The sequence below is a fragment of the Camellia sinensis genome, chromosome 11, assembly GCF_055761805.1.
Source record: "Camellia sinensis isolate YWXY chromosome 11, ASM5576180v1, whole genome shotgun sequence".
NCBI lineage: Eukaryota > Viridiplantae > Streptophyta > Magnoliopsida > Ericales > Theaceae > Camellia > Camellia sinensis.
The window spans coordinates 177,932,814-178,058,134 of NC_138971.1; the positions used below are offsets into that span (position 1 = coordinate 177,932,814).

A 125,321-nucleotide genomic window follows, 5' to 3' on the forward strand; every position below is an offset into this window, starting at 1 on the left:
CGGGGAGAAGAGACATCGAGTAGAGGAGCGCCAAGGACCAGTAGTGTCCTTCTCAGAAGCCGACCTTGAGATGGTACAACATCCGCATAATGATGCCTTGGTAGTATCCCTCTAGGTTGGGGAGTGCCAAGTAAAATGCATCTTGATTGACCAAGTTAGCCCCTGCGACATCATGTACGTTCGATGTTACAAGGAGCTTGGCCTTCACCCAGACGATATGGAGTAATCCAATAGCCCAATAGTCGGGTTCAATGGAACGCCGACATGGCCACTGGAAACGACCAGCTTGGAGGTACAGGTGGGCACCAGGAAGGTAACAACAGAATTCACCGTAATCGACACACCCTCCCCTTACAACATCATCTTGGGAAGGCCATGGTTGCATGCAATGTGGGCAGTTCTCTCAACATTGCATCAACTATTGTGATTCCTAACAGAGCATGGGATAGAGGAAGTCAGAGGCGATCAGCTGCAGGCGAAGAATTGCTCCATGGCAGCAATAAAATCTACCTGCAGCATACGAGAGCCAAAAAAGGCAGAAATTGAAGATAAGGACGTGGAAGTCCTAGAAGACGTCGACAAGGAGCCAGCCGAGAAGAGCGAAGAGGCACTGAAGAAAATCCTCGTCCAGGATGGGGATGAAAAACGCTTTTTTCTTCTCGGCTCGGGCTTAGCCAAAGAAGAGGAAAAAGAGTTGGAAGCTTTTTTGAGAGCAAATATTGAGGTGTTTGCCTGGACACCTTACGAAATGCTTGGCATTGACCCCGAGGTCACTTGCCACAAACTGAATGTCGACAGGTCGGCCAAACCTGTAATTCAACGAGCTAGAAGACCGACGTTGATGCACGTCGAAGTAGTAGAGGAAGAAGTAGACAAACTTCTGGAGGCCAGGGCCATTAGAGAAGTTCACTACCCGACATGGCTATCCAATACAGTGGTGGTAAAGAAGAAAAACGGTAAATGGAGGGTCTGTGTAGACTTTACCAGCCTCAACAAAGCCTGTCCCAAAGACAGCTTTCCTCTACCCAAGATTGACCAGCTAGTAGATGCCACTTTAGGGCATGGAAGAATGAGCTTCCTAGATGCCTACAGGGGGTACCACCAGATAGCCATGTACCCCCCAGACGAAGAGAAGACCGCGTTCATCACCCCAAAAGGCCTGTACTGTTACAGAGTAACGCCTTTCGGGTTGAAAAATGCGGGAGCAACTTACCAAAAGTTGGTAACCAAAATGTTCAAACACCTGATTGGCCGAACAGTAGAAGTCTACATCGACGACATGGTCGTCAAGACCAAGGAGCCTGAGGGTCATCTCGCCAATCTAAAAGCAGTCTTTGAAATCCTTAAAACATATCGGCTCCGACTCAATGCATCAAAGTGTGCATTTGGAGTTGGATCTGGTAAGTTTCTAGGATACCTGGTGACCAGAAAGGGCATCGAAGCCAGCCCAGATCAGATCAAGGCCATCCTAGAGTTGAAGAGCCCGACGTCGGCAAAACAGGTGCAGATGCTAACTGGAAGGGCTGCAGCCCTGAACAGATTCATCAGCAGAAGCTCAAACAAGTGCAGACCTTTCTTCAACTTGGTGAAGAAAGCCACAGACTTCCTGTGGACCAAAGAATGCGAAGCCGCTTTGGCCGACCTGAAGAAGTACCTGACCACAGCTCCAGTTCTTTCAAATCCAGAACCTGGGGAGAAGTTATTCTTGTACTTAGCCGTTTCAGAACATGCGATAAGTGCAGTACTAATCCGAGAAAAAAATGGGAGCAAAGGGCTGTTTATTATGTAAGCTAAACCCTAGCCGACGCAGAAACGAGGTATCTATCCTTAGAGAAATTGGCACTAGCTTTAGTAATGGCTTCAAAGAAGTTGAACCATTACTTCCAGGCCCATAAAATTGTGGTGCTAACAGAGCACCCATTGAAATCCTTACTGCAACAAGGAGACCTGACAGGAAGAATAGCCAGGTGGGCAGTCACCCTAGGCTAGTATGACCTAGAGTACAGGCCAAGGACAGCAATCAGAGGCCAGGTTCTGGCCAACTTCGTGGCCAAGTTCACACCAGAATCCATCGAACATCGAGCTCCGTTGAGCCAGGATGAACGATGTCCAACCAAGCAAAAAGAAGCTCAGTCAAAGGCGAAAGAACAAAGAAAAGAGGAAAAACTCAGACCCTGCAGTATTTACATCGGCGACTCCTTTCAACTGTTCGTTGATAAGAGTTCAAACCGACAAGGAGCGGGGGCAGGAGTGGTGCTTATATCTCCAGATGGACAGATAGTGGAATAGTCCATTCGTTTGGGGTTCAAGGCCTCAAACAATGATGCAGAATACAAAGCACTCATTGCAGGACTAAAGCTGGCAACAGCAGTACAAGCAGATGACGTAATAGTTTTTTGTGATTCACAACTGATAGTTAACCAGACAACAGGCGAGTATACAGCCCGAGATGAACGAATGTTGGCCTACGCGAAGGAGGTCATCAGGTTGTCATCCCTGTTTCAGAACTGCCGACTACTTCAGGTAAGCCAAGATGATAACAGCCACGCCAATGCATTGGCCTACCTAGCTAGTGCGGTACAACCTGGAAAAGCAAGGACCATAATGGTTGATTACTTGTCGGGCCCAAGCATCGAACCACTGACCACAGAGCACGAAGCAATGTGTGTGGACATGGGACCAAGCTGGATGGATGTAATTGTTACATTCCTAAAAGAAGGAAAGCTGCCAGAAGATCACAAGGAGGCACACAAGGTTAGATTGAAGTCGGCAAGGTTCAGTCTGACAACAGAGGGACATCTCTACAGAAGGTCCTTCACTGGACCCCTTTTAAGGTGCGTACACCCTTTGCAAGCTGAAGATTTTTTATATGAAATTCATGAAGGAATTTGTGGAAGCCACGCTGGGGGCAGATCACTAGCTCACAGGGCCATTACCTAGGGGTATTGGTGGCCTTACATGCAAAAAGATGCAGAAGCCTATGTGAAGAAGTGTGAACAATGCCAAAGGTTTGCACCTTTGATACACCAGCCAACTGCTGACCTAAACTCTGTATCCAGTCCTTGGCCATTTGCCTAATGGGGCATGGATCTCGTTGGGCAATTGCCCCAAGCAACTGGACAAAGAAAGTACTTGCTGGTAGCAACAGATTACTTCACAAAGTGGGTAGAAGCTGAACCTCTTGCCAAGATCCGAGATGTGGACGTAAAGAACTTCATTTGGAAGAACATTATCACCCGGTTTGGGATTCCAAGAGCAATTGTGGCAGACAATGGAACTCAATTTGACAGCAAGCTAATCAAGAACTGTTGTGCAAAGTTCAAGATCAAGAACTATTTTTCAACCCTAAGCGTTTCACAAAGCAATGGACAAGCAGAAGCATCCAACAAAGTAATTCTGGATGGGATAAAGAAGAGGCTACAGGCAGCAAAAGGAAAGTGGGTAGACCAATTGCCCAATGTGCTCTGGGCATATCGAACTACGCTGAGAAGATCAACAGGGGAATACCCCTTCGCCATGGCTTATGGCGCAGAAGCAGTCATTCCGCTGGAGGTCGGCATCCCTGGGATCAGAACCCAGGGAGTAGAGAACGGGACTAATGATGTACTTTTAGCCCGAGATCTGGATCTTTTAGAAGAAAGAAGAGAGAAAGTTGTAATCCAGCTCGCAGCATACCAGCAACAACTTGCAAAAGCTTATAACAAGAAGGTCAATCCAATAGAGTTTCAAGTCGATGACCTAGTCCTGAGGAAAGTTGTCGGCAACAAGAAGGATCCTAGAGAGGGCAAACTTGGCCTAAACTGGGAAGGACCCTACCGAATCACCTCGATATTGGGCAATGGGGCATATCGGCTTGAAGATAGTGGGGGCAAAGCATTGCCAAGACCCTGGAACACTTGTAACCTGAAATTTTTCTATCATTAAGATTTGACTTGTTTTTTGCTGATGTCATAAATAAAATTTCAGCAAGATTCTTCAACACTTGTGACTAATAAAGATACATAATGTTATTTCTGGAATGCATACATAATGAGAACCCAAGTGGAACTCAGGTTCACATTAGAGAGCAAAGAGAAGACAAAGATGTTTAACACTTGTTGAAATTTGTGGACAATTTACAAGTTGAAGTTAAACCGAAATCATTGCTTAACACTTGTTGAAAATTGTGGACAATTTATTAAACCGAAATCATTGTTTAACACTTGTTGAAATTTGTGGACAATTTACAAGTTGAAATTAAACCGAAATCATTGTTTAACACTTGTTGAAATTTGTGGACAATTTACAAGTTAAAGTTAAACCAAAATCATTGTCTAACACTTGTTGAAATTTGTGGACAATTTACAAGTTAAAGTTAAATCGAAATCATTGTTTAACACTTGTTGAAATTTGTAGACAATTTACAAATTGAAGTTAAACCGAAATCATTGTTTAACACTTGTTGAAATTTGTGGACAATTTACAAGTTGAAATTAAACAGAAATCATTGTTTAGCACTTGTTGAAATTTGTGGACAATTTACAAGTTGAAGTTAAACAGAAATCATTGTTTAACACTTGTTGAAATTTGTAGCAATTTACAAGTTGAGTTAAACCGATATGATGTTCAACACTTGTTAAAAGTTTACAAGTTAAGTTAAACCGAGAAGTTTGTCTATCCGAGGTGTGTTACCCCGAGAAGATTGCACAAAGAAGGAAGAGTATGTTAAAGACATGCAGAATATTCTAAGTATAGAATCATGCAAAAGCAGTCAAAAAAAGACAAAGGTACAAGCACTCAGTAAAGAAAAGTTGTATTAGCATTCAACAAAAAGAGGGCACATCGGCCATACAAAGAGCTTACATTATCTCAAAAACAAAATTCGAAATACAAGAAACAAAAAGACATGAAAACTAAGATTCCTCAGCATTGGCAGTGAGCTGGGTTGGGACCTCGGAAGACTGTTGAGAAGCCACTTCGGCCGCCTTCTCCGCCGCAAGCTCAACATCAATCTCTTGCAGGGTTTCATCAATACTCTTATCGGCAAGAATCACATCGACTGATGCCTTCTCAGCAATAGCATCTTCAAGAACCTCCTTATCCTTTTCATCTTGAGTTAAGTCCAGGACTTGCTCATTCTGAGGGGGGAACTTGGCCCCAGTTGCTTCCTTGGGTCTTCTCACCAGGGTTTCATCTTCAGATTCGTCATCGGATTGAGCTGGTGGAAGAGTTGGAGGGAACGGAAGAGGAATGGCGTCGGCTTTCCGAAGTGGCGAGTCATCGAGGACCTCAAGCTTTTTCAGAAGAAACATCCAACCAAGGGTGAAACCCCTGTTGCATGCCTGCTTCACTTGCTTTTCATAGGCCTCCGTAACATCGGCCATGCCCTGAGCATATGCCTTCTCATCGGCATCCTTGATTTCGGCTTCTTTCGTGGCCAAGGCCTCTTGAAGCTCTTTTTGGGCCTGTTCCATCTTTTCTTCGGCCTCTCTTTTTTGGGCCTCAGAGACCTTCCTGATGGCCTCGACAGATTCAACCTTTTCTTCGGTATCGGTTTGGGCCTTGATGGCGGCCTCGGCTTGGTCCTCCAACTTCTTCATCTTTGATTGTAAACTCTTGTTGGCTTTTTGAAGAGTAGAGAACTCCCTCTTCATCTCGGCCAACCTCTCTCGATTTTCAAAAGACTGAATTGAAAAGGAATGAGCATGCCGAATGGCCTGAAATTGAACAAAACGAAAGTTATTAGAAACTTTCTAAGTATGAAAAAGAAGGAAAAAAGTGCCAGATGAAAGACACTTACTTGAATAGAACGTTGAAGCATTAGAGCGTAATTTTCATACTCGTTCAACCCGGCGTTTCGGTCAAGATCGTGGGGGAGAAGCAGAGCAGTACTGAGGGCTACGCCGACATTGATGTCCTCAGCGCTATCGTTGGCCACGACTGGCTTATCTTCCAAGGTAATTTCGGGGGCGCAGGGGGTAGCAGGGTTTTTAGACCCCGAGGTTGTTGCAGAAGATGACCTCGGCCTTTTGGACTTGGTGGATTCGGATGGAAGTGTTTCGGCAGACCTCTTCGCAGGAACAGAGGCAGTTTTCTCGCTCGAAGCCGGTTTGGAAGTTGGCAAGGTATCCTCAGGATTGATTTGAGACACCTTTGCCTTTGGCTGAGCCTTTTTTATTCGTTTTGGCTTCGGAGGAGGCAGGGTTTGTGTTGGTTGTGTATCAACATCAGAAGGAATGCTGGCCAAGTGATCTTTTGCAACTGGTTTTGGGTGTCCCATCTCGGCAGAAGAAATTGTTCGGCGTCGACGGCGGCGTTGGGATATTGGAATCAAGTATGGAGCCGAGGTTGACGGTTGCTCAGCTGGATCAGAGGTTGATCCTTGATCTGTCCGAGATGTGGACGCGGCTTGTGGAGTTGTGGCAGAGGGTGGAGAAAGGCTTTTCTTCTTCCTCCTAGGGACGTCGGGCAAAGCTGACTTACATGTTGGAATAAAATTGAGAAGCAAGGTGCCGTTCGTTTATGGACTGGCAGGTTCAAGAGTTTCTTCAAATCCTTGCTGGGAATGAAGGATTGGCGAAAGTTTTTTGGTGGCTTAGGAACAGCTGCAAGAAAAACAAACATTAAGAAATAGATAAAGAATGAAAGACTTTAAAAAACAAATAGGTATGAATGCAGGGCTCTTTCCATTGCACTCTACAAAGACTGATCAAAGGAGAGGGAAGAGATGGAGGTCTTCATCTGGGGCGAACTCCTAGTTCCCCGAAGTAATGAAATAATCATCCCCAGCTCCCTTGTTGCAGTCAGGGAGGTCGGCAACAATTTTGTATTCAGTGGACCTCGGCTTGAGGTAATAAACGTAGCCAGTGTCTTTTTTGAGGCCACACATAGTGTAGGAATACTGGATGTCGGCTAATATGATCCTAGCATTTTCTTGTTTGGCTAAGGCTATAATACCATTGATGGTTCGATAGGAATTGATGAAAGTTGCATTGGGTTCAACTTGTAATAATGAAGTATTTTACGGAAAATGATGTTGAGTGGGAGCCAAAGTCTAGACTCAATGAAGGCTACCATAGGGAAAGACATGGAGTCATCAGTAAACATGATGGAGTCATCATCCCCAGCCAACCTTAGATGGACGTCGGCTGGGATTTCAAACTCTTGTCTAAGGAATTCTAGTTTGGATGGGGTGTTTACCCTATGTTTCCACATACCCATGATGTCGGCTTAAATGGAGATATCGGATTTCAGGGAAAAGTATTTTTGGAAGGTTTAAAGAACCTCGGCCAAAAACCTAAAAGTACACTTTGATAAGAGTTTGTATGGATCTAAAGGGAATTCGTTTCAGTTTTTTTCCTAGATTGTAGGTTCTACAGACAAATCCCAAACCTAAGTCTATGGAAACGAAGTTGAAGGCACGATTTGGAAAAGACACACAAAACAGAAACAAGAACGAGTTTTAGAAGCAAGAACAGAGATGGTCTATCAAGAGCATAAAGAATACAAGAAGTATAGGGCATGAATAGTGGCAAAAGTACAGAGAAGTGGTGAAACAGTGCGTGTGTTCAAGATATGGGCAAGGGCAAAATCGTGGAAAAAACGCATTCAGATGTATGATTCACAAGTTAAAAGTTTAAACAAATGCAGTAATGGCAGTGAGTAATAGAAAGCATCAAAGAATTGAAAACGAAAGGAACAATAAACTCACCGAAGAAAGAAAGCGGGTGTAAGGATCGCCGAAGTTAGACAAATGTTACAGAAGTAACAGAACGGCGGAAGCTTCACCAGAAGGAGGAATGAAGGCAGTTGCAGAGCTTGAGGTCTGAAACAATGGCGTATTCAAGAGCTAGAGAGAGAAAAAGCAAAGGAATCGAATGAAAAGTGAAGGAATGAAAGAAGAGGAAAAAGTTTTTGTTAAAACTTAAAAAGGCGGCGAAATCAAATTAATGCACCTAGAGCAGCGAATGCGTCAGACTGCATACGTAGACAAGACAATTTACTAGGCGCGTCACAAGCACGATCCAATAAGGATAAAACGCGTGAATGAAACGGTTGAAAAGTGATGTTTGACAGCTCATACGCATAAAGGAGTTCATTGGAACTCTTGTTCTTTAAGAAGACGTGTCGGCCTTAAATAATGATCTCGGCTAAAATAATTTAAGCCGACGTACTGGAAGGAGGTACTGATATAGGTTCCATCACCTCAGAATGTCGAGGTAATAGAACCTAGGGGGCAGTTGTGGGGATATATTTTTGAGTACCAACACGTGGCAAGGTGACACCGACGTGTCAGCCGAGGTGCCACGTATCCTGGTCATGACGCCGAGGTTATCTCGGTGAGGCTCAGGTTATCTCCGAAGATATCGTAACCCGAGATAAGCGGATAAGGCACAAGAGTCCTGGAATGGAAGAAGACTTCAGTTTGGATTAAGATAAGACTCTTAGAAAGTTTATCCTAATTCAACTGGGAGTCCAAGATTAGCAGTAATCTTAAGTCCATTAGAGCTAGGCTTCTATTGGGACTAGAATTGTGTTGGCTATAAAAGGGAGGCACCCCCGTGGGTCTAAGGTACGCAATTTATATTCTGTCTAGTGAGATTTGCACTATTGATTATCTTTGAGAGATATACTGACTTGATCGTCAGAGTGCCCCTGGGTGGACGAACCACCGCCGGAATCTTCTCTTTCTGTTACAGGTTAGCCAGGTGTCATCTATTCTGCCAGTGTTCTCCAGCTGAATACTGAGTTGGGCAGTGTAATCGGAAAATCACTCACACATATACCATAATCTTTTCCATACAATAAATTTGCCTATATTTTCTTTGCACAAGAGGTTAGGAAAAACATCTTATTTTCTTTGCACAAGAGGTTTGGAAAAACATCTTATCATATCAGTATTGTTTCAAAATGAAAAGGAAAATAGCATGGCTAAACAAAAGTAAATGTCATTTGCTGCAATGGCAATCATAGAAGTTGTTTGGGAACAACATAAAATAACATACTTAGGGGTTGTGACTCAAATAAGAAGTGATGTGATTAAAATAAGATAAAAAAACAATAAATAATCCAAGGATAGATAATATTCATGAAGATTTTCATAATATTTTTTTTCATGAAGTGTAACATTACACACGCTACAAATCTTTCTATTTTCTTCTTAAAAAATGAGATTTGAGGTGGCTACTATGTCTCTAGGACAATAGCCATTGCTGTGCAGCCAAATGGACCTATTTCAGGGTCCATTTTCATGATTCGAATCGTTTGCATTTTAAAATATATTGAATAGAATATATCTGCAAAAAATCAGATTAATCGAATATCGTTAAGTCTTTCATCTCCTCACATTTGTATCATTTTAATACTTTAAATCACAATTATTATTTATTTTTGTAGATACAAATATGAGTAGACGAAAGAGTTGACGATATTTGATTAACTTAATTTTTTACAAGTATGTTTTATTCGATATATTCTAAAATGTGAATGATTCAAATCACCAAAATGGTTCTCGAAATGGGCCTACTTAGCTACACAGCAATGACTGTTATCCACTCCAAATCCTAAAAAATGTTAATTCCTAAATTTTCTATCAAAAATTTTACCAAACACTCATATAATTATGGGTTTCACATGTTGCCTTTCCTGATAAGTTTGCCGACATTCTTACTAAGCCGCTTTCCTCTGCACGTTTTGCTGATCTTCAATGCAAGCTCATGGTTCATGCCTCTCCTCTTCGCTTAAAGCTGCCTGATGAGATAATATCAGCATCACCAGATCAAGATCATAAACAGAGGAATCAAGATTTATAGCTCAACAGTTGTTTAGTTACATACTAGCTTAGCTCTTGTAAAGTAGTTGTGACTAATTTCAGTTATACAGTTAGATATAGAATAGATACATAACAAACTCTTTCATATAGAAGTCTGTACTATAGATTTAGCATTTTGTAGATTTTTAATAAAATATTTTGTATGTGTATAGGTCCTATACACATGTCAGTAGTTGGCAAAATAATTACTAATTTAATTTGTAATTGTAGCAAAAAAAAAGTTAAGCTAGTCTTTGTTCAAAAGAAAGGAAAAAGGGTTAAGTTAATCGCAAATTGGTTATTAAACTTTTGTAGATTTTTAATAAAATATTTTGTATGTGTATAGGTCTTATACACATGTCAGTAGTTGGCAAAATAATTACTAATTTAATTTGTAATTGTAGCAAAAAAAAAGTTAAGCTAGTCTTTGTTCAAAAGAAAGGAAAAAGGGTTAAGTTAATCGCAAATTGGTTATTAAACTTTGAATTTTATGGATGCTGGTTAAGAATATATTAAATATTATTATTACTCTCACTATTATAAAAAAATAATAATAATAAAGTTATATTCATTAATTAGTGTAATAACAGATGATATGGCACAGTTTTATTAGTTTTGAATCTTTATAATTTATATAATAAGTGGGGTCTATAGTTTTGAAATTTTAATGTTATAGCATGTGTTAGACCATCTCCAACGATGAACCAAACTTGGCATCAGATTTGAATTTTGGTGAAAAAGTCACTTTTTGATACTCCAACAGTTTCAGCAAATTGATATCAAAATGAGAATTCAACAAAAAAATCATCAAATTGAGAACAGGGTACAAATTTCACTACTTTACTGTGCGTGACCGTTGGAGGAGATCGACCGGTCAACCAACCGGTTGCCCGGCTGGTTGACCAACCGGTCGACCGATTCATCAATTCTGCGACAGGTTTGAACTGGTTGGTTTGAACTGGTTTACTGTGTGCGTGACCGTTGGAGATCAACCGGTCAACCAACCGGTCGACCGATTTGATCAATTCTGCGACAGGTTTGAATTGATTGGTTTGAACTAGTTTGAACTGGTTTATTTTGAGATAGGTTATTTTGTGGACTATGAATAATTTGAAAGGTGATATAAATTTAAATTCCCTTGAAAATATAATTGAAATTGTTACATCTCATATACATATTTCAGAACTAGTCGTTCCAATAATTTACCGTTGGATGGATAGAGTATTTTGAAAATTTACCGTTGATGATGTGCTCTATAAAATATATCTGTTTCGTATATCAAGCTGACAGAGTATTTCATTTTCAGAATAGCATTATATTATATGCTGTGAATTTTGTTTCTTCTGCGTCATTAGAAATTTTTTTCCCTTGAAACTTTAATTTATATTATCTGATTAAATTATCTGATTCTGAGGTTGAGTGTATATCATTCTAATATTTTTCAGTAAGTTAGATATTGTATGTACTGTATTTTTTCCAAACTATGGAAGATTTTGAAATGTTTGAGGAATCACAAATGTTGGAGCACAACATTGATATTAATTTTATGTCGGAAACTTCACGAGAGTAGAACACGCAGAACAATGATAATCATTTTATTTCAGAAATTTCTTGCGTTTCGCGTGGTAAAGCGTTCACAATTATAGAAGATGAAATTTTATGTAGATCTTGGTTAGCAGTCTCTCAAGATCCCATTACTGGTAATAGTCAGACTATGACTATATTTTGGGAACGAGTACTTGTTTATTTTAATTCACAATTGAGCGGTGAATCAAATTGAAACTGTATTTCTTTGTCTTACCGTTGGTCTGGCATGCAAAAAGCAATTAATAAATTCTATGGTTTTTTTGAACAAATTCAACTGAGGCAACAAAGTGGAACAACTGAGGCAGACATGGTAAAATTTATTTGTGTTATTAAATATCAATTTTCTTTTCTAAATGTATATTTGTTATTGAAATGTTTGTAATTTTTTTTTGTAGGTCGCTGAAGCGAAGCGGATGTATCATGCAATACATAAAAAATACTTCACATTTGATACATGTTGGGATATTTTGCGCCGAAGTTGTAAGTGGGATGAATTTCGATCACAACCCAAAAAAAGCACGCAACATGCTGATCCATGTTCGAATCTACCAACTGAATATGAGGCATTTCAATCCAACCAGAATAATGCGGTGCACGAACAACCATCTAATACATCAATACGACCAATTGGTACTAAGGCAGCGAAAGAAAAGTTGAAGAATCAAACAAAGCACGATAGTAGATTTGATGAAATGGCTGCCAACCAATCCAAAATTGTTGAAGTGTTATCAACTATCTCCGCTAGAACTATTGAGCGAGATGAACAAAAGGCGATAGACCGTGAGCAGAAGGCTGCAGAGCGTCGAAGAAGGGCCGAAGATAGGGAGGAACAACTAAAACTCCTATCTATGATGAATGAAAGAGAATAACGAAATGAAGATCATAAAATAATGTCAATGGACATGACAATTTTAAATCCTATGCAAAGGACGTACTACGAAGATCTTCAACGACAGATTTTATTTCGAACAACTAATAGATTGCCTTGAAAGGTTCTGTATTAGTGGGTTTCATGTATTGGTTTTATTATTTAAAAATATTACATCTAACATGTATTGGTTAGTTGTATTGGAATTATTAATGTGATAAGTAATCATGTAATCACAATTTTATTAAATGGAACATAATGATTTATATTTGTTAGATATTTAACAAATAAAAATAAATTTATTAATGTATGTCATAATTTTTTATTTATTCAAGAGTGCCCCGTAAACGATGTCATAAAAATTGAAGTAATTGTTGCCATGTATGATTAATTACATAGATTCCATATGATGTTTCTGATATATTTCCTATTCATTCCTTTTTTAACTAAAAAATACATATTAAACAGCAAGAGCAAGGCATAAAAGAACCTACAAGAATAGAGCAAATCATCAGAAACATCATATTTCAAGTTCAATGTGGATTTATGGATTTTTGCCATGGTTTTTGCCATATTTAAAGTTCAGATTTTATGAATTTTTATGAAACATCAGATTTTATGAATTTTTGCCATATTTCAAGTTCAATGTGTAATTGTTGCCATGATTTTTTTTTTGGAGATCTTTGGTCTGTAGTTCAATGTGGATTTTTTTTAATTAACCTCGTTCTCTTTAAAATGATATTTCAAAGATCATCACATGCCAGTGAATGTGTTCTGTATGACAGAAGTTAATTTTTAAAATATTGAACATGAATGTAATTTGATTAAAACATGAATTTTATGCTCTTGAGAAGGTTAAAGTTGAACAAATAAAGCATGCACACTAATAGGCAAAAAAAAAAAAGAAAAAAAAAAGAAAGGGCCGATTCACCAACCGGTTGACCCGTGCGATGCAGCCTACTCTGTTTTGATGCTGCCTTCTTGTTTCTGCTGATGTTGGCTTTGTTGATTCAGATGGTTTGCCTTGCTGATTCTGTGGATTCACACTTACAATATAGTGAATATGCAGAGTTTGGGAATAGAATTTGGTTAAGCCGAATTCGAAGGTGGTGGTGGAGGGAATACAATAAATGTGTTCTTATAGAGGCAATCTGTGGGTAGAGGTCTTCAGTGAATAGAGTGAATTTGGTGGTGGTGGAGGGAATTAATACTCAACTAAATTGGTTGAATAAATTCATTGAACCACTACTACAAAAACAGTTAAAGATCACACATTGATAAATGAAAATATCTCACTTTTATTAAAAGTGTGATCAAAAAAATTAGATTGATATTTTAATCACACTTAATTTGATTAAGTGTGATAATATTTATTTTTTATATCACTTTTAAATTAAGTGTGATTATATATATATATATATATATATTTTTAATCACGTATTCTAATTAATGTGTGATTATATATATATATATATAAAAAATACGCTCACACACTGATTCTATAACTCTCTAATGCGTCTGTCTATCTCTCACCTTATGACTCTCTCTCTCTCTCTCTCTCACCTCTGCCCTCTGTCTTTCTGTCTCTTCCCCTAATTTCGGCCTCTAGGGTTTTCTCTGTCGATGCTTACCATGGTGGTCCTCCGACGTGGTGATTTTCTCTCTCTCTCTAACTATAAAGGAAAATGCATATGCTTTGTTGACTCAAGCGATTCCGTTTCTATTGATATGGAAACGATTTATCTTGGCAGAAATGTTTGATTTTTTTATTTATTTTTGTTTAATTGATTGATTAAGTAAAATATTATGCATTTTGTTCATTTTATTGGATTTATGGATTCTCATTTTTTGAATATTTCGAGCCGGTATTTTAGAATGGTTTTTGAGTTCTTGGTTTATGGTGTATTTTTATTGCTTGGAAATGTTGGTGAAGGAAAATAAAAATTTTGAATTTTTTCATCCTGTTATTGCTTTTCTCTATATCCAAATTGTAGGGTTTTTGCTGTGTTACTGGCTGCTGCTACTGCTGCATGCTGGCTGGCTTGTTGTGTGCATCTACTGGCTGCCAACTGTTGCTTGCTGCTGATTACCTGATGTTTGATGGTGCTTTGGTCTCATGCTGATTACCTGATTTTTGCTACTTGAATTGATTTTTGTGAGTGGCTTCAATTTTGTTTTCCTAAAATAATTGTAGAAATGTTGTTCAAATTGAAAGCATTGTGTGTACTCTTAGTTTAATTTCTTGGATTAAGGATGATTAGGCTTTGTTATTTATTATTTGCTATTAAGAGCAACTCTAATCCTTAACCTATTTTGGATATAACAACCATCTCCAATCTTTTCATCAAGAGTCTCAGTGACTAGCAAGCTTATCCAGAACATAACACTTTTGACTTATCTAGGCTTTCATTCTTTATAAAAAGGAGTGAGTAACGATGTCTCAGATAGGAGGAGCAAACTTGTTTGTGATCTGAATGACCTAAGTGGAGAGGGAAATATTGAAAGTATGCTTTCATTGAAACCGGCTTAAGGGAACTAGCTTCCTTGAAGGTTTTCTCCATTACATTCTTTTATTGTTCCTTAAACACATATGTTTCTGATTTTGATTCGCCTTCTATCTTTTAGAGTAAAAAATCAACATTAGGAATAAACTAATGGAAGTATGGTCTTTTTTGTCTGTAATTTCTTTTAGGGAAAATAACTAATAAGTCCTATTTTGCTCTTAAGATTACTATCTAGTTTTAATATGGACGAAGTCCTATTTGTGATAAAGCGTTCCCAAAACATTCATTGCTCTATAATAGTGTGTCTTATCCCATTATGGAATAATGAACTTTTTGAAATAACATCCACCATTATGGAATATTGAACTTTTTGAAAATATGTTATGAAAAATAGGACTTAGTTCTCTATATTGAAGCTTGATAGGACTTCACAGTAATCTTAAGAGCAAAATAGGACTTATTGGTTATTTTTCCTTTCTTTTATTAATATAGTAAAATAAAAAAATCATTTTAGTTTATATCCCATTTTTTCTTCTTTCATTTTTCTTTATCTTGCTGCTTTTTAATGGTATATTATTACCGCTCCTTTAAGGTCGAGGATGCTGTTATGCTTGCATTTGCTCAACGTCAACGTCCAAATTTGGTTCGACAATTCTTCTCAGGTATGTTCCATTGTCATGCTCCTAGCCTTTTTTGGATACAATGATTGCTCCCATTGGATAGATTTCCTTTTTTGTTGATCTAATTGGTAAGAAATAAAAATATATATGATCATATAAGGAATTTTTTGCTTGTTTTTGCCATCTTCTAGGTTCATTAGTTATTGCCTTGTTGACCCTGCCATCTTAGAAAAAATATGCAAGATTTGTTTTATTTGACTGTTAAACTACAAGCTTTATCTTTCCCAATTTGACTATAACAATTGTAGCCTCTATTTGCAGTTGTTTTTAACATGTTATAGGAGAGTAAATTTTGCTTCTGTAAAACAATTTGTCAGCCTCTATGCTGTCCTTTCTTATAAAACTTAGTGAGACCTTCTATTTGTCTGAGAAGTATTGTTATTTCATTTTTTATTTATTTATTTTTTGAATATGGTATACACACTTAAAATTGTCATTATTTTTTTCTATTGTGTTGCAGATCCAAATCATCCGGTGATCCCAAGTTTGTGGAGGCATATGGTAACACTGATCTTCTAATTGCAGTTATGCTATGCTTTTATACTGGAAATGCTAACATTGAAGAATACCATATTTATAGTAAACTAAAGCATCTTAGTTATGATGACACATGGTGTTGTGGGATTCTTAGTTTTCTTAGTCAGCACTATGTTTTCAGAATGCCTTGTTGCACTTTGTGTCTGGCTACAAATTTTACTTAGGCTGGGCTATTGAGATTGACCAAAGGAATTGTTTCAGAGTTCATGTCATACTTCCCCTATGTAGCTTACAAATCTATTGCATTCTCTATGTTATGGGGGTATAATTGTTCACTGTCCTAGAATTGGATTTTATCTGGATGAGCCCATTTGCTTTTAAGTATTTCTATGGAAGTAATACTCTCATTCTGCATGGACATCGGATATTGCAAATAAGTGGTCTATCATTATATTTTACCACCTCTATCCTGGCTTAGAATTTGTTGGTTCTCCTCCTAAATCACATGCTTTTTAATTTTTGGTCAGCCCTTTTCATCTAGAAGCTATTTAAAGTAAACTTCATTTAATTGAATTTTAGTTTCTTCCATTGTTACTCTTGTTGTTGCCACTTATAACATATAAAGTGTCGGAGACCTTGTATCTGGATATGCATTGCTTGTGTTTGAACTGCCAATGTTGGATTCATGCTAGTAATAAGCATAATTTGTTCCAAATCCTATTCACTTGATTTAGGGCCTCAAAATATAGTTTGTGCATCTCCACTATGTTGTCAAAGAAAATAGAAGAATTCATTATATAACTAATTTCAACTTCCATATTCTTGGCTGCAGAACTAAGTTTAGAGGAATCGGAAGATGTTCTTTTCAAGCAGGCCTGCTTCTTGTTTCTCTAAATTAGTTAGTTTTGTCATGCTCGTGGCCTTTTTGATGATGTATCTACCATGCTTATACTATTATGCGTGCTGGATTGTTGATTAAGTAAATCTCAGGAACAACGTGTGTGGCATCCTCAGGCTTTTCTAACTTGGAAGCATCTTTGAAGTTTTCCACCATCTTTTTTTCCTCACTTAGAAATTGAAAAATAAAAAGGTGAACACTGTCATCCATAATGTCATTTGCAACAGCAAGGTGGAGACTAATCTAGTTGCCTATTGGTCAATGGTGGTACAAGAGTTGTATTTTTATTCCAAATTTATAGGTTCTAACTAAAATTTTAACCTCGTGACTGTAGATGTGACTGTAGATGCGCCCGCGGAGGGGGGCCTCGCTACTACAGTTCAGACTCGATTTTGTGTCACGGTTCTTAATCTGAACCAAAGAGTCCAAATCTGGCAAATCGTTTTGAGAAACAGATTTTTGAAAAAGTAGTGCCAAACATGGACTGCTTTTCCAGATACAGAGTCGCCACCTAAATATTTTTTTAAAATGGGGGAATTTAGGAAACCTTGACTCGGTGCCGAAGGCCACATGTCCGTCATCACCGGAGTTGTCTCGGCTTGGGAGCTTGGGTACGATCGGGGAAGGTCAGCTATGAGCACCCCGTTTCGCCCGGTCCAAAGACCGGCCTCTACTAACCATGATACTCGATTTTGAAAACGTTATGTGTTCTTATTCCATTTATTAGCCTAGAATTACTATGTTATGCGCACAGCAAACAAGTATAGACTAGATTGCCTAATTTGGAAAGGAACATTGCATATCCGTTTGTTTTGAAAATGCTTTGGAATTTGCTACTCGCAAGTAGGCTAAAACACGGATTTCAATGAGTTTTTCCAACTCAAACAATCCAACCTTCACCCACAGGCATTCAAAACAGTTTATCTCATATAAGCACTTAGCCGCATGGCAGGCATACTGTCATGGCAACACTCACACACATGCGGGATGCTAAAGCATAAATACTTACATCGTACTCCGTGCCAAAAACAGTAAACTAGTTAGCAAACATGCATGTCTTAGTTCATGTTAAATTGCCTAATGCAACACATACGGGATGCAATTAGATAGGCTCGGCTAACCTAAGCATGGCATATGAAATGCGATCAACTATCACATATTCAATTTTTGAATTAAAGTACAAATGCAGTTAGCGTGATGTACCGAGCCTAATGCATGCAATACAAATGCATGGATGCACACATGCATAGCATAAGGTATGCTAAAATAAATGTGCCCTAATCTACCATCATAAGCAGGTAAATAAAAGGGAAGAAAGAAGTGGGGTTGGAAGACATATATCACACGCACGCACACTTATTACAGATTTTACCCTCACTCGGAGGGACCAAATAAATATTACAAATTAATTAATTACGCAAGCTAATTAAATATTACAAATTAATTAATTTAATTAACAAATTAAATTAAGCTAAGAAAACAAATAAACCGCCTCGGGAAACGCGTCGCCATGCATAGGCTGCCTCTGTTTTCCTTCCTTCACTCCTCTGGAGGCTGTCAAAACCTCAGGACTGCGTCCTTGGGCACCGGGGAGTGCCACCGGCTGAGTGGAATTACCACCGGCAGTGGTGTGTGGCCATCGGCATAAAATAAAGATATCGGCAGAGGAATTGTTGCCGGTCGGCACCTTACACTGCCGGTCAGCAGAGTGTTCCTGCAGAATCTGCAAATGACAGCAACAGAGGGCAAGGCAAAGCATGGCAGCACAATTCAAGGCATATATGCACCAACCATGTCCCTTATCATGATAATGACTCAAAGGGGCATGTGCCTCGATTCTCGGACCACCAATCACATATTTCCATGCATGATGGCCCAAAGAACCAAGTATGCAACTTTGATTTCCAATGCAATGCAAAACAATCAAACCAAACAAGGCCCAATTCCTATCATCAAGTCAAGGAACAAGGCATGCATGCAAGATGCAATGCGACCTAGGCACACAAGCTAAGGATGCAACATGGCATGGCAACAAACTTATGCAAGCATACAAGCAAACATAGGGGCATGCAAATGGATGCAAAGATGGACTTATGCATGAATTAGGCAGCTCTAAATAGGCCTAAAACAGTAGCCAAAATGCTATAATGAGGGACCAAATATATGCACACATGCACCTAATTGAAGGCCAACACTTAAGTACAAATTGAACAACCCTCAAACACATTTGAAAGGGGGAATCATGGACTAATTAGCATGCAACATAAGCATTGAAATCATGCTAAAACATGGTGCCAAACCAAGCAATAAATCAAACCAAATATGCAACAAATGGCCTAAGTGCTCAAAACAAACCATTGGAGCATTGGACTACACTAAGCAAGACCAAACATGGCATGAGCTTATTGACCAAAAACAGAGTTTTGGGACATTAATACAAGGCCTAAGGATCACTTAGATGGCATCCAAATGACTCAAAACAAAGGCATGCATAATCACCAAAACATGGAGCATGAGATGACAACCTTACAAGGCATTAAAGGGACATCAAATGCGAACTCTCAAGCATACAATAAGGTCTGAAATGGCATGGTGGATGGTCCCAAATCACCAAAACAATGCAAGGATGGCATGCTATACATTCACATACTTAAGGCCAACAAGCCGGAATGCAAAGGGGCTATATGATGCATGCCAAAATCGACCCAAACACTTATGGACAGACCTAAAACATGGCAAAATAAGCACATAATCTTCACAAGACTAAGCCTAAAACATGCTCCAACAAAGGCTAACAACCTAAAGCACATTAAGGCATAACAAGGCATTACATGGCAACTATGCTAAGCATGCATGGAGTACCAAAACCAACTTAAAATCATATTATATTATGGATATATAAGCATGAAAAACAGCCTAAGCATGCTCAACACACACTCAAGCATAGGCTCTCTTTAGAGACCAAAATATGCCCTTTTCAAGGACAACAAGGAGAGGGGGTGGCTCTCTCCTTCTTGGGACTTCAAGGCATCACCTTCACCACTGAAATCCCTCAAGATTTCAGTGGTGAAGGGACCCCAACACCAAAATCCCGGAGCTAGCACAAAAGGGTACAAAATGAGGCCTTTTAAGGCCTAAGGGTGTTCAAACTTACCCAAACCACAAAACACTCTTAATATACAATCAAGAGGACTAAAAAACAGAACTTTTTTGTGTTATACAATAAGCACGAAAATAGCTCTAAGATAGGTAGAAAATCAATACAAAAATGGGAAAAAAGGAGACTAGGTTTTCACCCTTGAAGACCCCTTCACAAATGGTGCTCCAATGGCCTCCTTTAGCTTGAATCCAACACCAAAACTTCAAAATCAGTCCCTTAGAACCTCAGTTCCAAGAGGAAGATGAAAAACTATGTGTTTGTGTGCAATAGTATGGACTAAACACACTAAAACACACACAAGAGGGAAAAAGAGAGAGATAAGGTGTAACAAACCCTAACCCTAGATCTCAAACCCTAACAATGGTTGTCTAAGCTCTCAAAATATCTTAAAATGTCTAACCTCTCAAGCCAAGAGACCAACCTCTCCCTTTATGGCACTTCTTGTCTTGTAAAGCTTACAAGACAAGCTTCATAAGAGGGAGATCCCTCCATACACGTGTATGGAGGGGAGCAAAAGCAAGACAGCTGTCTTAAAATATCTGCAAAAGCAGATGCACAGTAATCGGCCGGCCAAAAATGCCATCTTGGCCAAAAATAGTGCCGGCCGGCACTAAAAAGTGCTGACCGGCAACAAATAGTGCCAGCCGGCAATATACATTGCCGGTGGCAGTAAAAACCAGCCGGTGGCCTCTAGCCACTGCCGGTGGTGGGTGGGGATGGTCTACAAGCCCTACCCTGCCTCTCAAAGGCAAGATGTCAGTGTTTGGTGCAAAACCAGACACTAAACGGTCGAGTTCGGAGATTCTGAGGCAAGGTGCGTGAGCCGAGGCCTCCGGGAACTCCAAACGAACACAAACATGGATAATCACCGAGTGTTCAAATGGTGACGTCCAAGTCTCGAGGACGGTAAAAAATGAGGTGTCTACAGTTGCCCCTCTTTGACAGAACTCGAAAGTCATAACAATGACGGGAGTGAATGTCAAAGCCCAGAGATGACCCATTTTTGACAAGGCCGAAGACTTAGACAAACATGCAAGACAATCAAGATATGCGCCCGAAGGCAGGGGCAAAATGCAAGACAATGCACGAAGCCGAGCATAACTTATGATCATGCAAAGAAAGCTGTAACGAAGCATACATGCGACAGTTTTAAGCTAGCATACACCGAACTACACTACAATGCAGAAAGGATGTAAGAGAATTATGCAATTCTCAATACGTCTCACTCGGGAGATACAATACCTGTGCGGCTCGTCTGGTTGCACCAACCTCAAATGAACCGTACATACAATATCGTGCCTGAAAAGAAAACAAACTTAACAGGTACAATATTGTTAGCAACATGCATGACAATGCAAAATGGATGCAAAACGATATGCAATATATACAAAACAATGTATAAACAATGCAAATGAAGACGCAATGTAATTGAAACAATGCAAGCTACATGCAAAGCAATTGAATCACGATCCAATCACGAGTGGTTCGAAACCACACCTATGTCAAATAGATTGATGGAGGTAACAAGTCTGTCTACCATAGAACGGTCAACTGAACTATGAGCATTGTAGACAGACGCAAGAACAAGTATTGGGTGGAATTGACATAAGTGGGGAAACGACCCGCTAGAGAAAGGACTACGATCCTAATGCCGGATGCAAAAATTACACTACAATGTAATATATATGGATATGCTAGGAAGATGGCAATGGATATGGCACGCAGGCCAAACCAAATCTTGCCTAGGAAAGGCATGTACACATACGAGCCACGTGTAACACAGAAAATGTGCCGCAACCCTCAACCAACATATCAGCGTGGAATCGGCGCGATACACATGCAGAACTGCGTTTTAACATGAAAAGTAAGGGCACATACCAGACCAAGCTCAACCTGGAAAGACGCAAGCCATAGGCGGAAGGCGATGCAATGAATGCATGCAGACTACAATGCAATATGTACAAATATGCAATGGAATGGATATGGATACAATGGATATGGCACGCAAGCCAAACCAAATCTTGCCTAGGAAAGGCATGTACACATACGAGCCATGTGTAACACAGAAAAGGTGCCGCAACCCTCAACCAACATATCAGCGTGGAATCGGCGCGATACACATGCAGAACTGTGTTTTAACATGAAAAGTAAGGGCACATACCAGACCAAGCTCAACCTGGAAAGGCGCGAGCCATAGGCGGGAGGTGATGCAATGAATGCATGCAAACTGCAATGCAATATCTACAAATATGCAATGGGATGGATGTTTACAAAAATGCATGACAATGCAGTGCGATGCGACTACTGGGAAAAATGCAATGGATGCATGCAAGCTACAATGGAAATGCACGACAATGCACTATGATTGTTTTTTTGGTTTTTTTTTTTGAGATGCACATGATGCAAGTGCGACACGCGTGCCATACGGAATGTAAGGTGATACAAATGAGACACGTATGCCTCATAAGATGCGAGAATGATATGAAAGAAGATTTTGACAATTGGACTTATACGTTACGCGAAGCCGGTTTGTGTTCAAAACAAGGCAATGTACCTACAAGTACAAGTGAGATGCGCAAGATAGCGCGAATGGATACATGCAAGATACAAGTGAGGTGCACAAAACAGTGCGATGATTTGAAATGCACAAAACAGTGCGATAATTTGAAACGCACAAAACAGTGCGATAGTTTGAAATGCACAAAACAGTGCGCCGGTTTGAAATGCACAAAACAGTGCGATAATTTGAAATGCACAAAACAGTGCGATAGATATGCGATATACATGGGGCAACTTTTGGACCTTGTAAAAGTCAACAGGATACGAAAAGGATACACCTTGTATGAATTGGAGTGCCACACACGGAAGCCGCAGTCCAAGGTCAAAACGGAGGCCGGTTGAGCATCGGAAATGCACTTTCTTGCACCTTCTTGAGCTATGAAGACCAAAAACTCCTCATATGGCCTAAACAAGGTTGTGGGAACACCACCGGCCGGAAGGGGATGCCACCGACTGTCCACCGGCTGAAGAATAATTCCATCGGCACAAAAAAGTGCCGGCCGGCACAAAACATTGTCGACCGGCAAACAGTTGCTGAGTCGGGGCAGTTTCGACTTTTCACTTTAGGTGTTTTAAAATAGGGCTTCAAACCCTATTTCCTCACTTCTCCACCGCCGAAAACTCTAACCCTCTCTCTCTAGAGTGTTTTGCTCTCATTTTTCGCCCATTTTTTCGCGTTCTACGCCCGTTTCGTCGTCGGATTCGCGATTTTCTTCGCGTTTCGGACATTTTCAACCGATCACATTTTTGTTTCGGTGCCTCGTTTGGCGTTCTTGCCTTTTTGGGGTTTGTTCCCCTTGTTTTTCTCTTCATTCCTGTGCCTTTTCACATTTCGGCCTTCCCGGCCATTTCCGACCCTCTCGGGAGTTGACTTTCCGGTTGACTCTTCGTATTCCGGCCCGGTTTTCTTTCCTCCGGCCATTTTCTCATCATTTTCGATATGGCGGACGACATTTCACGTGGCGGGACTCCCCCGGACTACGAGATGGATCCCGGGGTCGAGCTCCTACCGTTGAGCGAGCGCCCGTTCGACCCGGCGACCTACCGTCCGGCGATCCATGTTCTGCCCCCCGACGGCCTGCGTCAGTTCCAGAGCTTCGAGAGGCACGTGGCGCCTGAGCTACTACTACGCGAGTCTACCTCCCACATTTCATTCGGCACTTCCGAGGTAATTCTTTGTCTTCTGCTTTACTTTCCGCAATGTAGGATACAAAACTGTCATAGTTAGTTGTACTCTTTAATTGCTTGAATCTGACATGCTGTAGACTGTAGTTGACTGTAAACATACATACAACTGATATCTACTTGAGACTGACACATGCACACACACTGCACTAGCCCCGAATCACTCAAACATACTGCACTCACTGTATTTCACTGCATACACACTGGCACCCAGTATTTGTCTGAGCCTGTTAAACTTGCACGCATGCTATATCTGTTCTGAAACACCCAAACTCGCTGACACATCACATGTATTTCACTGTAAGCACACCGACACACGGTATTTGCCTGAATTTGTCAAACTTGCACACATGCTATATCTGCTTTTTCAAAACTGCATTTTGAATGTTGTCTTGCAATCGTTATTTTCTGTTTACAGGAGGGTTCCCATACCATTTGCGGGTATGGGAATACTGGTGCTCGGGAGTGGTATGATGAGCTCCCTGGCGCGGTCCGACGTATCGTGGATCGAGCGGGTTTCGGCGTTTTCTACTGAGGACTCTCCAGGCTTTCCACATGCAGGCCTCTCCTTGCCGCTCTGGCGGAGAGATGGTGGGACACCACCGATTCTTTTCACTTCTCTACTGCAGGGGATATGACGATGACCCCTTATGACTTCTCGATGCTCACAGGCATCGGGGTAGGGGGTGATCCGATCTCTTTTGACATCGCGATGGATGAGTGGACCGCTGCTCAGGTCCATCTACTGGAGGAGGCCCCACCTCTTGCTCGTCCAGGCTTCGTGCGGTACTCCTGGTTCGAGGTACAGTTTCGGGTTCAGCCCGTGTTGGAGGAGGAGGCGCAGATGACCCAGGAGGACGTGGAGAGGTATGCTCGCGGCTTCCTCATGTTCCTGTTCGGGACGACGATCTTCGCCGACCGGGCGAACACCGTGCCTCTCTGTCTTCTCAGTGCACTGGTGGACGTCCGGGACATCCTGCACTATGAATGGGGTGGTGCCGCTCTGGCCACCCTCTATGGATACATGAGCTCGGCTTCTCGCGGCAGCGGCCAGCTGCTTGGAGGCTATTGGCGGGCTTGGGAGGTACATTTCTTCTCCGTTTTTTCATTTCTGTCTCGTACTTTCTGTACTCTGTACACTGCACACACTGTAGTCTGCTTTATACTTGCTGTATACTGTACACACGGCACACACATACATTCTGCTTCACACTGACTGTGCACTGTTCACACTGTACACTGCACAACACACGGCTCTACCATTTCTGCTTTATTCTGTATATTCTGCTTCCACTGATAAATGCACTGGTATTTATCTTGCAGTTGTGGGTTTACGCCTACTTCCCTAGGCTCGCTCCTGTGCCAGTTGCGGAGACTCCTCTGGCCGTTCCGTTTTCGAGTCGCTTTGACGGGAGGTGCACCCGGCGACCACGAGAGACATTCGGCTTCTTCCGCCGATATTTCGATACCATTACCCCTGCCGAGGTATGTTTTACTTATAGTTCATTTAAGCTTCGCTTTTCCACTGTATATTTCCAAAACAGTAGATAACAAACTGTCTGTCACTTTCAGATCACATGGCGGCCGTGGGCTCCCTTGCCGGCGGCGATGCGGGATCGGTTCGCTGGTGCGGAGGAGACCTCGCGTTTTTGGATCTTGCTTGAGGGCCCGGTTTGTCAGGCTTGGTACCTGGGGGAGCGTTTCCTACGCCAGACCCTGGGGTTACCTGAGCAGATAGTCCCGATTCACCTCCCTGCAGATATGAGGGAGACCGAGAGGCTCACCAGCGAGCAGATGGATGACTACACCATTGGCTGGGAGGAGGCCGGCTTCAGAGGTACCGGAGACTATCAGGAGTACGTGCGGACGTACCTGATGCGACCTTTGAGCAGCCGTCGAGCAGAGGGGGCCAGGCCTGTGGCATCGGCGGCTGGGGCTGGAGCGGGAGTTGGAGTAGGGGCTGCGAGGAGGGCCCGAGTCCGTGGTAGGGGCGGAGTGCAGGGAGGACGGGAGACTGGCTGGCCTGCCCTGCCCGCTGTACTGACTTTCCAGGGGCAGGGTGGGTCGACCTATCAGATCCCCTTCGCCCCTCCACCGGCTGGTCACGAGTTCATCGATGTCCCCGACTTACCACCAGTACGTATTACTGCACTTTGTATAGTCATTTCATTTCAGTTTATTTGATATTCCACAGAATATTAATGCATCTGACACTTTTGCAGGCTTCTCCTGGGTATACCCGTCAGTCGTTGGCGATGAATGCCTCGATGATGGGGATGCTTCAGCGGACTTTCGACCTCCTAGCCCTCTACAGCATACCGGTATGTTCTTCTGACACTGGCCTCAACCATTCATACACTGCTTTACATAATCTGATGCACAGCACAACACCTGATACACTGATCTCACAGCATCTGATACACTGCATACACTACATTCTGCACTGTACTCTGCACTGATAAACTGCTCACGGCATTCACACTGTACTCATACACTGCATTCTGCACTGATAAACTGCTCACGGCATACACACACTGTACTCATACACTGCATTCTGCACTGTTAAACTGTCTACAGTATACTGATGCATTTCCCTTGTGTACTTTTTCAGCCTCCTTTCCAGATTCCCATGGCAGGAGGTGCTCCAGCTGGGCCTTCTGTCCCTGCCCGGGGGAGAGATGAGGAGGGCCGGATATTTCCCCGTACCAGGAGAGGGCGTACTCATGTCGGGAGTAGCTCGCGAGCTCCAGTCCCGGACGACGATGATGACGAGGAGTCAGAGGCGGAGGCCGAGGCGGAGTCCGAGTCATCGGAGGAGGAGTCCGGAGGTGGTTCTAGCTCGGGCTCTGACGACGACGCTGATGATGCTCCTGGACCCTCGTCCAGGAAGAGGACCAGGACAGACTGACGGCCTTTGGAGTGCTCGATACAGATTTTTGCTATTTTTTCTCTTTCTTGTACTTTTCCTTTTTTTGTCGGTAGATAGATTATCTTGTACTGCCGCAGGCAGATTTTTATTTCCAAAACTTTGTACTTGAAAAAGATTATGAAATGAACAGATTTTTGCTTAAAAAGTGTTACATTTACATATCTCATGTATTGCATCGCATTCCATCATGTTACACCTCAATGTAAATGAAATTGATTGGTTGTCTGAAGGTTGAACACTTGCACTGTAATAACCAGATAACTAAACAGCTAACAGCAAAATAACCCTAAGCAATCCACTGCCTGATTCTTGGACACACAGTCCTTACTCTGTTGGGGATTAATCTGCATACAGCCCATAACACAGCATTCGATTCATTCTGCACATAGCACACCCCAAACAAACAGCCCAATCTGACAAGACGGAGCTCAAAGATGGAACCGGTTGGAGTCGAAACACGTTCAAATGTAGAGAATGGCACAGCATTCTGAGTGTAAATGATTTTTGAAATCGAATGAGGGTTTTTCAAACCGGGATATCGAGCCTACAACTGAACATAGCGGGGAGGACTCAAATAAAAAGGTACACGACCAAAACACAACGACACACGCTCGGAGAAGACCTAAAACACAGGTTGAGATAAACAAAACAAAGGACACGACATACAGACGCGTTGACGAAGACGGGGGACCTCAGATCACGAGGAGCCAGTTTCTCTAGGCATTGTTTCCCACCCTGTCTGATTTGTGATTCTCACATCACTCGACTCTCAAGCTCGGATTTTCTCTCAAAATCCTTTTCCTTACTTTTCTCTCAACTTACACCTCTCTATTCTTCATTCTCTCATTTTTCATCCTTCCCCGGGGTGATTGATGGATAACTAGAAAGGTGTGGGTTCATGCTCAATGCTGTTAGCTCACGGCTATTTCTTCCGGCGGGTAGAGCGCTCTTCTGGCAAGTACGTCGATGACGGGGGAAAGACAGAACGCCCGGCTCAACTGTGCCCTTAGTTCATCATTTTAACCATTCTTTGTTTTTGCTTTCTACTAAAACAATTTTGATCAAAATGAGGGTCGGATTAACGTACTTGTTCAATCTTTGATTTGAAAAGCATGTAAGTCAGGCAGCAAGCACTGAAAATTTTCCTTTTTTGGGTCCAAGACAATGGTCCAGTTTTGGAAAATGGAATAGTTTTCGAGAAAATAGTCAACCTCAGTAAAAATTTTCAAAAACTATTTTTCAAACAGCTGATGCTCGACAAGCATGAAACTTACTCTTCGAGATGCGCAACCTCGGATCGGAGGTAATGGAAAATTGCCCCTGGTTTGAAGGGGGATGGGAGGCAACGGAAAGTTGCCCCTAGTTTGAATGGCGGCTCACGGCGGCTCGTGGTAACGGAAAGTTGCCCCTTGTTTGGGTGGTGCCGCAGCAGTTCGCAGACAGTCTTCATTGGCGGTGGTCGAACTCTCGGACACAGAGATGACGAAGACGGTCACAACACATATATGGACACAATCACCTTGAAGGGTGTTGGCCACTGGACTTTGGGATGAAATCGAAACCATTGCATGGACTGAGACGCTATGAAAGCGTTGGGGGCTGGACTTCATGATGAAGTTGCCTACGTATCCCAAACATGGGAATCAAGCCTCACGTAGTTCCGGTTAAGGTACACTCGGGTATTTTAACCTTCACTTTGTTTGGCTCTCACTTTTGCCAAGGCGCCCAATGCGGGTTTTCGACCTTGCGAGCTTCTTTTCATTTTCTTTTGTTCATTTCTTTTTCTTTTCTTTTTTCCATTCTTTGTCTTTTTCTTTTCTTCTTTTTTTTTTGTATTTTTGCTTCTTTTTTTTTTTTGTTTTTCTTGTATTTTTCTCTTGCTCTAACTTTTGCCTGGGCCGCCCTTTCGGGTTTTCGACCCAGTGAGCCTCTCAAAGGGTAAAAGTGTAACAAGTCCATGCCAAATGGTTTTTGAAATTAAAGCCTCTCTGTGTCTAGGAGAACGGCTGTTGCAATGATTTACGGAGAATTTATCAAGGTTGCTCCACGAGCTTCTTCCGGCGAGATCCACTCCTTCTTATTTGGCTTTGGTGCCTCTTGCTCGAGGGCTGTTTCGAAATTGGCCATACAGACCTTTCATGGCGTTTGTCCGTTGAACTTTCTGAACGTTCTGAACGGGTTCAAAGTCGGAAAACAAACGGGTTGAATCTTGAGGCTGAGAGCGATCCTAGGCCGCGCGACCTCAAGAGGGATTCCACACAAGTCTTCACAGGGCCGCGTAAAACATTTGCTTTTGAAAGTTTTTAAGAAAGCGACAAATCGCTCGCGCCGAAGATAGTGTGGAACCAATCTGGATCAAGCCAGGATCCTTCTCAGTACTCACGCCGACAAGCATGATTTCATTCATAAAAAGGCTTAGCACGCCTCTCTTTCTCTCAAAATGATCAAAATTTTGCAAAACTTGAGGAATTCCTTCCTCTTCGTTTTTATCACCGCAGTGTTCAAAAGGTTTGTTTTTTGAAAAACTTAGGTTAATGCAATGAGTTTGGCGCGCAGGAGAGCAGGCGAGATGTGTTGTCAACCCAATCAAATTCTCTGGCACTTATGCTGAAAGCAAGCATGAAGTTGAGATAGCAACAGCTGTTTCATTCGGATTGGTTGGTGCAACTGGCCCCTCGGCAGAAACAGACTCAAAACAAAAACAGATAATTACAAGACAAAACGGTGTTCGGGACAACAACCCCAGAATCACCTGGTATTATATACAAAGGGGATTGACTCGATACAACAAGACAGACCCTTAAGCAAAAGACTGACTCAAGACAAAGAGACAGACTCAAAACAAAAGACTGACTCGATATCCAAGCCAGGATTTACAAAACTCGGTTTCACCGATGCTCAAAAATGCGTGCCAGACGCTACATCCAAAATATACCAAATGTCGCCCGCAGGCGGTTCACTTTACATACTCGCAGTATCTGAGCCCTCGAAATCCAACAACTGGGTGGTAACGGACTTGGCTGAGGTGGGTGGGAGGATAACCTTGTTATCGATCAAATCCTGCACTTCATGACGAAGGCGGGAACATCCATCGGTACTGTGACCGGACTGTTGGTGGTACGCGCAGTACAAGGTAGCATCATGAGTGGCGGGGAGATTCTTTGGGAGTGGCCGAGGCTCCAAAGGTTTAGGATGCCCATTCTTCGCCAATATTAGTAATGCCCTAGACAAAGGCATGTGGAGGTCGTGAAAGACCCTGCGCCCTCGGGGCAGGTACTTTGAAGTTTGAGGATTCTTGCCAGATGCGCTAGCGAAAGGGTCGGCTGGCACTGCCTTGGCTTTTTTACCTTTTCCCGGTGTAGGGTTGGGAATGACAGGAATTGCCTGGGCATGACGGGGCCCATCTCGATTTTCTACCTGGCTTGAACTGCCTTTGATTGGAGTGGGGAAAGTATCATCCACAGCTTTGGTCACGACCGCAGATGTTTGTTGCTTGTTCATCCCTCTGACTTTCAGAGCCTCGACTACCCACAGCAGTTGTTCAATAGGATCGGCGTCTACCTTTGCCTTGTCTTTTCCTTTGGCCTCAGCCTGATCAAGGGTCTGGGTTGATGCTGGCATGTCGCGGCTGTAGCTGGAAGCCACCTCTGGCTGGCTGAGCTCTATCACAATCCGCTCCAGTAGCGGAGGCTCCTGTGGTATGAAATTCCCGGCATATGGCGCTGCTGGCGGTGAAGCCGACATTCCGTAGGCCAGATCGGCCACGGACCTCTGGAGGTCACCTATCATTCCCATCAATTCGAAGGTGGTGGGCTCACGAGCCTGATATAACTGGGGAGCCCAGACCGGGTGCACAACGGGCGACCTGGGTGGGTGTGACATACTGATGCTGGCCTCACTCTGCGGAGCGGTCCCCTGCTCCAATGCAGCCGTCATAACCACAACTTCTTCTGAATTTTGTGCCGCCATAGATCTTGCCTCGGCAAAGGGGAGACACTGACTATTCTGTATCAACTCTGCGACTCTCTGAACTGAAAGGAGAAACAAACAGCATTTCAGCCCCAATTGGATCAAATACGAGTGTAGCCGAACAACTGTACCCTACTGCTGATCACTGTTCCCAGAAATCACTGTTCCCAAAAATTGAACCCGATACCCGCAGATAACTGATCCTTATAACTGACACTGATACTGGTGTCCTCAGGTTTGATACTCAAACTTGCAAACTGACATGTACTTTCCCTGTAGAAATACATTCTAGAAGCACATAGCAGGTAAAGAGAACCAAAACACCCCTATATTGGGGTAGGGTTTCCCTGTCCTATTTTGTCAGGAGCTAGGGTTTTACTATGCACGCAGCAGTTTTCAGACAACCTAACATCGGGTAAGCAACCTGTCCTAACTTGGAATGGTCACTATGGATTCCGAATATGCACTAGGTCGAATGGTCAAAAAGGGTGCCCCGGTAAACCGGGGTTTGTGTTCCCATACTGTCAGAGCCTATAGCCGGTCAGCCTTATGGACATGCCTTAACAAGACAAGCCTCTGGCAAACCGTTCAGGAATGGCAGATGGCAAACACTGTGTTCCTAGGCGCACCAATGCAAATGCAATGCAAAGAAACACATGAGCGAAATCAAAACAGGATATCATGAGTTCGAGTCAAGCTCTCTAAAAATCCCCAACAGAGTCGCCAGAAACTGTAGACGCGCCCGCGGAGGGGGGCCTCGCTGCTACAGTTCGGACTCGATTTTGTGTCACGGTTCTTAATCTGAACCACAGAGTCCAAATCTGGCAAATCGTTTTGAGAAACAGATTTTTGAAAAAGTAGTGCCAAACATGGACTGCTTTGCCAGATACAGAGTCGCCACCTAAATATTTTTTTAAAATGGGGGAATTTAGGAAACCCTGACTCGGTGCCGAAGGCCACATGTCCGTCATCACCGGAGTTGTCTCGGCTCGGGAGCTTGGGTACGATCGGGGAAGGTCAGCTATGAGCACCCCGTTTCGCCCGGTCCAAAGACCGGCCTCTACTAACCATGATACCCGATTTTGAAAACGTTATGTGTTCTTATTCCATTTATTAGCCTAGAATTACTATGTTATGCGCACAGCAAACAAGTATAGACTAGATTGCCTAATTTGGAAAGGAACATTGCATATCCGTTTGTTTTGAAAATGCTTTGGAATTTGCTACTCGCAAGTAGACTAAAACACGGATTTCAATGAGTTTTTCCAACTCAAACAATCCAACCTTCACCCACAGGCATTCAAAACAGTTTATCTCATATAAGCACTTAGCCGCATGGCAGGCATACTGTCATGGCAACACTCACACACATGCGGGATGCTAAAGCATAAATACTTACATCGTACTCCATGCCAAAAACAGTAAACTAGTTAGCAAACATGCATGTCCTAGTTCATGTTAAATTGCCTAATGCAACACATACGGGATGCAATTAGATAGGATCGGCTAACCTAAGCATGGCATATGAAATGCGATCAACTATCACATATTCAATTTTTGAATTAAAGTACAAATGCAGTTAGCGTGATGTACCGAGCCTAATGCATGCAATATAAATGCATGGATGCACACATGCATAGCATAAGGTATGATAAAATAAATGTGCCCTAATCTACCATCATAAGCAGGTAAATAAAAGGGAAGAAAGAAGTGGGGTTGGAAGACATACATCACACGCACGCACACTTATTACAGATTTTACCCTCACTCGGAGGGACCAAATAAATATTACAAATTAATTAACTACGCAAGCTAATTAAATATTACAAATTAATTAATTTAATTAACAAATTAAATTAAGCTAAGAAAACAAATAAATTTCCTCGAGAAACGCGCCGCCATGCATAAGCTGCCTCTGTTTTCCTTCCTTCACTCCTCTAGAGGCTGTCAAAACCTCAGGACTGCGTCCTTGGGCACCGAGGAGTGCCACCGGCTGAGTGGAATTACCACCGGCAGTGGTGTGTGGCCATCGGCATAAAATGAAGCTGTCGACAGAGGAATTGTTGCCAGTCGGCACCTTACACTGCCGGTCGGCAGAGTGTTCCTGCAGAATCTGCAAATGACAGCAACAGAGGGCAAGGCAAAGCATGGCAGCACAATTCAAGGCATATATGGACCAACCATGTCCCTTATCATGATAATGACTCAAAGGGGCATGTGCCTCGATTCTCGGACCACCAATCACGCATTTCCATGCATGATGGCCCAAAGAACCAAGTATGCAACTTTGATTTCCAATGCAATGCAAAACAATCAAACCAAACAAGGCCCAATTCCTATCATCAAGTCAAGGAACAAGGCATGTATGCAAGATGCAATGCGACCTAGGCACACAAGCTAAGGATGCAACATGGCATGGCAACAAACTTATGCAAGCATACAAGCAAACATAGGGGCATGCAAATGGATGCAAAGATGGACTTATGCATGAATTAGGCAGCTCTAAATAGGCCTAAAACAGTAGCCAAAATGCTATAATGAGGGACCAAATATATGCACACATGCACCTAATTGAAGGCCAACACTTAAGCACAAATTGAACAACCCTCAAACACATTTGAAAGGGGGAATCATGGACTAATTAGCATGCAACATAAGCATTGAAATCATGCTAAAACATGGTGCCAAACCAAGCAATAAATCAAACCAAATATGCAACAAATGGCCTAAGTGCTCAAAACAAACCAATGAAGCATTGGACTACACTAAGCAAGACCAAACATGGCATGAGCTTATTGACCAAAAAAAGAGTTTTGGGACATTAATACAAGGCCTAAGGATCACTTAGATGGCATCCAAATGACTCAAAACAAAGGCATGCATAATCACCAAAACATGGAGCATGAGATGACAACCTTACAAGGCATTAAAGGGACATCAAATGCGAACTCTCAAGCATACAATAAGGTCTGAAATGGCATGGTGGATGGTCCCAAATCACCAAAACAATGCAAGGATGGCATGCTATACATTCATATACTTAAAGCCAACAAGCCGGAATGCAAAGGGGCTATATGATGCATGCCAAAATCGACCCAAACACTTATGGACAGACCTAAAACATGGCAAAATAAGCACATAATCTTCACAAGACTAAGCCTAAAACATGCTCCAACAAAGGCTAACAACCTAAAGCACATTAAGGCATAAACAAGGCATTACATGGCAACTATGCTAAGCATGCATGGAGTACCAAAACCAACTTAAAATCATGTTATATTATGGATATATAAGCATGAAAAACAGCCTAAACATGCTCAACACACACTCAAGCATAGGCTCTCTTTAGAGACCAAAATATGCCCTTTTCAAGGACAACAAGGAGAGGGGGTGGCTCTCTCCTTCTTGGGACTTCAAGGCATCACCTTCACTACTGAAATCCCTTAAGATTTCAGTGGTGAAGGGACCCCAACACCAAAATCCCGGAGCTAGCACAAAAGGGTACAAAATGAGGCCTTTTAAGGCCTAAGGGTGTTCAAACTTACCCAAACCACAAAACACTCTTAATAAACAATCAAGAGTACTAAAAAACAGAACTTTTTTGTGTTATACAATAAGCACGAAAATAGCTCTAAGATAGGTAGAAAATCAATGCAAAAATGGGGAAAAAGGAGACTAGGTTCTCACCTTTGAAGACCCCTTCACAAATGGTGCTCCAATGGCCTCCTTTAGCTTGAATCCAACACCAAAACTTCAAAATCAGTCCCTTAGAACCTCAGTTCCAAGAGGAAGGTGAAAAACTATGTGTTTGTGTGCAATAGTATGGACTAAACACAATAAAACACACACAAGAGGGAAAAAGAGAGAGATAAGGTGTAACAAACCCTAACCCTAGATCTCAAACCCTAACAATGGCTGTCTAAGCTCTCAAAATATCTTAAAATGTCTAACCTCTCATGCCAAGAGACTAACCTCTCCCTTTATGGCATTTCTTGTCTTGTAAAGCTTACAAGACAAGCTTCATAAGAGGGAGATCCCTCCATACACGTGTATGGAGGGGAGCAAAAGCAAGACAGCTGTCTTAAAATATCTGCAAAAGCAGATGCACAGTAATCGGCCGGCCAAAAATGCCATCTTGGCCAAAAATAGTGCCGGCCGGCACTAAAAAGTGCTGACCGGCAACAAATAGTGCCGGCCGGCAATATACATTGCCGGTGGCAGCAAAAACCAGCCGGTGACCTCTAGCCACTGCCGGTGGTGGGTGGGGATGGTCTACAAGCCCTACCCTGCCTCTCAAAGGCAAGATGTCAGTGTTTGGTGCAAAACCAGACACTAAACGGTCGGGTTCGGAGATCCTGAGGCAAGGCGCGTGAGCCGAGGCCTCCGGGAACTCCAAACGAACACAAACATGGATAATCACCGAGTGTTCAAATGGTGACGTCCAAGTCTCGAGGACCGTCAAAAATGGGGTGTCTACAGTGACTGACTAATATGAGCTTTCCACAAAACATCATCCTAAGGTAATGTTTGGTTGATTGGAATGAATGTGGATTGGAGGCACTCTTGAGATGCAAAAGTTGTTATGGTGTCATTTTGAGTCACAAATTATTGTTCTTGACATCTTGTTTATATCGAGGTATATATATATATATCTAATATAAGAACATGGACACATTGGAGGCACTCTTGAGATGCTCTTGCTTCTAATTTCACGCTGTCCCACTAAATATTTTTGTTTCCACCCAAGCCTCATCCTAACCATATTGATATAATTGTTCATCCTAATTTGTCATATATCATTCTCCAATGGAGAGAAGACAACAACTGAGAGTGTTGCAGATGCCATTTTTGAGAATTGAGCCGAGTTGGTGCATCTTCCTTCCACCATGGATCTTCATGTGCCACTGCCATCCAACGACTGCCCAAGTTGTGATGGATCGGTAAGAGCTATTCTGGAATCATTGAAGCACATAAAATTAAGTTGCCATATTTTCCCAACCCTCCTAGTAATAGTTATTGGTGCTTCATTCTGAACACTATTGAAACATTCTCGTGCACTGAAATTTTTATTTTTTATTTTTTATTTTTATGACAATCTATTGCAGTGGGTGAACGGTATTAAGTTCCCAATCTTATAGTCCTCATTTTATCTAGCTTAGATTGCATTTCAATCTTGCCATGTCTTTTTGTGTAGGATATATCTAAAAGTTATCGATACATATTTGGTGGTAGTGCTTGACTTTGTTCATATTTCTTTTAATTTATTTTCATATCTATTAACTTTTGCTTTAGACTAACTTGTACATTTCGATGATGTCGGAGCATTAAGTTCGATTTTTGTATTATTAATGTTGCAAGGTGTGATGAAATGTACTGAATGCAAAAGATAAATTACAAATAAGGATTTCAGCGGATGATGTGAGTCTTTGCCATTTGATTGATTCTTTAGTTGATTCACTACTTGTGCATTCAAATGTGGCCAACTTGTCCCGACACTAGCACACTATTTGAACTTCTGTGCCTTAAGTATGTGAAACTAGTACACATATGAAACTGCTACATTGCTTGTCAACTTTGGAACTTAATCACATGGAATTTTTTCTCTGTTCCCTTCCTCATATTGCTTCTATTGATATTTTAACATATAAGTAGATTCATAGAGGACTTGAAATGCCTAAATTTTTACAATAGGCACTTTATATGCCCTTCTTTTTGTTCATCTCCTTGATAATCTAAATGTCATTGGAATTGTGCATTTATTTCTTCAATAATTGTGTAGGTTTTAATTAGAAATTTCATTATTTATTGTTTATTTGATGATCATTGTAACATTTTTCATCATTAAATTTCTTTCACTCCTCAAAAAACCAAGAAAGAAAAAAAAATGCTGCTTGCATGTGATGTTCTGTCAAAAAGAAAGGTCATTAATGAGACTGTTTTGGTTTTGTGCTGTTCTTGAATGAGTTAAGTGGGTTCTCTTCCTGATTCTATTTCTTCATTATTATTTAAAGGGTGGTTTGATTTTAATTATTTTGATTGGGAAATGATTATTAGGGAAACTTTGCCTAGTGGGCTATGTGGAAAATCAGGAATGAAGGTAGGTAGGTATATGTACACTTATTTTAATACACCTAATTACGAGGATGTAATTGATTCCATTTAAAGTTAGAACATCAGTTTTATGGGGTGAAGGAAAAGTTTCAGTTTACAAAATTTTTAGTTAGTGAGTTTTATGTATAATTTAAGAGGAATTAAGCGAGTTGGTAAGTGAGTATGTTTCTAGTTCAAATCTTATTCTATTTGCTTATTGGTCGATGGTGTAACTATTAAATCTCAAATTTATTATATGAAATGCGTTTAGATGAGTTCTTGATTTTAAAAAAGAAAAGAAAACTTAGGACTCTTTAAGTGTGTTATGTAAGGAATTTGTTTGGGTAGTAATTCGATGAACGTATCTTTGTATACATGTGTGTTACGTAGTGACAACAATCTTAACTTTTTATGTAATGAAAGTAATGATTGTGTAATCACATCAAATTGAGATCATTTAAAGAAATATCCAAATCATTATAAAGTAAACTGTATATATCATTAGTTCAGGATTTTATTTTGGATTTGTTAATTCTATGTGTATTTGGTTTTATAACTTTAAAATATCTGGCCACACATTGAAGATTTTCATTTTGGATTTATTGATTCTATGAATATGTCATATCTGTATGGTAATCCAAACATTTTATACTAGTAACAATCAAAGTGGTTATTTGTCACGACCCAAACCCGGCCCTATGGGTTTAGCACCGTAACCGGCCAGTAATCCGAGATTACCAAAGGCCTGCAGAACAGTAATACAGTAAAACAGAGTACAGGGCCTGGCGGAAGCCAATACAGTAAGTAAATAGTGTCCATTGAGCTGTGACAGTCTGTATGCAAAAAGGCTTTTCATACATTCACACATAAACAGTACAGAACAGTAAGTACAATATTTACATCCATTCAAACTAGGGACTCAACCCTATAGAACAGTACAGAAACATTCCGTCTGTACAAAACAGTGAAACAGTACAAAAAAGGGGGAAATTCTAAAACACCCCTAAGCCTTAACAGTAGGCTCGGAACCTCGCAGTGAGGCACAAAGGCTGGCTTGACAAAACTGGAGTAACCCTGACGCCTCTAGCTGCGGTCTGGTGCCTGTACACCTACATATATATATGAGCAGTGAGCTAAAGCCCAGTGAATAACATAAAGCGTAAAGGGGTTTAGAATGAATGTCCTTACAGTAATGAAAACAGTTCATTTCAATCAGTAATTCAGTTGCTCAGTACAGTAAACAGTCATATGTGGTACATCCATTAGCATAACAGTAACAGTAGGTCTTAAAAGACCGAACAGTAATGATGGCCATCAGTCAGTAAACAGTAGTGGTTCCACAAGGAAACCGACAGAGATCTCTGTGACAGTAACAGTAACAGTAAACCGTAGATACTAAGGATGCCACAGTACAGTTCAGAAATAAAGGACATACATTCATTCAGTAAATAATACCAGTTCAGTAAACAGTTCAGTTCAGTATTAAGAAGATAATCAGTTGAACATATCTTTACACAATTGTTACTCACAGAGTTCTGGGCTACAGTATGCTAGAGCGTGTCTCCCTAGTCGCCAACCCTACACAGTTAACAGATTGAACACACACTAAGCTACACAGTTGGGAAATCTCATAACTTAATCCCTAATTTGCCTTGGTGTGTTCTACAATGATATCCTCATCAAGATGCCTTAAACTAGGCCTAAGAATGCCTAGGATGGGATGAGGATGCAAAAATACACTTAGAAAATATTTCGTAAAGTTTTCTGAAAATAGGAGCCTCGCTCGAGCGAGACTTTCTACGCTCGAGCGTAAGTCCAAAATCAAAGGCTTCGCTCGAGCGAGTAATCCTTCGCTCGAGCGGTCTGCAAAACAGTAAAAGTACTGGATGCTGAAATTTTACGCGCGATCGACGCTCGATGGTCGCTCGAGCGGAGCCCTGGACAAAGGTGCTCGCTCGAGCGGGGAATCCTTCGCTCGAGCGAGGAAGCCAAATCTGGAATTTCCAGATCTGCCTCCCAAGCTCAAACCAAGCATTCTACCACTCCAAACTCGACCTCTTGGGCCCAAATTCTGGAAAACATAACTAAATTCAATGTAAAACAAGTTTCAAAGCTCAATTTATGAATTCAAGCCCCAAAGGTGAGTCAATTAAAGCCTCATTCAAACCCATTTTCAAAAATATGAAGAACATGCAAACATGCATGGATTTAGACCAAATCAAAACTTCACAGCTTGTTCAAATGAGCTCATTTCTTTTCAAATCAGTTGGAAACATGGTCTATAACAACAATATGAGCATGCATGCACTAATGTCCATGTAATCAACCTCAAAATGCAACAATACCAACATGCATGCAAGAAATGATCTTCAATCCATCATTTATGGACCAAATCATGACTTAGCTCTACAAATTAACATGAACCATGCAAGAACTAGTTCAATAGCATCAATAAGAAGATAAGATCCTTACCTAGAGCTTGAATTAGAAGACTAGGAGCTCAAATATGCAATCTATACTTCAATTCCTTCAATTCTCCAAGCAAAACCCAAGGTAGAATTCAATTCCTCTCACTCTCTCTCCTCTCTTCCCTCTTGGTCGGCAATGAGAAGGAAAATGGCTGAGGAAATGTTGTTCTTGGCTCAAGTATGTGTGTGAGATAGTGGCCCACTCAATGGCAAAACGGTAATTAAGTCCAACTCTTCAATTGACTTATTTTAATCTAATTTAATCACACCTAATCAGTTTTCCGATAATTATACCATAAAATCATATTAATTATGAGGGTCACGGAACATCAATCGGTTTCTAGTTCGGCCGCCGATAAGGCCTTCAATTAGCAGTTTAAACATATAAGCATGAACAGATAATCAGACAATCAAACAGATAGAATGCAATTAACTAACATATACTCAGTCAATTCAGTTTCAATTTCAGTCAGTCGGTTCAATATTTCATTCAGTTCGATTATCAGTTAGTTATCAGTCATTATCAGTTTCGTTTAACAGTAATCGGTGATTAACGGTAATCAATCGGTCATAAATCAGTAAACAGTACGAGGGTTGTTACAGTCTCCCCTCCTTATAAAGAGTTTAGTCCTCTAAACTCGAGTTACCTTCATTCTGGAAGAAAACAGGATTCAGTGGAAACAGTTTAGGATATCGTTTGGCCATGTCATCTTCCCTTTCCCAAGTGGCATACACGCCACCATGGTTTTGCCAGTCAACTTTCACTAACGGGATCTCTTTGTTCCTCAGTTTCTTGATTCGTCTGTTTACAATCTGTATAGGCCGTTCCTCGTAAGTGTAGTCATCACTCAACACCACGTGGGTAGGCTCTATTACATGGAAGGGATCCCGGATATAATCTCTTAACATAGAAATGTGGAAGACGTTATGCATATGCTCCATTTCAGGAGGGAGCGCAACTTGATACGCCACCGGATTAATTTTCTCAATAATCTCATAAGGTCCGACGTATCTTGGTGCTAACTTGCCTTTGACTCCAAAACGAGTCTGGCCTTTCATTGGTGTCACTTTCACAAAAACGTGATCACCCACTTCATACTCTCTGTCCCGTCTTCTGACATCTGCATAACTTTTCTGTCTACTCTGTGCAGTTTTTAGTCTTTCCTGTATCAGTTTCACTTTTTCAGTTGTTTCATACACAATCTCGGGTCCAAGCAAAGGCCCATCTCCAACTTCTGCCCAGCAGATTGGAGATCTACATTTTCTGCCATACAATGCCTCAAAAGGCGCCATACCTATACTCGAATGGTAGCTGTTGTTGTAGGCGAATTCAACTAATGGCAGATGACTTTCCCAGTCTCCCTGAAAATCAAGGACACACATTCTCAGTAAATCCTCCAGAGTTTGGATGGTCCTTTCTGATTGGCCATCTGTCTGAGGATGATAGGCACTACTCAGTCTCAGTTCAGTACCCAATGCAGTCTGTAGACTTTGCCAAAACCTCGATGTAAACTTCGAATCCCTGTCAGAAACAATAGACACAGGCACTCCATGCAGTCTTACAATCTCATCAATATAGATAACAGCCAATTTGTCCGCATTATAAATCGTTTTGACAGGTAAGAAGTGAGCAGATTTGGTTAGTCTATCAACAATAACCCAAATTGAATCCATACCTTTTCTGGAGCGAGGTAATCCAACGATAAAATCCATCGTGATATGCTCCCATTTCCACTCTGGTATGGGTAGGGGTTGCAATAGTCCGGCAGGTCGTTGGTGTTCAACTTTGACCTGTTGGCAATGAAGACATTTGGATACAAAATCAGCAATTTCTTTCTTCATTCCCGGCCACCAGAAATTCTGTTTCAGATCTTGGTACATTTTCGTATTCCCCGGATGGATAGACAATTTCGAATTGTGGCCTTCTTGCAGAACTCTTCTTTTCAGTTCAGTATCATTCGGTACACACAGTCTTTCTTGAAATTTCAGTACATTATTCTCACATTTGAATCCCGGTCTCGGTTTAGATTCTCTTTCTTCGATGATCTTTTTCAAGGAGTCATCCAGTTGCTGTTTCTCTTTAATCTCCTCGATCAGTGCCGGTTGAGCAGAAATAGCAGCTAAGGTTCCACCTTGTTCCCGTAAAACAATTTCAATTTCAGATTTTTCAAGGTCACAAAGAAACTCTTTCTGTCCTGTAAGCAAACATGCTAAGTTTCCAATCGATTTCCGGCTCAATGCATCGGCAACGGTATTGGCTTTTCCTGGGTGGTACAAGATCTGTAGGTCATAATCCTTTATCAGTTCTAGCCATCTCCGCTGTCTCATATTCAGTTCTTTCTGTGTGAAGAAATACTTCAAGCTCTTGTGGTCGGTATATACTTCACATGTTACCCCGTACAGGTAGTGACGCCAAATTTTCAGTGCAAATACTACTGCAGCAAGTTCCAGATCATGGGTCGGGTAATTCTTTTCATGTGGTCTCAGTTGTCGGGAAGCATAAGCTATAACCTTCCCATTCTGCATTAAAACACATCCCAAACCCTTATGAGAAGCATCACTAAACACAGTATAACCATCCGTACCTGAAGGTAAGGTCAGAACAGGTGCAGTCACTAATCGAGTTTTCAACTCCTGGAAAGCAGATTCTCTTTGGTCAGTCCAGTCAAATGATGCCCCCTTCTGAGTTAACCGAGTCAATGGTAGAGCAATTTTGGAGAAATCTTTGACAAATCTTCTGTAATATCCAGCCAATCCCAAAAAGCTTCGGACTTCAGTCACATTTGTTGGTCTAGGCCAGTTCACTACAGCTTCAATTTTCTGCGGATCAACAGAAATTCCATCTTTGCTAACAACATGCCCCAAAAACATAACATGGTCAAGCCAAAATTCACATTTAGACAGTTTAGCATACAGTTTCTGTTCCCTTAAGGTTTGTAGGGCAAGTCTCAGATGATGTTCATGCTGTTCTATACTTTTGGAGTAAATCAATATGTCATCAATAAACACTATAATGAAATCATCAAGGTATGGTTTAAAAATTCTGTTCATGAGGTCCATAAAAGCAGCTGGTGCGTTCGTGACTCCAAAAGGCATAACTAGAAATTCATAATGGCCATACCTCGTTCTAAAAGCAGTTTTATCAATGTCTTCCGGTTTAACCTTCAGTTGATGATATCCCGATCTAAGATCAATCTTGGAAAACACTTGTGCACCCTGTAACTGATCAAATAAGTCATCAATGCGTGGCAAAGGGTATTTGTTCTTTACAGTTACCTTATTCAGTTCACGGTAGTCAATGCACAGTCTCAGTGAGCCATCTTTCTTCTTTACAAACAAAACCGGTGCACCCCAGGGTGAAGTACTAGGTCTGATGAACTTTTTGTCTAACAATTCTTGCAGTTGCACTTTCAGTTCTTTCAGTTCAGTTGGAGCCATTCGGTACGGAGCTTTGGAAACTGGCTGTGTTCCGGGGATCACATCCACGGTGAATTCGATCTCTCTGTCAATCAAATCCCCTGGCAAATTTTCCGGAAAAACGTCTGGGAATTCTCCGACTATAGGAATACAATCCACATTAGTATTATCATCAATAGGCACAGTCAGTACAGAACACAGATACCCTTTACATCCCTTTCTAATCAGTTTAACAGCCTTCACAGATGAAATCAAATACGGAGGAGGTACTACTCCACTCCCATTAAACACAAATGCAGGCAGACCAGGTGGACGGAAAACAACTTGCTTGGTCACACAGTCAATAGTGGCATGATATTTTTGTAACCAATCCATCCCCAATATTACGTCAAAATGATCAATGTTCAATGGCAGTAAATCAATAAACAGATGCATATCCCCAACAATGATTTCACATGCGGGGTACATATAAGCACATGTCATAGATCCCCCTACGGGTGATGATACGGCTAGCAGATAGTTCATAGTTTCTAAGGGTCTATTCAATTTTCGTGAAAAGGCATGCGATACGTATGAATGCGTAGACCCCGAATCAATCAGTACATATGCATTTTGAGTACAGATAGAGAGAATACCTGACACAACGGTCTCGGTATTCTGCACATCTCCCGGTACTAGTGCGAACACTCGGCCTTGCCTCATAGGCTCTTTCCCGGTAGCTTTAGGGTTAGGCTTTGGTGGAGCATTTGATACTGCTGCGCTTGGTGCAGCTTTACCACTGGCTTGTGGAGCAGAGGGGCAGTCTTTAACCATGTGGCCCACCTTGCCACACCTGTAACAGGCTCCAGATATTCTGTAGCAAACCCCTTTGTGCTTCTTGCCACATTCAGAACAGGGTGGTATGAAACCACTCCCTTGGCTGGGGCTAGTTGTCAACCCCGTATTCTGTTTCTTGTTTGCTGGGTTGTGCTTGCCTTTCTTAAATTTGAAACTCTGCCTTTTTCCAGGCCATTCAGTCGTTGGTGTTTCAGATTGTTTCACTGCTGCAATGTTCGACTCGGCCATCAATGCCCGGTCGAGAACACCCACAAAAGTCGGTAATTTCAAAACATTTATCCGGTCAAGTATTGCCACATTAAGGCCACCTTCAAATTTTCTGGCCTTCTTATATTCAGTATCCACCATGTGCGGTGCATAACGGGCAAGTTCAGTAAATTTGGTTTCATATTCTGCAACGGACATTGTGCCCTGCTTCAGCTGTTCAAATTCAGTCACTTTTCTATCCCTGACACACTGAGGGAAGTACTTTTCAAAGAAGGACTCCTTGAACTGAGCCCAAGTCATAACAGTGTTTGTTTCACGGATTAACATCCACCACCTTCTAGCTTCTTCTTGTAAGGTGAAGGTAGCTAACAGTACTTTATTCGCTTCAGAACACGGAAACACTTCAAATAGTTTCTCTGTTTCCAGAACCCAAGCTTCAGCTTTTAACGGTTCAAGGCCTCCCTGAAAGGATGGCGGTTTCATTTTGCTGAACTTCTGGGTCAGAGCAATAATATCCCCATCATTCACATTAACATTAGGTTCCGGCTGTACCGGAGGAGGAGGAGGAGGAGGGGGCTGTTGGTTCTGTTGTTGTTCCAGTCTAGCAGTTATCAGTTCTATCATTCTTTCCATTCTTTCCATTCTTGCCTCAGTAGATGAGGACTCAGGTTCATTTGCATTGTCCATTTCACTATAAGCAGTTATAACAGTTTTAAACATAAGCAGTCATTTGTTTACCAGTTTAACACATTAACAGATATTCAGTCATAACATAACCACACACTTATCATGCTCATGAGATGCCCTAATCACTTTCTAGGACACCCTATAGCTCATTTGGACACGTGTGTGCGGTATAACTCGTGGTTAAGTATCGCTCTGATACCACTCTGTCACGACCCAAACCCGGCCCTATGGGTTTAGCACCGTAACCGGCCAGTAATCCGAGATTACCAAAGGCCTGCAGAACAGTAATACAGTAAAACAGAGTACAGGGCCTGGCGGAAGCCAATACAGTAAGTAAATAGTGTCCATTGAGCTGTGACAGTCTGTATGCAAAAAGGCTTTTCATACATTCACACATAAACAGTACAGAACAGTAAGTACAATATTTACATCCATTCAAACTAGGGACTCAACCCTATAGAACAGTACAGAAACATTCCGTCTGTACAAAACAGTGAAACAGTACAAAAAATGGGGAAATTCTAAAACACCCCTAAGCCTTAACAGTAGGCTCGGAACCTCGCAGTGAGGCACAAAGGCTGGCTTGACAAAACTGGAGTAACCCTGACGCCTCTAGCTGCGGTCTGGTGCCTGTACACCTACATATATATATGAGCAGTGAGCTAAAGCCCAGTGAATAACATAAAGCGTAAAGGGGTTTAGAATGAATGTCCTTACAGTAATGAAAACAGTTCATTTCAATCAGTAATTCAGTTGCTCAGTACAGTAAACAGTCATATGTGGTACATCCATTAGCATAACAGTAACAGTAGGTCTTAAAAGACCGAACAGTAATGATGGCCATCAGTCAGTAAACAGTAGTGGTTCCACAAGGAAACCGACAGAGATCTCTGTGACAGTAACAGTAACAGTAAACCGTAGATACTAAGGATGCCACAGTACAGTTCAGAAATAAAGGACATACATTCATTCAGTAAATAATACCAGTTCAGTAAACAGTTCAGTTCAGTATTAAGAAGATAATCAGTTGAACATATCTTTACACAATTGTTACTCACAGAGTTCTGGGCTACAGTATGCTAGAGCGTGTCTCCCTAGTCGCCAACCCTACACAGTTAACAGATTGAACACACACTAAGCTACACAGTTGGGAAATCTCATAACTTAATCCCTAATTTGCCTTGGTGTGTTCTACAATGATATCCTCATCAAGATGCCTTAAACTAGGCCTAAGAATGCCTAGGATGGGATGAGGATGCAAAAATACACTTAGAAAATATTTCGTAAAGTTTGCTGAAAATAGGAGCCTCGCTCGAGCGAGACTTTCTACGCTCGAGCGTAAGTCCAAAATCAAAGGCTTCGCTCGAGCGAGTAATCCTTCGCTCGAGCGGTCTGCAAAACAGTAAAAGTACTGGATGCTGAAATTTTACGCGCGATCGACGCTCGATGGTCGCTCGAGCGGAGCCCTGGACAAAGGTGCTCGCTCGAGCGGGGAATCCTTCGCTCGAGCGAGGAAGCCAAATATGGAATTTCCAGATCTGCCTCCCAAGCTCAAACCAAGCATTCTACCACTCCAAACTCGACCTCTTGGGCCCAAATTCTGGAAAACATAACTAAATTCAATGTAAAACAAGTTTCAAAGCTCAATTTATGAATTCAAGCCCCAAAGGTGAGTCAATTAAAGCCTCATTCAAACCCATTTTCAAAAATATGAAGAACATGCAAACATGCATGGATTTAGACCAAATCAAAACTTCACAGCTTGTTCAAATGAGCTCATTTCTTTTCAAATCAGTTGGAAACATGGTCTATAACAACAATATGAGCATGCATGCACTAATGTCCATGTAATCAACCTCAAAATGCAACAATACCAACATGCATGCAAGAAATGATCTTCAATCCATCATTTATGGACCAAATCATGACTTAGCTCTACAAATTAACATGAACCATGCAAGAACTAGTTCAATAGCATCAATAAGAAGATAAGATCCTTACCTAGAGCTTGAATTAGAAGACTAGGAGCTCAAATATGCAATCTATACTTCAATTCCTTCAATTCTCCAAGCAAAACCCAAGGTAGAATTCAATTCCTCTCACTCTCTCTCCTCTCTTCCCTCTTGGTCGGCAATGAGAAGGAAAATGGCTGAGGAAATGTTGTTCTTGGCTCAAGTATGTGTGTGAGATAGTGGCCCACTCAATGGCAAAACGGTAATTAAGTCCAACTCTTCAATTGGCTTATTTTAATCTAATTTAATCACACCTAATCAGTTTTCCGATAATTATACCATAAAATCATATTAATTATGAGGGTCACGGAACATCAATCGGTTTCTAGTTCGGCCGCCGATAAGGCCTTCAATTAGCAGTTTAAACATATAAGCATGAACAGATAATCAGACAATCAAACAGATAGAATGCAATTAACTAACATATACTCAGTCAATTCAGTTTCAATTTCAGTCAGTCGGTTCAGTATTTCATTCAGTTCGATTATCAGTTAGTTATCAGTCATTATCAGTTTCGTTTAACAGTAATCGGTGATTAACGGTAATCAATCGGTCATAAATCAGTAAACAGTACGAGGGTTGTTACATTATTCTTTTTCTATTGATACAGGAGATGAAGAGTTAGTGTAATGAGAAAAGATCCGAGTTTATCTCTTGTAAGACTAGAACAGTCTTTACAAATAGTAAGTTTATTTATATGCTTCTAGCGGTTTTTGAATTAATTTGTGTTTTCATTTTTCAGGTCAGAAATTTGTTGAGAGATGCAAAATATGGTCAAAGAATTCAAGAACTTAGTTTTTCAAGTTTTTTTCATTTTTTAATATATGTAAGCACAATTTAAAACTTTTTATTTAATTCTTTTGTATATACTTTTGAACATTTAACTTTCATTTATGAAATATATGACGTTATTCCATTTAATACGTGGTTGTGATTCAAAGTATAGTATATACTGTGAATTACATTCTTGAAATGCGCATACAAAAATAATATTGATTATTCTTCAAATATGTTGAACATTTTCTTTTATCACACGCATTAACTGTGATGAGAAATACATATAACGTGTGATGTTATCTCATTATTAATCATAGGTTTTATTAGTTATTAATTAAACTTAAAATCTGTGATCTAAATGTTTATTATCACAGGTTTTATTAGTAATTAATCATACTTAAAAGATGTGATCCAAATGTTATTAATCACATTTAAAAGATGAGATCTAAATGTTTATTATCACATGTTTTATTAGTTATTAATCACACTTAAAAAGATGTAATCTAAATGTTTATTATCACAAGTTTATTAGTTTTTAATCACATTTAAAAGATGTGATCTAAATGTTATTAATCACACTTAAAACGTGTGATTAAAAATGACCTTTTTTAATTACACCCCCAAAGATCACACTTTGACAAAACTTAAAAAATGTGATTAAATAACATAGATCACACAAAAAAAATGTGATCTTTATCTGTTTTTGTAATAGTGAATCGTGGTGTGTGTAAAATGAGGCATGTAGGCGGAATGAATCCAATGAATGGTAGGTGATGTGTATAAAATGAATGGTAGGTGGTTGAAACGTATGTCACCTCTATAGTATGCCATGAATGTAGGTGGAATGCATTATATGCACAAATAATGCATGTCATCGATAGATGAATGGCACAAATAATGCACACTAATAAATTCGTATACTGAATAAAATCACGTGGAACATCAATAAATATGAATTGTGAAGAAATTTATGTAGTATTATCATTTGTAACTGATTAAGACATGTTCATATAAATATGTGGTATTATCATTACTGAATTGAACAGAATACTGAATTGAATAAATTTAAGACATGATTATTAAATTATCATTTAAAACATCATTATTAAATGTGCATAAATGGATGTGATATTATCATTTGTGGCACAAATTTAACACAGAATTTAAGACATGATTATTAAATTTATGTGGTATTATCATTTGTAACTGATTAAGACATGATTATTATCATTTGTAGTTCTCATGAATTGAACACAAAACAATTCTGAATATTAAAGATTGGATCATCACAACAGCACATCATCACATAACTTCTAAACTACTTGGTTAATATAGTGCATCATAATGAAGATTACAAACAAGACAACCTTCCATTCCAAAACTATAAACAAAATTACATGTATTGATGTGGTGAATTTAGTTTTCACCATGAAGATGCCACATATGTTCTACTAAATCATTACGGAGGGCATGATATGCATCCTTATCTCTAATACTTAAATGACGAGACAAAAATGATTGGAAGTCATTGGTAGGAGTAGAGGAAATTTGCACTGGTGTGTTGGTTGATGAAATTTCATAATCGAAATCAAGGTGCTCCTCCCTCTTATCTTCGACAATCATACTATGTAATATAATGCAACTCTTCATTATGTTGGCAAGCATTTTTGGATCCCAAAAACGTATAATATCACCTATAATTGCGAATCGAGATTGAAGGACTCCGAATGCCCGCTCTACATCTTTCCTGGCAGACTCTTGCATCATTGCAAAATGTTGTCTCTTTGCTCCTTAGGGAGAAGAAATTGTTTGAACTAGTGTTGCCCATTGAGGGTATATACCATCAGCAAGGTAATAACCCATATCGTAACTATGTCCATTAATAGTGTAATGGACAGGGGGAGCTTTACCTTGCGCAAGATCAGAAAACAAAGGCGATCGGTCCAACACATTCAAGTCATTGTGTGAGCCAAGCATTCCAAAAAATGCATGCCAAATCTATAAGTCATAAGATGCTACTGCTTCAAGAATAATGGTTGGTTTTTTTTGATGACCTATGTATTGACCTTGCCATGCCTTTGGATAATTTTTCCACTCCCAATGCATGCAATCTAAACTTCCCAACATACCCGAAAACCCCTGAACCTCCCCAATAGCAAGTAATCTAGCAATGTCATTGGTGTCGGAGATCTCAGATATTCTAGTCCAAAGATTTCAATCACTGAATTACAAAATTGTTGCAAACTTTGAATTGCAGTGCTTTCCCTAATATGTATATAATCATCAACTGCATCTACTGCGACACCATATGACAATATTCTCATCGCTGAAGTCATTTTTTGAAGGGGAGATAATCCAACTACATGAGCTGCATTTTGTTTTTGAACAAAATATGAATTGTGTGCTTTGATTGCATTCAAAATTCGCAGATACAAAGGACGACGCAATTGAAAACGTCTTCGAAATATTGTAGGTGAATACACTGGATTTACAGCAAAATAATCTGCAAACAATCTGTCATGACCCTGCTTTCTATCTCTGCGTATATACTTATGGCCTACAACAGAACCGCCTATTTTCTTTGAGCTATCATTTGACTTAAGAATTTGAAGCATACTAGCATTATTCTTCTCATAAGCCTCTAAAAGTGTGACCATACATTCATCATTAGATTCATCACCAGAAGAGGAGGAAGAAGAGGAGGATGAAAATGAAGTCAATATCATGGATTTGAAGGTATTCATTATGCTCTGTTTTGTTTCAGTTATGATCGTATCAGTTATCTGGAGTTGTCTGGCATATGGATAATGTGTTTATATGAGATTTTAGAAGCAAATCATTGTTAGAGGTAAACCAAAACGACATATATGTAATGGAGGGAATAAGAAATAGGAAAAGAATTGGGAACAGAAATGAAGGGAAACCAAAAATAAAAAATAAAAAAAAATAATGGCCTTACCGGTCGACCCGCCGGTTGACCAACCGGTTGCCCCTCCCCCTTTTGATGCTCACTGTTGGAGCCAGTGGTATCAAATTGAGAAAATTAATTTTTTTTAACTCAAATTTGATGAAAAATTTGGTTAAGTGTTGCAAATGCTCTTAGTATATTAATTGATATAGTAATTAGTATGTGTAGTTATTGCATTTATTGAAAATGCAATAAATGTACCATACTAAAGAATTTTCACTTTTTTTTATGGGCCAAAATATCCTCTCTCGTTTTTTTTTTTTTTTTTTTTTTTTTTTGCAATTCCCTGAATGTTTCTTTTTTATTTTATTATATTATTATTTATGTTTCTAATTCTTTCATCATTCATCTGAATGTTTCATTTTCATTTCATTTTATTATTATTTACTTTTCTAACTCTTTCATCATTCATCTGTTCTTACTAATGAATTTTTTTATTAAATCTTTTATAAAATGCATATTTTTACTTATTGCAAGATGACTAGGTGTGTTTTTCTCAGCTCATTTAAAAAAGTGAAATAGAAAAAATAAATTTAAAAAAATAATAATAATGTAAAACATACAAAAATGTTTGAAAAAAAAAAAGAAGAAGAAAAAAAAGGAGAGAGAGGATATTTTGGTCTTATTAAAGTGGGGAAAATTTTTTGGTTAGTACATTAATAACATTTGCTACATTAATCTCATTTAATGCATTGTTGACACTTGTTAACAAAATGAATAATGTTATATGTATTAATTAATTACCGTAACAAAATCGGTAGTGCTACATATACCAATTGATATCAATTAGTATACCAATATATATTATGACATTATTATTTTAAAATTATGATTATACCCATTATACAAGTTACAAATATTCAAAATATTTAAAATTATGTCACATCATATATTAGTATACTAATTGATATACCAATTGGTGCATATAGTATTATTCTAACAAAATTGATTTTAGGAAAATACCACATCAGTGGATATTTGAAAAATTAATTGTAAATCAGTGAGAAACTGTATAAATATTAATAATTAAATTTATATACTTTTTCATGGGTTTGTATTTTTTTTCCTGCATTCCACTGGGGTGTAATTACCCCTTGATTTTATGGATGCAAAATATTAGAAACTCAAAATATTTTATCAAAATGCTCACATGGCTATAAGTCCCACATTCATGTGAGTGTTTGATTAAAATTTTAGTAGAATTTTTGATATCCTAACATTGCTCTTTACGGATTGATGATGTAAATTTCTATTTTATTTTATAGTTTTTCGAGGGTCTTTAATGCAAAACATTTTTAACAATACCCATGTGGAATGCACATCAATATTAATGCCTGGTAAAAATTTTGGTGAAAATTTTAAAATTTCTTACATAATAAGTTCTAATTTTCTAAATTCAATTTTTTTTTAAAATTAAATTTTTTATTTATTTTGTTTTTTGTTTTTTGTGAATTTTTTAAATATTTTAAATTTTTTTTTTTTTACATTTTAAATGCACCTAATCTAAATGTAGCTAAAAAGTAAAATTTTTGTAAAAAAATATTTTAAAAAATTAATAAATACACAATAATACAAAAATATACTAATTTTTATTTTATTTTTTTGTATTTTTTATATTTAGTGAATTTTGAAAAAAAATACAAATATTATACTTTTTAATTATATTTATATTAAGTGAATTTAAAAAATAAAAAACTATTAAAAATATTAAAAAATTACTGAAACAAAAAAATTAACTTTCAAAAAAGTAAATTTAAAAAATTGGAACCAATGAAGTTCTTTTTCTCTGGGAGTTCTCTCCCAACCAAGTTGTTTACCAATGAACACACCAAATTGTTTACCAGTGAACGCATAGATGATCGGACTTGGGGTCACTGCTGTGATAAACGCACAGTAGTGACTGTTGTGTTTCATTTTGTGATGCATTATGGGTTTATTTTTATGATTTGAACCGTTCATTTTGTAAGATTTGTTGAGTACTTCAAGCCTACCAAAAATCATATTAATCGGATATCAACAACTATATGATCGAATTGCATATTTTTATACTATTTTTCAAAAGAAAAACTTCTTGTTTGTTTTTTTGGTTATCAATCATATAATTATTGGTATCCGATTAATATGATTTTTGGTAGGCTTGAAGTACTCAATAAATCCTACAAAATGACGGTTCAGATCATAAAAATAATCTCATAATGTATCACAAAATGAAGCACAACAGTCACTGCTGTGTCTTTACCACAGCAGTGACCCAAATTCCTAGATGATCTACAGGAAAATACCACGTGATGTGGGAGAGCTGCCACTCCACGAATGTTGATTAATGCTATGGGCCTGACTAGGGATAGTTATTTTCCCCCATTCCGCTCTGTACCCCGTATCCCCTATATCATGACCTGTATGAAGCTGCTACTCCACCAATGTTGATTAATGCTATGGACCTGACTAGGGATAGTTATTTTCCCCCATTCCGCTCCATACCGTATTCCCTATCTTGACCTGTATCAATTTTTCCCATCCCGATTAATAAATGGGGGTGGCGGCAGGTTTTACTTCCCCCATCTTTTCGGATTATATTTATTACTCCCTCCGTCTCATAATATTAGTCCCTTATTTCATTTTTTATTGTCCCAAAATATTAGTCCCTCTTCAAAAATCAAGTACAAAATAATATAAATTTCCCATTTTGCCCTTCTTTTAAATTCATAAATAATATAAAAAGTACAATTATGACATTGATATTCTCAAAAAAGTGTACTATCAAAGGGTAATTTTGGAAAATCAACTTTTTAAAAGTACAATAATTGTACTATAAAAAAAAGTTGGATTCCCCAAAAGGGACCATTATTTTGGGACGGAGGGAGTAAATATGTTTTTATATATAATATATAATTTTTTTTTATTTTTTATTTTAATAAATTTAAAATACTAAAACATTATACTTAATATTATTTTTTATTTATTTATTTTCTATCTTATATAATATAATTTTCATTTAGTATAAATTATCATTCATTATATGTTATATTATCTATAATTTTTATTCATATTTTTATTTTTCACCTTAAAATATCAACCCACCTCCAGCCCTATTACTGTTACTCCCGATTTGTGTTACCCCCGATATGATACGAGGCAGGAACGAGAACGAAAGCGAGAACGAATTTCTATAAACTCATCCCAAACCTTACCCATAACCATCCCTAGACCTAACAATCTATATGACTATGCTAATGAGGGCTCATTAGGTACTTGATAAGATGTATTTTTATTATCTCAAAATATTATCTCTTATTTTATTTATTATTGTTTCAAAATATTAGTTTATTTTCAAAAATCAATGATTAAAATTATATAAATTTTTTATTTTGCCTTTCTCTTAAATTTATATACAAAAGTACAATTATGACAATTGATATTCTTAAAAAAAAAAAATCAAAGTATAGTTTTGAAAAATTAATATTTTTGAAGTGTAATATTTTTTATTTTTAATCTATTAATTAAAATAAATATATTCATTAGCTTTTTATTATTTAATAAGTTTCGAGATTTATTAAATAAAATAAGGTATTATTAATTGTTTCTTATCAAGTGTCATTTAAATACTTGTTAGCATGACTTATATTATAAATTTATAAAAAAATAAAATAAAATAAAATTATAACTTTCATTATTAATATTTATAAAATTTAGGGTGATGCACACTAAATTAATAAATTATACACTGTTTAGTCTAAAAGTTTTTTTATAGACTGAAAGTTCCCATTATAGGGAAATTGACCATAGAGGGCATATACATCAAACATCATCATCATTAAAACAACATCATCATTATCAAAACAACATCAAACATCATCATCAAAACAACATCAAGCATTACAACATCATCATCAAATAACATCAAATATCACAACATCATCATCAAACAACATCAAACATCGTCATCAAAATAACATCAAACATCACAAACATCATCATCAAAACAACATCAAACATCACAACATCATCATCAAATATCATCATCATCAACATCAAACGTCATCACATCATCAACAACACAACAACACAACATCAAACATCACAACAACATCATTCATCACAACAACATCATTGGATACAATATTAATACACTAATTAATGGATATAATACCACGCTTCAACCATTGGATTGAATCTATCAAAATGTCCACACACAATCAATTCTCATTAAACCTAATTCACACCCTCAATCTACTTCATTTCATTTATCGTCTGTTGCTCTTCGCCTCCCTGATCGGCGTCACTAGCCTTGCTGCCACCGCGCCGCCGCCGCTCTTCGCTCGTCGCCAGTGCTGCTCTTCGCTTGTGGTACGTAGCTCTCTCTCTCTCTCTTTGTTCTTTCTCTTTGCTCTGTCTCCATTCCTTAATGCTCCACAAATTTCTCTTTCTGTTTGCTCCATTCCTTAGGGTTAGAAACAACGCCAAAAGCTTTGTAGTTGTCGAGAACACTGATCCAGCACCACACCGATCAACATCGTCAACATCAGCGCTGATCCACACCGATCCAGTACCACCGCCATGAGATCGTGACCTCTCTGCCTTTGTGGTTCGCAATCGTCTGCAACGTTTGTTGGGAAAAGACCGATCTTAATGTTGATGATGATGTTGGCGATGATGTTGATGTTCGCTGGATCTTAATGTTTTTGTTGTGATGTTAATGTTGATGATGATGTTTGATAATGTTGATGTTGGCGATGATGTTTGATGTTCGCTGGATCTTAATGTTTGATGAATAATGTTGATAAATGGGTCTTAACATTCAAATGGCTATATCTGTTGGTGATGTTCGATACTTGTTTGATGACTAATGTTGGTGCTGATGATGATTATTAAATAAACAACATTACCAAAATAAAATGGGACTAAATGGTGCATAGGAAAACTTTTAGGACTAAATGGTTCAACTTTTCAGAAAATAAGATTTATGGGTAAATTTTCCTAAAATTTATCGATTATTAAAAATTATTTTTATAAAATTAAACTGAATAATAATTTCTTCCAAATTAAAACAAAATAGTTTCAACCATCACAACAGACCAAGCCGACAATTGATCCTTCGTAACCACGTATGCCCACTCATTTATTTAGGGTTTTTGGTGGTTGAGAGTCATTATTTTAGTAATTTTTTAATTTTTTATAGGTAAATTATGTAAGTGTTTGGAAAGTTATTATTTTAATAGACTATTTTAGCTTTTGACTATTTTAGTAGGTTAAATTTTTTGTATTTGGAAAGATGATTGGATTTTTTTTAAGTTTGATGTGATGCTTATGAGAGAAAAGTGAAATAATTATGAGTTTGATGTGATATTTTATCTTATTAATTATTTTAGCTTATTTTATCTTTTAATGCTATTTTAATCAAAAAAGTTAAAAAGCCTTCTTCCCAAACACCCCCTATAAATACATGTTTTGACGTTTGATAAAAATACGAATTGTTTCTGTGGTTCTGGGAATTACATTTCAACGCTAAGATTTTTAATTTCATAACAAATTACCTATTTTATTAATAAATTATCAAGTCAATTAACAGTTTTTAATGATGTTAGAAATATGTTTCAATTAATAATTTGGATAATTTTATAATTGTATAGGAGAGTAATTATAAATTTTATTTTTTCAGTTAATTTTATTAAATAAAAAATTATAACATGGGAGTATTCGTAATTTTTTAAATCATAGGGGACAACTTGTATTTTAAGAAAACCTCAAATAGTGTATTTGTAATATATCTATTTTTTATAAAATAATATGTAAAAAAATAAAAAGAATTATGTAATAATTTATAATAATTTTTTTAAAAATTTTTTGATTTTGATTGAGGGATGCACCAATAAATCCCAAATTAATAATTTATATACTGTTTAGTCCTAAAAGTTTTCTTATAGACTGAAAGGTCCCATTACAATGTTTCAAATATCAGATTAATGTTTCGAACATTAGATTTCAAACATCTAATGTTCATCAGATTTCAATAATGTTTGAAATTATAGGATGAATGTTTCAAACATTAGATTTCACACATCTAATGTTCATCAGATTTCAATAAATTTTGAAATTATAGAATGAAACATCATATTCATTTACATCATGAACATCATGATGATGTATAAATGAGACTAAATGGAGCATAAGAAAATTTTTAAGACTAAATGGTTCAACTTTTCAGAAACTAGGATTTATGGATAAATTTTCCGAAATTTTTTAAGTTGCCAACGGGACGTAACTCATGCCTATAAATATCTCTTGTAATATCATGTCAAAACTTGAAAGCAGCGCAGGAGAGAGAGAGAGAGAGAGACAGTGAGAGAGAGAGATTTATAAGTTGTAACGGAGAGATGACCACCGGGAAGGTCATCAGTTGCAGAGGTAAAAGAGACTCAGTTTTTTAGTTACTTCTTCGTTGATGAATTAATACAGATCTGGTCGAGAAATCAAACATCTCTATTAAAAAAACACACACACAGGGGCCCATTTTTAATCAACTAAAATTGTATGAGTATATATATGTGTGCGTTGATGAAGCTGCGGTAGCATGGGGTCCGGGGCAACCGTTGATCATGGAAGAAGTTCAAGTGGATCCCCCTCAGAAAATGGAGGTCCGAATAAAGATCCTCTTCACTTCAATCTGCCACACTGATCTCAGTGCTTGGCTAGGCGAGGTATAATGCATCGTATCGTATCAACTTTTTCATCAAATTTAAAATTTGATAAAAATTTTGAGTAAGCGTTAGAAATGCCCTTACATAGCTAACTTGGGTATTATTCATCAAGTTTTGTTGTGCTTGCAGAACGAAACTCAGCGAGTATATCCTCGAATTCTAGGCCACGAAGCCGCTGGGTAATTACTGTTGAAGAATGATTCAAAGTTTGACTTGGTCTTTTCAGGTTGTTAGTAGTGTCCATATTTTACTGAGTTTGTTTAGTCAATTGGGTAGTTGTTGCTGATATTATGCTAGTGGCTGTAGTGGTCTAAGTTAGTGCCTTAGTGGTACATAAAAATCTGTTTGGTTGTTTTGGTTGTAAGCCTATATATAGGTACATTTGCTTCAGCATTTAAATTAGAATAAGAGGACCCAACAGTTCAGTTTTTATATATTTCTTCGCCTCTGTTTTTCTGGTTTTTTGCCTCTGTTTTCAGTGTTATTTTTTTTTTATCTCCAACAAATTTGGTATCAAAGCATTGTTGAGAGAGTGAGAAGAGAGGGTAAACACGTGAGTTGAGTGAAACACCTGAGAGGAAAAAACCAATGGCCAGCAACGGCAATGCAATGAGTGCTGCACAACCACTCATCCCTGTCTTTAAGGGAGAAGGCTATGGATTCTGGAGTATCCGAATGATGACCCTATTCAAATCTCAAGATCTTTGGGATTTGGTAGAACAAGGCTACGCAGATCCTGATGAAGAAACAAGATTGAAGGAGAATAAGAAGAAAGATTCAAAGGCGTTGGTGATTATTCAGCAGGCTGTTCATGACAGCATCTTCTCACGAATTGCAGCGGCAACCACATCAAAGCAAGCTTGGTCAACTCTGCAGAAGGAGTTTCAAGGTGATTCAAAAGTTATCGTGGTGAAATTGCAATCACTACGGCGTGACTTTGAAACCTTGTACATGAAGAATGGAGAATCAATTGCTGATTTTTTGTCTCGGGTCATGACAATAGTCAGTCAAATGCGATCGTACGGCGAGAAAATTTCTGATGAAACGGTTGTTGCAAAGGTACTGAGAAGCTTGACTCCAAAGTTTGATCACGTTGTGGCTGCCATAGAAGAATCTAAGGATTTGTCAGTTTTTTCCTTTGATGAACTGATGGGGTCCTTGCAAGCACATGAGACAAGAATTAATCGATCACTTGAAAAGAATGAAGAAAAGGCATTTCAAGTGAAGGACATAGTCACCAAAGCTGCAGAAGGTGACAGTTCGACAAGCAGAGGCCGTGGAAGAGGAGGATTCCGTGGTCGTGGTCGTGGTCGTGGGTATGGTCATGGTAACGGGAGAGGCAAAGGTCGCTTCGATGGGCAACGGCAGTCCGGTGAGCAAAGAAACTACAAGAATGGTGTTCAATGCTATCATTGTAAGAGGTATGGTCATATAAAAGCTGATTGTTGGTACAAAGACCAGCAAGTGAATTATGCAGCGGAAAATGAAGAAAGTAGTAAGCTTTTTATGACTCATTTTGATCCTAACAATACGTCAAGCGATGTGTGGTTCATAGACAGCGGTTGTTCGAATCATATGACGGGGATGAAATCCTTGTTCAAAGAGCTTGATGAGATGCAGAAGTTGAAGGTGCAGCTGGGAAATGCCAAAGAAATGCAAGTTGAAGGGAAAGGTACAGTGAGCATTAAAACTACCCATGGTAACATAAAGCTCTTGCATAATGTTCAATTTGTACCTGATTTAGGATATAATTTGCTAAGTGTTGGGCAATTAATGGCTGCTGGATATTCCATCTCATTTGATAATGATGCATGTGTTATTAGAGACAAGCACTCAGGCCATACGTTGATCAATATCAACATGACTCAAAACAAAATGTTTCCATTGGAAGTTTCAAGCATGGAGAATTTTGTCTTTGCCGCTAGTGGAAAAGATGACTCGAAGCTATGGCATTTGAGATACGGGCATCTCAACATCAAGGGTCTGAAATTGCTAAAAGAAAAAGGTATGGTTTTTGGACTACCGAAAATTGGTTCCATTGAATTATGTGAAGGATGCATCTATGGGAAACAAACTAGAAAGTCATTTCCAGTTGGAAAGGCCTGGAGAGCTTCAACGTGTCTCGAATTAATTCATGCTGATTTATGTGGGCCTATGCAAACTAAATCTTTTGGTGGAAGTCGTTATTTCTTGCTATTTACCGATGATTATAGTCGCATGAGTTGGGTTTATTTTTTGGAAAACAAATCCGAAGCCTTTGAGAAATTTAAACACTTCAAAGCTAAAGTTGAAAAGCAAAGTGGATTTTGCATCAAAGTTCTTCGCACTGATAGAGGTGGAGAATTTTTATCCAAAGATTTTGATCTTTTTTGTGAAGAAAATGGCATTCAAAGGGAGTTGACAACTCCTTACACTCCAGAACAAAATGGCGTCGCCGAACGGAAGAATCGAACTGTTGTGGAGATGGCAAGAAGCATGTTACAAGCAAAGGGACTTTCGAACGGATTTTGGGCTGAAGCTGTGGCAACATCAGTTTATTTATTGAATCTTTCTCCCACAAGGGCAGTCATGAATCGAACTCCGGTTGAAGCTTGGCGTGGCACAAAACCATCTGTAAGTCACTTAAGAGTTTTTGGGTGTATTGCTTATGCTTTGGTAAATTCTCAATTTCGTCATAAACTTGATGAAAAATCTGAAAAATGTATTTTCATTGGTTACTGTACACAATCCAAAGCATATAGATTATATAACCCTCTTAGTGGCAAGTTTTTAATTAGAAGGGATGTAGTATTTGATGAAAATGCAAGTTGGGATTGGCGTGGAAGTGATGAGAAAATGCAACAACAGGTTCCTATGTCCATTGGAATCTCTCCAAATGAAAGTCAAGTGCCAATTCCTACAAGTTCATCCGGTTCCTCTATGGCATCACCAAGTTCACCAACGAGAGACTTTTCGCCCACTCTTGAAGAGTCTTCGGATGAAACACCACCCAGAAAGTTTAGATCCTTGAGAGACATTTATGAGTCTTGCCAATTTGCTCTTACTGTTTCAGATCCTATGACTTATGGAGAAGCAGCTACAAAAGAAGAATGGCAAAGAGCAATGGTGGAAGAATTGGCAGCAATTGAAAAGAACAGAACATGGGAGATGATGGACTTGCCGGAAGGCAAAAATGCAATTGGTTTGAAGTGGGTGTTTAAGACAAAATTTGGTGCAGATGGAAGTATACAAAAGCACAAAGCTCGGCTTGTGGCGAAGGGATACGCACAGCAACATGGCATTGATTTCGAAGAAACTTTTTCTCCAGTAGCTCGGTTTGAAACTGTGAGAATTATTTTCGCATTGGCTGCACAATTACAATGGCCTGTTTATCAACTTGATGTGAAGTCAGCCTTTCTAAATGGAGATCTACAAGAGGAAGTTTATGTAACTCAACCAGAAGGTTTCATGATTGAAGGCAAAGAGACAAAGGTGTACAAGTTGAGAAAGGCGTTGTACAGATTAAAGCAGGCTCCTCGGGCATGGTATAGCAAAATTGATGGATACTTTCAGCAAAATGGATTCTTGAGAAGTGAGAATGAGCCCACTCTCTACATGAAGAAGGAAGGTAAAAATGATTTCATCATTATTTGTCTTTATGTTGATGATATCATTTATACAAGCTCCTCTAGTTCTCTTGTGGCTGAGTTTAAATCACGTATGATGCATGAGTTTGAAATGTCTGATATGGGTTTGCTGCATTATTTTCTTGGCCTTGAGGTCCAACAAGCAGAAGATGGGATTTTTATTTCCCAAAGAAAATATGCCAAGGATCTTCTCAATAAATTTGGCATGCTTAATTGTAAACCAGCAACTACACCCATGAATATCAATGAAAAATTGCAGTGTGAAGATGGGGCAGAAATGGCTGATGCTAGCAGGTTCAGAAGCTTGGTTGGTGGTTTAATTTATCTAACCCACACTCGACCCGATATTGCATTTTCTGTTGGTATGATTTCCAGGTTTATGCAACATCCTTCAAAGCTTCATTTTGGAGCAGCGAAGCGGGTCTTGCGTTACATCGCTGGAACTATGGATTATGGGATTTGGTACTCAAAAGTTTTTAATTTCAAATTATGTGGGTTCACGGACAGCGATTGGGCAAGTTCTTTGGATGATAGGCGGAGTATTTCAGCAAATGTTTTTACTCTTGGATCAGGAGTAATCACATGGAGCTCAAAGAAGCAAGCCACAGTAGCATTGTCGTCCTCAGAAGCTGAGTACGTTGCAGCCACTTCAGCAGCTTGTCAAGCCATATGGTTAAGAAGAATGTTGGCTGAACTTCAACAAAGGCAAGAGGGAGCAACGGAGATCTTTTGTGACAACAAGGCAACCATCTTTATGACAAAAAATCCAGCATTTCATAGCAGAACAAAACATATAGATATGCGTCTCCATTTCATTCGTGATTTGGTTGCGAAGGAGGAGGTAACTTTGAAGTACTGTACCACTCATGAGCAGCTGGCTGATATACTGACGAAGTCTTTATCAAAAGAAAAGTTTTTCTACTTCAGAGCTTTCCTTGGCGTTTGCAACTTTGAATCAAGGGGGAGTGTTGAAGAATGATTCAAAGTTTGACTTGGTCTTTTCAGGTTGTTAGTAGTGTCCATATTTTACTGAGTTTGTTTAGTCAATTGGGTAGTTGTTGCTGATATTATGCTAGTGGCTGTAGTGGTCTAAGTTAGTGCCTTAGTGGTACATAAAAATCTGTTTGGTTGTTTTGGTTGTAAGCCTATATATAGGCACATTTGCTTCAGCATTTAAATTAGAATAAGAGGACCCAACAGTTCAGTTTTTATATATTTCTTCGCCTCTGTTTTTCTGGTTTTTTGCCTCTGTTTTCAGTGTTATTTTTTTTTTTATCTCCAACAATTACTGTTTGTTTCTCCTGCTATCTCCTCATGCTTTTTTTCCTTGTTATATTATTTTGCGTTCCAATAAACACTCAATTGTTAGTTAAAAGTAAATTCATTCAATTCAAATAGAATAGTGCTAATGATTAATTAAGCTTTGATTAATTAGTCGTCGTATATAATTAAAAGAAAAAAGTAAAATGGGTTGGCTTTGGTTTTGGTTTTGGTTTGTAGAATTGTTGAGAGTGTAGGAGAGGGAGTAATGGACATGAAAGAGGGAGACCATGTAGTTCCAATATTCAACGGAGAGTGTGGGGAATGTGTCTACTGCAAGTGCGAGAAAACCAATCTGTGTGAGAAGTATCGCGTAAACCCATTCAAGAGCGTGATGGTTAATGATGGAAGGACTAGGTTCTCAACCAACAAGGAGGGGAAGAAGAAACCAATCTTCCATTTCCTCAACACTTCCACTTTCAGTGAATACACTGTCCTTGACTCTGCTTGTGTTGTCAAGATTGACTCCAATGCTCCCCTCAAGAACATGACCTTGCTCAGTTGTGGTGTTTCTACTGGTACCAGTCTCTCTTCTTTTTCCCTATATTTATTAATTATTAATGCTTAAGTTGTTTTTTAACATTTTAATTTTGCAAATTGTTTATTTATTTATTTTTTGTTTTATCATTTCATTTCAACTGATCCTATTTCAAAATAAAAGAAAATTGTTTGTAATTGCGTGGCGTTTTTCCTCCTCCTTCCTAGCTGGACATCATTATCTTTGGGCTTTCATTAATTCTTCATCTGTGTCTCTGTGTGTGTGTGTGAACTAATTAAACCAATAACCTTGTCAAGAAGGTATTAGAGCTGCTTGGAATACAACTAACGTGCAAGCCGATTCAAGTGTCGCTATTTTCGACTTGGGTCCCGTGGGGCTAGCGGTAAGTTCAACTTCACACCTGGATAAATAAATGTCCACCAAATAAAGTTGACCTTTTTCGTATTTGTGCGGAGAGCAAATATTCAGGTAAGTCCGCACTCCTTTCTTCCAAGCTCCTGCCTGCCCGATCGACCTGCGAGCACAAGGGCGGTGAGCTACCCGGCGGTGTGTGGCCGGAAAACCCCTCCGACGATCAAGTTAGCCACACACACAGGGATAGAGAGAGAGAGGACTGAGTTGTGTTTAGTGTTTACCTCACTAGAATGTCATCATCTTATGGAGGGGCGCAGACATGCTTATATACCATCTGTGCCCCAAACATACTCCTAGTGATCTCTCGACACGTGGTGCTGCTATCCCATCTGTCAGCACAAATCTTGCTGAACATCACCTAACCCAACTGCCAGCCCACTCTACTGGGGGCTCGGCAGCCGGGCTGCATCATCTCCGCTGTCAACGGCCATGCTGCGCTTCATGCCCAAGTGCCCCAATAATCGAGCTACTTTCCAGCCGTGCTCGACTGCATTCTGGCGAAGCCAAGCTCGAGATTGGTCATACCGGTCAACCAAAGGCCTTCCTACCGAGCTTCAGGCATGAACCTTCATGCCGAGCTATGGATGCGCGCTTTCCAACCGCGCAATGCACAAACCGTGGAACCTTTACTTGACTGGCCTCCGTGCCAACAAGGTCAAGAAGCTCGGTTCTACATGCCTTTGCCATTGCCGAGCAAAAATCACTTCTGGGTGGACCTAGGATACCACGGCCCAAATGTGTTCGGCCCACAAATTGTCCGGTATTACCATGGCCCAATCCAGATCATACTTCTCCCTCTCAATTGCCCCTTAATTCCGTCCGCGCTAGCGTGACCGGGATTACCTGTTCCGACCGGGATGAACTCTTCCTCGGTTCACAATTTGCAAGAGGCAAACCGGGCTAATTTCCGCGCTCGGTTCCTTGTCTTGCTCGGTCGACGCCTCGTCTGACTTCCTGTCTCTTCACTCTGACGCTGCGTTAATGGGGGGACACTTGTAGCACGCCGATTGGTCTCGAACAGCCAAACATCACGTCCGTTCAGATTCAAATTTTTGGCTGTCTTCCTCCCTTATATACGTCATTTCCTTCTTCATTTTGTCTTTACTGATTTTCCTCGAACCTTCAACGTTTCAGAGCTCAAGCATCCCTAGCAAGCTCCATTCTTGCCCTTTCTCACAGTCGTGCTCGAAGAAGTAATCCCTGCCATCAACTGGTAAGTCCTTCAACTCTTCTTATTGTCATTTCATTTGATATTTCGCACATTAGGGCACTAAATCCGTAGGTTTTACGATATAGGCACCCAAAACCATTCCGAACCCTTCACTCTCCTTGCTGTTCTTCATTTTCTCTGATGAACACTGAAGATCTGGGGCGGATCGGGCTCCAGGTCTACTTTAGATCCAAAAAATCATTCAGACCGAGTAGATAAGTAGTTTGTCCCAACCTTAGTAGAAACCGGGGTAACCAAATGACTCGGTCATTCAACCGGGCTAATATCTGGTCCGCTTGAGCGACCGGGCTCCTTGGTTAACCTTACCGACCGAGGTGGTTTGGCACTCTTCATGACTGAGCTAAAGTCAAGCTCGTTTTGTGCGACCGCGCTCCCTCTTACACTTGCCATCCTTTTCCTGCAGAGTCTAAGGGGACCACAGACCATTATTGAGGCTCTCAAAGATCGAGTAGCTGTCAATCACCAGTCTGTGCTAAACCTCCTCAGCCGAGCTAACTTAGCCGGCCACACATGGGGTGCTTCCGCTTCCTTGTTGACACCCCGGTTGCCTTGGCCGTGTTTCGGGAAGACTACGGTATCCCGGCAGATGTTCACCTAGAGCTCGCCGAAATCGAGACAACCCCTTGGGGTAGATTAGACCAGTGCCCCTTCACTATTTTTTCCATCGTTGAAGGAGGCCTCCGTTTCCTGGTCAACCCTCTGCTGACCGAATTCCTGCGCCGTACCGGGCTAGCACCCACACAGGTGTCGACCAATACCTATCGAATAATCAACGGCATTCACGAGCTAAATAACCGGCTAGGGACCAACTTAGGTTTAGCCGAGATACTGCAACAGTACACCCTTGGACACACCGGCGATGGACTAGCCTATTACTTAAAGATTAGGCCGGGCAAAGAAAAAATAGTGACCGGCACCCCAGACAAAGACTTGCACAACGACAACTTCTTCTGGGTGTCTGGCAACTATGAAACAGCCGATGTACCGGGCTGGTTCATCAGCAAGAATTTCGGTTCCACATGTAAGCCGTGCTAACTTGCTCGGTCAATTGCCTTTGTTCCATATTCTATATTTTAACACTTCTCTTCTTTCCTTTGCAGCGATCCAAGCCTTACAAGCCAACTACCACTATCCCAACGAAGAAGCCATAAGGGTCGTGCTCCGTTATAGCAACCAGGATCGCAACGAGCTGCTCGGCTACACCCCAACATACCGGTACTCTGGTCCACGCAGGAGTAAAGTCACAGACTTCCTTCGTGCTCCATCACCTCCTCCAGACCCAACACTACCGGACATGCCCCTAATCCGGTTAACCGAGGTGGAAGAGATGGCAAAGAGAAGCCGCATCAAGAACCTCCCACAGTGACTTCCGCCGAGATACCGAGCATCATCCCCCGCTCTCCAGCTGCCGGTCAATCAAGCAGCGCCGTGGTGGCGTTGGCGACTCCAGCCGTCGGTCAAGCTCGCCAAGAAGCCCGCCGAGCTGGGAAAAGGCCCCGCGCAGATCCTTCTGCCGAGCTGGTTGAAGAGCTGACAACCGAGCAACCCGCCGTCACCGTCGACCCAACACTGTCATGGCGACCGCAGCTCAAGCACCGAGGCAAGGAGATCCCGGCAACGGCCTCCATGAAGGGCGACAAAGAACATCTTCTTGCCTTTGACCTCTCCAAGGCCCTTCTCTTGCCGAGCGACGTGGTCGGAAGCGACCATGTTCCAGACACCCGGCTGGTGAAGTCGGCCGTGAAGTCCATGACTAGGGTAAGAGTCTCAAACTTCTACTCAAATTTCCACAAGTGTTTGCACGGTTTCCACTCTGATCCAATTTTCTTCTTGCGGGCCATTCAGAAGCAACACTTGGTCATGGAGCGCATCTATTGACTGCGGCAAAAGGCAAACGACACTGCCAGCCAAGTCCAAAGCCTTCAGACCGAGCTCGGCCGAGCAAAGTCTTCACTGCAGATTGCCAACGCTGATAACACCAAGTTGCTCGGCCAGCTTGGCGACGCCGAGAAAAAAAGGGATGAGCTCCAGGCCGAGCTGGACGCACTCAAAGAGTCAAGGGAGAAGGAGTGCGCAGACGCCAACAACGCCGGCTTTAAGGAGGCCGAGGACAGCTATAAGAAGCAGGTCTTCGCTACCCAAGACATTTATTTGAAAGCGGGTTGCAAGTCTGCCTGCGAACAGCTCGGCTATGGTCCTGATACCGACATGTTTGCCTCTCCGCCAGCTGTCTTCCTACCGATCTATCTCGTGCCATATGCCAACGACGTCTTCAGTGCGTTGCAGGCTGAGGCCGAGAAAGGACTTGAAGAAGCAGCCGAGGCAAATGTTGAGGGAGAGGACTGCCAACAGCAGGAGCAGCCCGGCAAAACAGAAACCGGTGTCCAAGGCCAACCTCTAACGGTCAACTTGGAGGCAACCAAGGATGAATTCACCAACCTATCCCCCTTAGCCTAGTTTTCTTTTTTACTGGCTTTTTCTCTGAATATGTAACCGGGCTAAGTTTCCCACCTTTTGTATTTACTTTCACATCAATGAAAAAGCTCTAATTTCATTAAGTGTTTGTGCGGTCTTCAAGCCTCATAACTTCGGCCGAACAAAATACCTCGACGAGACAAACCACATTAATTAACTGATATAACCGGAAAAGACATCTCGGTTTGAATCATAGTTGAACAAATCATCAACTCTTTCAACCGGAATAAACATCTCTGTTGAGAATAACTAAGTTGAGCAAAACATCAACTCTTTCAACCGGAGTAAACATCTCGGTTGAGAATAACTAAGTTGAGCAAAACATCAATTCTTTCAACCGGAGTAAACATCTCGGTTGAGAACACCTAAGTTGAGCAAACAATCAACTCTTTGAACCGAAATAAACATCTCAGTTGAGAATAACTAAGTTGAGCAAAATATCAACTCTTTCAACCGGAGTAAACATCTCAGTTGAGAACACCTAAGTTGAGCAAACCATCAACTCTTTGAACCGAAATAAACATCTCGGTTGAGAATAACTAAGTTGAGCAAAACATCAACTCTTTCAACCGGAGTAAACATCTCGGTTGGGATTGACTAAACACAAAGCAACAATAAAAATGCCAAGGCAAAGATGTGACACTTCTATATATTGACAAAAAGAATATTACATTCTGAAGTGTAAGGCAAAAAGTTCCTTTGCACAAAAAGAAAGCAAAAGCTAGAAATAATACAGTTTGAGGTTGGCCGCATTCCACAGCCGGGGTATTCCCCTACCATCCAAGTCCTTCAAGTGGTATGCCTCCTTGCTCGCCAGACCGGTTATCTTGTAGGGTCCTTCCCAATTTGCCCCTAGTTTGCCTTCTCATGGCATCAGGGTATTGCCCATGACCTTCCTCAAAACCCAGTCACCTACTTTTAAACGGTCTGGGTGCACTGTTTTGTTGTATTTCCTTAAGAGCTCTTGTTGGTAGGCGGCCACATGGATGAGAGCCTTTTTCCCGGTGTTCTTCCATAAGGTCCAATTCCAGGGCAATGGCTTCGGCGTTCAGCTCGGGCTCAAAACTTTCACTTCTGAGGGTGGGCATTCCAACTTCCAAAGGTATGACCGCCTCCATGCCATATGCCAAAACAAAAGGAGTTTTCCCGATAGATAGCCGCGGGGTTGTTCGGTATGCCCAAAGGACGCTGGGGAGTTCCTCAGCCCACTTTCCCTTTGCCTTCTCCAGTCTTTTCTTCAACCCATCATGGATGGTCTTGTTTGACGCCTCGGCTTGACCATTAGACTGCGGGTAAGCCGGGGTGGAGTTGTAGAATTCTATTTTCAAATCTTCACAAAATCCTCTAAAAAGGCGTCCGTCAAATTGGGTGCCGTTGTTAGAGATCAGAATTTTGGGGACGCCAAACCGCGTTACCACATTCTGCCAGACAAACCGCTTGACGTCTTTCTCCTTGATTGTTGCCAAAGGTTCTGCTTCAACCCATTGGGTGAAATAGTCTGTGGTCGCGATGAAGAACTTCCGGTTGCCTGGTGCGGTTGGGAGTGGCCCTACTATATCTAGCCCCCACATCGCAAAGGGCCAAGGGCTGGTGAGGGGAAGAAGTTCCCTAGCCGGCTGGTCGATCTGGTGGGCAAACTTCTGGCACTTCTCACACTTGCGAACATACTTCTGTGCGTCGGCTTGCATGCACGGCCACCAATAGCCTTGCGAAATAGCTCGGTAGGCCAAAGACCTGCCCCCTATGTGACTGCCACAAATGCCTTCGTGAATTTCGTACAAGAAGGCTTCCACACTACTCAGGTGCACACACTTCAGATAGGGACCGGTGAAAGACTTCTTGTATAAAGCGTCCGATGGAGAAAGCCAAAACCACTCTGACTTCACGCGCACTTTATGTGCTTCCTTCTTGCCGACTGGAAGGGTCCGCTCTCTGAGAAAAAAGATGATAGGGTCCATCCAAGAAAGACCTAGCTCGGCGCAGAGTACTTCTGTCTGCCCGGTTTCCTCAATGCTGGGCCTCGGAAGGAATTCAATCAAAAGAGGGTTGGGGGACGCGCTGTCAACCGTGGAAGCAAGACCGGCCAACTCATCTGCTCAGCCGTTTTTCTCTCGACTGATCTGTTGGACCCTGATCGCCTGAAATCGCTTGATGTGGTCTCGGACCAGAGCTTGGTACTTCATCATTCGGTCATCCTTTGCTTCGTAAGCCCCAGAAACTTGGTTAACCACAAGCTGGGAATCACTGTACACCATTAGCTCGGATGCTTGCATCTGAAGCGCGCTCTTGAGCCCGGCCAAGAGCGCTTCGTACTCGGCCTCATTGTTGGATACTGGGAAGCCAAGGGTGATAGAATGTTCAATAGTCAGTCCGTTTGGCGAAATCAGAACTATGCCCAGCCCGGCACCGTGACGGTTCGAGGCTCCATCAACAAAAAGTTTCCACATCTCGCCAACAAAGAGCTTCCAACACTCTGAGGGATCCTGAGAGACTTCAAGGTTGATGGGATCACAGTTGCTCGGTTGTTCGGCTTCAATTTCTGTGCTGAGTGGTTCCACTTCAGCCCCCCTTGGTGATTCGGCGCCGGACTCAGCAAGTCGGTACATAATGTCCAAGTCCGTAGGCGAATCACCAGGTCGCGGTATTATGTCGGCCGCAGGCTCTGTGCTGAGTGGTTTCATTTCTTCCCCCCTTGGTGATGCGGTACCGGACAGAGCAGGTTGGTCGGTTATACCTAACTCCGTTATCGCATCGCCGAGCGGTAGTATCGTATTATCTGAAGGTGCCTCGGCGAGGCGCGCAAGTTTCGCAGCGTCAACATCGCCAAGCTGTGGTATTTCGGTCAGGCTGACATTCGCCTTTTCATCTGTCGCGGCAATATCGACCGGGCACACCGGATGAGTACCGGGTGAGAATTCAGCAACGAAGTCGGCCAAAGTCTGGGATTTTATGGCAGTGAGTGGCTGGAACTTGACGTCAAACTGTTCCAACTCGACCGCCCACTTGAGAATTCGACCAGAGAAGTCTACCCGCTCGAATAAAGCTTTGAGAAGGAACTCGGTTAGAACGATTATCGTATGTGCATGGAAATAGTGCGCCAATTTTCTTGATGCCATCATCAATGCCAGCGCAAGTTTTTCCAACGGCAAGTATCTCGACTCGGCCGGTAGCAAGGTTTTGCTGACGTAGAAGATAGGGAGGTGCTTGATTCCTTCCGACCGGGTAAGCACCGCACTGACGGCGTGCTGTGAAACGGCCAGATAAAGGCAAAGTTCCTCGCCAGGCTTTGGTGTTACCAACAGTGGCGCCGAAGACAGATATTCCTTGAGCTCGACCAAAGCCCGGTCACACTCTTCATCCCACAAGAATTTTGATTTCAATTCTTGAAAGAAAGGACGGCAGCGATCTGATGATCGGCTTATAAATCGATTAAGTGCGACAGCCATTCCGGCCAGATGCTGCACGTCCTTTGCCGATCTAGGCTGCTTCAATTCTTGTACGGCCCTGATCTGTGTGGGGTCAGTTTCGATGCCTCGGTTCGTGACTAGGAAGCCTAAGAATTTTCCGGACCCCACGCCGAAGGCACACTTAGACGCATTCAGGCGTAGCTTGTGTTTTTTGAGGATGGCGAACATCTCGGCTAAGTCGGACAAGTGGTCTGCTTGATGCCGACTTTTAACCACCATATGATCAATGTAAACCTCCATTGTTCGGCCCAGCAAAGGAGCAAACATCTTCGTCACCATTCGTTAGAAAGTCGCCCCGGTGTTCTTCAAACCAAAAGGCATGACTCGATAGCAGAAGAGTACCCTTGGTGTAGTGAATGAGGTGATCTCTCGGTCTGGGCCATGCATGGCAATCTGATGGTAGCTGCGGTAGGCGTCCAAGAAACTGAGCCTGTTATGTCCAGCTGTTAAATCCACAAGCTGGTCAATTCTGGGCAGAGGAAAGCTGCCTTTCGGGCAGGCTCGGTTGACGGTCTTGTAATCCACACAGACTCGCCACTTGCCATTTTTCTTGGGCACCACGACTGTGTTCGAAATCCACCAAGGATAGTGCACTTCCTGAAATGCGCGTGCCTCAAGCAAGTTCTTCACTTCTTCTGCAATTACCTCGGCGTGATGCAGCGCCGATCTCCGTGTTCGCTGAATGACCAGCTTGGCTCTGGGGAAGATGTTGAGGTGATGGCAAATAAAACTCGGATCGAGGCCGGGCATGTCGTAAGGCGACCATGCGAAGACTTCGATATTAGCCATCAAAAACTCGACCATCTCGGCTCTTTCTTGGGCGGTGAGGCTTGAGCCGAGTAAGAAGAATTTGTTTGGATTTTCTGTATCAATTCGCACTTCCACTAATTCCTCAACGGCTTTGTCCTCGGCCTTAGTACCCACATCATCAAGGACTCCTCGGTCTTCCGGTCCCTCAATCATTTGGACGAAGCCCTTGGCAGCTCGGCTCCCATTCACTGCAATGAAGCATTACTTCGACATGACTTGATTGCCCTAAATCTCCTCAACTGCCCCCATAGCCGAGGGGAACCTCATTACTTGGTGGTAGGTTGACGCCACGGCTTGCATAGCGTGAAGCCATCCTCTTCCCAGAATCAGGTTATAAGTAGACGGCACCTGCAACACCCAGAACTCCACATGCTTAACAACGGATCCCGCTTTGACCAGCAGGATAATCTTTCCCAAAGGCCACTCCGATTGTGAGTTGAAACCAACCAGTGGGGAAGTTGCCGGAGCCAAATCTGTATCCCGGAGCTTGAGCTGTTTGAATGCGTCGTAATACATGATCTCGACTGAGCTTCCTTGATCGATCAAGATCCGTTTGACATCAAATTCTTTGACGTGGAGTGTAACCACTAGGGCATCTTTGTGCGGCGTCTGGATGCGCTCTAGGTCCCTTGAGGAGAAACTGATCGCATCTTTCTCTTCGGTCTTTCCCCTCTTGATCGCAGGCTGAACCGACAAAACTTCCCTCATGTGTTCCGCCTTCTTGATCATACCGCGGAGCTCGTATACACACTATGCCGTGGATGACATTAACAACCCCTTGTGGAGGCGTATCACGGTCGTCCGGTCCCCGCGGATCAGCCGGGGCTTGATTTGCCTTCACACCCCTATTAATGTGAAGGTCCAGGTGTCTGGCTGCGACTAGCTATTCCAAGTGTTGCCTCAAAGGCAAACAGTCCTCTGTCCGGTGGCCTCGCTCCCGGTGAAACGTGCAACGGTACCGCGGATTGAAGCCCTTCTGTCCGTCGCCCAACTTAGCAGGAAACCGGATATACTCCTCATCACGAATTTCACTAAGTATGCGATAGATTGGAATCTTAAAGACAGTGGTGATACCCGTTCTGGCCTTCAACCTTTTGTTTGCATCGGCTACGTCATCCCGGGGGTAGTCATCCCGGTCATTCCGACGTCCCCTTTCCCGGTTTTTACGATTTGAGCCACGGTCCGATTCCTCAGCGCGGTCATTTGAACGGGTGGACTCTTGTCCAACCGCGTACACTTTGCCAGCTGACCTTTTGTCTGCTGCTACCGGTGTTGCCTTCGCGGTAGATGCCGACGTATCATCCTCCACTTGGATGTGCTCATTGATGCGCTGCATTAGCTGGCCCATGGATGTCAGCTGGTGCATGGTAAGCGAGTCCCGCAGTCTATGTCTGACCGGGAGACCACGCTTGTATTGTGTGATCGCAAGGTTGACCGGGCAATCCAAGATCTCGTTGAAGGTCTCCCAATATCTGGAGTTGTATGCCTTCAATGTGTCGCTCGGTTCCATCTTGACACTCAGTAGGTGGTCAACTTCCTTCGGTGTTTTGGTGTTTGTTTTGAAGCACTTCACAAAGGCTTCGGCCAACTGTTGCCACCTTTCTATGCTCCCCTCCGGCAACCTCTCAAACCATTTTAAGCCCAGCTCGTCCAAGCTTGACGGGAAGATTAGGCACATAAGGACGTCATTTCGCCTGTGTCCGGCCATGACCTGTCGGAAGTGGCTTACATGCATATAAGGATCGGTTTTACCGTCATAGAGCGTGAACTTTGGCTGGTGGAACCCTGCCGGAAGCGGTGTTGTTTCTATCTCCAGGGAGAAAGGAGTGGCGCTCAGCCTCGCCAAGTCTGTGTCTAAAAGAAAAGGTGCAACTAGGCGGGGTGGAGGCATTCCGACCTCTTCACTGGGGTGAACCCCATAGGATAACCGCTGGAACGCCAGCACCCTCTGAGCCTCCCGCTGGCGAGCTCGTTCCTTCAAGACTGCCCGCAAATCCTCTGAATGAGCGGAGTATGAATACCTCGACGTCGTCACCGGACGTGAGGGCCGGTAGGTGCTGTCTTGCGCGCTGGACTTCTCTTCGTGCGCGTCGGAATCTCCAACCTTGTAACTTCTGGTGACGAAGATGGACGGAGTATGCTGCTGGCTCTGACTGCTCGAACGGCGTGGTTCGGTGCGCTCACTGTGGTCACCCACTCCAGCTACACCCTTCCCTTTGACATGCCGCTTAAGATCCTCTATCTCCGCCGCCATTCGCCGGATGACGGCATCTTGGTCTTTTAGCTTGTGTTCCAGTCGTCTGGTGTGCGATTCTCTCCGCCGCCGATGACCGTCTGGGCTCCGTGATTGACCAAAGCTCCTTCCGTGCTTATCCCGCGCATCTCTTGAATGCCCTCCTGGAGAAGTCTCCAGGTCCGCCATCGGAGGGATGATGGTGGGATGTCCTTCTCTCCGTCTGCCTGACTCCGGGGTAACTCCGTCAATGGCAGACAACGAAATCTCATCGTTGTTCGCCATGGACGGTGATCAGATGAGCCTGGAAGACAAGGTTTTGTCTGTCAAGTTCCTACAGACGGCGCCAATTGTGCGGGAAGCAAATATTCAGGCAAGCCCGCACTCCTTTCTTCCAAGCTCCTGCCTGTCCGATCGACCTGCGAGTACAAGGGCGGTGAGCTACTCGGCGGTGTGTGGCCGGAAAACCCCTCCGACGATCAAGTTAGCCACACACACAGGGATAGAGAGAGAGAGGACTGAGTTGTGCTTAGTGTTTACCTCACTAGAATGTCATCATCTTATGGGGGGCGCAGACATGCTTATATACCTTCTGCGCCCCAAACCTACTCCCAGTGATCTCTCGACACGTGGTGCTGCTATCCCATCTGTCAGCACAAATCTTGCTGAACATCACCTAACGCAACTGCCGGCCCACTCTACTGGGGCCTCGGCAGCCCGGCTGCATCATCTCGGCTGTCAACGGCCATGCTGCGCTTCATGCCCAAGTGCCCCAATAATCGAGCTACTTTCCAGCCATGCTCGACTGCATTTCGGCGAAGCCAAGCTCGAGATTGGTCATACTGGTCAACCAAAGGCCTTCCTGCCGAGCTTCAGGCATGAACCTTCATGCCGAGCTATGGATGCGCGCTTTCCAACCGCGCAACGCACAAACTGTGGAACCTTTACTTGACCGGCCTCCGTGCTGACAAGGTCAAGAAGCTTGGTTCCACATGCCCTTGCCATTGCCGAGCAAAAATCACTTCTGGGTGGACCTAGGATACCACGGCCCAAATGTGTTCAGCCCACAAATTGTCCGGTATTACCATGGCCCAATCCAAATCATACTTCTCCCTCTCAGTATTGAAAACTGAGATACAATTTCACTATCTAATTCTCATGATATATAAACAAGATCCCTAGTGGATGATTAAAAAATATATAAAAAAGAGATTTATATTTTAAATATTTTAATACATTATTATATCATTGAATTTGAAAGGTAGATAAAATTTTTAGGCTTCAATAGCACTAGTCTTTCATATTTGACCATTCTTTGGATCATATTTTTTTATTACGAGATTTGTCATTGAGTGTATTAGTAAAATACGTGAAAATCAAAGTAATATTATACAAATTAATAAATTTTATAAAATAGTGACTTACATTAACCGTTTCTATAGTTTGGGTTGCTGATTTTTCAATTGTGACACATTTGACTTTAACTTTTAAATCATGTTTCAAATAAGGACAATTAAATATATCATTGTTCAATTTTAAAGGCAAAGTCGTTAATTTGATAAAATACAAACTAATTTGACAAAAATAAATGTCAAAAAAATATTTTTGAATTTTTAAAATTTATTTCTACCTACTAAAGATAAAATTATGTAAAATTAATAATTTTTTTAGACATTTATTTATTTATTTTACCAAAATATTTTTTATTATGTGTTTGGATGATGATCATGTAATGGGTGGTTGTTTTTATTTTCAATAAATTAGTTTCTATTTTTTTAAAAGTCAAATATGACGACAATTTTAATATCATTATTAAATCAATCCATTAAATAAAAAAAATCCAAAATTAGAAACTGTTGGCTTTTTTGGCTTCTGAATGTTAGTATTGTAATTTTAAGTGTGCCAGTAAGGATCAATCAGTTCTTACAGAAGATTTATTGCTAACTAATTATCAGACGATTGTGTTTTAGTTCTTTCAACCTCAATGAAGAGGACTTTTATTGGTAGCTTATTTAGGAGAATTTAGTAAACAACAATTAAATGAAGAACAATTGCAGTATTTCATTAAGTAAAAATGAAAAACTTACAAAGATCTGATTCAGCCTCGTAGAGGTTTACAGTAACAAGCTATTCGAAACTACTCCTATGAATAAAGTGCAATACAAGAATTTGAAGTGCAGAAATGTAAAGAACAAGAAATGTAAAAACTAGAAGGAAAATAAAGTAGATAAAAACTGGTTTTTGGATCTGAGTCTGGGTCCTCTTTCTGGGGCCTTCTCTGCCATTTATACTCCTCAATAATAACTGTCGAAATGGGCTTCTAACCGTCGAAACATCCCTCCATGATCGCTGATCATGCTCTCTCACAGTTAGCTCCACTACGCCATGTATACAGTTAGGCTTCCCTCTTGATTTTGAATTTGAACCTTGTGAGTAACCGTTAGGCTACATCACCTTATATCCCTCGATCATTCCAGTGCTATGCAGACCCATTATTACTAGTATGGGTTGAGACGTGTCCGACTATAGTTGGCGATTTATATTACCTTTCCAAATTTCCCTTCTCATACCACGTGTTGAATCGTGATTGGCTTATACAATTCATACAACCAACATTACCCCCCACACTAATATACCCAATACTTGGTGATATTAGTAGATCAAAACACTTCACCTACGTCCTAGGACATGCATAGGTTTCATATCTTCTTAGAACTGTAACCGTCTGCATTAAATTCTTTTCTACACCTTGAACATTTCCCATTATCTGAGCATTCGAAAGGACTGATACAACTCGCATGGACAAACAAACTTTCTTTGACATATATCTAGCATACGAGGAGTTGTTAGATAATAATGTTTTCCCTCGAAATAATTTTCATGCATTTATTAGTCACTCCTATCCATCTCCCTATATTCAAGTCATGGAAGCTTTTGCAAACTATCGACCTTTGGATTACGAACCTATTGTTCATAATTCTCTAGCCCAAAACTTTTGCAAACATGGATATTGGAAGCTCTTTTTCTAACCAAAAACCTTCTGCGTGGGATGAGACTGCAGCTTCTTCTTCTTCTTCTTCTTCTTTTAAGACTTCTGGTTGGGGAGGCTGGCCAGAACCTGAGGAATCCAAACTAAGAGAGCGCATTAATCATCACTTCGTCGAATTCGCTGATCTTCTATCTTTCCCTCCTTTCGCTCCGAGCTTGGTGGTTTACCCATATGTATCCATCGATCATCAACGCAGTTTGGAAGACAACTTGCTCATAGCATGGTACACATCCTCCATGCCTACGAAGATTGTACAAGCCACTCGTCGTCTAGAGGAAGCACAAGGGTACAACCCATCATTCTTAGCCCGGAGGGCAAAATTTTGCTCTTCTGACTGGCTTGAATGAATAAACAACCCCCAATTCCCTTCTTCTTTCGAGATGGATCCTCCTGCACCTCTTCTTTCACAAAACCCTCATCGGGTGGAAGAATTGAGACTTACTCTTTTTGAGAATCAGTTTCTTCCTTCTTATCAACCTCCAACTCCTCCACTATATTTGAGCGATATCAAGCTCAGCTTCTGCTTGCGGCCTTTTCTCACTTGCCCTTCAATGTTCTTGAGGGTGATGTTCCTCTTAAGAACTTTCGATGGGCTTGTGACGTTATGACTCGAAGTCATGTCCTCAATCCTATTGCCCAAGCAGAGCTTCAGATGTTTTTGGATCAACTCCCACTACTTCTTCATTGGCACCAAACTTCTGTGGGCCACCACTCAATCTTTGGATAACATCTTAGCTCGTCGAATTCACACCCAGTATGAAGTAGAGAACCTTATTGATGAATATAATGACTTCAAGAATAAAGACTTTGCATACCGGGATGACTTGGATATGGATGAGATAGAACAAGGATTGAAGGAAACAAAGTTCGAAATAAAAGCCGAACAAATTTTTCATCAAATAAGAGCATATCAGCTTTAGCAACCTAGCTTGGAGAAGATAGAAGACAGAATAAAAAAATGAACAGAAATTCATTGACCACTATTGGAACAAGTTCCATGACCTTGTCATTTTCTCTATTCCTTATTTTTATGAAATTGAATATGTAGCCAAAAAGGCTTTCTGATGTAATTACTTTCATCTTAATAAAGTTAGGCTGTCCTTTCTTTATTTGGCATGGTCTGATTTCATTCTATTTATCCAAAATAAACAAAATCAGAGCTTCGAATTCACTAATTTTGCCTTTTGAAACCTAATTTAAACATATCCAATGGAATACTGGAGACCTAATTTGAACTTCACCAACATATTGAGTGTAATTGACAACCTTTGCCTTAGATCTTCTTTTCCCAATCATATGGTTAACACAATTAACAGTTTCAAATCAACTATTTTTGCTTCGAACAAACAGTCTACATTTTCCAAAGTATAGAAACTTCCTTCAAGGATTGCACTGTTTTATTCTAAAAAAGTGACTTCCTTTGTATTCTTCACTGCTTAACCAAATATTGGTTTTATGTCACTTCGAAGTCTAGAACAAACAAATTCTAATCGCAGAGTATTTCAAACTTTACTTCGAAGGATTTTACTTTCAACAAGAAACCTAAAAGCTGGTCTTTAATCCACTTGAAGTAAATAAATGCCTGGTCACTCCTATACTCTTATGTGTGAAATGTGCTTTGAAGTCAACTTCCTACTTTCGAAGCTCTAGCTGAATGTTTGTCACCTGGTTTTGGCGCCAAAGCTTGGCTTCGAAGCCAAACATTTGATTTCAAAGCCAATGTTAGTATTTGAGATACGTTTCCCTCCTAAATTATCAACATTGAGAGAAACTTTTCACATCCGTACCTTTAGTACTTCATTATGAATTCTATCCACTTAAAACGATTGGGTATTTTTCGGACAGAAAGGTTTAAAAATCCTTTTATTTCGTGCTTCTAATTCACTTGTTCGCCCAACACACAAACCCTTTGTCTCTATTGACTTCTTCTTTCCCTTACCCTCTTTCTCAACTTCGTCTTATAAAAAAACTCCTATCAATGGCTTCTTGCTCCTTGAAAATACCAGTTGTGGAGTGTGTGAGTCCATCCGTAGCCTTAAAAAGGATCATTGCTGAAGAGTGTGAGAAATACAAGGTTGGTGAGAAAAGTGCCATCGACGGGCGCATCTTTATTCCCCGTCGCCATGAACAACAAGAATACGTGCTTGGGCCCATTTTTAAGGAGATTCCTACTGAGCTTCCAGCTCTGTAATTGTGTCTGGAGGATCATTGCCTCCTTTATGAAGGCGGTCTTAATTAGGGAAACTGGAGAATGAACCGACCACATTGTTGCTGGTCCACAATAAGACCAGAGTGAGAGGAATGGTATGATCGAGTCGTCCCTACTAAGATACTGCATCTTCAGGAGCTTTGCCTCTTCAACGCCCTTCAATTGTCTAGGTTCACCATTTCAGAGGACTCATTTTTAATACCTGCTGCTCTTTGTTTTTGAAATTTTGCTTTCAATTTCTTCCAATTTAGATGTGGGATGATGGCTCTTACTGTCCTTGACATCTGCCATCTGTTAGGATTATCCCCTATTGGTACCCCTATCGGTGCAGACTATCCTGACCTCAAAACTCCTTTTTCTTTCCCCCCTCTGAACTCATCCTATAGTGACTTTGTCAAGGTTGAGAACAAAAGAGAAGGCCCTGTGACTGACAAAAAAATTTTCTTTTTTTAATTGTATTGGCTTTGCAAATTCCTCTTCTGTATCTCTTCTCAGAGGATCATGCCTGAGTTTGCCCCTCTTGCCAAAGCCGTTGTTTTATAAAGAATGGTGGCCTTAACTCCATATGTTTTGGGTCATGTTTATAAAGCTTGTTCCCTCTTTTGTGAAAAACCCATGGATGCCAATCAAGGAGGCCCATTTTGGATACTTCAACTTTGGCTTTTTGCATACTTCACTGATTTGTAGTCTAAATGCTTAAAATTCTTGGTGCCTAACCTTACCACTCATGGTATGAAGTTAGCTATTGTTTCACTTTATTCTTCTAACTTCGCCTTCTACTTTTCCTTCTTTCACCAACTCCCAGCTTCCCCTTCTTCTCACACCTTCTGCCCCTTCGAAGCTACCAATATTGGCCCAACCTGGCTGAGGACCTTTTTGAGTGATAGGTCCTCTTTTACGCCTCAGCAAAAAAACATGTGGGCTTCTATTTTGATCCTCAGAGAACTATTCATTGGTACTATGAACCCCAGAGCTTATAAGTGCATCTTTGAGCCCTATTGTCCTGCCCAATTTGCTAGGCAATTTGGACTCTCACAGGGGGTCCTTATCCCTCTCTACAATTAGTCAAATTTAAACCTTGCCAGCAGAGATTTGAAGATTCCAAGATCCAGATTGGAAGAAGCAACTTCCAAATTTATCCAAGATCTAATTGATTTTGAATACCTACTCTTCATACCTCAATGCAATATACTGAAAAGGTACCAAAACTGGTGGATGGCCAATATGGAGGTGCACTTGGCCATTTTTCCTCAAGATCTATTAATGGCACTAGACATGCCTCAAGTCAAGTCTAAAGGGACTGGAGTGATTACTTCCTCCATTGCTCAGGCTATCCCAATTCCTACCCTGGCTACTACAAAGTCTGCTTCTGCTGCCTCACCTCCTCCTAGAGTTACTCGAGCTACTTCGAAGAAAAGTATGCACTGTTGCTTCTTTTCTTTTCTCATTTTTATGATACCTTTGCCTTTTACTTATAGTTCCTTCTTTGGTGCAGGTGGCGTAGGCGCCTCACAGGGAGACTCTCTTCAAAGAGCTCAAGCTTTAAATCTCCTTAAGAGTAAGTAGAAGCAACAAAGGAAAAGAAAGCTTTTACTTGATCCTGAAGAAATGATACCTGAGGCTCATGTGGATGAAGAGGAAGCAGAAAAAGAGCATGAGCACCATTAAAAAGAAAGAAAAAAATGATAGTCTCTCTCTCTGATTTCACTGGGGACTCCATTCACGAAGCATCTGTTAAAGTAGTGGAAGCAGAACACTCTAAAGAAATCATTGTGTTCCAGAGGGCTGAGAAGAGGAGACAACAACAAATGATTAGGGATGAAGCTGCTCCTGCTAATGAACTCCAAAGAGAAGCTGCAAGGAAACAACAAACTGCTGAACATTATACCCTTCGCAGCTCTCCAACCATTGTTACCACTTCTGAAACTAGTAACTTCCTTTTGTGTCTCTAATTTCCTTTCTCAAGTTCTTGATACTGAAACTTAACGTTGCTTCGTATTTATTCTTTTACAACAACAACTACCCCGCCTTCTCCTTCAATAAGGACTTCTTCAGTTTCATTTGAAGTTGAAAGACTATCAGAAGCAATGCCTCGAAATGTGGAGCCCATTCAAGCAATACTCTCACTCCCTGGTTCTACACTTTTCATACCTCTTTTGAGGCAAAGCATTCCTGTATCCTTATCATTTGGCTTAACTCCATACCTTCCTCTCTTATCCTTTAACTCAACCCAATTTATTCTCCATTTAAGCCTTGTTGCTCCTTCCCCTCCTTAGGAAATTTCAATTATTACTTCATCTCCAGTGATAGCTGATTCCCTTAGAGAAGACACTAGTAGCTCACTAGTTCCTTGTCCATTATCTCTATCTAGCTCCAGTCCATCTTCTCTTGACCTATTGGTAACCAAGACTATGGAAATTGCTAGGGATACTTCATCTTCTTCTCCTATCCTTATCTAGCTATCTCTTCCTTCTACTAGAGTCCTTTCTGTACCAACCATGTCAACGGAAGAGGTGGACATTTTCGAAGCTAGATTAACTAGCCTTTTTGACATGCCTTCTACCATTCCAACAGCTAGCAATGAAACTGAGCCATTGGTTCTGGCTGATTCTCTCGTGAAAATTTTTGAGAGCTCTTCCACCAACAGTAGGACTTCCTCACCTTCACTAGATTTGGATAGCTGTTTGGAGTTGCTGACACTATTCTCGAGGATCCCCTTCGAAGCCTTGCAAAGACCTATTATCAAGAATGGTTTCCTCCAGTGCTGCAAGGTTATTGAGCAATCCAACATGGCTATTTCAAGTTATTTATCTCAGGCAGCAGTTACCATTGACTTTTATATCAACATCTGCCATGTTGCCAAAGCTGTAGATGAGAAATTGTTGAGAGACCAAATTTGTTTCTCAGATACATGCTGAAGTGTCTGAATTGAAAGAACAACATTCCTCTGTCTACCAATTTCGAGCCCAACTTTTGAAGAAGAAAGCTCAACTAGAAGAAGAGTTATTAGCAGTCAACCTAGCTTTGGATAGAACTGCCACTAAGCTGCAAATTACCAACCAATGACTAGCTGATTGAAAGCAGGAGATAACTATGGCCATTCAGTTGTTCCCATCTCTTAAGAGTAGAGAGTCAATTATAAAGGAACAACTGAAACATTGTACTGACTTTTGGGCCAATCTATGGCTACATGTATTCAACTCCTTATGAAATAAAATCTTTATTTATTATTTGAGTGTTTTCATGCTTCTTTTGTTTTGCACTTATTATACTCCATGTGTTTCCCACACAGTTGGATAATAAGACTTCAAATATTTGCCATTAATTTTCTTAGGGTGTACATATCTATTCAAATTTCTTAAATGATATGCTCCCCAAGGCAAAACTCTATGAACTTGATATGGTCCTTTCCAATTAGGTGGCCATTTGCCAAACTTATGGCTTTTAATCCATATTGGCAGTATTATTTTCCATACCAAATCACCTTCATCAAAGTTAATGTGCTTGACTTTCTTATTATTGTTTTTGGCTGATTTCTTCTTTTGGAAAAGAATGCTATTTAATGCCAAAATTCTAGCTTCATCCACATTCTCTAACTCCAAGCATATACTCTGATGGTATTGCTTAGGAGCTAACTGATCCTGGCATCTCACCCTCAAGGACTTAATGTTAATTTCTACAAGTAAGACTGTATCATGCCTATATACCAAGGCATAAGGAGTAACTCTTGTACTTGATCTTGGAGAAGTCCTATAAGCCCATAATACATTCAATAGTAAGTTATGTCAATCCCTGGGATTGTCTTCCACAACTCTCTGTATTCTTTTTTTTAAGGATTTATTGGATGATTTTGCCTGACCATTTGTTTGTGAATAATAAGGGATAGAATTAACAAGGCTAATTTCGAACTCTGCCACAGAAGACTTTACCATCTTCCCATCAAACACAGTCCCATTATCAACAGTTATGGTCAGTGGGATGCCAAATTTGTGGATCAGATTTTTGATGAATCCAATAACTTCAGTCTGGTCTACAGTCTTATATAGTTTAGCTTTGACCCACTGAGTGAAATAATCTGTGGCCACTAAGATGAAACAATGATACTTCGAAGAGGGTGGACGTATTTTTCCTATCATATCCATAGCCCATCCTCTAAACAGCCAAGGCTTCACAACCGCATGCTAATCAGTTATTGGTACATGTCTTATCGTGCCATGCTTTTGACATGCCTGACAACCTCTAGCATATTCTATGCAATCTTTAAGGATGGTTGGCCAATAGTAGGAATGTCTTCGAAACAGCCATCTCATTTTCACACCAGGCTGATCAGCACCACAGATGCCTTCATGAACCTCAGTTATGGCTGTCAATGTCTCCTTTGGCCCTAAACATTCTAATAATAACCCATCTGCCCCCATTTTGTAAAGAGCATTACCATACATTATGTATTGCATAGATTGTAATTTGATTTTTCTGTTGGCTTTCAAAGACGGGCCAGTTAGGTACCGCATTATTGGATACCTCCAATCTTGTTCTTGTAAGTCATTATGATTGACTTCTAACACCACATTCCTTTTGATTAAGGGTGGTATTACTTTTTGATATATCATTTGACTTATGTTCATTTGAGTGTTATCCCTTCTTCTGAAATTCGAAACTTTTTGAGCCACACCATTGGCTTTGTTATTTAAATCTTGGGACATAAGTCACATTTGCTATCTAGAATTGAGAAAGCAAATGTAATGCAACAATATAGCATGGCAACACACTTGCACTTTGACATTTGAAAATTCCTTTCACTCGGTTAACCACCAATTGAGAATCTCCAAATATATCAACTGCATAAACTTGTAACCCAATAAGTATTTTCAGTCCCATTATTAAAGCTTCATATTCAGCTTGATTATTGGAACAAGTAATTTCATCCACTCCGAAACCATGTGTGGTTTCTACCCCCTGTGGTGACTTAATCACCACACTAATTCTAGTCAAACCGTTGGCTTTTGATCCATCAAACCACATTTGCCAGGGTTCAATACTAACCATACCAAGATCCATTATCTCTTGGCTCTCTGTCTGACATGGATGATCTGCCAAGAAATTAGTTAAAACTTGTCATTTTACTACTTTTTGGGAGACATATTCTAGATGAAATTCCGATAAAGCTAGTATCCATTTGCTAATTCTTCCTCTCAATATAGGTCTAGACAACATATATTTAACCAAATCTATGGTTATAATTACCAAGACAGGTGTAGGCAAAAGATAGTATCTTAGTTTCATTGTAGCAAAATACAATGCAAGGCATAACTTTTCTACAGCTGAATATTTACATTCACAAGAATTTAATAACCTACTAAGGTAATAAACTGCTTGCACTTTGCCTTCTTCATTGTCCTAGGCTAAGAAAACTCCCAGTGAATCTTCTACTGCAGCAATATACAACTTCAACGGCTTATCACCCTTTAGTGGCATCAGTACTGGAGGCTTGGCCAAGTAAGCTTTGATTCTTTCGAAAGTAGTTTAATGCTCTGTTGTCCACACAAACTCCTCTTCATTTTTCAACCTTAATAAGAAAGAAAATACTTTAGTTTTCCCTACAATATTAGAAATAAATCGTCGAAGAAAATTAACATGTCCAAGGAATTTTTGTATTTCTTTCTTACTTGATGAAGGCTTGACTTCAATAATAGCTTTGGATTTATTTTGATCAATCTGTATTCCCTTCTTGTGTACTACATAGCCCAAGAAGTTTCTAGATGATACGCCAAAAGCACATTTGAGAGAATTAAACTTCAACTTGAACTTTTTCATTCTTTCAAAAGCTGCTTCCAAATGAAACAAATGTTCCTCCATGGATTGGGATTTCACTACAATGTCATCAATATAACACTCTAAATATCCTCCAATGAGATTATGAAAGATAGTGTTCATAGCCCTTTGATATGTAACCCCAGCATTCTTTAGGCCAAATGGCATCTTAATCTATTCGAAGGTGCCAATGTTCCCAGGACATTTGAATGTTGTCTTATGGATATCCTCTTCTGCAATGCAGATTTGGTTATAACCAGAGTGCCCATCCATCATTGATAAAATCTTGTGCCCAGCTAAATTATCCACCAATAAATCTACTATGGGCATGGAGTACTCATCTTTTGGAGTTGATAAATTCAAGTTTCTAAAATCGATGCATACCCTTATTTTACCATTCTTCTTAACTACAGACACAATATTGGATATCCATTCAACATACCTGGCTATCCTAATAAAGCCTGCCTTAAGGAGCCTAAGAATTTCCTCCTTGACCTTCTGAATCACTTCATAGGAATGACAATGGGGGGCAATGGGGTGGATATTAATTCCCCATCCCCATTCCCCTAAAATAAATTTTCCCCATTCCCCATTCCCCATGGGTATCACCCTCCCCATTTTTTAATGGGTATGGATTTTTCCCAACCCACTTTAATCCTTATTTTTATTTTTTATATTTAATGTTAACAACCACTTTTTTTTTTTTTTTTTTTTTTTTTTTTTTTTTTTTTAAGATTCACAACAAAAACTAAATATACCTTCAATCTTTTTTCTTTCTTTTCTAATATATTTAATGTTAACAATTTTTATTTTATTTTTATTTTTATTTTTTATTTTTATTTTTATTTTTTTTTAAGGTTCACAACAAAAGTTAAATATACCTTCAATCTTTTTTTTTTCTTTTTTAATATATTTAATGTTAACAACCTTCTTTTTTTTCTTTTTCTTTTTTTATAAAGGTTTTAGTTAAATATACCTTCAATCTTTTTTCTTTCTTTTTTAATATATTTAATGTTAACAACTTATTTTTTTATTTATTTTTTATTTCTTTAAGGTTCACAACAAAAGCTAAATATACATTCAATCTTATTTTATTTTATTTGGTTCAACAACAAAATCAAATACACATTAATTAATTAATTAAAAAGTTTGTTTTATAATAATCAAATATATAATTTTGAGACAATAAAATAAGTCTTAGTAATTGAAAAAAAAAATGTGGAAGAACGTGGAAGATTAAAAAAAAATTACAACCATCTCTCTCTCTCGCTCTCACTTTCTCCCCTACTTGTTATAAAAATCTGATTACAATGTTATAAGAGTCTGTTTGAAGAAATAAAATTTGAAAGAACTTGTTTCATTTTAATTTATCAAATCTAATTATACCTTTAACAAATCTGAACCACTCATTTTAAGATATCTATGCATTACCACACCTAATCCATCCTCCATCTTCTTCCTTTAGTCCCCCCGAATTTTGTTGTTTGTTACTTTTAAAAACAAAAAATGTTTTTTCAATTAAATTTTTACTAATTTCACAACACCATCACCACCATTCTCACTTTCACTGTCACACTACTATCACCATAGCCACTACCATCATCACTGCCGCCATCACCCCACCACTATGTAACAATCTCTACTTTTACCTTCGTTCCATTACCACCACCACCAAATATAAAAAAATATATTTTAAATTTTTTTTATAAAAAATATTTTTCATTAAAAAATATTTTTTATCTAAATAAATGAAGCATAACATTGGGAAATAAGCTGATTTCAGTTAAATCTGTTCATAACTAAGAAAAATTCTTTTAATTAAAAAAAAATTATTTAGTAAGACTTTATATCTCCTTTTTGTTTTTCTAGCAAATAAATCTTTGTACCCATCATTTCTAACCAATCACGACTCATGCTTGTTTTGATCCTCTACAATTTCATTATTTTCAAATACATTCATACATATATATATATATATATATATGTTGTATAAATTGTGTGATAACATAAAACAAATAGATTCATACTCGTTAATTGAAATTTCAGAACAAGTAAACCATTCTGAAAATTACAATACACAACAAAATAAAATAACATAGAAAAGCAAACCGAAACCTACACTAGACAGTGTCCTTAATTTTTTTAAATAAATTTAAAAAATTCTAGATATGCATAAAATTTGACAAGAATAATGTGGCAATGTTAATTAATGTGTATTTGATTTTATTGTTGAGCCAAATAAAATAAAATAAGATTGAATGTATATTTAGCTTTGGCTGTGAATCTTTAAAAAAAAAAAAAAAAAAAAAAAAAAAAAAAATTGGTTGTGAACCTTAAAAAACAAATTAAAAAAAAACAAAAGAAAAAAGATTAAATGTATATTTAGCTTTGGTTGTGAATCTTAAAAATTAAAAAAAAAATGGTTGTGAACCTTAAAAAAAAAAAAAAAAAACATTGGAGGTATATTTAGCTTTGTTTGTGGATCTTAAAAAAATAAAAAAATAAAATAAAAAAATAATAATAAGTAAAAAATTGGTTGTGAACCTAAAAAAATAAATAAATAAATAAATAAAGATTGAATGTATATTTAGTTTTGGTTGTGAATCTTAAAAAAAAAAAAATAAACATATGGGGAAATTAGTGGGTACCCATCCCCAACCCATCCCCTGTGGATATTTAAAGAATATCACTTACCCTACCCAATGGATAAGAAAAAGAGGGAAAGACCCATGTATTTGGGTTGGGTCTCCATGGATACCCATAGGGTAGGTTATCCATTGCCATCTCTATCACTTCAGGATTCATCCTTCTCGATTTTTGCTTGTATGGCTTGAAATTAGGTTTCATAAGGAGCCTATGTTCTACTAATCCAATCCTGGTAGTTCATTATAAAACTATGCAAAACAATCTTTATATCTCTTTAAGACCATCAACAACTGGTTCTTGTCAAGAGCACTTAGCCAAGCACTAATGCAGGTGGATTGTTGTGTAGAACTTTCCCCTAAATTAACCTCTTCCAAGGGGTCTTGTATTTTAGAACTCACTAATGCTTCTTTTTTGATTTCTTCTGCCTTCGAAGCAATTTCTTTGCTTTGTTCTGCTCCCAGTTTCTTTGATTCAACATCTTTGCCCTCCTCCTCATAGACAAAGTCTGTCCATAAGGCTTCTTCCTCCTGTATTTCTTGGATTTTTGTTTCGATGTCCAATGCACAGTATTTATCAAAGGTCAAAGATCTAACCTGTTGTTATTTATGCTTATAGATAACTATCATGGCTTCCTTTTCTTGTTCCTGAACCTTTTGGACTATTGTTTTTAAGTCCAATGTTGTGAACTTAACTAAAGCCAAAGGTCTGGCTTCTTGGGTTTCACCTTTTTGCCTACAACCAGGCATCATTATCATATTTGACGACGAATTCTTTATCAGCACTCTCTTGTACCAAGTGCTTCAGGTGTGCTACTTTCTCATCAGCCGTCACTTTGGCTGAACCATCAGGTTTTCTTAATATACTGAGTGGTGTTACTCCTTCAGTATACAACTTAGCCTCCGTAAAATCAGCACAAGCGACAAAGGGTTGAGGGTCTGCATTGATCTCCTCTGTCTCTCCATTGAACAAGGCCATCATTATCTTCTGATGTAGAGAGGAAGGCACACATTTGTTGGTGTGAATCCAATCCCTACCAAGTAGAGCATTATACTTAGCATTGTTGTCAATAACAAAGAATGTCGTCCTACACTTAGGTTGATGGGTAAAATACCCTGAGCCATCTGTTTATCTCTAGCAAAACCAACAATGGTTGTGTTGGTTGAGATTAATCTGGGATTCCTTTTCCCTAGTTTCTTCAAAGAAGAATTCGAAAGCAGGTTCACCGCTACTCCATTATCCACCAATACCCTATTTAGCTGTATCCCATCGAAAAAAGCCTTGATATACAAGGGCTTGACGTGCTGTGTCATGGATGTTGTAAGATACTCAAAAGGATATGAGATATTAATACTCACCTCTTCCGCACTCTCGTCCCCAGTTTCCATTGATGTGGCCACTTCGGATTCATCTTAAACCATACTAACCTGTGAATCTTCACTAGAAACTGGAATGAGGTCAATCTTCTAACCTTCTTGGTTTTCATCTTCAACCTGGAACTCCTGTGGTAGTATATGCACCATATTCACTCACACTAGAGGAAATGAGCCAAATTGAACCACTGGTTGTACTTGCTTCTTTTCTAGGCCAACTTGTTCAATTACTTCAGAAACATTTTCCATGTTGCATTATGGCACTTCAGTACTAGTGACTTCCTTCGAATGGTCTGTTCCTGCTGGTTTTTCGACCAAATATGTCTGTTCAGCTATGAAGGCTTCAAACATTTCCTTCTCAACCATCTCTTTCTTTTGGCCTAAGTCAACTTCTCCCTCTGTCTCACTGTCGCTTTCCATCAAAGCCTTTTCAAGACTTGTTAAACTGGATTTTTCTTTGGCTTTCAGTTCAGAGTGAACTTTAGACAACTGCTCTTTGCTGAAACTCCTTCTGTCCTGAGAGTCAATTTTGGACTATGATCCAACTTTGGACTTTTTCTTCTCTCTGTCTGGCCTTTTGGTTGGGCCAATGAAGAACTTTCCCCACTTTCTTTCAGATCGTTTTGGTACTGAGTGTACTTTCGTTGGATCTTCCTCCTTTAGGACCTAGAAATTACTAGGACCATATTTGATTCCTTTGTTTTTGGATGTTTTAGTAACACCCAATTATTTGGAGTCACCAAGGGAAGCTTAACCATCATACCCTAGTCTCAAACAACACTTCTTTGGGTAGGTATTTCCTTAGACTTGTTCTGCATAACAAACCAATCTGGAACCCTAGGTACCCATGAACCCTCTAGCTCAATTGTTGAACTGTCTCTTTCTGCCTTCGAAGCCAGTTTCGAAGCTGCCTGTGGAGACCACTGCTTGGCCCTGACCCCTTGTCTTGGGCCTAATTCAGGCATTCCATGAGGGTGGCTACTTTTCATCTTGTGAGAGGCTGGTCTAGGAGGCTAATCTCTGGCTCTGATCCCATAACTTGAGCCTATTTCAGGTCTCATCTCAGGACGATTGCCCTCCATTCTGCAATAGTTGGGTGGTCTAAACTCATGTAGAGGTCTCTTGCCCTTAGAATGCACTCTAGTGGTTGTTGGTCCAGCCAAGAATGGCTGCTGTCTAGGACCCAGTTGGGTATGGCCTTTTGTTGTAGGCACTGGTTAGTTTAGGGCGTCTCTGCACATCCTTGTAATACTGTTTCCTATCAATCGGGAGCCCTTTCAACCATTTGTAGTTTAACCTGCATCTGGGACACATTCTTTGTATAACAGCTGCCTCTAAAGAGTCAACATCCAGTGCCTCCTCATCAGAGTCTTCCCTTTGGTCTGCAAAGCCCTACCCATTTGCTGGTGAACTTCTAGCATCTTTCTTGACAGTAGTCTGACTGGCAACATGAATCTGCACATTAACCTCTTCCAATTCCTTCAAGGATAAGTTCTGGAAGTCTGACACAATAACATTGGCTGTAACTTTTCCAATTTTCTGGGAATGGATTAGTGTCAATCCCCATAGCTTTCTCTGCTTTAGTTGGGAATTTTAAACTCCATTTTCAAATTTGTTCTTGGATCTTGTCCTGAAAAACAATACAGTTTTTAGTTGAGTGAGACCAAGAATTGTGTCATTTATATTATATTTTTCCTTTAAGTTCTTCTGGAAAAAGAATTTTGACTCCTTTTGGTAACTTTAGGAAATTTGCTGCAAGCAAATGATCAAAAATGTCATCTGCCTTTGTTAAATCGAAAGAATATTTCCTATGAAGGTCTTTCTTTTTAAATTGTTGATCTATTGTAGTGTCTTTATGAATTAACGCCTCACAGATCACAGGTTCTTTTCCTACGATATCTGTTGCATCAATCTCATAACTAGGATCTCTACAATACGTCTTGTATGATGCATTACTTCGATCTTGTTCTTCCTCAAGTAATGATTCATATCTAGACATCTTATAAGTTAATTCCACTAAGTCTCGAAACTCAGTTAAGTTAAACTTCTTTCGAAGCCTAAACTCTAAACTATTTTGAGCCAATCTCACAAATTCAGGCTCTGGTAGAATGATCCTACACTTGTTTCGTGCTCTTTTGAATCTAGCAATAAACTGAATGGCCTTCTCATCAGGCTTTTGATTCAACCTTGCCAAGTCTGCCATAGAAACTTCTGGTTCCATTTGGAAGAATTGGGCATGAAATGCCTTCTCCATTTGTTGCCAAGTTTGGATAGAGCTAAATATAAGGTTAATATACTATACAAAAGCTGAGAATTTGGAAAAAGTCTTAACTTCATGTAATCATTATTGGTAAATTCACCACACTGGGTAGCGAACCTAACAATATGTTCTACCGTTGACTGGTTTCCATTCCCATAAAAAAGAGCAAAGTTTGGTATTCTAAACCCTCTTGGATATTCATGTACCCTATCCATCCATTTTGGATATGGTTTCGTGTACACAGGAGTTTGAACCCCTCAAGCCATAGGTCCACACATTTCTCTAATAATATCAGCAATTTGGTCCCTAGGAACCATATTTTGTGCTTATTGAACCACCACTGGAGAAACAAACACAGGATTTGGTGGAAATCCTTGTGCCTGAGGTCTTCTTGGTCCATAGGGAGGTATATTTGAGACTGGTTGTCCCTGTGGTGTTGGCTGCTGTTGAGGGTATGGTTAATCTTTCTAAGCCTGTCCTGCGAAAGGTGCTGGAACTGGTGTTTTGTCTCTTCCAGCCGCAGGAAACCTTTCCAACCCCCCGGGTACAAATTCGAACAAATGATTAGTAAACCCCCTTGTGCCAGGTATGGTTTCGAATATGGGATTTGGAAACATCCTTATGACATTCTTGTGTGGACCCAGATCCACCGATTTGCATGGCTTCACTGTTAAGTAATGAGGCATTTTGATTTATCATAGGCCTCGAAAGAGGCTCATACCAAGACTGAGGTGATGAACTTTCATAATTTTGATTACTAGTTTGACCATTAGTATGTCCATTACTTTGCATAGGCTGTTTATCTCTAGCCAATCTTTGCTGAGGGACATTTTAAATTTCTTCTATATGCCTTGTGTTAGTTGGTTGATGGGTATTTATCTGATCCATAAAGGATATTGCTCATCTTGTCACTGTGTTCATCAACTGCTATCCCATGGCATCCACTAAGCCTCCCCACGGATTCATTGGCTGAGTGGATGGAACAGTGGATGGTCCAATTCCATGGTCTTGTCCACTATTCTGGACACGTGGTACATGTTCTGCACTACTGGTCTGTTCGACCATAGGTTCTGATGAGATAGGTGCTTCTATAGGATGTGTTATCACATTATCATCTGGATCAGGTACCTCTACGTCTCCTTCCACACCTTCTTCTAGGCGTTCATTTTCTCCTTGTCTTCTACGTCTAGCCATTTCAATTTGTCCCATCGGGTGTACCAAAAATATATGTTAACTTTTTTGGCTTCCGAAGATTAGTATTGTAATTTTAAGCATGCCAGTAAGGATCAATCAGTCCTTATAGAAGATTAATTGTCAACCAATTATTAGGCGATTGTGTTTCAGTTCTTTCAGCCTCAATGAAGAAGACTTTTATTGGTGGCTTATTTAGGAGAATTTAGTAAACAACAATTAAATAAAGAACAATTGCAGCATTTCATTAAGTAAAAATGAAAAACTTACAATAATTTGATCCAGCCTCGTAGAGGTTTACAGCAACAAGCTATTCAAAACTACTCCTATGAATAAAGTGCAATACAAGAATTTGAAGTGCATAAATGTAAAGAACAAGAAATGTAAAAACTAGAAGGAAAATAAAGTAGATAAAAACTGATTTTTGGATCTGAGTTTGGGTCCTCTTTCTGGGCTTTCTCTGCCATTTATACTTCTCAATGATAACTGTCGAAATGGGCTTCTAATTGTCGAAACATCCCTCCATGATCGCTGATCATGCTCTCTCACAGTTAGCCCCACTATGCCATGTATGCAGTTAGGTTTCCCTCCTGATTTTGAATTTGAACCTTGTGAGTAACCGTTAGGCCACATCACCTTATATCCCTCGATCATTCCAATGCTATGCAGACCCATTATTACTAGTATGGGTTGAGACGTGTCCGACTATGGTTGGCGATTTATATTACCTTTCCAAATTGCCCTTCTCATACCACGTGTTGAATCGTGATTGGCTTATACAATTTATACAGCTAACATAAAAGGTACAGCCAGCCATTCAATTTGGCTCGGTTTCTCCAATATCAATGAATATGGTACATATACTACCACATGAATTCCAAGCTGGAAATGAGAACCAAGAGGGTCAAGAAATTGACCAAATTCCAGTCTCTAGTGAAGACTCACAAGTGAGTATGGTGCAGGATGAATCCAAAATAGCTACCCCAATGGAAAATTGATAAATCTTTTAGACATTTATTTATTTATTTTACTAAATCAATTTTTATTATGTGTTGGGATGATAATCATGTAATGGGTGATTGTTGAGCTTTTAATGTGTAATCAATATATTTGGTGTGTAGAAATTATTTTAAAAAATTTAAAAATATTTTTTTGACATTTATTTTTGTGAAATTAGTTTATATTTTATCAGATTGACGAATTTGTCCGAAAAATTGAGCAATGATATATTCAACTGTCCTTATTTGGAACAAGATTTAAAATTTAAGGTCAAATGTGTCATAATTGAAAAGTCATGGACCAAAATAATACAAGCCCTAAAATATAAGAACTGTTAGTGTAATTCACACGTTATAAAAAAAATAATAAAAATATACTCCACTTTGGTTGTCCAATATTATTTAATTGGATGGATATTGTTTTAAATTCTAAAATTTTACTTGTATCTGTCACATTTGTTAATAAAACAATATGCAAAATTTATTAACTTATATAATAAATTTATAAATTTAATTGTCATAACATTATTCTTTCCTCATTGCTTTTCAATTTCCTTTTAAGTTCACATCTCTTTCACACTTTAATTACACATGGATAGACCCAACCCAAGCTATCTAGGTCTCTCCACCTCAACAGTTTTATATTTCAAGGCCTTCGTTAAGATTTAAGCATACAATTAAATGAAGTATTTCTTCGAACAAAGCTACATCAACAATCTAGATTACTTGCCTTGTGAGGATTAGGAAATTTGATCATTGAGGTCATCACAAATCAACCTTTATACTCGTCAATTATATTCCAAACAAATAAGAAGCTAGATAAATGTTTGTGTGCCACGATTCGTATAGGTTGCTGAAGGAGCCCGAGCCAGAGGAGCATCTAAAATCATAGGAGTTGATATTAACTCTCAGAAATTTGTCAAAGGTATGTACCTAACCTCGATCAGTACTAATTATGTTTATTTAAATTAACTTGAGCAGATTTAAATAGTATTAATTTGAGAGCATATAATGTATACATTCCTTTAATGTAACTTGCATGCAGTTTAAAAACCTTGTACTACTACAAGGTCATGTTTAAATTAACGAGTCAACGTGACTAAATTAATTTGAATGTATTCTGCGAAAGAAATAGTTCAAATTGATTGATTCCATTTCTTTAATTTTATTACTCTTATTATTGTTTAGTCATCTAATACTAAAACTCATACTCTAAACATAGGCCAAGCAATGGGAATTACAGATTTCTTTAACCCCAAGGATCTTGACAAGCCAGTGCATAAGGTTAGTACAATAGAAATTATTAACCAATTTCAAAGCACAAGAAACAAATTAAAAAAATACAAGAAAGAAAGAAAAGATCGTAGGATTTAAAAAATGATGATGAGAGCTATTCATTTATAAGTGGAGTGGGGTTTTGTTGTGTTTTGTTATGCATGCAGAAAATCTTGGAAATGACGGGAAGCGGTGTTGATTTCAGTTTTGAGTGTGTAGGGAATTTGGACGTTCTTCGGGAGGCATTTTTGTCTACCCATGATGTATGTATATCATAATAAAAATACTAAATATTAAAAAAATGATACAAGGTTAATTAAATAAATTTTATTTACTGAAAAATAGTAAATATAAATAAATTTTGGGTCTTGTTAATAAGTGTCCATGGCACAAGAAAAATAGAAAAAGTATATATATAGAACATGAGACACTTTTCATTGATTTTGTTTTTAAAAAAAAAAATATTTTCACTATTCCAAAACACTTTTTACACAAATTAGAATATTAAACAATGCCACATGGACACTAGCTAGCATTTGTCATAATTTTTTTATTAAATTTTTTTATGATTAGATATAAAATAATAATTGTACATATATTTATTAATGTGAACTCTATTACATTTATATATATAGCAATAAAAAATCCATTTTTCACATTTTGCCAATATAGTTTCTGAAAAAATATACTTCATGAGAATTGTAACCAAACAAAGACAAAGATTCTCATTTCGCCTTTGTTCAATCCATCAAAACATACATATATAACTACAAATGAGACCAAATGTTATTATAAGAAAACTGTTTTTATTTATTTGTTTGGTTATTTTTGGGGGTGGCAGGGGTGGGGATTAACTGTAGTACTAGGAATTCATCCTGGCCCAAAGGATGATTCCTCTGCATCCAATGGAGTTGTTTGATGGTCGGAAAATTGTTGGATCGGTCTTCGGAGACTTCAAAGGGAAGACGCAACTGCCTCATTTTGCCAAACAATGCATGCGTGGGGTTAGTCTCATTTCATTTCATTTCATTTAGTCTCTCTACAATTCTCTATTCCTTTCCTTTTCCCCTCCTCTGTATACAAACACGCACACACACTAACCCAAAAAAAAAAAAAAAAAAAAAAAAAAAAAAAATTGAATTTGGTTTAGTTTGATTTCTTGTCTTTGTCCTCTTCATATAATTAATTAACTAACTAATAATAATGGTGGGTTTAATTTTTGAATGTCAGGTGGTGAATTTGGATGAGTTCATAACTCATGAGCTTCCCTTTGACAAGATAAATGAAGCTGTACAGCTTTTGGTGGATGGGAAATCGCTGACGCTGAGGTGCCTTCTTCACCTTTGAACAGAAACTCCATGATGATGATGATGACGACAACGATGATGATAGGAAGTTCAAGCTTAAAGGATGGTGGTGCTGGCTTCTATGTCAAAAAATGTATTGTACATAATACGGAATGTCTTCGGAATAATATTTAGGGAAGTGATTCATCCCCCGAAAGGGGGGACCCCCGAATCCCCCGAAAATCCATTTTAAGTAAAAAAAAAAAAAAAAAAAAAAGAAAAAAAGAAAAGAAAAAGAAAACAGTTTCCAGAAAAGGAAATTAGGGGGATTAGGGGGAGGGATTTTAGGGCTCTAAATCATTTTCCTAATATTTATTAATTAGTAAGCCTTTTTGTTATCTGACTTATGTAATAGCCATTTTTAAGTATTCTGAATGAATATTTGAACACAAGTCCGGATGACTTTTGTTCTGCTTGCAAGGATGTTCAATCCAACCTCCCCTTTCTCAAATGGACTAAATAAATAAATAAAAATCATCTGAAAAAATTATTGAGTTGGATGCATATCTGCGTATTAGTATTTGTTTATTGTGTATTAATTGTTGCAATAATCATCTTTGTGCCTTTTTATTTTTTTTCAGCGCATTAATGTCCTAAGACTGCATTTGTTTTTGATTGATACTACAAATGACTTTCCTTGAAGGCTAGGGCAGTGTGAATGTGTTTTTTTTTAAGGGCAATAACATCCAGACAATGCATTTGTTTTTGATTGATGCTAACAATCTTTCCTTGAAGGCTAAGGCAGTAGTGTGAATGTGAAGTAGGGATAGTAACAAGTAAGGCAGTGATAGGTTTATACCGCCCCAAATCATATCAAGGGTAGGATAAATCATAGAGTTGGCTTGTTGGGGTAGGGTTGAGTTAATTTTGCTATTTTAGAAATTATAGTGCTAATAAAAGTGAGAGAAGATATTAAATATTAAATGTAATATTAAAAAAATTAAATTATATATGTATGATAATGCAATAGTTCCAACGAAGGATGGATCGGGCTGATCCACACTTCTAACGAGTCTGCTGGACTTGAAGTCCACGGAGCATGCTTGCAAAAAGGTCCAAGGGGGGGAGGTAATCCCCCAGCGGACACTCCAATGATCGAGTTAGGATAGAGTAGATTGATTGTGTAGAGAGAGAAGAGAGGGATGAAAAACTTAACCTTTAACGCATCTCGGAAGCTTCCTTATATCCTTTATTCATCATTTCCTTGTCCATTCCAGATTGTCTTGTTGGCCGAAAGTCTATTTTCTAGCTCGCATCATTCATGGTGAGTTTGTCTCCTTCGACGTGAAGGAGTTGTTGCATTTAATGCTACGAGAGCCTCATTAATGGCTAATGTGTGGATGCAATAACTTTGTAGGATCTTTGTCTGCCTACATGGCTGATTCCCTACCCGACAGGTGTTTAAATGCTATTGGTCCTGGTCCATCATTGGTTTCTCAAGATTACTAGGCTTTAATATCTAGTCCGTGGGTTGGATCTTGAGTCGTGGGCCGGACCCTCTTGCGGGCCCATCGGTATCAATAGTCCCCCATTCCCAAGTATAGCTTTAGTCCAATGAAAGGAATAGGAAAGGTAGAAGGAGTCCCCCAAGCTCGGGTAGGAGGCAGTGGGAGAGGGGGTGGTGAAATGGAGACAAAAGATTGAACGCCGTAGAGAAGGGGACTGGGAGAAACGACCAATCGGCAAGGGCGGCCGACTGTAAGGAGGGCCAACCGTGAAGGTGACTGAGCGGGATGATAGACCCGGAGGAGAGCTGACTGCGAAGGTAGCCGAGCGGGATGACCGACCGTGGGGAGGGCCGATCATGAAGGGGGCTGAGCGGGATAACTGACCGTGAGGAAGGACGATTGCGAAGGCGGCCAAGCGAGATGGTGCTAGGAGGAGGGTTGAAAATTTAGTGATGGCGCACGGGGCTCGAGGAGCGAGTAAGCAAGCGACGATGTAATAAGTGGAATAGACGGGGGAGAAGAAAGAGAATTAGTGGGGGAGATGGAGGGATCGTAGCCATACACGTGGCGCAATATTAGACAGGGGATAGGAAATACGAATCAATGGGAGGAGGTGAAGGGGCTGGTAGTGAGGATGTGGAAAAAATGCAAGGGTTTGGACTTGTTTGTTGAATTTCAAATTGGCAAATTTTAACCTCAATCCTTGGAACACAGGCAAACCTTGGGCATTTGGACTGGTGTGATTTACTTACCTTATTGCGAAGAATCAACACATTCCAGACTTTAGCTCTTACATCTCGATGGACTCTCCCTTCTTTCACATACCCGGTTTCCTCGCTCCTACAACCAAGGCGATATACAGAAACATGAAGAAAATGGCACAAGACAAAGCGCCAACGATGACATCGGATGCGTTAGGAGATGATGACGGAGTGGCACTGGCGGAGCAATATAAAGGAGAGAGGCGTGAAGAGAGGGTTGTGGAGCGGCCAATGCGACCCTCTCCAGGGACAATGATGGCGGTGGTCCAACCGATTAGCCAAGTAGCGCCAGACCACTGGCATACCAAGGCTAACAAATCCACGCTAACGGTAGAGGATCTGGAGGAGCTGTGGAGCAGATACCAGATTCTGGCAGAGGTAAAGTTGAGAGTGCCTACGGTGAAGAAGAGGGCTTCTGATGCATGGCCAATGGAGTTCGCTTTGTACAAAGAAGCGCTGCGGGGGAGTCTGAGGCTGCCGCTCCCACAGCTAGTGGTCAACGTGCTAAATCGCCTGGAGGTGGCCCCAGGACAACTAATACTGAACGCGTGGAAGATTCTATTTGCGTGCGCAATTATGTGGCCATGGGCGACCGGAGGAGAGAGAATGATGGTGGACGAATTTTTCTCATGTTATAAGGCATCGGGGCAACAGGAGATATGGGTGACCTTACAGGCCATAGCAGGAAGGGGATTGGTGGCAAGACTACCCTTGTCGGTGAAGGGCTGGCGGCCAAAATGGTTTTTTGTGTCGGCGAGTGGCAGAAGAGGAGTGCGCACAATTTGGAAAGTCCCCACCAAGTTGTTGGAGCCAAAGTTAGACGCTGAGGCGGAGAAAAGGGTCAAATAGGTGAGGGAGTGGAAGGAGAAATAAGGGCTAAAGTGGGACAACCTCGTCCAGCCCTCAGCCTTGTTCGCCCTGAATCTGGGGCCATAACCAGCCGAAGGAGATCCGTCGCCAGAGTAGATGGAAGCAAGGAGGAAAGCTTAGGAGGCAGAGGGCAAACAAGCTTTTGCAATGGCAGATAAATATAAGGAAAAACAATTAGGCCCTGTGCCTAAGCTGGTTGCAAAGAGGTCGGTCTGACCGCGCCTCAAGCCCTTGGGAGAGAAGGACTTGACCGACTTTGTGCCCTTGTAAGCGCCAGTGGATCCACTAAAGGAGAGAAGCAAGAGGGAGATGGAGTCGGTATTGAAGCAAAAGCAAAAAAAAAAAAAGGTGGCTTCGGAGGGAAGTGAAGGAGGATCAGTGTTGAAGAAGGCGAAAGAGGGGGTGGTGGAGTTGCCCCCAGAAGTAGAGGAGGGGGAGACCAGGGTTGGTGTGGGGGCGGAGGAAGGTTTGGCCATTCCCAAGTGGTGAACGAAGTAGACGCGTAATCACGGTCGGCAGACTTAGCCTCCAAGGACGTGTCCTTTCAAGAAGTGCCCCTAGTCAGGAAGTAGGAAGAGAGCGGGCAAGGGGAGCAGAGACGAGCGCCGTGCTGAGGACCATTATGTATCATGTTTGCGCGGTGGTCAGGTGCTTGGCAGGTGATGGGGGTGAAGCTAGGGTCGCCGCAAATTGTTTGTTAGGGGTTGTTGAGGACACGGTCGTGCGGAGTATGGCACAATTTACGAAGGTCGACCTCATGAGAGGTGTGACAACCCCGCCACGTATAATATTTTATTTTTGGTTAATTAAGGAGATTTGGAATTTTAATTAGTCGTTATTCTAATTTAATTTGGGATTTATGAGAATTGTAGAATCTGATTCGTATCTGATTCTATTAAAGATTTATTTTGGAATTAGAAATTAAGGGTCCAAATGGCTTCAGGAAGTGAAATTAAGAAGTTGAATTAATTTAATTTTAATTACGGACCCATTTGGGAGTTTAATTAATATTTAGTTCAGTTTTGTAAAATCAAGATTTGATTAATTGGGTCCAAATCGGAGTTAATTAAGTTAATTATGTTATAAGGTTTGAGAAATTATGATTATTATGAATTAAATCCGTTTTTCAGGTATCAAATTTGAATATGTAATTTATTGTCAAAAATTTTGGGTCTGATCAGAAATTGAAGGCCTAAACGATTTGAGAAATCAAAATTGATGATGACAATAAGTTTAATTTGATATTTGGAACTTTTTGAGAGTTTGATTAAAAAAATCTGATTCAAATTGGTAAAAATTAAATATAATTAATTGGGCCTTAATTGAAGTCAATTAGACTAATTAAATTTAAAACTAGACATAATGAACTAAGATTAACAATTTATTAATTATGTTAAGCGAAATAATCTAAGCAAGTCAATTAAATAATATGAGAGAGAGAACTTCATGACTTATATACATGCATTATAGTCATTCTTGGCTGGAGTAAAAACAAAACCGTAGGAGAGAGAGAGAGAGAGAGTTCAAATCAAAAGAAATAAAGAAGGGAAGTCCCCTATTACTCTTGCTACTCTTGCTGAAAATTGAAGAAAGAGCTTAGAGAAGTTGAGACCAAGTGAAGGAATGAAGAAAGGCTTAAAAAATTTAGCCAATGAAGACTTGAGGTAAGAAATTGAAACTTAAATTTCATAGATAAATCACCTAAAAGCTGAAATTAAGAGATGATTGGATTCAATCTCATGTAATTACAAAGAAATTAGCAAATTGATGAAGAAATTGATCTAGGTTTATGGTTATGGAATAAATTTAGAATAAATTATTTTAGGTTCGATTTTGTAATATCTTGCATGAGTTTGAGTCTAATTTCTACATGCATGGACAAATTCTACAAGTTTTAATACTCTAATTATACATGCATCATGGATTTCTAGTAATTGATTTCATGATTTGATGAAATAAGAATTAAGCTTTGGAAAATTATGGGTTTATGAACAATGAACTTAATTTGTAAATTAAAAGAGTTTTGATGTAAATGATTTAAAATTGATCATGTTTTCTTGATTATTTAAGAGCTTGTATATTTTTAGACAAGCCATAAGTGAACCCAAGTTTTGAAGTTATATTTTAAAAGTTTAATTCATATTTTAGAATTTATGAGTTTGAAATTAGGTTTGATATAAAGAAAATGAATTAAATCTAAATTTGGACAAATTTGGGAATAAATTATAATTTATATTTGAGAATAAAAAATTAGTTTGATTTTGATTGAAATTTCATACATGCAAATATTTTTGAAAGGGCTTATAGCTTCAATTTTATGTTTCATAAAGCAAAGAAAGAATTGAAAAATGATTTTTAAACATGAAATTCAAGGTTTAAATTTGAATTAAAAATCATGGAATTTTGAAGTATAAGTGGAATTAACTTTAAATATATGTAGTTGGGAATGTTTTTGCATATTCGAGTGAGTCATGCATGAATTTAGAGTCTTGGTAATGTGTTTTGAAGTTGAAACAAGATTTTGGAAAACCTAGAATTGGTTATCATCGCTCGAGTGAAGAAGTTGCTGCTTGAGTGTAGAATTCAAGCAACTAGTATTTTTACAGACCAAGGGGTCCGCTCGAGCGACTAATGTTGCGCTCCAGCGAAGAGCCCTATTTCAGAAAATTTTGAAAAGTCGTTTCATGTTTCGATTTCCGTTCTCTTTTATTTCTAAGCACTCTTACGCATACATTGGGCATTATAAATGAATCGAAATAGTAAGAAAGAAGCCTAAGAGAATTAAACAAGGTAAGAACGGAATGAATTGTATTGTGACCCGATTTCTATGTGTATTATGAATTGCGTAGGGTCAACTACAAGGGTGAATCAGACATCTGAACACTGTGAGCAATACTTTCTTAACGATATGTTCCTATATGATATTTTTAAATACTACTCACGTGTAAGTTTTCTGAACTTGTGATTTTATATTATGAATGAGAATTCTATTTTTTGAATCACAAATGAATTTATGAATGTTTGCCATTTGATAAATGGGCCAAAGGCCGTTTGAATAATATGTGATGGGCCCAAGGCCATCTGAATATAAATGCAATGGGCCAAATATCGTTTGAATATTGTGATGGGCCAAAGACTGTTTGAATAATATGTAATGGGCCCAAGACTATTTGAATAATATGTAATGGGCCCAGGACTATCTGAACACGAATGCAATGGGCCAAAGGCCGTTTAAATATTATGATGGGCCAAAGGCTGTTTGAATGTTATGATGGACCGAAGGCCGTTTGAATATCGTGATGGGCCAAAGGTCGTTTGAATATGAATGTAGTGGGCCAAAGGCCGTTTGAATGAAAAGTGATCATGACCATGAATATGAAATGCGCATAGATACGAATATGGAAATAATGGACCCGAGGCCGTTTGTGTCACGACCCAAACCCGGCCCTATGGGTTTAGCACCGTAACCAGCCAGTAATCCGAGATTACCGAAGGCCCGCAGAACAGTAGTATAGTAAAACAGAGTACAGGGCCTGGCGGAAGCCAAAACAGTAAATAAATAATGTCCATTGAGCTGTGTCAGTCTGTATGCCAAAAAGATTTTTCATGCATTCACATATACAAACAGTACAGTCTATACAAAATTTACAGTCACACAGTACAGGGACCTAATCCCTTGATAACAGTACGGTTAGCAGTTAACAGTCTATACAGTGATCCCAACAGTATGGAGACAGACGGGGGAAAAACAAGACACCCCAAAGCCATAGCATGGAAACTTGGAACCTCGCTGTGAGGCACAAAGGCTGGCTTGACAAAACTGGAGTCTAACCCACGCTCCTAGCTCCGATCTGGTGGCTGAGCACCTACATATATATATATATATATATATATAAACAGTGAGCTAAAGCCCAGTGAATAACATAATGCGTAAAGGGGTTAAGAATGAAATGTCCTTACAGTATTGAAATCAGTTCATTAAACAATACTTCAGTCTTTCAGTCAGAACAGTTATTCAGTTATATGTGGTGCATCCATTAGCATAGCAGTAAACAGTAGGTCTCAAAGACCGAACAGTAATGATGGCCATCAATCAGTAAACAGTAGTGGTCCCATGAGGGAACCGACAGAGATCTCTGTAACAGTAACAGTAAACAGTAGGTGCTAAGGATGTCACAATACAGTTCAGAAGATAGGACATACATTCATTCAGTAAACAATATCAGTTCAGTAAACAGTTCAGTTCAGTATTCAGAAGATAATCATTTGAACATATCTTTACACAATTGTTACTCACAGAGTTTGGGCTACAGTATGCTAGAGCGTGTCTCCCCAGTCGCCAACCCTACACAGTTCATAGGTTGAACACACACTAAGCTACACAGTTGGAAGATAACATAATTTAACCCCTAATGCCTCGGTGTGCTCTACATCTATCCTCAACAAAATGTCTTAAACTAGGCCTAAGAATGCCTAGAATGAAATGAGGATGCAAAGATGTGATCAGAAGACTGTTTCAAGATTTTCAGAAAAACAGAGTCCCGCTCGAGCGCATGTTTCCCCGCTCGAGCGGACATGCAACAAAGGTACACGCTCGAGCGTAAACTTTCCCGCTCGAGCGTACTGTAAAAGTACTGGATGGGTGAAATCTCCGCTCGACGCCCGCTTGAGCTTGAGACATGACTCCGCTCGAGCGGACTGTAAAACAGTGCAGAGATACTGGATGCTCGGATTCCCCGCTCGAGCGTCTCTTACCCCGCTCGAGCGGAAGTGCAAAATCTGGAAATTCCAGATTGCACCTCCAAGCCAAAAACCAAGCTTAACTACATCAAAACCGATCATCTTGGGCTCCAGAAAACAGTTGTAAACGTATAGAGTATCATAGTTCAAAACTCAATTTGAGAAATCAAAGCCCAAGGGTGTTTAATTGAAACCCAATTTCAAACCAATTTCATGAACAATATGAACATGCAAACATGCATGAATTCAAATCGATTCAAAGCTTCAAAACATGCTCTAGTGAGCCCATTGATCCAAAAACAAGTTGAAAACATGGACCATTACAAGGTTATGGACATGCATGCACCATTTTACCATGAAATCAACTCACAACTCAACAATTCAAACATGCAAGCATGAAATGAGCTCTATATCAACATGTATGAACTAAAACATGACTTAGCTCTACAATTAGACATGAACCATGCATGAATCAACTTAAAGACAAAATCAAAAGATGAAATTCATACCTAGGTTCCTTGAATTAGAAGACTAGGAGCTCAAATATACAATCAACCTTCAAGTTCTTCAATTAACAAGCAAAATTCAAGATGGACTTCAAGTTCTCTCACTCTCTCCCTCTCATGGTCGGCTAGAGCAAGGAAAAATGGCTGAGGAAATGTTTGTTTCAAGTGTATACAAGGCTCACATGTTATATTGAGATAGTGGCCACTAGGGGTAGTTTGGTAAATAAGGCCAACTTAAGCAATTGATCAATATTTAATCTAATTTACTCACACCTAATCAGTTTTCAGATAATTATACCATAAAATCACATTAATTATGACAATCATAAAACATTAATCAATTCCGGATTCGGCTGCCGATAAGGCCTTCAATTAGCAGTTTAAACACTAAAATACGAACAGATCAAATAAACAATCAACAGATAGAGTGCAATTCAAACGTACATACTCAGTCAATTCAGTTCCAGTCTTCAGTCAGTCAGTTCAGTACTTTAACCAGTCCAATTATCAGTCGTAATCAATTCAGTTTAATGGTAATCGATGATTATCGGTAATCAAGCAGTCATTAATCGGTAAACAGTATGAGGGTTGTTACAGTCTCCCCTCCTTATAAAGAGTTTAGTCCTCTAAACTCGAGTTACCTTCATTCTGGAAGAAAACAGGGTTCAGTGGAAATAGTTCAGGATATCTTTTAGTCATGTCATCTTCCCTTTCCCAGGTGGCATACATACCACCATGGTTCTGCCAGTCAACTTTCACTAACGGGATCTCCTTGTTTCTCAGTTTCTTGATCCGTCTGTTTACAATCTGTATAGGCCGTTCCTCATAAGTGTAGTCATCACTCAACACTACCCGAGTAGGCTCAATTACATGGAAGGGATCCCGGAGATAATCTCTTAACATCGAAATGTGGAAAACATTATGCATGTGCTCCATTTCAGGAGGGAGCGCAACTTGATACGCCACCAGATTAATCTTCTCAATAATCTCATACGGTCCAACGTATCTTGGCGCTAACTTGCCTTTAACTCCAAAACGAGTCTGGCCCTTCATTGGTGTCACTTTCACAAAGACGTAATCACCCACTCCATACTCTCTGTCCCGTCTTCTGACATCCGCGTAACTTTTCTGTCTACTCTGTGCAGTTTTTAGTCTTTGTTGTATCAGTTTTATCTTTCCAGTCGTCTCATATACGATCTCGGGCCCAAGCAAAGGCCCATCTCCAACTTCTGCCCAGCAAATCGGAGATCTACATTTTCTGCCATACAATGCCTCGAAAGGCGCCATACCAATACTCGAATGGTAGCTATTGTTGTAGGCGAATTCAACTAATGGTAGATGACTTTCCCAATCTCCCTGAAAATCAAGGACACACATTCTCAGTAAATCCTCCAGAGTTTGGATGGTCCTTTCTGACTGTCCATTTGTCTGAGGATGATAGGCACTACTCAGCCTCAATTCAGTACCCAATGCAGTCTGTAGACTTTACCAAAACCTCGATGTAAACTTCAAATCCCTGTCAGAAACAATAGACATAGGCACTCCATGCAGTCTCACAATTTCATCAATATAGATAACAGCCAATTTGTCCGCATTATAGATTGTCTTGACAGGTAAGAAGTGAGCAGATTTGGTTAGTCTATCAACAATAACCCAAATTGAATCCATACCTTTTCTGGAGCGAGGTAACCCAACGATAAAATCCATCGTGATATGCTCCCATTTCCACTCTGGTATGGGTAGGGGTTGCAATAATCCGGCAGGTCGTTGATGTTCAGCTTTGACTTGTTGGCAATGAAGACATTTGGACACAAAGTCAGCAATTTCTTTCTTCATTCCCGACCACCAGAAATTCTTTTTCAGATCTTGGTACATTTTCGTATTCCCCGGGTGGATAGACAACTTTGAATTGTGGCCCTCTTGCAGAACTCTTCTTTTCAGTTCTGTGTCATTCGGTACACACAGTCTTTCTTGAAATTTCAGTACATTGTTCTCGACTTTGAAACCCGGTCTCGGCTTAGACTCTCTTTCTTCGATGATCTTTTTCAAGAAGTCATCCTGTTGCTGTTTCTCTTTAATTTCTTCTATCAAGGCTGGTTGAGCAGAAATAGCGGCTAGCGTTCCACCTTGTTCTCTCAAAACAACTTCAATTTCAAATTTTTCAAGGTCACCAAGCAGCTCTTTCTGTCCGGTGAGCAAACAAGCTAGGTTGGCAATTGACTTTCGGCTCAATGCATCAGCAACAGTATTGGCTTTTCCCGGATGGTACAGAATCTGTAGATCGTAGTCTTTGATCAGTTCTAGCCATCTGCGCTGTCTCATATTTAGTTCCTTCTGTGTGAAGAAATATTTTAAGCTCTTGTGGTCGGTGTATACTTCACATGTCACCCCGTACAGATAGTGACGCCAGATTTTCAGTACAAACACCACCGCAGCAAGTTCCAGGTCATGGGTCGGGTAGTTCTTTTCATGCAGTCTCAGTTGTCGGGAAGCATAAGCAATAACTCTCCCATTCTGCATTAAAACACACCCCAAACCCTTATGAGAAGCATCACTAAATACAGTATAACCATCTGTACCTGAAGGTAAAGTCAGAACAGGTGCAGTCACTAATCGAGTTTTCAACTCCTGAAAAGCAGATTCTCTTTGGTCAGTCCAGTCAAATGGTATCCCCTTCTGAGTCAATTGAGTCAACGGTAAAGCAATTTTGGAGAAATCTCTGACAAATCTTCTGTAATATCCAGCCAAACCCAAAAAGCTTCGGACTTCAGTCACATTTGTTGGTCTAGGCCAGTTCACTACAGCTTCAATTTTCTGCGGGTCAACAGAAATTCCATTTTTGCTAACAACATGCCCCAAAAACATAACATGGTCAAGCCAAAATTCGCATTTAGACAGTTTAGCATACAGTTTCTGTTCTCTTAGGGTGTGTAGGGCAAGTCTCAGATGATGTTCATGTTCTTCTATATTCTTGGAGTAAATCAATATGTCATCAATAAATACAACAATAAAGTTGTCAAGGTATGGTTTAAAAATTCTGTTCATGAGGTCCATAAATGCAGTTGGTGCGTTCGTGACTCCAAAAGGCATAACTAAAAATTCGTAATGTCCATACCTCGTTCTAAAAGCAGTTTTATCAATGTCATCTGATTTAACTTTCAGCTGATGGTATCCGGATCTGAGATCAATCTTAGAAAACACTTGAGCACCCTGTAACTGATCAAATAAGTCATCAATGCGCGGTAATGGGTATTTATTTTTCACAGTTACCTTGTTCAGTTCACGGTAGTCTATACACAATCTCAATGAGCCGTCTTTCTTCTTTACAAACAAAACAGGAGCGCCCCATGGCGAAGCGCTAGGCCTGATAAACTTCTTATCCAGCAGTTCCTGCAGTTGCACTTTCAATTCTTTCAGTTCAGTTGGGGTCATTCGGTAAGGAGCTTTAGATACTGGCTGCGTTCCGGGAATCACATCAACAGCGAATTCAATCTCCCTGTCAATCAAATCCCCTGGCAGATCATCTGGAAATACATCTGGGAATTCCTTGACTATAGGAATACAATTCACATCAGTTTTAACACTATCATCAGTAGACACAGTCAGCACAGAACACAGATATCCTTTACACCCCTTTCTAATTAATTTAACAGCTTTCACTGACGAAATCAAATACGGAGGAGGTACTACTCCACTCCCATTAAACACGAATTCAGGCAAACTAGGTGGACGGAAAACAACTTGCTTGGTCACACAATCAATAGTGGCATGATATTTTTGTAACCAATCCATCCCCAATATTACATCAAAATGATCAATGTTCAATGGTAGTAAATCAATAAACAGATGCATATCCCCAACAATGATTTCACATGCGGGTACATATAAGCACATGTCATGGATCCTCCTACGGGTGATGATACGGCTAGCAGATAGTTCATGGGTTCTAAAGGTCTATTCAATTTCCGTGAGAAAGCATGCGATACATAAGAATGTGTAGACCCCGAATCAATCAATACATATGTATTTTGTGTACAAATAGGGAGGATACCTGACACAACGGTTTCAGTATTTTGTACGTCTCCCGGTACTAGGGCGAACACTCGGCCCTGCCTCATAGGCTCTTTCCCGGTGGCTTTGGGGTTAGGCTTTGGTGCTACAGTTGATGCTGCCACGCTTGGTGCAGCTTTACTACTGGCTTGTGGGGCAGAGGGGCAGTCTTTAACCATGTGACCCACCTAGCCACACCTGTAACAGGCTCCAGATAGTTTGTAGCAGACCCCTTTGTGCTTCTTGCCACACTCAGAACAGGGTGGTATGAACCCACTCCCTTGGCTGGGGTTGGTTGTCGACCCCGTATTCTGTTTCTTGTTGGCCGGGTTGTGCTTGCCTTTCTTGAATTTGAAACCCTGCCTCTTACTACGCCATTCCGACGTTGGTGTTTCAGTTTTCAGTGCTTCAATGTTTGATTCAGCCATCAAGGCTCGGTTAAGAACATTTACATAGTTCGGTAGCTTCAAAACATTGATTCTGTCGAGAATTGCAACATTAAGGCCGCCTTCAAACTTCCTGGCCTTCTTATATTCAGTATCCACCATATGTGGTGCATATCTAGCAAGCTCGGTGAATTTCGTCTCATATTCCGCAACGGACATTGTGCCCTGCTTCAGCTGTTCAAATTCAGTCACTTTTCTATCCCTGACACACTGAGGGAAATACTTTTCAAAGAAGGACTCCTTGAACTGAGCCCAAGTCATAACCATATTTTCATTACGGATAAGCATCCACTACCTTCTAGCTTCTTCCTGCAGGGTGAAGGTGGCTAACAGTACCTTGTGTGCTTCAGAGCACGGGAACACTTCAAATAGTTTCTCTGTTTCAAGCACCCAAGCTTCAGCCTTTAGCGGTTCCAGTCCTCCCTGAAAGGATGGCGGTTTCATCTTGCTGAATTTATGGGTGAGAGCAATAATATCCCCATCATTCACATTCGCATTAGGTTCCGGCTGTACCGGAGGAGGAGGAGGTGGGGGCTGTTGGTTCTGTTGTTGTTCAAGTCTAGCAGTTATCAGTTCCATCATTCTTTCCATTCTTGCCTCAGTAGATGAGGATTCAGGTTCATTTGCATTGTTCATTTCACTATAAGCAGTTATAACAGTTATAGCAATTGTAACATAAGCAGTTGCATATTTAGACAGTTATCACATCAACATGTATTCCGTCATAACATAGCCACACACACTTTTCCAGTTCATGAAATGCCCTAATCACTTTTCTAGGACACCCTATAGCTCATTTGGACACGTGTGTGCGGTATGACTCGTGGTTAAGTATCGCTCTGATACCACTCTGTCACGACCCAAACCCGGCCCTATGGGTTTAGCAACGTAACCAGCCAGTAATCCGAGATTACCGAAGGCCCGCAGAACAGTAGTATAGTAAAACAGAGTACAGGGCCTGGCGGAAGCCAAAACAGTAAATAAATAATGTCCATTGAGCTGTGTCAGTCTGTATGCCAAAAAGATTTTTCATGCATTCACATATACAAACAGTACAGTCTATACAAAATTTACAGTCACACAGTACAGGGACCTAATCCCTTGATAACAGTACGGTTAGCAGTTAACAGTCTATACAGTGATCCCAACAGTATGGAGACAGAGGAGGGAAAAACAAGACACCCCAAAGCCATAGCATGGAAACTCGGAACCTCGCAGTGAGGCACAAAGGCTGGCTTGACAAAACTGGAGTCTAACCCACGCTCCTAGCTCCGATCTGGTGGCTGAGCACCTACATATATATATATATATAAACAGTGAGCTAAAGCCCAGTGAATAACATAATGCGTAAAGGGGTTAAGAATGAAATGTCCTTACAGTATTGAAATCAGTTCATTAAACAATACTTCAGTCTTTCAGTCAGAACAGTTATTCAGTTATATGTGGTGCATCCATTAGCATAGCAGTAAACAGTAGGTCTCAAAGACCGAACAGTAATGATGGCCATCAATCAGTAAACAGTAGTGGTCCCATGAGGGAACCGACAGAGATCTCTGTAACAGTAACAGTAAACAGTAGGTGCTAAGGATGCCACAATACAGTTCAGAAGATAGGACATACATTCATTCAGTAAACAATATCAGTTCAGTAAACAGTTCAGTTCAGTATTCAGAAGATAATCATTTGAACATATCTTTACACAATTGTTACTCACAGAGTTTGGGCTACAGTATGCTAGAGCGTGTCTCCCCAGTCGCCAACCCTACACAGTTCACAGGTTGAACACACACTAAGCTACACAGTTGGAAGATAACATAATTTAACCCCTAATGCCTCGGTGTGCTCTACATCTATCCTCAACAAAATGTCTTAAACTAGGCCTAAGAATGCCTAGAATGAAATGAGGATGCAAAGATGTGATCAGAAGACTGTTTCAAGATTTTCAGAAAAACAGAGTCCCGCTCGAGCGCATGTTTCCCTGCTCGAGCGGACATGCAACAAAGGTACACGCTCGAGCGTAAACTTTCCCGCTCGAGCGTACTGTAAAAGTATTGGATGGGTGAAATCTCCGCTCGACGCCCGCTTGAGCTTGAGACATGACTCCGCTCGAGCGCCCAATCCTCCGCTCGAGCGGACTGTAAAACAGTGCAGAGATACTGGATGCTCGGATTCCCCGCTCGAGCGTCTCTTACCCCGCTCGAGCGGAAGTGCAAAATCTGGAAATTCCAGATTGCACGTCCAAGCCAAAAACCAAGCTTAACTACATCAAAACCGATCCTCTTGGGCTGAATTTCCAGAAAACAGTTGTAAACGTATAGAATATCATAGTTCAAAACTCAATTTGAGAAATCAAAGCCCAAGGGTGTTTAATTGAAACCCAATTGCAAACCAATTTCATGAACAATATGAACATGCAAACATGCATGAATTCAAATCGATTCAAAGCTTCAAAACATGCTCTAGTGAGCCCATTGATCCAAAAACAAGTTGAAAACATGGACCATTACAAGGTTATGGACATGCATGCACCATTTTACCATGAAATCAACTCACAACTCAACAATTCAAACATGCAAGCATGAAATGAGCTCTATATCAACATGTATGAACTAAAACATAACTTAGCTCTACAATTAGACATGAACCATGCATGAATCAACTTAAAGACAAAATCAAAAGATGAAATTCATACCTAGGTTCCTTGAATTAGAAGACTAGGAGCTCAAATATACAATCAACCTTCAAGTTCTTCAATTAACAAGCAAAATTCAAGATGGACTTCAAGTTCTCTCACTCTCTCCCTCTCTTGGTCGGCTAGAGCAAGGAAAAAGGGCTGAGGAAATGTTTGTTTCAAGTGTATACAAGGCTCACATGTTATATTGAGATAGTGGCCACTAGGGGTAGTTTGGTAAATATGGCCAACTTAAGCAATTGATCAATATTTAATCTAATTTACTCACACCTAATCAGTTTTCAGATAATTATACCATAAAATCACATTAATTATGACAATCATAAAACATTAATCAATTCTGGATTCGGCTGCCGATAAGGCCTTCAATTAGCAGTTTAAACACTAAAATACGAACAGATCAAATAAACAATCAACAGATAGAATGCAATTCAAACGTACATACTCAGTCAATTCAGTTCCAGTTTTCAGTTAGTCAGTTCAGTACTTTAACCAGTCCAATTATCAGTCGTAATCAATTCAGTTTAACGGTAATCGATGATTATCGGTAATCAAGCAGTCATTAATCGGTAAACAGTATGAGGGTTGTTACAGTTTGATACGTTGAAGTGTTTGAATTGAGCCCGAGACCGTTTGATGAGTCCAACAAAGCCTGAGACCGTCTAATATGTTTGATGCAATGGGCCCGAGGCCGTTTGATATATTTGACAAGGATCTAAAATGGGCCCGAGGCCGTTTGACATGTACAAGAAAAACACAGAATGGGCCTAGGTCGTTTGTATATGAAATTTACAGGTTCGATGTACTTAATATGAATCTTATTCGTATAACCTCTTTATTATGGTATTATTCAGTGGGTTTTCACTCTTTGTATATATGTATGTAGGTGAGCAGTAGGATGCCCAATCCCAACTATAATGAACCCAAGAAAGAATGTCAAGTTTGTGGAGTCAACCACGACACACCTCACGAATGAGGCCTTAGTTTTTTTGTCTTCTTTTGATGGTCATGTTTGACCTTATCCGTATATAAGCTATGGTTTTGTATAAATATCGTGTTGCATGTGGGTATGTTTGGTGTGAGTTGTTAATATGAGAAATGTTTTTGTTCATTCTATTTATGTGCAAGCTCATTGGACAAATATTATCTTTGTGCTTCTGCTTTTGGCCCCATATGATTATTTAAAATTTGTTTTCTGTCTAAGGCCGTAGATAATCTAATGATTACCGACCGGTTATGATCCTAACCTTTAGGGGCGGGTTCGGGTCATGACAAGAGGGTTCTACTCATCGCAGATAGAAGCAGTGACCCTGGCGGTGGCCTTACCAGGCAAGGCAGTGGGAGCGAAGGTGGAAGCGGAGCCGCTGAAGGCCTAGCTGGAAGGGGTGCGAGCTTAATTACAGAACTTAAGGGTGGAGACGGCTGGCTGAAGAAAGGCTGCGTGGAGCGCCTGCGCAAAGGGCCTGGCCTATGCTTAGAGGGCGAAAAAAATAGAGGTATTCGCGGTGGCGCAGAGTTACTTGACTGAGCGCACCAGGTTAGGCCAGGCTGAGGTCACCTTCGAGTGTCAGTCGCCAAGTCTAAACTTGAAGTGGTGCGCCAGCAGATGGTATCACTAGAGTTTGAACTGGCGAGCGCACAAAAAAAGATGGATGAGGTCTAAGAAGCCTGCGACACCGCCAAAGAGGGATTAGAAGAGGCCCTCATAAATAATGAAGAACTGCCGGATCAGCCTTGAAAGACAAGGAAGAGGCAGATGTGTGTGTCGTTGAGTTGGAGAGGGCCTTGGGAGAAGAAAGGGCCATGACTGTAGAGTTACCCAGGATGATGGCGTCTGAGAGGGCTACCTATCCGGACTTGTGCACCGCGGCCGTGGAACAGTTTAAGTCATCCCCTAAGTTCCAAATGGCCATTGACGCAGTTGTGACAAGGGGCTTGGCCAGAGAGGGAGAAGGTGGTGCTAGGCCTTCAAAGGTGGCTGCTGTTTAGCGGATCGAAGAAGAAATAATCTAGAGTTTTTAGCAGTCAGACTACTACAAATATGAGATGAGCCAGTATTGGGACAGCGGCTAAAGGAGCTTCAAGTACAGAGTAGAGGAGCTCTTCCTTGACATGGACTTTTATGTTGTGAGGCCAAGAGAGGGGGACATAGCCAAGAGCCCACTAGATAAGGGGGTTGAGGAGGAAAAGTTGGTATCCAGCGAGGAAGGTGGGGGTGAAGGTGGCATAATGTGAAAATTAGACTTAAGTTGTTCTGTTTTTGTTGTTTTTTTTCTCTTTCTTTGTTTTGTTGTCGAATTGACATATCTTTTTGTAAAAAATGGTTGACATTTGTAAAGAATTTAAATTTTTAAGATAGTTTGTGAAGTTTGGTTTTTATCTGCCTCTATGGTTTTTACTTTTGTACTTGGTATATAATAAACCTAGGCATGGAAAGATTTAAGTGTTGGGTAATGAAGTTGTTTATAAAGTAATGTGGTTAAGGAGACTTAAAAGTGAACTAAATGAATCATGTAACTAACTGCCCACAGTTTGAAAAAACTGCATGTTATTATGGTTTGTAATAAAGTTAAGTTATAAAATTGTTGTGTGTTTTGCTTTTTAGATTGTGGTATAATAAACTGGTTTTGCACATCGTGCTGCGTTTCAAAGAACAACTTAGTCTGGATGAGGCTTTGGAGGGCTCAGTTTGGCTGAGCTCTTCATGCTCAGTTTGGCTGAGGCTTTGGAGGGCTTAGTCTGACTGAGCGCTTTGTGCTTAGTCTGGTTGAGGTTCTGGAGGGTTCAGTCTGGCTAAGCGCTTCGTGCTCAGTGTAACTGAGGCTTAGGAGGGCTCAGTCTGGTTGAGTGCTTCATGCTCAATCTAACTGAGCGCTTCGTGCTTAGTCTAGCTGAGGCTTTGGAGGGCTCAGTCTGGCTGAATGCTTCGTGCTTAGTTTGACTAAGGCTTTAGAGGGTTCAGTTTGGCTAAGGCTTTGAAGGGCTTAGTCTGGCTGAGCACTTCGTGCTCAGTTTGGCTGAGAACTTCATGCTCAGTTTGGTTAAGGCTTTGGAGGGCTCAGTCTAGCTGAGCGCTTCGTGCTCAGTCTGGCTGAGAGCTTCATGTGCAGTTTGGCTGAGGCTTTGGAGGGCTTAGGTTGGTTAAGAGTGGTTGAATATTTGTTCAACTTAGTCTAGCTGAATGCTTCATGCTTAGTCTGGCTAAGGCTTTGGAGGGCTCAGGCTGGCTGAGAGTGGTTAAATATTTGTTCAACTCAGTCTGGCTGAGTGCTTCATGCTCAGTCTGGCTGAGGCTTGGTGAATATTTGTTCATTAAGGCACAACACAAAAAATGGAGAATTCAAATAGTTAGCATTAAGGTATAGGCTTGCATAAGTTGATGCATTGTATGGCCAGCACAAAAATGAATAAGTGTTCCAAATAGCAAAATGAAACATACAACAATTGAATTTATGAAAAAAACAAAAGCGCCGTTTTACTGGAAATAGCATTTCAAGTGCTCGGCATTCCAAAAGTAAGGGAGGTCTCTACCTTCCATATCTTGGAGACAGTAAGTGCCTGAGCGGGGTCTAACTTTAACGATGTAAAGTCATTCCTACTTAGCTGTGACCTTCCCTTCGGTCAAGTTTTTAGTGGCAAGGGTTGCTTCCCGAAGGACGAGGTCTTCCACTATGAATTCCTTAGGTCGAACTCTGCGATTATAGTGCTGCCTCACTTTTTGTTGGTATGAGGCCAGTCGGATAATGACTATTTCCCGCAGTTATTCGATGAGGTCCAGGTCGACTCTCCGGAATTCATCGTTCAGTTGTGGATTAGGATTGATGACCCTAGGCGTCGGTAGGACCACTTCTATGAGGATGACTACCACAGCACTGTAAGTTAGGCAAAAAGGGGTGTCCCCAGTCAGAATTCTGGCTGTCGTCCTATAGGCCCAGAGGACGTTCGGCAACTCCTCTGCCCAAAGTCCCTTGGTGGCCTCTAACTTGGTCTTAATGATTTGTAACAGAGAGCGGTTGGTAACTTCTACCTGGCTGTTAGCTTGAGGATGGCCAGGGGAAGAAAAACAGGTCGTAATGTTGAGTGTGGGCCAAAAGTAGTTCGTGCGAAGGATTTTATGAGCTCAAGATCGTCCCCTAGAGTGGTTACTGCAAATGCCTTCATGTATTTCTCTTATGACATAGGTGGCTTGATTATTATTGAGGCATCTGAGGTATAGCCGTGAAAATCCCTTTTTATACAACATGCCATCGACAAGGGCATACTTTGAGGACCGATCCTTGACTTTGGTGGCCTTTTGTCTGTCTGCAGGTAGTATTCCCTATTCTAAGAATGTAATAATGTCTTGGGCCCATGAGATAGGCTCGTCCTAGAGCAGATGAATTGCTTGCTGATCCGGTGAAACTGCTGGATAGGTTAGTGTAGACGTCCCCAAACGCCCTGGGAGGATGAGTCCCGTTCTGTTCGTTTTGGGCTCACTACAGCTCGGACTCTCAAATTGTCACGATTCTTAATCTGAACCAAAGAGTCCAAATCCGGCAAATCGTTTTGAGAAAAACAGATTTTTAGAAAAGAAGTGCCAAACATGGACTGCTTTGCCAGATACAGAGTCGCCACCTAAATATTTTATTTTGAGGGAATTTTGGAAACCCTGACTCGTGGCTAAGGCCACGCGTCCGTCATCACCAAAGTTGCCTCGGCTCGGGAACTTGGGTACGATTGGGGAAGGTCAGCTATGAGCACCCCCGCTCGCCCGATCCGAAGATCGGCCTCTACTAACCATGATATCTTATTTTGAAAACGTTATGTATTCTTATTTCAATTAATTAGCTAATCTTACTGTGTGATGCGCACAACACAAAAGTATAGACTAAATCATCTAATTTGGAACGAAGCATTGCATATCCGTTTGTTTGGAAAACGTTTGAAATTTGCTACTCGCGAGTAGGCTAAAACACGGATTTCAACGAGTTGTTCCAACTCAAACAATCCAACCTTCACCCACAGGCATTCATCCAGTTATATCACATAAACAATTAGCCTCATGGCAAGCATGCTGTCATGGCAACACTCACACGCATGCAAGGATGCTAAAGCATAAGCACTTACCGAGTACTCCGAGCCAAAACAGAAACTAGTTAGTAATCGAATGCATGATCCTAGTTCATGTTAAGATGGCTAATGCAACACATGCAAAGATGCAACTAGAATAGGCTCGGCTACCCTAAGAATGGCATGTGAAATGCAACCATTTGATGCACGTATTCAAGTTAGATTTGAAATACTTATGCAGTTCGCATGATGCGCCGAGCCCGGTGCATGCAATACTGATGAATGATGCACGCATGCATAGCATAAGGTATGCTAAATTAAATATGCCCTAATACTAACCATCAAAGCAGGTAAGTAAAAGGGAGAAAGAAGTGGGGGTTGGAAGACATGCACAAACGCTCCCACACTTATTACAAATTCGCCCTCACTTGGAGGGACCAAAAGAATAATACAATTAATTAACCTACAAGCTAATTAATTATTACAAACCAATTAAACTAGTTAAGCAAATTAACTAATCTAATAAAACAGTAAACAGCCTCGGGAAGAGGGCCCAATGCAGTACGTGCTCAGCTCTGCTCGGAAGTCTACTGCCATGCACAAGTTGCCTCTGTCCATATTGTTTTCCTTCTCTGATCATTGGAAAATTCCCAATGTGCATTCTATGAACCCTGTGGGATACCACCGGCCAAGGGAAATGGTCACTGGCCAGAGGAAATGATCACCGGCCACTGGTTAAGCTATCGGCCACCATTTGTTGGTCGGTCAGCACTAAAGATGGCCGGCCTTCCAAATCTCCCTGCAGAATCCTGTTTTGACAACAGCAGAGGGCAAAACAAGGCATGGTAATGCATTCTAAGCAAATGTATGCACCAACACATCCCTTATCATGTTTATGACTCAAAGGGACATGGTTCTTGATCCTCGGACCATCAATCGCGCATTTCGATGCGTGATGACCTAAGAAACCAAGTTATGCACTTTGATTTCAAATGAAATGCACATAAACAAGCAAGGAGCTCAACCTCTATCATACTCAATTCAAGAGGCTAAGCATGCATGTCAATGCAATGCAACCTAGACGTATGAGCTAGTATGCAACCTGAGCAATGCAAGCAAGCATACAAGGCATGTGACGATCATGCTAACCAATAAGTATGCCAAATATAATGGGGACGTTCAAGCATGCAGGTAAGCATGTGACTTTATTCAATCATGCCACGACACATGGAGCAAACATGTTAAACAACCTAAACATGTGACGACACACAAGTATGCAATAACACACAAGGTGAGCATGCAACAACATGTGAATTATGGACTTAAACTAATTTGTGCAGCTCTATACTAAGCCCAAAGCAGTGGCCAATATGCTCAAGAATGAAGGCAAAATGACATGCAAACATGCATGCACACAAGGACCAACACTTAGGCATATAGAAACAACTCTCAAGCACACTTAAGAGGATGCAAACATGGACAAATGGCATGCATTATAAGCTCTGAAAGTCATGTTAGAGAAGGTACCAAACCAATCTACAATACAAGCTAGGCATGCCACCAAGCCCAGGGACTTAAACCATGGCCATATGACATATGAAGCAAATGACCAAAATGAACTAAAACAGTCCTAAATCATGCAAAAGTAAGCGCTAAAAACCATTTTGATGGCATCTAAATGATCTAATCCTAGAGGCATATACAATGGCACAAACATGGAGCAAGAAACACCAACCTTTTAAAGCATGAAAGGGGCATCAAATGCAAGCATACAAGCATATCATGAGGACTGAAATGACATGACAAGTGGTTCCAAACCAATGAAATGATGCAAGGATGGCATGCTAGAGGGGTCAATGCTTAAAGCATACAAGAGAGGTTACATGGTAGCTATACAAAGCAAAGCATGGACAACCCAAATGACCAAAAACAGACCTTTAGTATGCTAAAACAAGCATAAAAGCTTCAGAAAGCTAAGCCAAAAATATGCTAGAAACAAGGCTCAAAGCACAAGGCATGTTAAGGCAATTCATGGCATTACAAGACATGTATGCTAAGCAAGCATGGTGTGCCTAAACCAACTCACAACAATGCTATATCATGGCAAGATAAGCATAAAAAAATAGTTAAGGCATGGCCAACATACACTTAAACAAGGTGCTCACTAATGAGGCTTAAATGGCCATTATTGAAGACAACAAGGAGAGGGGGTGTCCCTCTCCTTCTTAGGACCTTAAGGCACCATCCTCACCACTGAAATCCCTCAAGATTTCAGTGATGAGGAGGCCCAAACAAGGTGGTCTCGGAGCTCAACCAAAATAGCATAAAAGGGGGGCCAAACAAGCCCTAAGAGGGGTAAAACAACCCCAAACAACAAAACACTCTTAAACAACTATTTTAAGAAGGTAAAAACAGAACTTTTGTATGTTACATGCAAAGTCTAAAAATAGTTGCAAGATAGTCAAAAAAGCTATGCAAAAATGGAGAATAAAGGGCAAGAACACTCACCCTTGTTGACCCTCTTCAAGAATGGTGCTCCAGCAGCTTCTTCAAGCTCAAAACCACCCAAAAACACCAAGAACAGCCTTCTTGTCCCTCAACAACCAAGAGAAGGTGTAGGACTAGGTGTTTGTGTGCAATAGTAAGACTAAACACACACACAAGGCAAAAAAGAGAGAGATATAAAGATGGAATAGATACAAACTCAAACCCTAATCTTAGAGCTCTTCTCAAAATTTTGTAACCCTAATGGAGGGAGAAGAGGCCCCCTCTTATAGACAATCCCTCTTGTAAAGCTTTCCAAACAAGCTAGTCAAGAGGGAGATCCCTCCATACACATGTATGGAGGGGAGCAGAGTGTATGCCAGCTAGCACAGTTGCATAAAAATATCTGCAAAAGCAGATGAACAGTGGTCGGCCAGCCAAAAATGTAATTTGACCAAAATAGATGGTCGGTCAACCATCTAGAGTGCCGGTCGGCCAAACATTTGGCCGATGGAAACAAAACACAGCTGGTGGCCTCAAGCCATGGCCGGTGGAGTGTGAGGATGGCCAACAAGCCATTCCGTGCCCTCCAAAGCAAAAACACAAGTGTTTGGTGCAAACCCAAACACAAAACAGTCGAGTCGAGAGATCCTGAGGTAAGGCGCGTAGCCGAGACCTCCGGGAACTCAAGACAAACACAAACAAGGATGATCACCGAGTGTTCAAACGGTAACGTCCAAGTCTTGAGGACGGTCAAAAATGGGGTGTCTACAGTTGCCCCTCTTTGACAGAACTCGAAGGTCATAAGAATGACCGGAGTGAGTGTCAAAGCCCAGAGACGACCCATTTTTGACAAGGCCGAAGACTTAGACAAAGCATGCAAGACAATAAAGATATGCGCCCGAAGGTAGGGGCAAAATGCAACTGATAATGTAAGAAGTCGAGCATAACTTATGATCATGTAAAGAAAGCTGTGACGAAGCATAACATGCAACAGTTTTAAGCTAGCATGCAACAATCCAACTACACTATAATACAGAAAGGATGTAAGAGAATTATACAATTCTTGATACATCTCACTCGGAGAATACAATACCTACGCGGTTCGTCTGGTTGCACCAGCTTCAAATGAACCGTACATACAAGATCGTGCTTGTAAGAGAATGAAAACTCAACAGGTACAATATTGTTAGCAACGTGCATAATATGCAAAATGAATGCAGAATGATATGAGATATATACAAAACTATGTATAATAATACAAATGAAAATGCAATGCAATTGAATCATGATCAAATCATGAGCGGTTCAAAACCACACAAATGTCAAAAGGATAATGGAGATGCAAAGTCTGTCTACCATAGAAACGGTGCCGCAACCCTCAAACCAACATACCAGCGTGGAATAGACGCGTACACATGTAGAACTATGAGTGATGTAGACGGACACAAGAACAAGTAATTGGGTGGGATGACAAAAGTGGGGAATGACTCGCTAACGAAAGAACATGATCCTAAATGCTGGACGCAACAAATTACACTACAATGTAATATACACAATGGATATGGCGCGCGGGCCAAACTAAATCTTGCCTAGGAAAGACATATACACAAACAAACCGCATCTAACACAGAAAAGGTGCCGCAACCCTCAAACCACAATACCAGCAGTGGAATAGGCTTGTGCACATGCAGAACTGTGCTTCAACGCGAAAAGTATAGGCACATACCAGACCAAGCCCAACATGGAAAGGCGTAAGCCATAGATGAGGGTGATGTAGTGGATGCACGCAAGCTACAATGCAACATATACAAATATGCAATGAAATGAAATATTTACAATGGATAAGGCCTGCGGCCCAAACCGTATCTTGCCTAGGAAAGGCATAGACACATACAAGCCGCGTCTAACACAGAAACAGTGCCGTTACCCTCAAACCAACATACCAGCGTGGAATAGGTGCGTACACATAATATCATAACTGTGCTTTGACGTGAAAAGTATGGGCACATACCAAACCAAGCTCGACATGGAAAGGCGCAAGCCATAGCTGGGGGTGATGCAACGAATGCATGCAAGCTACAATGCAATATTTATAATATGCAATGGATGTACAATGTAATGCATGACATATGCATTATTTACAATGATGCGTGACATATGTGCTATATACAGTGGATGCATGACAAATGCATGATAACGCATGCTATTTACAGTGTATGACATATGCATGTTTTTTTTTTTTTTTTTTTTTTTTTTTTTTTTTTTTTGAATGCATGACAATGCATGATGAAGGGAAAATGCATGATAATGCATGTTTTTTTTTTTTTTGAAATGCATGACACTGCATGTTGTTTTTGTTATTTTCTTCTTTTCTTCTTTTTTTTGAAATGCAAATACATGATGATGCATGATTTTGAAACGCGCGACAACACGCGACTTTTGAGATGCATGACAATGCAAATGATCTTGGAATGCGCGACAACGCGCGACTTTTGAAATGCACGTGAACTTGAATGTACGACGACGCGCGTCGCTTGAAATGCATGGTAATGGGTGTGGACTCGAATGCGCGACAACGCGTGTTGCTTGAGATGCATGATAATGCATGTGAGCAGTGCATATCAATGCAAGTTGTGCTTGTTACGCTGTATGTATGCATGCGAAAACCAAAGGTCTTGCACCTTCCGAGGATTTAAGGTCTCCTAGACCGTGCATATTTAAGGTCTCGCCAGACCGGCAAGAGGTGCATAACAATGCAAGTCGTGCGCACGACAATGCGAGATGTGTGCATAACAATGCGTATGAAATGATGTATGACCAACGCATGTTCACGACAAAGCATTGTAAAGCAACTCATGTGGGGCAACTTTTGAATCTCGCGAGAGACAAAAGGAAATAAAAAGGATACATCCCGCACATATTCAAGTGCTGCGTATAAAAGACACAGTCTGAGGTCAAAACGAAGACCGTTCGAGCTTCGAAAATGCACTGTCTTGCACTGTCTTGAGCAATGAAGGCCCCAAACCACATATCTGACCCAAAAAAAGATGTAGGAGGCTCACCGGCCATCATAGGAGGTCACCGGCTGTCCACCGGCCATCGGAAAAATCTACCGGCCAAATATTTGGCCGACCGGCCAAATATTTGGCCGACCGGCCAAACATGCCTGAATCGGGGCAGTTTGGTCTTTTGGCCTTGGGTCTTTTAAAATAAGGCTTCAAACCCTATTTTGGCACTTGCCTCTTGTGCGAAAATCCTCCTTCTCTCTCTCTAGAGCATTTTTCTCTCTTCCATTCACCGTTTTTCTCGGTTTTAGCGCTCATTTCGACGTTTGATTCGCGAATACCTCGCCGTTTCGGACATTTGGAACCGAACGAAACTTCGTTTTGGTGTCTCTTTCTTGATTTCCACCTCTTGGGGTTTGTTTCCCCCGAGTTCCTCTTGATCTTCGTGCCTTTTCCGCACTTCGACTTTTCTGGCCATTTTTTGCCCTCCCGGGGTTGACTTTTCAGTTGACTTTTCGTATTCTAGCCCGGTTTTCTCTCTTTCGGCCATTTTCACACTTTCTCTGAGATGGAGGACGATATTCCACGGGACGGGACTCCCCCGGATCATGAGATAGATCCCGAGGCCGAGCTCTTGCCTTTGAGCGTCCGCCCGTTCGACCTGGCGACCTACCAGCCGGCGATTCACATACTGCCTCCTGATGGACTTCGCCAGTTCAGGAGTTTCTATAGGACGGTGCCTCCAGAGCTTCTCCTGCACGAGCTAGAGTCACATCTATCATATGGCGCTTCTGAGGTATATTCTTTCCCGTTTCATTTCCCGCAATATAGAACACTTAACTGCCATAGTTGATTCTGTTCTTTAACTGCTTAGCCCGGAGACACCGATACACTGTATGTTGTAGTTGACTATGAACACACTTGCACTTGATATCTGTTTGAATTGGAACACGCGCACACACGCTGTATTGTTACTGAACCACCCAAACACACTGGCACATCGCATGTTGTAGTTCACTGTACTCATACACTGCATTCTGCACTGATACACTGCTCACGGTATTCACACGCTGTATTTATACACTGCATTCTGCACTGATACACTGCTCACAGTATTCACACACTACATTCATACACTGCATTCTGCACTGATACACTACTCACAGTATTCACACACTGTATTCATATACTACATTCTGTAGTATACTGATGCGTTTGCCATTTGTACTTTTCAACATCCCTTCCAGATTCCTACTGTAGGAAGTGCTCCAGCTGGACCATCCATTCCTGTTCAAGGGGGAGATGGAGAGAGCAGAGTATACCCTCGCACTAAGGCGGGGCGCACTCATGTTGGGAGTAGCTCACGAGCACCAGTCCCCGATGACGATGAGTCCGAGGCGGAGGGGGAGGCAGAGGCGGAGTCATCTGAGGAGGAGACCGGAGATGGCACGGACTTAGGCTCAGAAGACGACGCTGATGACGATGCTCCTGGACCTTCGTCCAGGAAGAGGACGGGGACAGACCCTTAGGCCTGAGGCCGCTTGACATTGATCCAAATTTTTGCTGCTTTTCTTCTTCTTCTTCTTTTGTACTTTTCTCTTTCTTTTTTTTTGCTGGTATCTGGAGTACCTTGTACTGCCGCAGGCAGGTTTTGTTTTTTTCAAAACTTTGTACTTGAAAAAAAAAGATGATGAAATGAAACAAAGCTTTTTATCTGAAAAAATGTTTCATTGATACATTTCATACACTGCATCGCATTGCATCATATTACACCTCAATGTAAATGAGATTGATCTCCTGTCTAAGAAATCAAACAATTGCATGGTAATAACCAGATAATGGATTGGCCAATAGCAAAACAATTCAAACAAACCACTGCTCAGTCCGAACACTATTAAAGAGGTGGGTGAGAGGAAGAGTGATGTCTTTATATGATCGCATTGCTTCCTCCTTTGCATCAAACTCGCCCGTGATCTGTCCAACCACCAACCGAGAGTCGCTAAACACTTGGAGATGGTCGACCCCAATGTCTCTAGCCAGATAGAGACTGACTATTAGGGCCTCGTATTCGGCCTGGTTGTTACTTGCTGTAAATAGGAATTAGAGGGCACATTTGAAGTATTTGCCCTCCGATGTGGTGAGGATTAAACCAACTCCACTACCTTCTTTACAAGATGAACCATTAACATTATGGGTCTAAGAGTGGGGGTCTTCTGTATAAGTAGTGATGTGTGCTGGCGGAGGAGGTGCGTTCGGAGTGAGATTGGTGAACTCCAAGATAAAATCAGTGACAGCCTGGCCTTTGATAGCTATTCGGGGTCGGTAAGAGATTTCATACTAGCTTAGTTTAACGGAGCATTGCATGAGTTTGCCTGATGATTCTAGTTGTTGCATGGCCTTTTTCAAAGGCTAGTTAGTGAGGACCACTATGGAGTGGGCTTGGAAATAAGGTCAGAGGCGTCTGGAGGCGATGACCAGAGCGAGGGCCATTTTTTCTAATAGGGGATAGTTCTGTTCTACCCCCCGAAGTGCGCGACTGATGTAGTAAATCAGGTGTTGGACAGAGCCGTCTTCTCTGATGAGGGCAACACTAATCGCGGTGTTAGAGACAGCTAAGTAAAGGGAGAGGGTCTCTCCCGACAATGCTTAAGAAAGGAGAGAGAGAGGTTAGCCATGCACTGCATCAGTTGTTGGAAGGCCTCCTCGAACTTGGTGTTCCATTCAAAAGCTTGCCGGAGAACTTTGAAAAATGGAAGACATTTCTTAGTTGCTTGGGAAATGAATCAGTTAAGGGCGGTAACTCTGCTAGTGAGCCGCTAAACCTCCTTTATCGTTCGGGAGATTGCATTTCGATTAGGGCTTTTATTTTCTCCGGATTGGCCTCGATACCTCTGTAGCGGACCATGAACCCCCAAAACTTACCAGATCTGACGCCGAAGGCGCATTTCTCTAGGTTCAGCTTCATCTTATACTTGTATAGGGCTTGGAAGGTCTCCCACAGGTCTGTTAGGTGATCGGAAGAAAGTCTGCTTTTGACGAGCATGTCATTGACGTAGATCTCCACGTTGTGACCGATCTGATTCTTGAAAATAACATTAACCAGACGTTGGTAAGTGGCTTCTACATTCTTCAGATCGAATGGCATCACCTAGTAATGATAAGTTCCTCTATCAGTAATGAATGAGGTATGTTCCTAGTCAGCTGCATGTATTAAGATCTGATTATAGCCGGAGAAAGCATTCGTGAAGATGAGCATCTGGTGGCCGACCATTACGTCGACCAGTAGATCGATTTAGGAAAATGGGTAGCTATCCTTAGGACAAGCTCGGTTGAGATCGGAGTAGTGGACGCAGAGTCTCCACTTGCCATTGCTTTTGTGGACCATGGCCACGTTGGATAGCCATTTGGGGTAGTCTACACTTCTAATGAACTGGGTCTTCAACAACTTGTCCATCTCAATGGCAATAAGGTTGTTGCGTTTTGGATGAAAAATGCGCTGCTTTTGGAAAAACGGTTGGAACTGGGGCTCAATACTGAGGCGATAGGTAATAAAAGAAGGGTCGATACCTAGCATGTCCGAATGAGTCCAAGCAAAGACATCTTTATGCTCGGCTAAGAAAGATGTAAGGTCGGCCTGGGCCTGAGAGAACAACTGGCGGCCAATCTTAGTCTTTTTTTTTTTGAATCAGTGGGATCAATAGGTATTTCGACCAGTTCCTCTATTGGTTCACCTCTAACTAACTCTTTCTCATCTCTGACATCAAGGCCTTCGATGATCATAGCCTCCTTCATCTTGACTTCCTTTAGCGAGGCAATGTAGCACTCTCTGGCCACCGTCTGTTCGCCCATTACTGTGCTGACCCCCTGATCGGTTAGAAATTTCATGGCCAGATGGTAGGTGGAGGTGACAGCTTGGAGGGCATTAAGAGTTGTGTAACCAAGGATGATGTTATAAGCAGAAGGGCAGTTGACGACGAGAAAAGTAAGTAGTTTAGTGGACTGTTGTGGATATTCTCCGATGGTGATGGAGAGATCGATAGAGCCTATGGAAGTCACCCGATCTCCAGTAAAGCCAACTAGTGGGATTTGGAGAGGCGACAACTTTTCTTCTCCGACCTTGAGTTGGCGGTAGGCGTTGAGGAATATGATGTCTAAAGAGCTGTCATTGTCGACAAGTACTCGTCTGACTTTGTAATTTGATAAAAGAGCGAAAATGACCAGGGGGTCGTCATAGGGGCAGCGAATACTTGTGCAGTCTATCTCCGTAAAG

The 125,321-nt window shown here is 40.5% G+C and overlaps 3 protein-coding genes, 2 long non-coding RNA genes and 1 pseudogene across 7 annotated transcripts; 4 read left to right on the forward strand and 2 right to left on the reverse strand.

Moving 5' to 3' along the window:
* The first annotated feature begins 13,740 nt into the window (after positions 1–13,740).
* LOC114277812 (uncharacterized) lies at positions 13,741–17,133 on the forward strand. Of its 2 annotated transcripts, XR_003634737.2 has the most exons (6): positions 13,741–13,896; positions 14,240–14,400; positions 14,648–14,795; positions 15,342–15,411; positions 15,890–15,930; positions 16,739–17,133. It is a non-coding gene; the product is annotated as an uncharacterized LOC114277812 (long non-coding RNA). The 2 variants fall into 2 exon arrangements; XR_003634738.2 differs by lacking the exon at positions 14,648–14,795.
* Positions 17,134–22,325: 5,192 nt separating this feature from the next.
* LOC145803027 (protein MAINTENANCE OF MERISTEMS-like) lies at positions 22,326–26,782 on the forward strand. Its single transcript, XM_082896223.1, has 6 exons — positions 22,326–23,691; positions 24,127–24,792; positions 25,032–25,193; positions 25,281–25,844; positions 25,931–26,029; positions 26,320–26,782. The coding sequence occupies exons 2-6, from the start codon at positions 24,343–24,345 to the stop codon at positions 26,614–26,616; spliced, it is 1,572 nt and encodes a 523-aa protein (XP_082752349.1). The 5' UTR covers positions 22,326–23,691; positions 24,127–24,342; the 3' UTR covers positions 26,617–26,782.
* An 8,308-nt stretch (positions 26,783–35,090) lies between these two features.
* LOC145803028 (uncharacterized) lies at positions 35,091–47,245 on the forward strand. Its single transcript, XR_014345088.1, has 2 exons — positions 35,091–36,024; positions 46,935–47,245. It is a non-coding gene; the product is annotated as an uncharacterized LOC145803028 (long non-coding RNA).
* A 1,272-nt stretch (positions 47,246–48,517) lies between these two features.
* On the reverse strand, positions 48,518–48,865 carry LOC114288272 (uncharacterized). The gene has a single exon (XM_082895710.1). It carries the CDS (start codon positions 48,863–48,865, stop codon positions 48,518–48,520), a length of 348 nt encoding a protein of 115 aa, XP_082751836.1.
* A 347-nt stretch (positions 48,866–49,212) lies between these two features.
* LOC145802897 (uncharacterized) lies at positions 49,213–49,845 on the reverse strand. Its single transcript, XM_082895711.1, has one exon. It carries the CDS (start codon positions 49,843–49,845, stop codon positions 49,213–49,215), a length of 633 nt encoding a protein of 210 aa, XP_082751837.1.
* A 6,805-nt stretch (positions 49,846–56,650) lies between these two features.
* Positions 56,651–95,125, forward strand: LOC114258551 (alcohol dehydrogenase-like 3; annotated as a pseudogene). Its single transcript, XR_014345468.1, has 9 exons — positions 56,651–56,767; positions 56,897–56,946; positions 61,894–62,231; positions 62,512–62,594; positions 93,226–93,301; positions 93,599–93,660; positions 93,819–93,914; positions 94,493–94,655; positions 94,882–95,125. The product of XR_014345468.1 is annotated as an alcohol dehydrogenase-like 3 (transcript).
* The last annotated feature ends 30,196 nt before the right edge of the window (positions 95,126–125,321 follow it).

What these genes read in the sequence shown, in the direction of transcription:
- LOC145803027 (XM_082896223.1), top strand. Translation starts at nt 24,343, where the DNA reads ATGACGATGACCCCTTATGACTTCTCGATGCTCACAGGCATCGGGGTA. An exon ending in ATACCATTACCCCTGCCGAG is followed by an intron (nt 25,194 to 25,280) that starts GTATGTTTTACT and finishes TGTCACTTTCAG; the next exon opens with ATCACATGGCGGCCGTGGGC. An exon ending in ATGTCCCCGACTTACCACCA is followed by an intron (nt 25,845 to 25,930) that starts GTACGTATTACT and finishes ACACTTTTGCAG; the next exon opens with GCTTCTCCTGGGTATACCCG.
- LOC114288272 (XM_082895710.1), bottom strand. Translation starts at nt 48,865, where the DNA reads ATGCAAGAGTCTGCCAGGAAAGATGTAGAGCGGGCATTCGGAGTCCTT.
- LOC145802897 (XM_082895711.1), bottom strand. Translation starts at nt 49,845, where the DNA reads ATGAATACCTTCAAATCCATGATATTGACTTCATTTTCATCCTCCTCT.